We start from the raw sequence: 144,179 nt of genomic DNA on the forward strand, positions 1-144,179 counted from the left end.
CGCATAGGAGAGCGGAGAAAGAATTCCATCAAGCGGAGAGAAGTAAACAAGCAGCGGAAAAAGCCAGGGAAAAAGAACTGCGGGAGGAGGGGGAACGGGTCAAGGCAGAACAAGCGGATAGAGAAAGAAATGCCCTCGTTGCAGGTATTTATCCCGTCCTCTCAGAAGAACTAGCTAAAGGGACCCCCTCTGAAAAACCCCGTAGGTCGCATTGTTGCGTGTTTATCTAGGTTCCTGATCGATACTGTGACCTTATGCCCCTATTCGGCTATAAATCCATTTATTCCCTATATTGGCATAACCGTTCAAGTGCGATTTTCTGAAAAGTCATCTCTGGCCTCACACGAACAGAGCCACATTCCAGCATAGTTCCCTCTGCCACTTCCTTTGCGACCAATTAGTGCAATGACAGAGCAGTAGTCACTATCTGATATTCCTAGATAACACTCCGAGTTCTTCAACAAGATTAAAAACTCAGCAAACCTGGAAATCCCGCTTGCTATGTTTTGATTAGTAATAGAACTCTAATGAGCAACTGATAACTATCACTTCCTAGTGACATCTTTAATTGACGTCTTATGTCCAGCAAACTTGCGTCAAACCCGGCACCTGTCAGGTATAAATATTACCAACGTTGCCTTAAGCAATGCCTGTTGTACGAGCTACTGAAGCCAGCTGCCTGCACGACCCCGTGTTGGTAAATTTAGCACTCTGTCGCTGCAGCCTGCTATCCTGTGGTGGTGAAGCTGCTGATACCATTATCGCCGCTAAAGCGCGAACTATGGTGCAGTACGCTTAAGGAGCTGAACAGCCGTCCCTCTGCGAAGACATCCAGCAGATTCCAGCTGCCCGCGGACGCTGTCCCCCCTCCTTCCTCGACGCGCTGAAGAGACCCGCTGCCTTTCTCGTGCAGAGAAATCCAGCCACAGCGTTTCCGGTTTACCCTTGCGGGTGACTGGGATATCGAGAGAGACCCCTGAAGGAGATACCAATCCTCCATCATTCTATTCAGAGGTATGGTGTTGACTAAACCCTTAGACGAGAATTCTTGAAACAAACCTTGGCAAAACCAACTTAACTTAAAGCTACTTACTTACTCCCCTTTCACATGTTAGGCTTAGGTCAGGCACACTGGGGTAGGCTTAGTTAGAAGCACCAGTTGAGTATGTTAGCCTAATGTATATATGACTATATATATGTTTTATTACTTTTAAACCATTGTATGGCTAAGAAACCATATCAATGCTTTTACAGTTCTATTTCGCAATACTTATCTTACTGTACGTACTTTTTATAATAACAATTATTGCAATTGTGGCAATACATTTCTCTTGTACGAGAAGAAAGACTGTTCAATAAATGTTAACCCTTTATTGACACACGCCCGTCTCTCTATTCTCTACATCTCGTGAAAGTAAACTGCACTAGACTGACTGAGTGAAATACATGTCTATTGTTTCACACGACCCTAGAGATTGACTCTTGATCTGAGGAGCAAAGTTGTCATGTTGCACGGTTGTTGGAAAACTGAATCCCTTCTTGTCTGTGCCAAGGAAGCTGATCACTTCCTATGCAGAGAAGAAAGTTTCCAGTGACCTCTGAGCTAGTTGGTAACACAACCCAATTAAGTTTAGCATAGTCAGTGGAGGCCTGGAATATCCGCAGTTCCACGTCGATACTACTGTTTATGTTATTCCAATGCGCAGGGCCTAGTGGGAAACTAGGAACTACACTACATGGCGCCCAACGTTTGGTAAGGCGATAAACTAACGCAAGACTTGTAGAGTAACTCAGTCGTGCATATTTCACACCCCTTTCTCCCGTAAATACTCCAATAGACGTCTGGAGTGGGTGAAAGGTTAAAATCCGCCCGACCTTAGTAGGAAGAGATTCCTATGTAAAGCTCTGGTTTATTCAACGTTGAAGGATACAGTGTTCCAAAATATTGTGCACCTAATCTTTGTCTCCTTGGAGACCTACTCTGCAAAGCCTGCATTTCTAAAAAAATGACAGACAGTGAAGAAGAAAGGGAAGCAGTTAGACTGGCATCCCTGCTAATAGAGGAAGACACGAGTCTCCTAGAAACAGATCCGGATGCTATTATCATCCCGGTCCAATGAAGAAAATCTATAACTTCAAAACTTATAGATAACGGACTGACACCTCAGGGTGGTACAGTAATTTTCGTGATAGAGGCTCACGAGTATCGGCAGACAGAGGTATTCTATTCATGGATAAACTTTCCAGCGGTAAACGCTATAACAAAAGAGTTTCACTATTACAAAATAGAGAAACCTCCGGAAGAGTACGCTCCTTTCGAGGAGATTGAAATTCCACTTAAATTTCAAGAGCACCTGCTCTGGTTTAATGGCGCCCTAAAACATAATGATCACATTACCAGGCTCGGTCCACTAGGTAGACCAGGAGTAACGTGGCCGGTTCTAGCCAGCTACACACCACATCCTGACATTGTAAAAATGTCTAAGGAAGAGCTGTTAGTACAGCTAAACACATTAATAAAAATACATAGGCAATTAGTCCAATATGTAATGCGGACTGCAACAGTCCAGCCAGCTGTTAATACACCACAGCTGACCCCTCATCAGGGGAACACAAATAAAATTACACCACAGAACATACAGTCATGTCTTGGTAAAACACCCGTAAAACGGGAACAAATTCCTTTCTGGTTAGCCCAGAAAATCACTCAAATAGAGGCAGTATTTCCTGATACTACCCCTATTGAGAAACACAGAATCTTGACCATCTGCCTTCCTATGGGAATCGCACCACACGTGGAGGGCTGCGACACTTGGGGTACAGTCTTTGCTTCCATTTACACAAAAACACACGGTGTTCCGTCTATGGCGGTAATACCAGAAGTGCTAAAACAGATTCAAAATGAATTCGGTCCAGAGCCCGCTTTAAATCTAAGTATGAAATTACTGAAAGACTTCAAGCAGGTCTCGGCTATATTATTAGCCAATATTAGAGGAGAAGCAGCATCTGTGGCGATTCGCCAGAAGTTGAAGGAAACAGATATAAAAGATCCTGTTGAGCTAGCAAAAATCATAGAAAAATGCTATGAAGAATTAGGTAGAGACAGCTTGGGTGGAAAACCAGTTAAGCCCCAACTGCTCGAAAATCCTGAAAAATTATTTGTTAAAAATAATTTAAACACTCCTAAAAAGAGCTGGGATGGAAATAAACAATCCACTCCCAAGGAAAAAGTTTTCCAGTCCAGAGGAAGGTCTCCTCGACGGAGGGAAAGAACTCCGACTCGAGAACGCCAGTCTCCCCAGAGGGAGCCCTCTGAGAAAAGATAAAACCTTAGAAATAGGGATAATCTGAAAAAACCTGATAGATATCAAAGTATTGATACACGTCCCTCTCGATCTCTTCCACAGAATTCGGAAAGAAGAGGACGGTCAGACCCAGGAGAGCACACCAAGTCCAAAGACAAGGAACTTGCTCAAAATAAGAAATCTCAATTTCAGAAAAAGAAGGTAGCCAGTATTAGAGTAATCAACCATGCCGAGAATACTGAGGACACAGTTGAAAAACGGGGAGTGGGCATTGACAATGTTGGACAGTGCAGCAGAAATCAGTATAGCGCGCAAGATCTTGATGAGTCATCTGGAGACAGGGGACACGAATGAATACATTCAGGTTGAAACTGCCGACGCCAGACTTAGCGAGCCCCATAAAATATACGAAATAACATTGCGTATAGAGGGTGATAAGACTAGGAAAATTAAGGGTCTATTTTGGGATAAGCTCTCAAAAGGCTATGACATTCTGTTAGCTGAAAAAGATTGGCCCCCAGAGTTTGTCAGGGAGTGCCCTCGTGGCGAAGAAGTGATTATGCCTGCCTTCTCGAATCACATTCCGATTCACAAAAAATACACATATGCAAGGAAATGGGCAGTAGCCCAGGCACCTGCATTATATAAAAATCATGTAGGATGGGATGAGGATTCACTGCCTCACAAAATCCAATTAAAAAGTGAACCAACTGCCCAACGGCAGTATCCCATAAAGCAAGAAGCTAAAAAACAAGTCAGGGAGATCTTAGATCAACTTGAGTACCAGGGGGTGATTGAAACATGCACCTCTCAAATGAACAATCCTTTGTTTCCTGTCTCCAAGCCAGACAATTCATATCATCTAGTTTTGGACTACAGACATCTTAATACATGTTGCAAAACTTTTGCAGTACAAAACTCTCATAGTGCAGCCCTAATGAATAACATAGTTAGGAAAAAATATAAAACGACATTAGACATTTCTAATGGCTTCTTTTGTCAAAACATTGCACCAGAAAGCAGATATTTGACCGCTTTCTCCGCATTTGGGTCACAGAAAAAATTCTGTCGACTCCCACAGGGGTTCAAGAACAGCCCAGGACTATTCTCAGCTAGGGTAACAGAGTTACTACAAATCTATGATGATGAAGCATTGTCTTACGTAGATGATATTTATCTCACAGACGACGACTTGGATACTCACTTGAAAAGAGTGAACACCATTATACTTGGGTTCGCAGCAGAGGGTTACAAATTCAACTTTAAAAAGTCTCGAATTGCCCATCTGACAGTACTATTTTTAGGGTACGAATTATCAAGTGAAGGGAAAAGCCTAGCGGACAACTTCTTAGAGAAGTGCGCTGTACTCCAAGCTCCAAAAACGCTGAAGAATTTACAATCAATACTAGGTTTTCTGAATTTCGGAAGAACATACATTCTAAATTACGCAGAGAGGGTTAAACCTCTCTACGAACTAATTAAACCTGATTTTAAACAAATCATTTGGACTCAAAAACACACAGAAATTTTGAGATCACTGCAAACAGACATGTTAGCAAAAACAAAATTAGATACACGTGACAACACACGTGATCTTGTAATCCGAGTCATCCCAGGAAGATGCGGATTCACGTACCTAACCTCTAATGAGGGAGAAAAGGTACCAATTTCAATTAAATCTCACTTGTACACACAAGCAGAAAAAACATTCAGTCACACAGAAAGAACTGTGAAAGCAGTGCAAATCGCATTAGCAAATGAACGAGAACTAGCACACGGCAAACGGATTAATATCCTTACAGCGGAATCCGCCTTCGAGGCGCTATTCAGCCCAGTAAACCTGCCTACAGTGTCACTGGATCCGAAGTGGATACAGTGCGTAGATTCTCTAGGAGCGGAAGACGTGAAATACTATTTCGCCCCGCAATTTGAAGAACTGAATGATTTAGAATATGAAGAAGAATATCCTCTGCCAATCGAAATCCTGCCTCTCCCACAATACGCCTGTATAATCTATACAGATAGCTTTGTACAGCATTTCAACGTAGAGAGAAAATCCTACGATGCAGCATGTGCGATCATTAAAGGTCGTTGGCTGTGCGGTAAATTCAGACCGAAAGTAACAAAAACTGAATCTGTAAGAAACTGTTCGGTTCAAAGAACTGAAATCAGATCTTTAAAGATGGCGCTTGAAAAGGCAGAACGTGAATTCCCGACACTTATAGTGTGCGATTCTCATTTTTGCGTCAACTCTTACAACAATAAACTGCAGAGTTGGATCGAAAACGATTACAAAGATGACACAGGTGCCACAATAAAGCATAAATTGCTCTGGAACGAGGTAGCTCTTTTACACAAAGAACTACAACAGACTCACGTGATTCACGCACAGAGTCTTGAACGTGATGGCGTTCACGTTGCAGGGAATTCATTGGCTAATACAGCCAAAGCGGAAGCAACTAAACCGGCTTCCGTAGCCACAAAAAAGCGTACAGATAAGTACATAGACGGGGAAACCATGCTGGCAGTAAAAACGACCGTAAAAGGCGACTGTGCAGCATTACCCGTAAACTATCCACTCAATTATGCATACATAATCGATGCAAACTCCGTTCCTTTTGCTCGAATCCCTGGAGTGGGGGACAGAGTAATTCCAAACATGAACAGGAGAATATTTTTAATAGCAGACGCACATATGGGTTTGGGTCTAAGGCACAGAGAGATCAAGGAATCACTGACTGAATTACAATCAGTATTCTGGTGGCCGGGAATGAGTGTAGAACACCAAATATATGCAAACAACTGTGAAAACTGTAATAGGGATCGCAGTAGCGAACCTTGCTACCGGCTACCAATCAGAAAGAGCGTAACGCTGCCTACACCCCATCCTGCGTCCTATTAATAGTTAAGACGAAAAGCACTTAAAAAATGAGGCCACCAGCGCTCGGCTGACGCTAGAACAGTTATAAAAGATTTGTGAGTCCATATCGGCATATACGCAATTACCACGTTCCATTCTGACCAGGGTCCTGCTTTCAGCTCTTGAGCTTATAAGGAGGCCATGGCTAGCATGGGAATTGGGTTGCGGTATTCTTCTCCGTCATACCCCGGAAGGGAACAGTGTGGTAGAAAGAAAAAACCGGGGCATAAAGCAATCTATACCAGCGAAGGTATTAGGTTCAGGCGCTGGGTGGGTCAAACATTTAATAAGTGTCCAGACTAGTCTTAACAACATGCCAAGAAATTCTCTAAAAGGTTTCAGCCCATACGAACTATTGTTCGGAATTAGAATGCGAGTTCAGGACCTCGATAGTCAGATGTCAGTGGTACAAGAAAAAACAACGCACTTTGATGTAAAGGATCGTTTGGCTGTTTTACAGGAACTGAATGAAACAAGAAAATCATTAAGCAACATAAAGTTAAAGCAACAGCCAAGTACCACTGACGAGGCACCACCCGCAACAGCCCCAGCAAGGCCTGTCTGGATTCCAAAGATTGGGGATCTAGTCAGAGAAAAGATCGCGGTTAAGAAGGAATTTGGGCCTTCTTACAGAAATGCAGTACCTGTCTTAGCAGTCACCGGAACAAGATCAGTTGTGCTACCGCCCCTTGCTGGTAAAAAGGAGAACAGAGTTGTGTCTATCGATCTGGTAAAACCACAAGCATGTGGCCTATAATCAACAGTAGGCCCAATGGACTCCCAAGAAACAACAGAATACCCAAACTTGCAACAATCCAAGAGGTTCAAACTGAAAGACTAATCACATTCGATCAGCCTGCAGTGCACAATGAAGGACTATGCAATAATGCCATGGAACTCGTGCCTCTTGAAACACAGATTGAAACAGTTCGTCAAGAAACATCACCAGTCTGCACTAATGTGGCATCAGAATCTGCTACCGAAAGACAGATTGAAAGAACAATCCCATCAATTGACAGAACTGCCTCTGGTTATTTCATCAACTTCGACAACTTCTCTGAAGATCAAAACGACCCTGAAGTGATGCCAGAAACAAAAAAGACTTTTAAAGAAAAAGCAACGGAACTCTTTCATCAACTAAAGGAAATCTACCTTATTTCCCCTTGGCTAGAGTTCTGGTTCAGTCTAGGTGTATTTTTTCTCCTGCTTTGGCTCATCATGGTACTGTGTTTGGGAAAATTCATTGAGGGAAAATATATTACAATGGACACAGCAAGTCAGAACATCAACCTAGTCCTGAAACCATACAGATCATCCCACGTGAAGAAAAGAGAACTGTCAACAGTAAATGTCACAGCAATTCCAATACCTGGTGGGGTAGTATGGGAGAAAACAGACTATGAGATCTATGGTCCAGTCGAAATCCTGAAGTATCCTCATCAACTAAAGGTTTCCTTAAGTGACTTTGTGACACCGAGTACATTCTCTGATGATTGGGACTTTAACAGTATTAATGACATGATGTCTGATTTAGTAATGTCAGCTAGATTCACAGATCATGATTATTTACAAGGTTCATCTAGTTATGAGCAGTTATTCTGTTACACCCACTATGGGGATCATTACTTGCATAAATCTGCACAGCCTAGAAATGTTTTTATGTATAATCAATGGGAACATTGTTCTACACCACCTAAAAGCAGTTCTAAAGCATTTTTTGAGAAATTCAAATACTTCTCAGGGTTTAACACCAGTGATGCAGAAACGTTTTATTACAAACTGTTAGATAAAACAGGAATGAAAACAATGCTGACAAATTCTAAATTGATATATTCAGAAGCGTTTTATGACAAAATGATGACATTTGGTTTTGATTATTGGAAAAATAATATTGAAACGAAAACAATTTGGGGTACAAAAGATTGGCAGGTGCAAGGCATAGAAGCACTATTTAGAACCTGCATGATACCTGAACAAATGTTATTTTTAAATGACACAATACACCAAACATCTTGTCTTGGCCTAGCTAAGATCAAAGACCTTAAAACACCGTCTATACCAAAGCCAATACCTGAAAATGCAACCACAGATATTGAATTAGACGTGTCACAAATTTTAAATTTCAACAGAACACATCCTGATTGGAAAAAGTGGTTAATCTGGCCTACAGACACAAATAGCTGTCAAGATAGATTCCTGAATAAAACACAGGGGTTAAAAATGACCAGATTAGACTCTAGATACTGATGGTGCTGATTTGCGCGATTTCATTCTTGGACCACGCAAACAGCGTCAAAAGCGTTTCATAGCGACCAGTATCTATGCTGCTTACAACGAGGCTTGGAAAGTAAAGCAAATTGAAACTGCTGAAAAAATACGAGAAATTGATCGTATTAATTTGGAGAAATCACTTTCTGTGGTAGACAATGGGTTAACGACTCTGTCTTCCAGAATATATTCGTTGGACAATATTGTATCCTCTGCCTTTGATGTGATAGACAGAGATTTGCTAATGTTACAACATGGCCAATCTCAATTACGCTCTATTATAGAATTAGGCTGGACGCTGCAAAATCTTCGTTCAGGCTATGTGCCTTGGCGTTTAATCAACACAACGTCATTATTTTCCAGTTTTAACCTTACTGATAAACAGATCAGTTTGGCACAGAAAGGAGCAGACTATACAATCCTGAGCATCGAAAAACTCGAGAGATTACCATTGACAATGTCAGAGAGTCCTGTCATTGAATGGATAATACACGGAATTATCACAATTCCGATAACACTTTCCGATTTAAAAAGTGCCTTGAATACATACCTGCTGGCCAATATGAACAATTGGGTAAGGGATATGTAAAATCACAATGGAAATTACCATACACTCATTCTTGCTATAGTGACAGTGACAAAAATGTATTTCTTAGTGGTGAGAACTGTAAACATTCACTAAGCGGTATACTTTTGTGTCAGGGTATTAATTTACACGGAGTATGTGATGGAAATTCAAACAACCTTTCATGCCACCAGCTAGTCACACCTGCAACTCAGATAGAGCCCTTCTTTATGCAACTCGTGAACGGGAGTTACATTCTTAGAACGGATCACAGATGTTGTGGCCTGACGCCAGGGAAAAGTTATCTAGTACAAGTTACGTCCATGGTCAAATGTTGTATGCAAGCATTGTTCCCGAGCGGGCCTCCAGACATAGTGACTCCCCTCTGGCCTCGTCTGAATCTCTATTCTATACGAATTGATACATTAAGCAAAATGAAATCTGTACTTTTACAGACAACCGTGCCTATAACGTCATCTAAAGAGACGTATGATTTTCTAGTCGCAAGGACGGCTACTGAGGTTCATGACCTTTTATCAACAAATTGCCCCGTGCATTTCGTAGAAATGTTCAGCCAACTCCTTAACATGTCTAGTGCAACAAGCATCCCAGGCATATTTAAGACAGTCTTTGCGGGACTGCTAACACCCTTCCAGGCAATTTTGGGAATCTTTCCTAATTTTGTGCACTCCATTTTTGGCGGCATACCATTATTTTTGGGACTCGTCGCAGGGATTCTATTTTTGACCCTCCTGCTACGTTATGGCAAGCCTCGGCTCAGACATAGCTCCCATGGGAAGGGAAGAGACAATCCTAGCGATGCGCTACCGGGACAGGATAACTAACGTCCTCGGATTGGCCAGGCTGAGAGATCTAAACATGACCTGGTTCCTTTCATTCAGACCAATATGGCAAAATTGCATTTTACCTGTGCTACGGTGTATGCTTTGCGGCGATGAATGCGTGTTGGACATCTGTCTTTCACTTCCATCAGCAGTACCAATGGACGTCGATACTTTGCTCAGTCCAATAACGGCTCACGCATTGTTTTGTCCCCAGCGGCTACCAATCCTGATGACGGCATTTGTGGAGACTCCTGTACTACAGCCAAGTGGTAACAGTGGAGCGAGTGACAAAAGCAACATCATCCAGGTACAACGTTCTGTGAGCATTGCTGGTCCTGCCTTCGATGACAGCAATCATTCTCACACCTGCCAAGTTACAGCGCTATCTAATTTGGTTGAACTATCACCTGAATTTGTAGACCAATTCTTTGAGAGCCTATCTGATACGATGTTCTCACCCACAGAGAAACAATAACTTTTAGAAGTTTTCCGACACACAGCGTTCCCATGAACTCTGAATTCGGCCTTCAGTTTTGATCAACAAAAACTGCCAAGAGCTTTGGAAATCTATTTTTTTTCTTTGAATTGGACAATTTTTCTAACATTGACCCTTTTTTGGCACGAAAAATTCTTTGCTTAACGTAAAAACTATTCTTAGAGAACAGAAGCTTCACACTTCTATTTCTAAACACATCTAGAGACATAACAACATTACACCAGCCTCTAGCACACATGTTATTACAATGCATTTTTATGTGATGATTTATCTCGCTTTTCTTCTGTCAGAGATACTTCATGTGTAATTCTTTATGCATAATCGTTCATTGATTTCATATGCAATAATTTTTTGAATGATTACTATGCTTTAAAAAACGTACAGTACCTAAAATTCATGTATTACAAGTACGCCTATTTCGAATGCATTTATGTATTTTGGGGTGGGCAATGTTACACATGCATCTAATTGCTTTAGTTTTAGTAATTTTGATGGACATTAACCCGTGGAGTGGGTGTTGCGTGTTTATCTAGGTTCCTGATCGATACTGTGACCTTATGCCCCTATTCGGCTATAAATCCATTTATTCCCTATATTGGCGTAACCGTTCAAGTGCGATTTTCTGAAAAGTCATCTCTGGCCTCACACGAACAGAGCCACATTCCAGCATAGTTCCCTCTGCCACTTCCTTTGCGACCAATTAGTGCAATGACAGAGCAGTAGTCACTATCTGATATTCCTAGATAACACTCCGAGTTCTTCAACAAGATAAAAACTCAGCAAACCTGGAAATCCCCGCTTGCTATGTTTTGATTAGTAATAGAACTCTAATGAGCAACTGATAACTATCACTTCCTAGTGACATCTTTAATTGACGTCTTATGTCCAGCAAACTTGCGTCAAACCCGGCACCTGTCAGGTATAAATATTACCAACGTTGCCTTAAGCAATGCCTGTTGTACGAGCTACTGAAGCCAGCTGCCTGCACGACCCCGTGTTGGTAAATCTAGCACTCTGTCGCTGCAGCCTGCTATCCTGTGGTGGTGAAGCTGCTGATACCATTATCGCCGCTAAAGCGCGAACTATGGTGCAGTACGCTTAAGGAGCTGAACAGCCGTCCCTCTGCGAAGACATCCAGCAGATTCCAGCTGCCCGCGGACGCTGTCCCCCCTCCTTCCTCGACGCGCTGAAGAGACCCGCTGCCTTTCTCGTGCAGAGAAATCCAGCCACGGCGTTTCCGGTTTACCCTCGCGGGTGACTGGGATATCGAGAGAGACCCCTGAAGGAGATACCAATCCTCCATCATTCTATTCAGAGGTATGGTGTTGACTAAACCCTTAGACGAGAATTCTTGAAACAAACCTTGGCAAAACCAACTTAACTTAAAGCTACTTACTTACTCCCCTTTCACGTGTTAGGCTTAGGTCAGGCACACTGGGGTAGGCTTAGTTAGAAGCACCAGTTGAGTATGTTAGCCTAATGTATATATGACTATATATATGTTTTATTACTTTTAAACCATTGTATGGCTAAGAAACCATATCAATGCTTTTACAGTTCTATTTCGCAATACTTATCTTACTGTACGTACTTTTTATAATAACAATTATTGCAATTGTGGCAATACATTTCTCGTGTACGAGAAGAAAGACTGTTCAATAAATGTTAACCCTTTATTGACACACGCCCGTCTCTCTATTCTCTACATCTCGTGAAAGTAAACTGCACTAGACTGACTGAGTGAAATACATGTCTATTGTTTCACACGACCCTAGAGATTGACTCTTGATCTGAGGAGCAAAGTTGTCATGTTGCACGGTTGTTGGAAAACTGAATCCCTTCTTGTCTGTGCCAAGGAAGCTGATCACTTCCTATGCAGAGAAGAAAGTTTCCAGTGACCTCTGAGCTAGTTGGTAACACAACCCAATTAAGTTTAGCATAGTCAGTGGAGGCCTGGAATATCCGCAGTTCCACGTCGATACTACTGTTTATGTTATTCCAATGCGCAGGGCCTAGTGGGAAACTAGGAACTACACTACAGCATACGCCACCACCAGTACCCTTTAGAGTACGTAGAACCAAGCCGACAGCATCAGAAGCTTTCATTTCCTCCTATCTAGAAGAGCCCGCACCAGACTATGTAAACGCAGAATTCCCTCCGCCCCCATCACAGGATCAGCTTCTACAGCTTCAACTTCCGCAGGTCGTGAAAGACGACGTAGGGCCCGGGGCAGTGGGAGGGGGGCCACCGCCAACGCCACGAACACCGCCAACTACACGAACACCACTAGGGCTAGGGCCACCACGAACGCCACAAATGACATCAACACCATTTAAGTATGTAGGTGTAACGATCCCACGTTGTATATACGATCCAGTACCAGGAGAGGGTGCAATGCTCGTGTTTTCACTAAGATTAAGACATGCCATCGACTATTTGATCACATTACCAGGCATGAAGGAACACTTAGATAAAATATACCATTTCATTAGAACGGGGGAGGGACCCGAGAGTATAGAAGAGGCCATGGAACAAAGAAAGGTGGAGGTTAAGAACTTCATTTTACGTTTTATGATTAACTGTCTGATCAGGGAACAAGACCAACCAGACAAAGATGTAAAGAAAGGTCTGATGGATTGGAGTGACAACATAGCTGCCGGTCGGCATGATAGACAGGGACAAACAGAAAGTATGTACAAGAAAATACGAAAGGAGATCTTAGAAATACACAGGGAAGAGTCTGACGGAAAGTATGAGTCATCAACGGAAGATATTGAGCCAGAAACCGAGGAAAAGGACAAAATGAATTACGTAGGCAAAGCACGACAGTTTGACAGGCCCAAGTGTCTCGACTACCGCAAACAGGGACATTCTATAAAAGAAAGATTTTCCCTTGAAAATGTATTCCAAGCTACTGAAAAAGCACTGAAACGACGGGTAGAGAGCTAGAGACCCCACACCCCACACGAACAGGAATTGGTCCGGTCAGCCGTCCAATGGGTGTCCAATTCTAACATATATAGCAGTGATATAGTGGCCCAGACTTTCTTGAGCCTTCCGCCGAACGAACAGCGTTTGGCCGGTATTTACATGGTTCAACATTTGATAACGTTGTATGAGAGTCAATATTCTGACCCCGGTCCATTGTATAAATTACTGGACGATATACTTCTAGGAAGATGGACAGACTTAGGTACTGAATTAATTAATGTCATTCTGGACCAACGACATAAGTACTTAACTTCTCTGACCACATGCATGCTTCCCGCCCCACACCACGACAGAAAGAGCTTATACATAGACAGACAGAACCCCCTACGAGAGGTACATCCCGTCAAAAATGCAGCGGGTGAGCTTCAACGAGTGTATGTTTACACACCCTAAACGAAATTAGAAATACTGGAAATGAAAAAGATGTTGCCCTGCCATGATAAAGACCCGGGGGGTTTCACCGTGAATTAAAAGACATTCTCCGCATAGGGGATTACACGTACGCTGACATTATAAAACTATTGAAAGTACTGTTGCCTGCTGGTATTTATGAAAAGCTTAAGGAAAAGGACTGGGAGGTGGGAGAGAAAAAGTTAAGTTTGGCAGAATTGGAAGCAGAGGATAAAGACCGGCACCCTGGTGTTGGTCTTGGGGACAAAGCCAAAGCACTACCTGAACTCCTAATACAGGTTTTGCCGAGATTATTGATTACTAAAAAGGAAGATTGGGATGCTATTTCAGCCTGTAAACAGAAACAAGACGAGGACACAAGTGATTTCTATTCTAGATTAGAGAAATGTTTTTCTATTAATAGTGGCCTTAAGCCCAGTAGCGAGTCATATCCTCATCTTTTCGTGAGAAAATTAGTAGAGAATTCCTTACCCCAGATTAAGAATAGAGTACTGAAGGTTGAGAGTACTTGGCAAGCAAATAGCCCTTCCCAAATGTTGCAAATGTTACAATATCACCAGAACAGAATTAGAGAGGAACAGGATCATGAAAAGAGACGCATGAAAGATACGAAAATGAAAGTGCTGGTTGCCCAAACGGTGCCGGCAAATACGAACAAAAATGTCACGACACTTGTTAAAGGAAACTGTAATTATTGCAAACAGCCAGATTACTTTGTAAAAGATTGTGCTGTCCTGAAACACAATATAGCTACAGGCAAGACAAAGGAACGACCGCATCCTCCTAGACAGAATAGCACCCCACAGAACACACAACAGACAGTAGCGAATTTTCCACCCCCACCACCACCTGCCACACAACATGCCACACAACAAATGTACCAGTACACACAGTCGGATTATCCAGAATACCAACAGTTCTCATGAAACAGCCTAGAGAGGGAGGTTGGCTTGCCCCTTATTGAGGTTCCTGTAGATCAAGAGGGTCCTTATGTACATAGTCGTGTATTGGGAAAAGACAGAAAATTTCTGATTGACACAGGGGCGAGCAGAACTACCATCAGTCATGACGAGGTTCCAGGGGCACCCCTCTCAGGCTCACAGAATGTTTCCCTGGGATTTTCAGGAAAGCCTATTGTTAATGAAGTATCGAAACCAGTTTCCCTAGGGGTCGGTCCATTGTCACGTACCACAGACTTGCTACTTACTAAATCATGTCCAGAAAACTTGCTAGGTATAAAGACATTGAAAGAACTAGGAGCAGTTATATGTTGTTCTCCGGAAGGAGTACGACTGTTCTTAAGTGATTTTAAAGGACATTATGTGTTGAAGGATTTTGACCACAGACTCCGGAATGTACCACAGCACCTATGGGCACAAGGTCCGACTGATGTAGGTTACATGCACATTACACCACACCGTGTCACTCTGAAAACAGGAGTAGTACTACCACGTATCCGACAATACAAGTTACCACCTGATGCCGTAGTAGCCTTACTGAAAATTGTTGACGAGCTCATTGCACAAGGAGTGGTAGTGGAGACTGACTCGAATGTATGTAATTCACCTGTCATCCCTATTCTTAAACGAACAGACCCTAATGCACCACCAGTTTACAGACTAGTTGTTGACCTTCGAGAATTGAACAAATGTGTAGTTCCTCAATACCCATTGGTCCCAGACATTTCTTCATTACTGACTGCTATTGATTCTGAGGCAATGTTCTTTACTGTCATTGACTTGAAGAATGCCTTCTTTAGTGTTCCAATTCATCCAGATAGTCAGTATCTCTTCGGATTCAGTTTAAATGGACGCAGTTTTAAATTTACGAGAGCTCCCCAAGGTTTTACAGAGAGTCCTAGCATTTACAGCCAAGCATTAAAAAGACAGCTAGACAGTATTCATATGCCTACCAACACTGCAATGCTCGAGTATGTAGACGACATCCTAATCACAGCACGATCAGAACCAGACTGCGAAAATGCATCATTGACAGTTTTACACTTTCTGGCAGACAAGGGACACAAAGTGTCCCCTTCGAAGTTGCAATTCTGTGCACAGCAAGTGGTGTACCTTGGACACTTGCTGTCCAAGAGGGGTAGACAGCTGACACAAGAACGTATTCAGTTAATTGCTAATCTTTCACAGCCCAAGACACAAAAGGAAGTACGGGCCTTCATTGGCCTCACTTCATACTGCAGACAATGGATTCCCCAGTATGCCTATCTAGCCAAACCACTCATACAGTTGACATCACAGGAGGCAGCGTCTTCGACTGTCCTCCCTTGGACACAAGAACATACTTTGGCATTTGAAGAACTAAAAAGAGCTTTATGTCAAGCACCAGTTTTAGCGACTCCTTGTTCCAGCAAACCTTTTATGCTTTTTGTCACTGAACGAGATGGAACAGCATTAGCTGTCCTTACACAAGATCAAGCAGGAAAACACAAGCCTTTTGCTTATTTTTCTAGAACACTGGATCCAGTGGCCCAGGCTCTGCCTGCGTGCGTGCCTGAAATCAGTTGCAGCAACAGCCCTAGCCATAAGACAGAGTGACTCCATAGTGCTGGGACACCCCCTGACAGTACAGGTACCACACGCAGTGGAAGTTCTCTTGAACAGGACACAGACACAGCACTTGACTGTAGCGAGACTGACAGGATATGAACTGATGTTATTTCAGCCACACATAGAGATCAGACGATGCAATATTCTCAACCCTGCTATACTTTTGCCCTCAAGTACAGTAGATACTACACCACATGACTGTGTGGAAGTGATAAATACAGTGACGAAACCAAGACAAGACCTGACAGACATCGCACTGCCAGGCCCTGACCTGACACTTTATGTAGATGGTTCATGCATGAGAACAAGCACAGGAGAGTTAGTGGCCGCATATGCCGTGACCACTGATACTGAAGTCATAGAGACACAAAGAATAGACACGCTGTCAGCACAAGCAGCAGAGCTCATCGCTCTGACACAAGCCTGCACAAGAGCCAAGAACTTGAAAGTGAACATATATACAGATTCACAGTATGCCTTCGTGTTGTTCATGATTTCGGAGTGTTATGGAGGGAGAGAGGTTTCTTAACCTCTCATGGGGCCAAAATTCAGCACGGTCCGCTTATTCAGGCTCTGTTAGAAGCAATACATTTACCTACAGCCATAGCTGTTACATTCCCCTGTTTCAATGTTATTACTGTTCCTTTAATTATTCTCCTGTTTCAATGTTATTACTGTTCCTTTAATTCTGGTGGAATGTTGGTGACTCCACTGTGTGTACATCGGAATGTAAGGGTCAGTTGGAGCTGGGCTTTTCTGCCAGTGACATCTTAGGGTCTAATCTACAAATAAACTACAGAACCACACCTGTTTCCTGTTCTTCATACTTGCAAAAGTGGCGACGGGGGAGAAAACAACCCACCTGACCCTTTGATGTCTTCATTCTCGTTTTAAAAATGATCTACAAAGAATAAGAAAACCAAAGAAACGTTTCTACAACAAACAAACAAAGTAAGATCTTCAAAACGATTTCCAGAAAAAGCAGCATCTCATACAGTGAGTTGTGTCTATTGTTTTTCTATTATTACTTTGTTATTTCGACTTTCACTGGAAAACGCTTGTAAATACCGAAAAACAGCGTTTATTAAGACTACTATTTTGAGTTCCTTTGAAAGTGTTTATAAACATTGCCTCGTTTTAAAGATTGTGTTGGATTGAAACGACCTACAAAAGATTGTGTTGGATTGAGAAGATCTACAACATTTTGCCTTGCATCTTTTAAAAACATCTGTTTAACAATGCGCAAGCGTGTGTACACGCGTTGAACATTTCCAGCTGATTCTTACATCAGCGTTCAGCGTCATCGCTCACACGTCAGGCGGAACACTTGGGACAGCGTCAGGCGCTTACAATAACGCTATGTCGCGTAGCGGCCATTTTGATCTCCGGTTGCTTAGCAACGCGTTTTCCCCGATTTTCTGCATCGGATCTGCAATAACTAAACGCCGCTCATCTAAATAAAAACAAACAACGATCGACTTAACTCAAGTGAACCACTCGTCAAGTTTCTTCAATCAAACGAGCATTTTGTTAATCATTTTTACGTTAACTTTAACTAGAGCTGCAGAATCGACACGACACACTCACTCACCTGCTATTCCTTTCCATTTTTCATCGCAATGTACTCTGAGAAATCGGCAATGCATTCTGGGACATTTCAATAAAAAAAAAAAACATACTTTATTAATCTTCACAACAAACAGTTTTTCAGTATTATCTTCACAGAAAAAACAGTTTTCCTTCTTGAAATCGACGCAGACAACGGTGACTACTTTTTGTTTGTTAATTTATTTTTTTGTTTCCATTCTTTCAAAATATTCCCTTTTAATTGTACTATTATCAGTGTTATGTTATTGTGTATACCATATTATAATTAGTCATTACTTAACATGGAAACTAATAATATTTTAGCTCCACCCAAATTCTTACAAGATCCTGGTGTACCTCCTATGAATTGGGAGGATTGGCGCGAATCTTTTGAAACTTATTTGGAGGCAATTGGAGGAGAGGTATTCCTTGCCTCACGAAAATTAGCATTACTCAAGCACAGTCTTGGTGTCGAAGGTAGGAAAGTACTGAAAACATTGCCTATTGTATCATCTGTTAATTCAAAGGTATGTGCAGGCGGAGATGAAGATCTCAGTGAAGAAGAAGTTGTATTTGATTGCTCAAAACTTGAATCAGTTTTATCTGATGAATATCTAGATGCACTTAATGCGTTAGAAGAAAATTTTGGTAAGAAAACCAGTATTGTTGTAGAAAGACATAAATTCTTTTCAAGAGCACAAATGGTTGGTGAAACAGTAGAACAGTATGTTACTGCTTTAAGAAGGTTAGCAGTTACTTGCAAGTTTAAGGAATTACATGAGGAAATCATAAGAGATCAGTTCATCAATAGAACTAACAATGTTAAAATCCAGGAGAAATTACTTGACTTGAAAGATCCATCTCTTCATAAAACTATTTCTGTTGCCAGGAGAGTTGAAAATAATTCACGTTATGTCAAAGAAATGAAATGAAATGAAATGAAAAATTACACTTATATACAGCATAACCACCCGGAGGCCTCGCAGCGCTTTAGACTGAATACTGTGTCGAGCTACTGGGTAAGTTTAGTACGCTTTTGAATACAGGTGAGTTTTTAGGATTCTCCTAAATGACATTAGATTGTTATTTTGTCTGAGAGTTAAAGGCAGGGAATTCCATAGCTTTGCCGCTGCGTGAGTGAAAGAGCGGCCACCCCAGCGGGCTTTCTTGATTTTAGACATGGTTGCCAGATGCAGTGAAGCCGAGCGAAGGGCTCTGGATGGAAAATATGGTGACACCAGGGGGTACAGGATTGCCGGACCATTTCGATGGAAGGTTTTGTGCAAAATGCACATGGCCTTAAACTGTGTTCTGGCAGCCACTGGGAGCCAATGGAGTTCTCTTAAGGCATTCCTTGCTGATTGACAGCGCGGGATGTTGAACAACAGTCGGGCGGCACAGTTTTGGGTGACTTGGAGTCTTTTTGTCACTGTTGCCGGGGCTCCTAGATATAGAACATTTCCATAGTCCAGGCGGGAGAGTATCAGGGCCTGTACCATGACCCTTCTCGCCTGGAATGGAAGTAGAGGGAGCACTTTGCGGAGCATTTTCATTAGCCCCACACATATGGAGGCAGTTTTGGTAGCTTGGACTGAGAAATCCAGCGCACTATCAAGCCAGATTCCTAGGCTCTTTATCTGGTCTTTCGGAGGGGGGGGAACACCGAGACATGAAGGCCAGCCAGACGCCAGGGAGGTTGGGGAAGGGTTACCTAGTAGCATGATCTCCGTCTTCTCCCCGTTGAGTTTGAGGTGGGAGAGTTGCATCCACTCAGCGACAGCCTCCAGACAAGGGCCCAGGGTGTTAGACGAACCCTCCTTGTGGTCCAAAGAGACCACAAGTTAGGTATCGTCTGCGTAGGTGATGATCCACACACCAAAAGGGAGGACTATCTTCTCTAGAGGCTGCATATAGACATTAAAAAGTGTGGGGCTCAAGGAGGAGCCCTGCGGAACCCCACAGCTAAGCGGATGCTTAGATGATGCCACCTCGCCCTCAAACACCTGAAAAAAACGTTCCTCCAAGAAGGAGGTCAGCCAACTCAGGGCCGCGCCCGACACCCCCATGCCCTTTAAACGATGTAATAACGTGGCATGGTTAACAGTGTCGAACGCGGCACTAAGATCAAGAAGTATAATGGCTGTTTTTCCTCCCTGGTCCATTATAGCTCTGGCTGCCTCTGTCACTGCCAGAAGGGCAGTTTCGGTACCATGCTGGGGACGAAATCCCGTCTGGGAGACCTGTAGAAGGTTATTGGACTCTAAATAGTCCCCTAGGATTTTATTGATATGTCTCTCCAGCAATTTACTCATCCACGGGAGAAGCGAGATAGGGCGGAAGTTGGACAGATTGTTCTGATCCAGGTTCGGCTTTTTCAGCAGGGCCCTTACCATCGCGCACTTCCATGTGGATGGGACAGAGCTGGAGGAAATAGAGGTGTTAAGAGCCTCTAGAATAAACGGGCGAATAGTATCAATCACTTTCATCAATGTCTGTGGAGGAGCTGGATCGTTTGGAGATCCTGAGGTGACTTTATGGACCAATATATCTAAAGTGCTAGGATCTAAGAGTGGAAAAGTGACCAGTGAACAGGATACAGGTAGGTCAGTGTCCAAAGTAAAGGAGGAAGCCGTATCTTCATTATCTTTCGAGAATTGGGAATAGATGGCCTGAATCTTCTGAAAGAAGAAGGTGGCCAAATTCTCACAGCGGACCTGTGCACCCTCTGATGGCAGAATCTCAGAAGGAGGGGAAATTAAGGATTTTGCAATTTTGAAAATTTCTCTAGGGGAGTTAGCTGCCATATTAATTTTGGTTTCATAGAACTTGGCTTGAGCAAGTTTTATTTCGTTCTTGTAGTGCCTCATTGCCACTCTATAATCTGATTTTTTCAGTTGGGAGGGATCTTTCCTCCAAGCTCTCTCCGCTTTACGGCAGACTTGTTTCAACGTCCTAAGGTCCTGAGAGTACCAAGGTGCAACTTTGGATCTTTTTATTGTTTGCAGAGAGCCTTTTGGAAGCACTTGATCTAAAGTATTGGAAATCCAGCTATCAAATTTGAAAGCTGCCGTGTCGGGATTCATAGTTTTTTGGGGAGGCTGTTCAGAGAGCGCCTGTTCCCATTTAGAAAGCGGAAGTGAACTCCATTTCCTACCCCAGTGCCTGTCATAGGTCTGTGAAATAAAGGGGATATTGGTGGACCAAATAAAAGGAATTAAAAAATGGTCGGTCCAGGGCAGTGGTAACGGTACTTCCACCGATAAATTGTCTAACTTGCTGTAGACATGATCCAAAAGATGCCCCTTATTGTGTGTCGGCTGGAAGCCCTTTTGGGGCAAGTTGATGGCCTGAAGATTTGTGCGAAGACTGTTAGCGGCAGCATCAAGGGGATCGTCTAGATGCAGATTTAGGTCACCTAGCAGAGTGAAATTAGCTGAGGTGAGCACTGAGTTGGCCGCTAGGTCTGTAATATCAGCAATGAAATCTCCAAGGGAGCCCGGTGGTCGGTAGACCAAAATGCCAGAAAAACTATTTGTGGGGGAGAAATCAAGAGAAAAGTGTAGACTCTCACATACTGAGGTGGACAAGGAGGTGACACGACATCTAAAAATATCTTTATAAATAATGGCCAGTCCGCCACCTCTGCCTGACAGGCGGTCTAGGCGCTTGATGGTGTAGCCTTTGGGAATGGCCCATACTACTGACGGATCATTTTGAAGCTGAAGCTGAAGCCAAGTCTCGGTTAGAAAAAGAGCTTCCGGGTTAAGCTCCTCAATCAGTAATGCCAGTTCAGTATGGTGCTTTGGAAGGGACCGACAATTCACAATACACATAGTACAGATACACATAGTACAGATCGTAAATTAACTGAAAACAAAGATTCTGGTGAGGTATGTACTGTATCCAGTAAGCCAAAAACTTTTGATAGTAGGTATAATGTTAAACGTGATAATAGAATTAAACCTCGCAATTTTTCAGGTATCAACAAAAGCACTGTATCATATAACAAAGCGTCTTCTAGTAAGACTGTGATTCCTAACAATAAGCAATTTTGTTTCAGATGTGGAAATGCCAAGCATACCACTGAAAATTCTTGGTGTCCTGCGTCAAATGTCACTTGCTTCAAGTGTAACAAATCTGGTCATTTTTCAGAAATGTGCAGATCAGGAAATCCTAATGCTTGGAAAAGTTCTGTAAATTTTATTGATGAATCTGTTTACTCTAATAGCGATAGCGACATTGAAGTTATGACTATTTGGAATGATGATGAAGTTAATCAAATCTCTGAAGAGATTCAACCACCTAAATGTGAAGTCACTATCAATAACCACAAGTTATTTCTTTGGGCTGATTCTTGCTCATTATATACCATTATTGATAAGACCATGTGGGAAACTTGTGGTAAACCCATTTTAGTTCATTCACAAAGATCTCCTGTGGGTTATTTATGCATTAGATTACCTGTGATTGGGTGTTTCACATCTGAAATCATTTTTAAGGATAGGAGCACTCTTGGAACTGTCTATGTTGTGGAAAAAGGGAGAGCATTATTAGGGTGGAAGGAACTATGGAATTTAGGGTTGACCCTTGATCCAAATCATCCAGACCAAGTTTTACTATCTCCTAATTGGCATAAAAAAACTTCTGAAGAAGTTTTAGTAACTCAGGATGACAATGCTGTGTTAGAATGGCATAAAAAAATTCCCTGATTTGTTTAATCCTAAATTAGGTTGTCTCAAAAAATTTGAACATAGAATAATTCTTAAACCTGATTGTATTCCTATTGTCCATAAAGTACGTAATGTGCCGTTAGTGTTAAGATCTCAACTCAAATTGGAGTTAGATCGCCTTTGTCATCAAAACATTATTGAACCAATTGAGGCATCTGATTGGCTTAGTCCAGTGGTTTTGGCACGAAAACCCAACGGAAAATTGCGCATGTGTGTCGATTTAAGAGATTTGAACAAAAATATTTGGGTGGATCGCTATCCCTTACCCAAAATTAATGAAATGGTTGCTTCTGTTAAAGATGCAAAAATTTTCTCGTCCATTGATCTATCCAATGCATACCATCAGATAAAGTTACATCCAGAATCCCGTCATCTGACATCTTTCATCACTCCTGAGGGTGCATTTCAGTTTTTGAGAATGCCTTTTGGTTTATCTTCTAGTTCAGCCGTTTTTCAAAGAGTCATGTGCAAGGTCCTTGAAGGCACACCTAATATGTTAGTGTTTCAAGATGATGTACTTGTATGGGGTGCAAATAAAAGCGACCATGACCATAGTTCCCTCTAAACCGCGCGCCTGAGCGGGCGCCCACACTTTGATTTCTCTCCGCGCAGAGACCTACAAACGCCGCGCACAACAAAGGATTCCTCTGCATTTGTAAAGTGTTAAATCGGAGTCTTTGAAATGCGTACATAGTGACTAAGCTGCGCTGTTAAATGCATTTTTAAAGACGTGTTTTTGTCTTTAAAAATGCTAATCGAGGAAGATTAAACGCCTGTAGTGAAGGGCAGTCTACATCAGCAGGAGAGCAGCCAGAACCCTTCACTGCAGTCCGAGTCGAAGCTGAGGCATACCTTGGGAATTATGGCCGTTGTGCAGGGATAAATTGTGGGGCAGTGAGGGGGACAGTTATGAACTTTTTTGGACCAAAATAAAGTCCAAATTATTTAGTACAGATGTACTAGGCGGTGCAATAAAATTAAGGTGTTTTTTTTTGGTGTGGCTGTCTTCTTATGATCGGGCTGAACGTTTGTTGATCACTCCTGTGCAGCTCAACACTAGTTTGCTGATGAGGGTAATTTTTGAAGGTGACAAACATGACAACGAAGATTGTGAACCCTGGACTTTTACTCCTTGTACACACTGGAGCTCTGAGGTTCAAAGTTGCTATTTACTATGGATATAGCTTTTTCTTAATATATGTTTTTAGTAGCTGAATATATGCAATCACAGCCATGTTTCTGTATGTTTGGACAGATCTGTAAAGGATTTTTCTTTTGTCTTCAGACAAGATACAGGTATAAATCACACAATCCTTCGCTGTAGATTTGAACAAATAACGGGACTTCTGACTGCATCCATGTACAGATCCATCAATATGCAACTGCTGACACCTGCTGGGAAGTCTGCAAGGAATGGGCTCAGAGAATTGTTTTGCATTTCAGCGCTGCCCCTCTGCCTCTGACTCCTTGCATTTCATACAAACGATCTCACCGCAGGCTCTGCACTTCCTACAGATCCCCCAGGGCTGCCCCTTCCAGTCCTTGCCTGGGAGGTTGTGTGGAGTTAGGTCAGGAGGCACAGTGGTGACGTGTCTAGTGACGGTCTTAAGCTTCCCAGGTCCAAATCCATCATGGTCGGTTTCTGCTTTGCATTCTGGTACCTAGAGTGCTATTAATCCTGTTGTTAATTCAAGGCGGCAAGCTCCATAATTCAAAATAAAAACATAGATGGGCTGAGCTGCTCTTGCATCATCCTGGGGTGATTTGGAGCTCAGAAAGACGGTGGAAGAGAAAAGGCTGCAAGAGCACATTATTGAATAAGTATGCAGAGCATTAGGGGTGGCACACTTCTTCCAATTTAGTAATGTCTAACACCCCACTGGTGGCACCAGAATCACAAACCGACTCTCACTGGTTATAAGCTTTTACGCACTAGACCGGTTATGGTATGAAGCCAAGGAAAATGACTATATATACCTTTTTTGAGAATTTTATGTCCGTCTGCGTAAAAAATATATTCTTCCGCTTTTGAGCCCATGCCAATTTGTCTAAGTAAGGCCAGCATTATTATACCTGCAGATGCTTTTGTCGCCCATGGTGTATTTTGGAGTTGCTAGCTATTTTTCGAGTGCTATAGGAATTAGGAAAATGTTGGCTCCAGTCTAAATTTATTTGCACTCTCCTTGATTAAATGTATGTGACCCTTTTTTTATTGATGAATTGTATATGTTGAATTTTTATACTCTGTGAGTTATATACTTATTTTTATTCTCTATTTTTATATGTTTTTTGGGAAAATTGTATGTGTAGCCTGTATTTGCTGTGTATTTATAATGTTCCATTGTCTTGTCTCAGTAATTGCTGCTGGCGTATTTATTTATTTATTCTGTGCTTTTATGGCTTTTATTAGCCGAATAAAGAATTATAGACCTGTTTGATATTATGTCTGATCTGTTTATTATAAAAAGCTTTGACAAAGGCAGTAGGACTTGCTTGAATATTATGAAAGCATCTGTAAAGCCAAAAGGCCTATATTGCGGATTGTTACAATACTTACATGGAATTTCACAGATTACTGTAGTAGGCAAGGGTTTTGGTATGGGCGCCTCACTCGAATAAACTATGGAAATAGAAGATTTGCACTAGGTTAATCCTTGTTGGGTCTTCTTAGATAATTATTTGTATTTTTTAGACAACTGTAATTTTGTATATGTTTACAATTTTACTGATGGTTGACCTGTAGTAAAGTTTATGCTCAGTACAGTTGGCCTTCCTCTATTACAGTGATGATCCAATCACAAAAGCTATAGATTTGATTAGTTTATTGGGAAATGTAATTTCATATACCATAGGTCTGATCTATCCCTTATGAAAAATTCTAACCCTGGTAGTAGACTTGATTTATTTATTATGAAATACACCTGTTAAAGCGAATAGACCATTACGGATGCGTTGTTATTGCATCCTGTTAAAGCCTTCTTTGTTACATGAAATCTCACAAATTAGTTTTTGGCAAGACTGTTGATCAGATTAACCAATTTCTCATGCAAGGCAGTGCAGCAGCCGCAAATGCTGTGATGTGTGAGAAGGCGAGAGCAGGAGAGCACCAGATTTATGTAAATATGGTACTCTCTTCCCCTCTCCCTAGCTCTAGCGCTGAAATTAGCTCCTGTGCACCATGGAGACAACTTTGCGCCACAGTGTCTCATGAGTCAAGCATTGGATTTGTACTGGAAGGATATCCTTCCATTACAAAATAGTATGATTAGACTACATATAAACATTTTCCAACTTTGTATGTGGTTTCAGAAAATAAATAAGAAAAACAGCATTCTCCTTCATAGCGCCTTGTTGAAGGGTGCACTATTTTCTGACGGTAAACCCTGTCTACTTTATTTAGTAAATTGGGTTTAGTGCCAGAAACTTAAGGAGTTTCCATGGGAATGTCCATGCACCACCCATGGTACGACCCCTTTGCGCTAAAAAATGCAAAGCAGTGCTATGCACTGCTTTACATTACTTTCACATTATTTCCAGTTTAACACTGTAAAGAAAGTAGGACAAAAAGATTTTGCACCCATTTACATCAATTTTGTGACACAAACAGCGTAAAATCTTAGTAACTCTACCCCATTGTGTTTATTACTATTTGGACAAACCTGAGGGGTACACAATTTGGACTGTAATAATTTTTTCTAGAATCTTTTCAGAAGGCTGTCGGACATATATATATATATTATATATATATATATATATATATATATATATATATATATATATATATATATACTGGTATATTTATATATATGTATACACCAGTCATTGACTATCTTGCCTTGTAAATTACATTTATCTGACCATGTGCACCGCCACCTGAAAATGATTGCATTTCAGTTCCAGGGATGCTGGGTCAGTCCTTTTGTTTTTCATGTTATAGCTACAGGTCTCTTTTCATTTTGTTCCTTCTTCTCCTTTTATTTTCATGATTAAAGCCTGCCACACCTCCAAAGACAGTTCTAACTCACTGCTTCCTTGTCGCTCATTCCATCTGCAGTGTACCCCAACATGTACAGCCACTGCTTCTAAACCACCTGACCATATTGGAATAATATTGTTATACGGTTTCATTGTTTTTAACATTGAAAAATGGTCAACATGTTGGTTTTAAATGTGGCAGTTAGATGTAACTATAAAACAATACACTATGTACAGCTCCATTGCAAGACAGCCGCCTGCTGTTGTGTTTAATTTCATTATTGCAAGCATATGTCTGCTATTTTTAGGATATAGCTTGTTTTCTTTTTTTTTTGTTCTTTAATTTCTTGCCTATGTTGCTGAGTTTGTGTATGCATTTTATTGTGGTTGTGTGAATGAGTGAACACAAGAGTGACTCAGTGATGAACAGATGCATGAATGCAAGGATAAGTAACAAATGCATGTATGGTGACTTATTCTGTACCTAACCCCATTAATGTCTAAAGAGGCAATTTCATATATAAGCCACACCTATTGACATTGCCAATGCTTGTTATCAACCTTCAAGTGGTAGCTAGTCGATTTTCCTGGTTGCACATCTCAGCACTCGGTTGCGCACACAAGCTAGAAACACGTGCACACAAACATTATGTTGCCGCACACAAGGACGAATAATTAGAGGGAACATTGACCATGACATGATTCTGCATGATGTATTGGGTAAACTTCAGAAGGCTGGTTTGACTGTAGCTGCTGAGAAATGCAAATTTGCCACCAATGAAATAGAATATCTTGGGCACACTTTATCTGCCGATGGTGTTAAACCAAAAAAAAATGTATTAGATGCTATCAAGAACGCTCCGGCACCATCTGATAAAGACCAACTTCGTTCTTTTTTAGGTCTTGCCGAGTACTACTCAAAATTTGTGCCAAATTTTGCTTCTAAGGTCTTTTGCTTAAGGGTGTTAATGAAAAAAGGTGCGAAATTTTTATGGTCCACAGAGTGTCAAGCTGTGTTTGATGATGTAAAAAAAGAGATTGCAAATGCTGTTGCACTTAAACCTTATGATCCCAGCAAGAAATCGATCATCGTTGTGGATGCGAGTGCATATGGGCTTGGAGCTGTTTTAATGCAAGGGAGAGACAAATTCGAGTGGGTGGTAGCTTTTGCTTCACGTACATTGAAGGGTGCTGAGCCTTCTTACTCTGTTATCGAGAAAGAAGCTTTAGCTTGCTTTTGGGGTGTGAATTATTTCAGGAACTATGTCTGGGGCACTAACTTTGAGTTGAGAACAGATCATAAACCCCTTGTTGATATTTTTTCTACTAAGGGTGCAGGGAAAGCCACGCCTAGAATTGCCAAATGGATTTATAAGTTACAAGAATATGACTTTTCAATGGAATACGTACCTGGTATCAAAAATGTCAATGCTGATTGTCTACCTCGACTTCCTGTTGGAGGTGAAGATGTTGTGGTTGAACATGATGAAGACTGGTCAATTGCTACTGTGGATGAAGCTTGTAATGGTGCTATAAGTTTGGAAGTATGGAAACAAGCTGTTCAAGATGATGTGGTATTGAAGGAAGTAATTGCACGCTTAACATCACCATGCAATAATTTCTCTTGGAGTAATTCTGACTTGTCCGAATATAAAACAGTATGGGCTGAACTTTCTTATGACTTTGAGGTTGGTGTGGTTAGAAGAGCTGACAAACTTGTGGTACCGTCTTCATTACGCAATAAGTTACTAGATCTTATGCATGAAGGGCATTCAGGCATGTCAGGCATGAAAAGAAGATGTAGGTGTGATTTCTGGTGGCCAGGTATGGACAAGGATGTTGAAAGGTGTGTAAGGAATTGTGCCGCTTGCACATGCAGTGATAAATCTCATGTTTCTCAAGAAACTACAATCTCTGCTGTTTCATTTCCTGACGGACCATGGCAGAAACTAGCTATGGACATTTGTGGTCCGTTCAGTGTTGGTAGTATTACTGGGAAATTTGCCATTGTGTTAATGGATTATTATAGCAAATGGCCAGAGGTTGCATTCGTTAAGGAGGTTAAAGCTTCCAGCATTGTTAACTTTTGTGAGGAGGTTTTTCATAGGGAAGTTTTCCTGAGAGCATCACGACTGATAATGGCCCACAGTTCGTTGCTTCAGAGTTCCAAAGTTACTTACATTTATGTGGTATAAAACACATTACTACGGCTGTTTATTGCCCAAGGGAGAACGGCATGGTAGAAAGGTTCAACCGTGTTTTAAAGGATTGTATACAATTAGTTATGTCAGGTGGCAATGATTGCAAGGTTGCTGTCAAAAATTTGGTTTGGAGTTATAGGAATACTCCACATTCTGCTACCATGGTATCTCCATTTCATCTTTTAAAGGGGCGTTCTGCTGGTAATAAGGTGACTCCTGCATGGATGCTCAAGATTTCTGCTGGTCGTAATTATAAAGAAAATCTCAACAGTAGGATGAGCTCTTACCAGAAGAAGTATGTAGACAGGCATAATGACAAAATTATGAAACGTGTAAGTAGTTTTCATGTTGGTGATTTAGTGAGATCTTCTCGCTTTGGGTTATCCAAGGATGGTTCTTCCAGATGGTCTCGTCCAAAAAAGGTGTTAAAAATATTGGGTAATTGCGTACTGCTAGATGATGGACAAAAATGGAATTTATGCAATGTTGTTAAGTGCAATGATTTGAAACGTGATCTTTGGTTGGAAAAGGGGTCTGGTTCTAATTCTGCTTCAAGTTCTATTCATTCTCCTCATGTTCAATCCACGTCATCTGAACTTCCAAAGGAGGATGTTTCCAAGCCCAGAAGATTGTCAGGACGAATTATTGTGAAACCTGTCAAGCTTAAAGATTATTTGATGTAACTCTGTATATATATAAAATGATCTTATATTTCATTGTAATGTATATAGTTTTTTTTAATTTGTTTTTTTTATTTAAGAGGAAGTATGTGTTACATTCTCCTGTTTCAATTTTATTACTGTTCCTTTAATTATTCTCCTGTTTCAATGTTATTACTGTTCCTTTAATTCTGGTGGAATGTTGGTGACTCCACTGTGTGTACATAGGAATGTAAGGGTCAGTTGGAGCTGGGCTTTTCTGCCAGTGACATCTTAGGGTCTAATCTACAAATAAACTACAGAACCACACCTGTTTCCTGTTCTTCATACTTGCAAAAATAGCCATCCTGAAATGCAAAGCACACACCAAAGTTACAGACACCATTTCCCAGGGTAATGACCTGGCAGACCGAACCGCTAAACTTACAGCCCAGACACCAGCAGACCCGACAAAGACAGAGGTACCGTTACCGACTAAAAGCATGACAGTCAGGGATCCTTCACAAGATGTACTCGAAATACAGGCACATGCCACTCCAGATGAAATAAAGAGATGGACTGAACAAGGAGGGGTCCAGACTGACCAAGGTTGGATGACTAAGGGCAAAGCTACATGGTTTCTCCCAGATTCTATGGTACAAGTCATCATAAACACAGCACATAGTCCAGCACACTTGGGAGAAAAGGCAATGCTAGACAGCTTACAGAATATCTGGTTTAACAAGCACCTACGTGCAGCAGCGAAACAGAAAGTACGTACCTGTATGATCTGTTGCCAGTTCAATCCAGGCAAAGGCATTCCGGTGGAACAAGGCAGATTTCATCCTCCTGACCATCCTTTTGAAGTCCTCCAGATGGATTATATCCAGATGGACAGATGTAGAGGTTACAAGTATGTCCTGGTAGTTGCGTGTGCACTATCTAGATGGACAGAAGCGTACCCAGTCCCAGATTATACTGCTGTGACCACCGCCAGGCAATTGGTGCGTGAGTTTTTCCCCAGATACGGATTGCCCCGTGTCGTGTACTCAGATAATGGTCAACCATTTTCCTCTGAATTAATGAAACAAGTGTCCCTTCTGTTAGGATACCAGTGGAAGTTTCATTGTGTACGACACCCTGAAGCAGCTGGACTTGTCGAGCGCCATAATCAGACACTTAAGACGAAATTAGCAAAAGTCTGTGCAGAAAAAGGCGTGGATTGGATGGTAGCCTTGCCGGTTGCCCTCTTTTACATGCGTATGGTAGCTCATTCCAGAACAGGCCTATCTCCTTACGAAGTGGTTTTCGGTAGACCACCGAATATGTGGGGTACGCCTATGCCTAAGAAAATAACTGATGTTGACGGTAACATGCTGACAGATTACCTGGCTTCCTTGATGTCTGCACTACTCTCTTGTCGTTCACAGGTTGCCGCCGCCTTCCGTGACAACACCCAAGTCAAGGAACATGCCATCGTCCCTGGTGATCACGTGTATGTTCGGAACTTTGATCGATCAAGCCCCCTTGAGCCGCGCTGGAAGACACCGAAATTAGTACTGCTCACCACGAGGACTGCCGTCAAGGTCGAAGGACGCAAAGGATGGCTTCACGCCCAACACTGCAAGAAATACTTTGGAGATTCCGGATCTTTGATCAAGACTAAGGACAGTGCCGATGGCACAGACTTTAAGCCCCCTTTGCTAGAAAAGACTCCGCAACAGGAATATAGGTCCAAGTTACGATCTAGTAAGTCAGACAGCGTTTAATTGTTTAAGTCCACTAGGTGGTGAATCGGTTAGACAGGTTCCTGACATGTATAAGATCGTAGACCAGAATAGTAAAAAGAGCAAGATGAGAGAGAAATACTGCAAGATTTTACGCAGTAGATGTATAGTAACTCTGATTTTTATGTCTCTTCTGAGTATCACTATCATATGTATCAGCTTAACACTACATGTTTTCTTTCCTCCTCTTTCTTCACGTATACACTCTTCCTTCAATGACACTGTAGAGCATACATTCAGTGATCTGCCACCCCATGAACTGTCATATCGACTAGCCCTGCGCAACAATACTTTTATTCGAATGTTGCACCATTCTCATCAGACCAGCAATGTAACAAATTGCTGGGTATGTGGCCGACTCCCACCTTATCAGAAAACGAAGGGAGTTCTGCCCCTTTTTCCTTTTCCGTTCTCACACAATGGTTCGTGAGGAGCATGGTTTACTTTAATGTCATCACTCGACAGAAAGTCCACAGTTTCCCAGGGCGATTGGATATGGGGAGATTTGAATAAAGTAATGAATGAGGCATGTTTTCCAGACGAAGACGGTCTTCCCCAAAGGAAAGGGACCGATCTAGAAAATGAAGTGTACGAACAAGGAAATGCTTCCCTTAACTTTATGATTCTGAATGTCCAGCCCGAGCAAAATACAGGTCCACCGTTTATATCAGTCCTTCCAGTACAAGGTGAATTGTGCGTTAGAAAGAAAGGATCAGTGCATTTGGGAAACAGTGAATGTAATACTGTAGTCGAGTTTAATGACAAAGGAAAGTCTTCTTTCAAAGCTTCCCGCCATTCCTATTTTATTTGCGGTCAGACAGCCTATGTACGTCTGCCCTTAGACTGGGGTGGGACATGTTATATAGCGTTCCTGCTGCCACCCGTCTTTCTAGCCCCATCCCATTATCATCGAGATTCACGACTAGTGCATGTTAGACACAGGAGGGAGATTGATTCCCCAGTGGTTGATCAGACTGAGACAGCTTGGGAGCAATATACAGATTTCAATAGAGGATTCTTTTTCTTCATAGGTCCCGTCCAAAACAGTAAACTCATACGCAGGTTAACAAGAACTCTAGAAGCAGTAGTGAATGAGACTACAGCTGCCCTGGCGAACTTGACCGAGGAGCAGTCTGCCATGCGACTTGTTGTTCTTCAGAATCGTCTTGTTCTTGACGTCATCCTGGCAGATAGGGGCGGGGCTTGTAGAGTGATCGGCTCCAGTTGTTGCGTTTTTATTCCTAATAACGCGCCATCCGTGTATGCAGCAATAACAAGACTCCACAAGATTGTTCATGAGATACATCAAGACCCAGGCACATGGACTTGGTCCAGTTGGCTCTGGGGTGTAATATCAGCATGGGGATGGAAAGTGTTGTCGTTCCTAGGAATGATACTGCTTTTGATATTCGGTTGCTGTCTCTGTCTGCAATGTGGCCCGGCGATTTGCGGCCTGTGTGCCACTGCCTGTATTCCCCATCCACGTATACAAAAGAAAAAAGACGAACAAATGATGCTGTATGATCAGATATACGGTCTCATGAATATAGATGTGTCCTGAAGGGCACAGTAGGGGACAAGGAGGGAATGAGGAAATAGAAATTTTACGTGGCCAATGTGTCCCCTGCTTGTACCCCACGTTTAGTGTATGTTCATGTCACCTGTGTATTTTCCCTCTCATGCCTGTAATAATGATGCCTCTGCATTTCCGTCCCACATTAGAATGTCGGTTACCAAGTCCCCCATGAAAGAAACGTTAATTCTGCACTGAGGCCTATGTTGCCAATGTATTTGCATGGTGCACGTTTTAAAGTCGAGATGAACCCGTTTTGTGGCTCAGCCTGAGCCAGGACCCGAATTCAGGCTCCATGCCCCCAGACACTCTGAAAGCTGTAGCTCGGCTATGTATCCCTGACCTCTCGCATACTTCTTGCTCAGCCGAGAGGGGCCCAGCCTGGCCTGCCAAGACAGTATTTTGCACACAGTTATCTGCTTTGCTCCACAGAAACACATTCCTGCCCAGTGAAGAAGGTAAACATAACCCGCCTGCAGAAGATAGGGCCTAGCCTTTCTGTCTCGGTTTCAGTGATTTACAGAGCTTGCATCCATAGAAAGCCCATGGCCCCCACGCAATGCACGAAGAAATATATGCACACACTGGCTCTTGGTGATGAGCAACTTTTGCTCGAGCGACCTTTACTGCAGACACTACATCCTCCAAATTCAAGATATCAGATAATACCAGACGTGCAGGTCGTCCCGACACTGAAGGTTTCTCTACTAGATCGAAAGTCAGCTCCCCCTAGCTTCCCCCAGTTACACGCTAATTGTACGTCATGACCAAGTTGAACGCACAAGTAGGGTAAAGGTTCCAGCTGACCATGCAGACCCCCTCCATGTATCCACCCACCTATGATTCACCTATGACTCCTCAAGTGAACGCCCACATGTACGCCTTCTTACACGCCTCTTGCACGCCCACATGCTCTTATCTCTCTCTTTCTCTTGCTCTGCCTGGAGCTCTCCTCCTTCTCTATGCAATGCAATGTATATTCCATGTATAAATATTGTACTCTGTGAATAAAGTTCAGAAGACCCTTCCTGAACCTTAGTGGTGATGGAACCCGATTCTCCCTTAACTCGAGTTACTGAAATAAAGCCCTTTTGAATCGGACACCACGGACTCTGCCTCTCATTATATGCATGACCCATTGTTTAAGTATAGAAATTCCGACAGGGTAATATTTTATTTACCACAGAATGGTACATAATTTAATCAGCAAAGCTGCATATCAGTGAGAGTTTGGGGGAATTTCAATGGAAAATGTGCTGTCGGTAAATGAGAGAGCACTACCACAGCATGATTTAGTAATATGTTTACAAAAGTGGTCTTCAAAATCCTCCACTGCTTACATACCACCGCCTCTGCCGGAAGAGGCGAGGCTGATTTGCTATGCTTCTTCTTCGTCTGATGCCTAGATTTTTCACAATCCTGTGACTTCTGTGATTTAACTTTGACGGCAGCATCCAGTCTCTGAAAGTTGTTCCAGCGCCTTTGTTTGAATTTTTTTATGCTTTCTAGTCTGGGAGCCATGTGTGGCATTTCCATGCTTTCTGGCCGAGTGCTTATTTGTGATTTTACCATGCTTTCTGACTTCGGTGCTTATGTGTGGTATTTTCATGCTTTCTGACTTGAGAGCTTCTCTGCGACATTCCCTCGCTTACTGGCCTTCGTGCTCATGTGTCACCAGGGCTGGCTTTAGGGCAGTGTGACTGGTGCAGTTGCACTGAATGCTGACCTGTGGCGGTGGCGTGGACCTCGGTTAGTAATAACACGATTTAGAAAACGCCTTTAGCAGAGTTCCTTGTGAGTCCAGTTTTCAGGCAGCATTAAAAATGTAAAGATAACTCCTGTGATTAAGATCCCTGCTAGAGAGAGAGATCAGAGTTTTGTCTAGGGCCAGTTTTGGCTCACCTTAAAGTAGCGTAGAGGGTTAATATGCCTGCTGCAAAGAACATGTACCAGGCAGATCAAAAGTCAGTATTTTATGTGGATTGCTGAGTGAATTACTGCTTTTGTCAGAGAGATCCTTTTAGTTACCGCAGTTCTAAAGTTACAACCCTAATAGAGAACAGTGAATGTTACAAACTGTTACGAGCTGCATGAAAACTGCATAAAATAGGTTAGGACGTTCTGTTTTTTCTTCGAGTCTTTCATCTATTCCTAATGTTGATGATGCATTCGTTTGAGTAGATATACATTCTTATTAGTAAAGTCAGCCTTTCCCAGTGCTTTAAAACAAATTAAATGTATGTGAGAGAGGGACTATGGATAGATGAGGGGCATATTTGGCTTGTGGTCGTGAGGGAAATCGAGGAGGTGTTCATGAGGGGGGGAGGCACCAAAAATGATTGTCGTGCTGGGCAGCAATGGCTCTAAAGCCAGCTTTGTGTGTCCCATTTCCACGCTTATTGGCCTGGGTGCTTATGTGTGACACTTTCACACTTCTGGACTGGTTGCTTATATGTGGCATTTTCATGCATTTTGGCATGGGTGCCTATGTGTGGCAGTTACATGCTTTCCTGCTTGAGTGCTTATTTGTGACATTTTCATGCTTTCTGGCCTGGGTAGGTGGCAGCTGGCATCTACGGGGAGGGGGTGGGGTGCAGTCAGGCAGCAAAATATTATAAAAAAATAAGTAAAACGCACCTAACGTGACATCTTTGCTCTGGACCTCTTCTTCATCCAGGAACTGGGACCAGATGAACTCCCTGGCCCAAAACTGACGCTGCTCACATTCAGCATGTGAGCAGCGCCCTGATAGGAGGGAGCAAGTGATGATAGTGATGACATTCTTTATTGCGTGATTGATAAAAATCTTTGCAATTGAGCTAAGAATACAAAAGAAGGCACCTTTACAAAACACATAAAACAACTCATTTCATTACTATGAGGTTTGTTTAAAACCATTAATATTTAACAATATGTTTATACTTTTTAATTAGTACTATTTACTACAAGCGAAAATTGTAAAATCTCTTTTAAACTAGCCTAGATTAAAAATTGAAAGCCAGTGTTTTTTATTTAACAAACGTTAATTTATACTTTTTGTACTTGCTATACCCTAAAAGTTCACAACAAATCTAACAAGAAGACTGCTTAACAGATAAGGATTGAATTTTGGGTTTTGGTGTTTTTAGTCGATTCATGTACTAGCAGGAGGGTTTAGCATAGTTTTTTGCTATTTTCATAAAACGGACCTATCTACAAGTTAATTGAATGTCTCCTCCTGCAAAGCAGGCTTTTAATGCTTGTCGGTAAGTTCGCAGTCGTCTTTGGTTCCAGAGTTGTTTAAATAATAGCCTTCGCTCTTTCTCTAGACCTTTGCAGCTGCACAGTAAATGCAAGACATCCTCTTTTTGTTCACCGGAAAGTCTGCAGTTAGTTTTAATTTCCAAGCGTTTTCATGGGGGGGAGATGTTCTTTTGCTGGTATAACTCCCATCCTCAACTGCAAAAAAGATTCCTTCACAGCCCGTGAAAACCCTGTTCCCAGGTATGCTTGTGGTAGAGACCTGGTATAGTTCTGGATGACAAACCACCAATGGGCCCTCCTGGTAAGTGTGGTTTTATCTCCTTCCAGGGATAGTGTCTTCACTGTTTTGTTTACGAGCTGCTTAAAACATTTGTGAGTCCCATTCGCCTGGGTGCTTATGGGTGACACTTTCACACTTCTGGCCTGGGTGCTTATGAGTGACATTTCCGCGGTTTTTGCCCTGGGTGCTCATGTGTGGCATTTTCATGCATTCTGCCCAAGGTGCTCATGTGTGGCATTTTCATGCATTGTGGCCTAGGTGCTTATGTGTGTCATTTTCATGCATTCTGGCCTGGGTGCTCATATGTGACATCTTCATACATTTAGGCATGGGTGCTTATGTGTGGCATTTACATGCGTTCCTGCTTGGGTGCTTATTTGTGACATTTCCATGCTTACTAGCATGGGGGGCCTACGTGTAACATTTCTGTGGTTTATGCCATGTGTCCTCATGGGTGGCATTTTCATGCATTCTGCCCTAGGTGCTCATGTGTGGCATTTTCATGCATTGTGCCATGGGTGCTTATGTGTGGCATTTTCATGCATTCTGGCCTGGTTGCTCATATGTGGCATTTTCATGCATTCTGGCCTGGGTGCTCATATATGGCATCTTCATGCATTTTGGCATGGGTGCTTATGTGTGGCATTTACATGCTTTCCTGCTTGGGTGCTTATTTGTGTCATTTCCATGCTTACTTGCCTGGGTGCCTATGTGTAACATTTCTGTGGTTTATGCCCTAGGTCCTCATGTGTGGCATTTTCATGCATTCTGCCCTAGGTGCTCATGTGTGGCATTTTCATGCACTCTGCCCTATGTGTGGCATTTTCATGCATTCTGGCCTGGTTGCTCATATGTGGCATTTTCATGCATTTTGGCATGGGTGCCTATGTGTGGCAGTTACATGCTTTCCTGCTTACGTCCTTATTTGTGACATTTCCATGCTTTCTGGCCTGGGTCAGTGGCAGCTGGCATCTATGGGGAGGGGGGTGGGGTGCAGGCAGGCAGCAAAATAATATAAAAAAAATTATAAAAAGTACCTAACGTGACATCTTAGCTCCGGACCTCTTCTTCATCCAGGAACTGGAACCGGATGCTGGAACTCCTTTGCCCAATACTGGTGCAGCTCACATTCAGCATGTGAGCAGCGTCCTGATAGGAGGGAGCAGCCTGCCTCAGTGTTCCACAGCGCACCGGAGGCCTACACTTACTCTCAACCCAGCTATCTTAAGACAGTTGGGTTGAGAGGTTTAAATTTAGCATGCGTGGCTGGCCGACGCAAGATGGCTGGCCAAAAAGACCATGCGCACTTTAAACATTAGGCAGCCCACCCACCTCCCTGAAGTTATAAGTCAGCAGTGGCCCCGCCCCATCCTGACTCTCAGCTCGGGACAGGAATGAAAAATAAAATGATAAAGAACTACCATTTTTTTTCATCTCTGGAGCTTTGGGGGGTGGAGAATTTAAGTGGGGCAATGCTCCTCCGCTCCAATGGAGGAGTCCCCCCCGGCCTGTGTGCATATGTGTGGCATTTTTATGCTTTACGGCCTGGCCTGTGTGACAGTTCCACGCTTACTGGAGCTAGGTGCTTTTGTGTGACATTGCCATAGTTTCTGGCGCTGGGTGCTTTTGTGTGACATTTCCACACTTACTGGCGCTGGATGCTGTTGTGTGACATTTCCACGGTTTCTGGCGCTGGGTGCTTTTGTGTGACATTTCCACGGTTTCTGGCGCTGGATGCTTTTGTATGACATTTCCACGGTTTCTGGCGCTGGGTGCTTTTGTGTGACATTTCCACGCTTACTGGTGCTGGGTGCGTATGTGTAACATTTCCACGGTTTCTGGCCCTGGGTTTGCACTGTACAGGCTCTAGTCTGGCTTTTACTTTGTGCTCTCTTATTTACTACTCTCGTGTGTCTATCTGTGGTGTTCTCTGTAAGAATGTCTATGGATATGTATTACTTGGTATCCTGGTGCTCTTTAAGGTTATAATTTCCTATGCAATTAAAGTTAATACAATTAAATATACAATGCAAAATGTGTTGTAAAATGCACCGTTTGTCCTTTTTTCGGAGGGGGGGGGGTTATATTTTCTGGCGGGAGGGGGGGGCAACCCTCCTAGCAGTGGTCAGGCTCGCTACGCACTGGTCGGGGGCTGGTCTGACAACATTTGACAGGGCTGCTTCGGGTTCTCAGTTTGGCCCTGAATGGAACCACCAGTACTACAGACATGCAATGTGGGCTTTTCCATCTCGTGTTCCAAGCAGGGTAATCTCGTGTATTGATCAACAACAAATAGAGAGAGGTTGAAGTGAGCGAGGACTGAGTTACACTGTTTGTTATTTTAAACTCGAACAGTTGCACTACTTATGCTACTACTCTTAAGTCTCTTTCTTGGCGTAGGGTACAGCTCCTTGAAGCCGGCCTCAGGGCCCTCTTGCCTTCACTAGGGTTGCCAGCACCTGCTTAGGAGAGACCACGGTAATGGGAACTTTTTCATGAATATTTACCTTTCTGTTCCTGCAGTCATAGCCCTTTTGTGGATATTGGCAAGGTGGGGTATACATTGAATGATTATGACATCATGTCATGTGCAGCGCGAGGAACCTTACCTCTGTCACTATAGGGTACTTGAGTTTGGCATCCAGGCAACTTTTTTTCCTGCTTTCTCGTGCTGACTCTGATTGCTTGGCTATCTGTAAATCTCACGTGCTCGTTTAAGTATTTGGGGGATGACATATCACGGTTTCTAAGGTTTGTGAACTGCAATTACGGAGACACGTTAAGCGCCTCGAGGCAAGCGCCTGATTACTGGGATTTGTATCATGAGAAAAGGAAAACAAATCGCAAATGCAACGCATGCCAACATTTGGCAAACCGCAGTTGCATTGACTTCGCGATTTTCTCGGAAGAAGACGAAAAAAAGTTTGTAAAATGGATATTATTCACAAAACCCCTGGAAGGCCTGAGGCAAAGCTATTAAACAAGGAGAGGCATGTACATACACATAATGTTTGCAATGGAAGTTTAAAAAGTAAAAAAAAAAAAATAGCCCAACTTTCCTCATTATGGTGTCACTTTTTATGGATATATTAGAATTGTCAAAAATCCATTCGCTCAAGTATAACATCACCCAGGGAAAGACTGAAAACATGTCAGCTCTGGGTATATCCCAGGAACCCGACTGGAGTCTCCCCCACATGGCAGGACTTTCTGTTTCCTGTTGTGTACCCTTGTTACAGCGCTGCGAGGGCTCCTGTGTGAGGTAGCGTTGCGAGGGCTCCTGTGTGAGGTAGCGCTACATAAAAGTTCGAAAAGAATACCATTAATTCTCAATTTAAAAAGGTGAGTGAAGGGCCATGACACGGAGACGTGATAATAAATTAAGCGTGTGGCAGTTTGCCTCGCCTCGTGTTTGCTGCTGTGCCCTGCGGTCTGGTGTTTGCAGCGTGGCTGCTGGAAGCAAGCAGGGGAGGGGCGCAACTGGCACTGGGAGAGTGGCAGAGGGTGGGGGTAATGGGCGACACCAGCGGGCGGCCGCCACAGAGCCACTGGCGGGGAAAAGAACCGCGTTGGAGGCAAGATGCAGCGCGCACCTGAGAGCGGGAAGCGTTGATCACTGGAGGGAGGCGGCACACGTGAACCAACCCCCAGCGAAGGCAGCGCAGCGGTGTGCGCACAACTCCAGCAGAGACGAGGCGCCCACTGCGGGACCTTCAGTGAGCACAGAGACTAGGTGGGTCTGTCAGAGCGAGACCCCCAGTCCAACAGAATTGTAGCGCTTTGGAAAGGACGCGGAGATTCGAGGCGCCTCCGTCAGGCAGCGAGAAGAGAACGCCGTCTGCGGTGCAGCGCCGAGTAGACCTACAATGGGGCTGGAAGTTGAAAATCCCAACGGAGGGGGCTCTGGTGAACCCTCAAGCAGGGGCTGCAGTCGCAGGTACTCGAACTGTAGGGGGGTTGGGTCGGGTAGGGTACACTCGGGCTCTGGTGCGGGAAATACCGTTTCCTACTCCTAGGAAACTCCTAGGAGTAGGAAACGGTGTTAATAATGGCTTGGACTCACCTGGTAACCGGAGTGAAGGTGTCTGTGATGGTGTGCTGGCGCGTGTGCTTGGAACTCCGCTGCCTTTGCAGGGGTCGGTGGTGGACAAGAGGGGTCTGTGGTAGGATACATGATGTACATTGAGAGGGATGTGCGTTTTAGACTGACGCTTGCTCTGGGGGCTATCGTAGGCTGAAGTGGTCTATGATGGGATACACCGGTATGACGTAACATGTACTGGGGCTTTGGTGAGCTGAAGTTGTCTGTGATGTCATGCAGAGCTGTGATAGAACATGCACTTGGAACTTTCTTGCTTTTATGGGGGAAGTGGGCTGTGGGGTCTGTGTTGAGATACATGTGGGGTGAGGGGACATGTACACAGGACTCTGGGATATACTGGGGGTTGTGATGCATGAGGCCTGTGATGGGATTACTGACGTACGAGAGGCGTGTACTTCCCACTCTGACGCATGTACTGGGGACTGTGGTTCACTGGAGGGGTCTGTGAAGGGATGAGGCTGAACACGGGACTGTGGCACTTCTACTGGGGCTGTAGTAGCTGTGCTGGTGGCTGCCGGTCACATCACATAGGGTATATTTGTAGGAATCATGAGAGCTGTGGAAGGTGTGTGTTGTTTTATTATTGGAATAATATTATTATAGTGTTGTGATTTCAATTTACGGAGGGCTGTGATTTGAGTGTGTGTGTGCGTGCAATTGTGCCAGTGTATGTACTGGCGACTGTGAGGGATATGTCTGTACTGGGGTTGGTGAGTTATGTACTGTACCTGAAATGTGCTTTAGTTTTTTTGGAGTATAATTAAGACTCCGGGTTTATGGTATTTGTTTTTTTAACATTTCCGTCTGTATTTATCCATAATTATGTTTGGGCCATTTTTATAATTATTTATCCATATTTACTGTATATTTCGTGGATAAATGTGGTTGTAAAATTGTTTCCACATTTATTTAACTGATAAACATGCACACATACTTCGACGCCTGACGTGTTTTAGAAAATTAAGCAGGCTAACATTACAATACACCCTCATCTAAATATTAGCATTATACTACACATGTATGTTGACATGCCATTATGTAAGGAAATCTATTTCTGTTTTTTAACTCCCTATTCTGTCTATCTGCTTAGTTATTGACTTTCAACTAATGAGACAACATGCAAAGTCAAGCAAAAGGGCCTACATTTTTTTTTCTTTCAGTTTTTAAAAATAAATGTAGATAGCAGACGCATTGTTTTCTGTCCGTATTTATGTGTAAAAACTATCAACTAGGAGTCTTAAGTATAATTGGCATGCTTTTTATGTGTACGTTCTTTTAGAAGCTGTGGTAAGGTGTGTGTTATTCCTTAGGTTTTTACACACTGGTGTGAACTGAGGCCTGAAAGAGGTATGTATATGCGTGTGTCGGAATATGTGATGTGGCTGGTGTATTTCGGAGAACTGTGACTGTTGTGCATATATTAGGGTTGGTGATGGGGAAGAACGGTGAAGGGGTCAGTAAGGTATGTGTGTTCTGAAGCTCACATCTGTGAGGGGGTTGTCTGTGATCTGCGGTTGTGATTGCTGTAGGAACATTCCCATATTATTAGTAGTGGTGGGCAGTAAACTCTGCTCCTCCGGCGGAATTCACAGAGTTTTGTCCGCTTCGCTTGGAGCATGGAGTTCCAGAGAAATTCCACCAACCGCCACACGGCAGAGCTGTTTTTTTTTTTTCATTCCTCGGGCTTGACTCGCCAACGCTAAGTTAGTGAGCGAGAAAATTGAGAGCTAGACCGCCTCCCTGCGAGATTTCTCAACATAAGCAGTCGTGGCAGGTCGGTACCGCTAGAGTAGAAAATCTACTCTAGTGCCATTAAGAAGCAGGGACGTCTGGCACGCCACGTGGTGTCATTTGCACTGATTATACAGCACCGTACAAGCTCCCGGTGCTAAAAAACAGTGTGGGCGGGGCATCGTACCCAAACACTGCGGCGTGAAAAACTCAGTAGAATCTCCTGGAGTTTTTTCGTAACTCCGCAGAGGATGAGACACTGATCAGCCTTTGCGAAGGGTGTTGAACAGGGGAAGTAAACTTAACTAATGAATAGATGAGCGCTCAAGGATTAACCCTCTCTTGCCTCTGAGGGTCTATCCAGAGAAAGTAATATCTGCCCCTTAAAAACAACCCAAAAAGCTAGTTCTGATGTGCAGGGCACTTTATTTTCTTTTTTTTCTGATATTTTTACACTGCACGCTAGGTGCTGGGGGCACTGAAGTACATGGGAAGACAAGAGTACTGGTGAGGTCTACACAAGGTTACTTAGCAGGGATATGCTGTTGATTTAGATACATTGGAATGGTGGTAGATGTTGATCAAACATGGGGAGTATGGATCAATTGGATTAGCTTTCATGAAAATAGTACATCAGCCACTTTCATTTGTAGATGTCCTAGAATACTGTAGTAATGATTTGCTACTTTTTGTATTTATTCTTTCAAGACCAGGCCAAGCCAAGCCTTCAAACTGGGGCACAGATAGTCTGTGAAAGATGCTGTTGGAGGGGTGCTGCTACGATGGCAAGTTATCAGTATAGGAAGTTTAAAATTAATGTATGACTTCTTAAGATGTCTTCATCCAATCAGACCCTTTCTAGAGTTGTCCATCGTCAGAGGCATTTTCAGGTAGAGGATCGTACCATGTGTTCAGGTCTTTACCTCTGTACCCATCATCATAGGCCTTTCCATGCAAAGGATTATGATATGCCTTCAGCGCCAAACTCATCATATGATTTTCCAGGCAGAAAGTGATGCCATGCCTTCCCCTCCGTAGCGATCATCAGAGACCTCACAGGCAGATGACAATGCCGCACCTTCAGCCCTTCACCTCTATACCCCTCATCTGAGATCTTCCCTGCAGAGGATCAGTCCATGGCTTAAGGCCTTCACCTTTGCACCCATCATCAGATGATCTTTAACGCAGAGGATAATGTCCTGTTCAGGCCTTCGCCGCTGTGCCCATCATCAGAGGCATTTTCAGCCAGAAGAGGAGGATGTGTCTTGGATGTAACATAGATAGCAGTGATTTATGTGGACATGGTGGTTCAGTTTAGAAGACCTATGAATACGCGGTGCCAGGATTAGAAGAATAAAACCTACAGTCTCTGTCAATATGAGTGTACTTTTTGTGCAATAATGTCTCATATCATGGTAGGAGACCTATGCAAATCTTGTCAATTAAGCTTTCAAAAGGATATTTAACAGTGTTTTATAGTCTCCCGTTATCTGATTTGCCACAGCACCCGGATCTTTCAGTTCCTAAGGAGAGGTCTATCTAGAATCCTGGTCCAAGCCCAGATGCTGTGCCCCCACAGCCGGTCGCTCCTCCTCCACTGCTCTGCCGCCTGCCTGCTTGCCGCTGCCTGGCGCCTGCCTACCGCTGAGACTGCTGACTGACGCCACACCACGATGCTGCCTTCTGCCTGCTGCCTCGTAGGTACCGCCTGCCGCTCTCTGCCTGCCGCCCCTTCCTCGCCCGCTGACCGCCGCCGCTGACCCGGTCACTTCCCCCCCGTTCTCCCGCCGCCGCCCCAGTCTCCTCCTTCCTGCTCCCGCCTCTGCCTCCAGTCCCGCCTCCCCTCCCTGCCCATTGGCCACCCCGCCTCCCAGCTGACCCTCCCTCCCGGCTCCTTATTTATGACGCCCCCCTCAGCGACCGCGCAGCGGACGTGCGCAGCGGGAGCGCCGTTTGAGCGCCGAAGGTGCGCCAAAGGTAAGCCCGTCTGCGCCCGTCCGCGCCTGGACCACTCCCAGCGCCAGACCTCCTGGCCCCGCGCCCGCCAGCCCCCCCGCAGGACCTACAACTTCGCCACACTCATCGCACTCAACACCGCCCGAGCCCCCGGATGCTACCAAGCATCCCCGCGACACACCCATGGACCCTTCGTCTGCCGATCCTGCAACTTCTCCTGCCACCGAACCTGCACCGCACCTGCCAAGACTGGAAGCAACAACCACCTCAAGTGCATCATGCTCAACACCCGCTCCATCCACCGCCACGCCCTGGAACTCTGGAACCTCCTCGACACCGCATCCCCAGACGTTGCCTTCCTCACAGAAACCTGGATGAACGCCTCCTCAGCCCCCGACATCGCTATAGCCATCCCGGACGGCTACAAGATCATCAGGAGGGACCGCATCAACCAGACCGGAGGAGGCATCGCCATCGTACACAAGAGCACCATTCGCATCTCGACTGACTCCAGCATCACATTCAGCGCCGCCGAATACCTCCACTTCCAGATCCACACCGACCCCAAGACAACCCTCAGAGGCACCCTCATCTACAGACCCCCGGGACCGCGTTCACAGTTCTGCGATGACATCACGGACTTCATCAGCCCACACGCCCTCCCCTCCACCGACTACATCCTCCTCGGGGACCTCAACTTCCACCTGGAGAACAACAACGACCGCAACACCACCACCCTGCTGGACAACCTCGCCAACCTCGGACTCAAGCAGCTGGTCAGCACCCCCACCCACTACGCCGGCCACACGATCGATCCTATCTTCTCCTCCAGCAAGCACGTCTCCTTCAGGCACTCCACCGTACTCAACTGGACCGACCACAGCTGCGTCCATTTCAGCTTCGCGAAGAACACGGTCCACCACCACCCGAAGCAGGTTCCCCACAGGAACTGGAGAAAGATCACCGCCGACCAGCTCGCCACCTCCCTCAGCCAGAACCCACCCGTCAGGACAACGGACCCTAACACAGCAGCCTGCAACCTCACGCAGTGGCTGACCACAAGTGCTGACGACCTCGCCCCACTGAAGGACCCACTCACCAGACCCAGAAGCAAGAAGGCTCCCTGGTTCACCGACGAACTCAAGGACTCCAAGAAGGCCTGCCGCACCCTGGAAGACCTGGCTCCTCAACATGACCACCGACAACATGACCGCCCTCAAACTCGCCACCCGCAGACATCACCAGCTCATCCGCACCACAAAGAAGAAATCTCTGAAGGAACGACTGGACAAGAACGCCCATGACAGCAAGGAGCTCTTCAACATCGTCAAGGAATTCTTCAACCCCAGCACCAGCAACAACGACATCACCCCCTCACAGGACCTCTGCGACTCCCTCGTCTCGTACTTCCACCGCAAGATCTCCGACATCCACAACAGTTTCAGCGCTCAACCCCCGCACCCACCGGTCAAACCTACGCACCCAGCCGCCATCCTCCAGACATGGACCGAGGTGACCCCCGAAGACACGACAAGCATGATGAACACCATCCACTCCGAATCGCCGACCGACCCGTGCCCCCACCACATCTTCAACAAAGCGGCCCCCACCATCGCACCCCATCTCCGAGACATCATCAACACCTCCTTCAACACAGCCACCTTCCCTGAGAGCTGGAAGCACGCCGAGCTCAGCGCACTACTGAAGAAACCAACAGCGGACCCGACCGACCTCAAGAACTTCCGCCCCATCTCGCTCCTTCCCTTCCCGGCCAAAGTCATCGAAAAGGTCGTCAACAAGCAACTGGCCGCCTTCCTCGAGACGAACGGATCCCTCGACCCATCGCAGTTTCGCGAGTCTCGCGCTTACATTTACTTTCTTTTCTTTTCAAGACGCCCTCTTTTGGCAATACATTTACCAACTCATACTCCAGATTGACTCGGATGTGGGTGTCGACCGACCGGCCACACCCTCAGAACACCATGGAATTGGATCTATTGATAAGAGAATACTGGTAATATTGGCTAGCACAGTCCCGCTTGAGCCTCCCTCCTTTTTAATGTCTTTCTAAAACCTACACATGATCATGACCACTAACCAGGTTACCTTCATTACAGATATGAATGACCTGACGGCCACAAACTAAGATCGGGCATCCGCATCCGACCTTTTGTGTAGGTAATCTGGTCGATTTTAATTACGTTTTCAGTAGATCCCCCTCCCCCTAGACCAATACTGATTCACATTTATGGTTTCAGGTGCTCTACCTACCTGTCCTGATGAAGACCCCAGAATGAGTACCCACTCACCCTTATAACCAGGGGTTGAATCGTCGACAACCTTTCACACGCTGACATACACCATAGGATTGAAAATCGAATTAATGTTGTCCTATGTGTAATGTTGTGCTATGTGTAATGTTTTTGAAGGGATTTTCAGACCAAACCTAGGCTGTAAAGGTTCTATTGAACAGGATTGAATTGTGTTCATATCACTATACCTTTACCCCATCCCTCACAGACCTAACCACCCCTATTCCTTTCCAACTTTTCTTGCACCTAGAGCACTGTACTATATTGTATATACTGACACTGTTAAAAAAATGCTTGGATATATACATGAACTGTCTGATTTATAAGAAGCATGTATCAATGATCTGATGATCAAATTGAATGAATTAAATTCCTTTTTGCTGGAATACAAACTTAACTCTTTGTATGGTCCATTGTTTTAAGTATTGTTAAATGTTTTCACTAAATCGACCATTCCTCTAATGTACCTATGTTATGACTAAGGGTGGGCGGGCAACTTCGCTATGCCTACGAAGTGGGCGTAGTGTTGCCTACTTCGCCCTTTGCAAAGTAGGCGAAGCAGGCAACACTACGCCCACTTTGTGGGCGTAGCGAAGTTGCCCGCCACCCGCCTCCCTCCCACCCTCCCTAAATGCTTACATTAATATATAAAATAATTATAAAACCACTTACCTTGACCTGCTGCGTCCCCGGGGCTCCCGCTCGTCATTGCGTCGCCGGCGCGCGTGTCTTGGATGGTAATGGCATGCGCAGCCGCCCGCGCATGCGCATTTCTCACGACAAATGCGCGTGCGGCCGCGCATGCGCTCTAACCATTGAGCCACACTTCTCTACAAAGAAAGTGGTATAAGTACATAGAGACAAGGCCTGGGGCCTGTAGAACCGCTGGGTCAACCAGGAACCAGGATCCACCCAAGGTAGGGATGCAGGAGACCCAGAGGGGATGCGTGCAGTGTCTAAACACAGCCCTGAATCACCATTGACTTCTATGGAGAAAGTTGCGATTAGATTTTTAAGATTAAGGACACTTAGGAGTGGACTAGGAACAAACCCCTTCAGTACTGGACAATTTGAGAGTCAAGACCCACGAGTGCACCAAAGTACTCGTATTACCTCACCCAAGGAAGCAGGGTGCATAGGTGTTTTTACGTGTTGGGTTTCTTCTAAGGGTGGGCGTAAAATCCGTTTCGCGGGCGAATTTGCGGATTTTCCGCGATTTCGCGATCCGCGAAATCGCGGTAAAATCCGCGAATCAGCGGGGACGAATTTTCAGCCAAGCAAGGGTTACAGCAGCAGGTTCAAAAGTTGAACCTAATTTCTTTGTAACCTTTTACAAAAGGGTTACAAACAAATTAACTTCAACTTGGACACCTGCTGCTAATTGCTTCCTGGCGCCTCGTTGCCTACTTGCAACTATTCCCTGACCCTGCTCTGACCCTTGAAGCAGGGTCAGAGAATAGTTACAAGTAGGCAACGAGGCACCTGTCCAAGGAATTAAACCTTATCAGGAAGCACTTACAGATATAAAAATCAGGAAGAAGGGAGAGGATGGCAAATACACCCATTTTGAGTTGTCAGGAGGGGTTAAACTAAAAGAGACCTTTACAGCACAATTTTCATATGCATTTTGCTAAAAATAAAAAGCTGTACGTTCTGTAGGGCCAACTCAGGAATCTGGCCCTTCAGAGATCCGGCCTCTCTTTCTTTCTCTCGTTCTCTCTCTTTCCCTCTCTTTCTCTCTATTTATCTATCTCTCTCTCCCTCTCCCATAAACGACTGCATGGGTAACTTCGCTATGCAAGCGGCTCGCGAAGACGCAAAAAACCCCGCGAACACACAAAAAACCTGCGAACACGCAAAAACAAATCCGCAAATTCGCACAAATTCGCAAATTTTGCGGATCGCGAATTCGCAAATCCGCAAATTCACAGATCGCGAATCCACAAAATTCGCCCATGCTTAGTTTCTTCATCGTTACCTATGGAAAGCTGCAAAGAAGTGCTGCTGGTGACACAATGAAAAGTGTCCGTATGGATCAGAGGGTGGATTGAAAATCTGAAGAACCTGAAAGCCGAGAGGACAGAGTCTGGGTCACTTGCCAGTGACCAGGGATGCAGTAAGAAGATGCCCACGAAGGGTGGGCGTAAAATCCGCGAATCAGCGGGGATGAATTTTCAGCCAAGCAAGGGTTACAGCAGCAGGTGCAAAAGTTGAACCTAATTTCTTTATAACCTTTTACAAAAGGGTTACAAACAAATTAACTTCAACTTGGACACCTGCTGCTAAGTGCTTCCTGGCGCCTCGTTGCCTACTTGCAACTATTCTCTGACCCTGCTCTGACCCTTGAAGCAGGGTCAGAGAATAGTTACAAGTAGGCAACGAGGCACCTGTCCAAGGAATTAAACCTCATCAGGAAGCACTTACAGATATAAAAAACAGGAAGAAGGGAGAGGATGGCAAATACACCCATTTTGAGTTGTCAGGAGGGGTTAAACTAAAAGAGACCTTTACAGCGCAATTTTCATATGCATTTCGCTAAAAATAAAAAGCTGTATGTTCTGTAGGGGCAACTCAGGAATCTGACCCTTCAGAGATCCGGCCTCTCTTCCTTTCTCTCGTTCTCTCTCTCCCTCTCTCTTTCCCTCTCGTTCTATCTCTTTCTATCTATCTCTCTCTCCCTCTCCCATAAACGACTGCATTGGTAACTTCGCTATGCAAGCGGCTCGCGAAGACGCAAAAATCCCCGCGAACACGCAAAAAACCCCGCAAACATGCAAAAAACAAAAATGCACAAATTCGCGAATTTTGCGGATCGCGAATTCGCAAATTCGCGGATCGCGAATTTGCAAAATTCGCCCATGCTTAATGCCCACCGATGTCGGGTGATTTCAGGTGCAGGAGGTGAAGCTTGACTCTTCAGCCACGAGGACCAGGAGGCATCAACGACAACCAGGAGCTGGATTCAAGCTGTCCCACGTTGGATGTCGAGTGCTGCAGCGTTGGTATCCAGATTGGACCCAACAAGCCTTGGCAACAGCAGCCCACGCAGAATGCAAAGATTGGCTTCGGAGCAGACCAGCAAGGTATGAGGGACTCACCCTTTGGGGGGAGTCAGGGTACGTCTGGAGCAACCAGAGAAGCTCAAGAAACAAGTGTTACCTTTGTGGGGACCCATCAGTCGACGGACCAGGGATTGTAAAGGGGCCTCAAGCAGATTTGCTAGAAGCGGGCCCACAGAACACTCATGGAGTGTAGGCCCACAATCTTCGGTGCAGATGGTGCTCAGGGCTTGGACTACGAGTAGCCCAAAGCACAACTTTGGGAAAGCTCGGGAAGTAGATGCACCAGCAAATGTGCACGGTGTCAGGAGTTCCGGTCCCACGTCTCTCATGATTGGTACAGGTCTCAGCTTTGCTGAGAACTCGTGTCTACCTCGGTGATGTCTGGAAGTCCATGTCTTATGTCTCAGACACTTCGGGATCTGGCGGGAGCCTTGAAAATGCAGACCAGCAAGATGCTTCTTTGGTGCCTGTTTGAACAGGGGAGTCACTCTTTGACCCAAAGGGAGATCCTTCCGTCTTCTAGTCGAAATAGTGTGTCGAAGTTCCAGGATATATGATGCAGAGTTTCGTCCAGGGTAATCTAAAGTCCTAGGGACTGGGTTCCTATACTTACTGAGTTTAAGGAATGGACTAACTCTAAGGTCCCACCTATGGGAGGACCTGGGGAGGGGGTGGTTACACCCCTTCCCCTTTGTCCAGTTTCGCAACAGAGCTGGGGCAGAGTGCCCCAGCAACCGGTTTGAACTGGGGTATGCACAGGGACACCTTGTATGCCCCAGGCACTGTCTGAAAAGCATTCCCTGAATGCAACCACCCTGCCCCAATACACTAAAGCCTGTCTGGGGATGTGGTTACACCTCCCTGTGACAGGAAACGTATTGTCCAGGCCTCCCCTGCCGGAGTTTCGTCCAGCAGCAGGAGGTCAGACTCGTGTCTGTGGCAGCAGCATCCATTTTGTGATGCTGGGGCTCCTTTAAACTATTACCGGTTAAGTAAAGGTGTACATGTCTTCTCCCTCTAGAAGGGTGGAATTCTACCCCACCGCCAGGACTGGCCGGGGGGTAGGATTTCAAAGTGTTTGACACTAAACATGATATGTTTTGATGCACCCATTTCAAAGTTAGCATTTACAGCAAGGTTATAATGCACTTAAGAGTATATGGTATGGCTGTTTCACAGAACAGCTATAAGGAAGTGATTCCGAAAGCTGCAGAGGAGCTCAGCTCCAGCTTGGGCACCCTCTCACACAAAACCAAGCACTCTGCCTTCAGGATTGTCAAGGCCTGCCATAGGAGTGACTTATAGGTTTATATGTGTCTGTTTTTAAAGGTAGATATAGGTATATTTCCCCCCAGCTTTTCACAAAAACCTTGTGGCCCCCAGATTTCCCCCGCCCACTTTCTGAGAGTGGTTCAGCTAAGAACTTGGGAGTTTGGTTCAGGGAGGATTTCCGGTTCTCTGAACACATCAAGAGACTAACGGGTGTCTGTTTTGGTACACTCAAATCACTGAGTAGATTCTTCCCTATGCTCTCTCAGCCGGCGAAGGAAATGGTGGCACGGGCACTCATCTTGTCCCGCTTGGATTACGCCAATGCGCTTTTTATTGGCATCCCGGGATACTTGGTGAACAAACTTCAACTGATCCAGAACGCGGTGGCCAGACTCTTATTTAACATCTCTAAGAGATCCAGCATACGGTCACACTTGCGTGACCTTCACTGGCTGCCCGTGGTCCTGCGGGTGCAGTTTAAGGCCCTCACTTTAGCACATAGAGCGCTGCATGACTTGGGACCCTGCTATATTAGGAAACGGGTGGCCTTTTGCACCCCGCATCGTTCCCTCGATCTGCCTCCTGCCGTCTGATGGCCATTCCCCGTTTCCGCCGTTCTAGGATGGGGGGTCAGTCACTTACGGTCAAGGTAGCTACTCTTTGGAACAGCCTTCCAGTTTCTCTGCGCCACACCCAAGTCCTTTATCGATTTAAGAAACTTCTTAAAGCTCATCTTTTTAATCAGGTTATCTAATTTTTCTCCCCCCGCTAGTCTGCAGTTCAAATTGCGCCAGGACACTCATGAGTAATTGAGCGTGTTACAAGTCACTTATAACATATAACATACTATATCTTGGTAAGGGGTGCAAGCACCACTTTACCCAGGCTGCAGGAGCAGACCTGTGGTGCCATTTTGTAAGGCTTCCCATGTGTGGCATAATACATGCTTCAGCCCCTGGTAGGCCTCTTGGGTACCTATACCCTTGGTACGTAAGGTACCATATACTAGGGACTCACAAGGGTAACCCAGTAACCAATCTGGAGTGCGCCTAACGTACATGCAATCAGTTTAGAGAGGAAGCAGCTAGGCTGGGGTCTTGGTTAGCAGCGCCTCAGCCAGACTAAAGTTGATAAATCAGTCAAACACAGCAAAAAGTGGGGGTAACCATAGTAAGCAGATCCTACTCTCCTACACTGCACACCACTTTTGCCGCTTGGCAGCTACTACTTCATGTTATCAGTTGTCGAACAGGCTTATTGAAATCCTGTCCAGGTAAGTGGGATTAGACGATTGTCGTTTGCCCAGTTAGTCGGTTAAGTAAGTATTTAAGGACTAATTTCCCCTTCCCAGTCTAAGAAAGCTATTAAACGATAATTTTGGGGGTCAGGCTTTTGTGCTTTTTTAGAGATAGGGTGGATAATAGAGCCAATCCAAGACTTGGATATAGACCCCCCAGCAACCACATGGGAATTTGGGTTAATGATGTGCTTCACAAGATGGGTTCCATTTCAAATACATCTATTAGTAGCTATTTCGGGCCCACCACTCTGGAATGTTGAGATCTTTTTCTCAATTTCGTTTTTTAAGTAATTGTAAATGTGTTTATCATAATTGAAACATGGTATTGTAACTGTAGCCAGACAGGGATCTAATGTACCGATTTAGAATACCCAGATGTCATTCGAGATAAAATGATCATTCGCTGGTCTTTGCTCCATAGACCTAACCCCATTAGTGTGCAAATTTGTTTGGTATGGTTTGTTCTTGTAGCAGTCACCAATGTTGTCCATGCATCTTGTTTGTGAGTTCTGATTATCTTTTTTTTTGTGTGTATATTTTTATAACTGACTTGAAAGTTTTTTCATGTTAGGATCCAAAGAACAAGAATTTTTAGTTAAAGTGTCCATACTTGTTTCTGATATTGCATATTTGCTTTCACTATTGAACTACTGGTGTGATTTTGTGGCAAAGCCATCTACTTTAGCTTGGTGCAAGACATGGGTTCAGATGAAAGATACTTTAGCGTGGAATTTAACAAAGCTTCCCAGTCAAAAATCCAATCGGTAGGATGTTCACCATTTGAAGACTAGAAAGAACTGCTCAACGACAAAATCTACGAAATCTTTGAAATTTAGAAAAGAGCTCAGAATTACATTTTCATTCTTTGCTGTGTAGAACTATAAGAGAGCTGCTATTCAGACGTTAGAGAGCATGACAAGGTGATGGAAGGGATGAGTCTGATGGTACTTCATGGGGTGAAAGTTGTAGAAAGCTAGATGCAACAAGGCAGTGGATGTCTGCGTAAAAGCTGTTGAGGTGGCCTAGATGGAAGGGTTTGACCCCATCCCGTGCGACTTCTTTTTTAGTTGTGGCAGTCATACAGTGCCCTTGGCTATGTGGTATAGTATTTCTACGCCTATAGAAAATGTGTTACTACTACGGCTGGTTTGACATTGAAGATAACAAATAACTCCCATCACAAATCTCAAGCCCACAATTATTAAATCAATAATCACGAGGTGTACATACAGTTGGCATACATTGATATCAGATTAATATGTGATGTAAGACAATCCTCACAAAAAGCCTTTCCCACGTTCTTTAGAAAGTGACATTTTTCTTACTTCATCCTTGGCTGATTTGTGGACCAGTCCTTGACTGTGTGCTTGGCTAGTTCTTTTCATGTTGAAAATATGTACATGTTGACATTTCTGTTGCTATACGTGTTAAAATGTGAGTTGTAGTCATTTTGATTTTGAACTTATTACTGATACAGCAGCGGACTATTCGAGTGCAGGACTAGCTGTATTGCCGTGAGTTCTAGCACCATAACAAGGCCCCGTCACTACCTTCATTCTCTTAGTCTTGCCTACCCACTCTACTGAGCCCAGAAAACTTGCCCCACGTTTGGCAACTATAGAAAGTTCTGCTCTTTGGGCGGGGAGGGATTAGGGCTGGGGCGTGTTTCATTTATTTGCTGGTTTTTTATAACCTGCCAAAAACTCGTGGGGTTATTGGAGCACTTTACAAGGAATATATTTGAATAACTAGAAGGTTTTAGTTTTACTTACCATGTCACATAGATTCAAATTTAAAAATAAATCCTGCAAAAAGGGGAAGTAAGCCTTGACCAACAGAGGGTCAGGAGCCTACGATGGGTAAAATGACCCACAGAGGAATACAGGTCTTTCTCCAAATAATATATGGAAGAGCAGTAGGTTTGTAAGGATGCTAAGGTGTCTGGGTTAAGTTTGGGTTCTTGACAAGCGAAAGAGCCTATTTGAGAGCTGAGTCAGAGGAGGATTAATTGAGTCCTGTGCGTGCAAGCTCTAAAAATACCTTGTATTTCTTAACCTGGAAAGCCTGAAGAGAGATTTGGTAGCTCGTGAGATGAGTATTGTGCTGACACTGACGTAGCTTGTAGGGAAGACATCCAATTTTATTTACATTTTATTCTGGCTTTCAGGAGGAGACAGTTTAGTTCCTGTGTAACTGCTGACTTTAGTGGTGCTAAAGTGTTTGTTGAAAGGCAGTTTGGGACATTGTTGCTGCATTGATGTGGGCGTTAAATAGAGCATGAGCCTCCGAGTTCTAGTCCACTGTTAGAGGACGGTAGGAGTGATTCAGTCTGACTATTTGGAGTATTGCACATCCGGGTTTCTTTATTGTTGTGTGATGTAGATAGTCTCTATCTGTGTGTTGAGCATGAGAGAGTTGTCTGCTATTCTGGCTTGGTTCCTCAGTAGCTGGTCATTGATGCTGGGTGATAAACAATGTCTGGGTGTCGCAGACCAATTGCCGAGTCACTGAGCCAAATACTCCCATCATAGACCCAAAGAAGCAGCTAGCATTCTCCCCCACACCTCCAGTTCTCTCAGAACACCCAACAGCTCAATTTAAAGTCGGTGTGAAACTGAGTTGTAGGGTACACTCACTTTAGTTGTGCACTTTACAGACTTAATCATCAGCGAAGCCCATTCCACCTGGTTGTTGAGACTTATCGAAAAGTTAGAGCTCACCTGCTAGGATGCTGAACACGCAAAATACTACCATGTAGGGTCTCCGGAGATCACACTTGTTGTTCTGGGAACCCTCGTTCACAGAATAACATTTATTCCTGCCTCTTGTATTTATAGTATGTCCGAGTATTGTAATGTGGCTGTCAACCAGTCAGTAACTGTCAGTAACTGTAATGGTGTTACACGCTTTTGTAAATATAAATGTGTCTGGTTTGTTATATCCAGGAATTTCCAATTCTTCCAAATTTATGTTGGGAATAGAAATGTCGCAGCCCACATTCTGTGCAGGGTGCTGCTGGCTGGAAGACTTCAGCTTGCCTCAGACAGAACAAACCAAAGTGGGATCCAGAGAGCGGCTTCTGTAGAAGGCCTGCTGAGTGCTTGAAGGTGAACTATTGCAGGGGTATAGAGGCCTACTGAGTGCTTGAAGGTGAACTATTGCAGGGGTATAGAAGCCTACTGAGTGCTTGAAGGTGAACTATTGCAGGGGTAACCAGGCCAACTGAGTGCTTGAAGGTGAACTATTGCAGGGGTAACCAGGCCAACTGAGTGCTTGAAGGTGAACTATTGCAGGGGTAACAAGGCCAACTGAGTGCTTGAAGGTGAACTATTGCAGGGGTAACAAGGCCAACTGAGTGCTTGAAGGTGAACTATTGCAGGGGTAACAAGGCCAACTGAGTGCTTGAAGGTGATCTATTGCAGGGCTATCAAGGCCTACTGAGTGCTTGAAGGTGAACTATTGTAGGGGTAACAAGGCCTACTGAGTGCTTGAAGGTGAACTATTGTAGGGGTAACAAGGCCTATGGAGTGCTTGAAGGTGAACTATTGCAAGGGTAACAACAAGGCCTACTGAGTGCTTGAAGGTGAACTATTGTAGGGGTAACAACAAGGCCTACTGAGTGCTTGAAGGTGAACTATTGTAGGGGTAACAAGGCCTACTGAGGGCTTGAAGGTGAACTATTGCAGGGGTAACAACAAGGCCTACCAATTGCTTGAAGGTGAACTATTGAAGGGGTATCGAGGCCTACTGAGGTCTTGAAGGTGAACTATTGCAGGGGTAACAACAAGGCCTACTGAGTGCTTGAAGGTGAACTATTGCAGGGGTAACAACAAGGCCTACTGAGTGCTTGAAGGTGAACTATTGCAGGGGTAACAACAAGGCCTACTGAGTGCTTGAAGATGAACTATTGCAGGGGTAACAACAAGGCCTACTGAGTGCTTGAAGGTGAACTATTGTAGGGGTAACAACAAGACCTACCGAGTGCTTGAAGGTGAACTATTGCAGGAGTAACAACAAGACCTACAGAGTGCTTGAAGGTGAACTATTGCAGGGGTAACAACAAGGCCTACCGAGTGCTTGAAGGTGAACTATTGCAGGGGTAACAACAAGGCCTACCGAGTGCTTGAAGGTGAACTATTGCAGGGGTAACAACAAGGCCTACCGAGTGCTTGAAGGTGAACTATTGCAGGGGTAACAACAAGGCCTACCGAGTGCTTGAAAGTGAACTATTGTAGGGGTAACAACAAGGCCTACCGAGTGCTTGAAGGTGAACTATTGTAGGGGTAACAACAAGGCCTACTGAGTGCTTGAAGGTGAACTATTGCAGGGGTAACAACAAGGCCTACCGAGTGCTTGAAGGTGAACTATTGCAGGGGTAACAACAAGGCCTACCAAGTGTTTGAAAGTGAACTATTGTAGGGGTAACAACAAGGCCTACTGAGTGCTTGAAGATGAACTATTGTAAGGGTATCAAGGCATACTGATTGCTTGAAGGTGAACCATTGTAGGGGTAATAACAAGGCCTACTGTGGGCTTGAAGGTGAACCATTGGAGGGGTAAGATAAATGCGTTTGGTCTTGGTGTAAAGAAGTTTGCATTTAAATGAGACAGATGGCAACTTTACCAACTGGTAAACGCATTCCTAGCCATACATTTGACAACCAAAGGCAATGGAAGTTCAGTTAGGGTAAGCGGAGTCCAAAAACCCACATCTTGTTCATGGACCTTCTAAGATTGTCTGTGGATGAATTGAGTTTGTTGCAACCCTGGAGTTAGGGCAGTTCTATACTGTAAATCTGGCATTTATAAATCTGTCCTTACGAACCAGTTATGAGTAGGACTCGCCATATTAGAATAAAGAGAACAGGTTTCATACTTTTCTACACAGGCCCACACACAAAGTTGTACAGAGCAATTGCACTTGTCAATATAATAAAGAATGGAGCCACAGTCGGGTCCACGCGCCTTTCATCCTTGCAAAGAAATTGAAGCATGAAGGGCCACGCTACAAAGACAAAGGGTCAAGAAAATGAAGTGGGAATGATTACAAGCTTAGTGCTGGAACTCTCTGGAAGACCTAATCCTCGCATCTTGGTAGTCTTTCGTGCCTATGCCCAAAGGGGACAAGCCTCTCGTGCCTTGAGCCCTGGCATATGTGACCCACATTCCACATGGACATTGGAAGCGTGAGGTTTAAGGAGGGAACTTTCGACACACGCACTTGCTTCTCTTTCACTCCCTTTCACTCCCTTTCACTCTCTGCCTTCGCAAGGATGCGCATTGGCTAAGAAACCTATTCTGCTAGCTTCTTTCTAGTTTAATCAATCAAATTTTTTAATGCAGTGCCAATGCCCTAAATGTCGGGCGTCAGAGCGCTGGAAGTATCTGTAACACGTGTTCACTCACAACCATCTGAAGCTTGGTGTAAAATATTGAGAATCTACAACAAAAAAGTATTTTAATAAAGTTTCCTTTATCTGGTCACGAGTAAGAACCAGAGTCTCATGCATCGGCCTCCATTTCGTACTTTTCGTTTGCTTTGCAACACTTTTTACACGTTTAATAGTTTTATTAAGAGAAGTAAATAAACTCCATTTGACAAGCAGTTCAACAATCGTGCATTCTACTGCAAGGAAAGCAAATGATGTCCAATGTTTAGCTTCAAATAAAGGATTTTATGCTTGTCATATGGAACAGGTTTTTCAATAGAATACCAGAAAAGATAAGAAAGGAAGAAAAAGAGGAAGAATGAAAGAAAGGAAGAAAGACGAAGAAATGAGAATATGAAAAGTATACTGCTTAAACTTTCCAAACATTGCGGGTTCAAATCAACACCAAAGACTTAATGGGGCATATGCATGAACACATTTTCCCATAGACACAGAATGGGCAAAACCCTTTGATGCATCTGGCCAATAGTGAAAAAACATAATGGTAATTACAAAACCTTAATATATACAGGAATGTACCAAGATCTTAAAAATAACAAGAGTTGCTGTATGCATCTATGGACAAATATTTAGGAAGTGGCTCCTACAATTCTTCTCATTTAACAGATCGTAAAGTAGACGGTAAATTCTGTCGATCCAAACTGTGGTCATGACAGACCATGTTCCTCCATTGTAATAGTGTCCGTACTAGAGAGAGGTGATTACCTGAAGACCAATTGCGATAAAAAGGTCAACTAATTTGCCGCGCAGTTTGTCATGAGACCATAGATTTCCCAAACTACCTAGACATGAGACAGTTATGGAAAATGGAGACCTAATCTCCGTAATGATACTTACATGTGACCACACTTGATCCCAAAATTGAGACCTCACGCTTGGGACATTGAAAAACATATGTAAGTAGGTTCCAGAGCTGTTGTTACAACGCCAAAAAATATTTTGTTGAAGTAATTTGAGTTTAAAGAGATGTACAGGGGTATAATAGAGCCTGTTATAAAAACAATATAAGGTTTGTAGGGCATGCGGTGGTGTGGATTTTGCCCCATATTTTCTCTCAAAAAGTTGTGGACCAAATAATTTGTAATTCAAATTCTCTGATAAAGTCAAATTCGGATTTGTCTGGTCTGTCTGATGGAAGAGTTTTCAGTGTTTTATAAATAAGAACAGCCTTGGAGGGAGTGGTTATGGATCTTGGAGTGATCTGTGCACCATGATCCTGAATGGGAGAGGATAAAAGGAATTAAGTGTGACAGTGAGCAAACACGAATATTGTTTGAAACACTTGAGTGGTAAGTGGAAGGATTGGGAGAGATTCTCAAAAGTAAGAACGTCACTCGTATGAAGAAGCAGTTGAGAAGTTGTGAGCAAGCTTTTGCTGTACCGACATAGTGATTTACCTTTCTTTAAAAGCCATTTGTTACAACAAATAGGACTTTGAACAAAGAGTAAGATAATAGATGAACAATCAGAAATGGCATGAATTCAAAAAACAAGAGTAATATAAGAGAGGGTATCCAATACTTAGGAGAACAAGACATATAAAGAATGTGCTTATTGGAAAGGGGAGATAAATAAATACCACAATCTAGATTGCGAGTCAGAATGAGCATAGAAGCAGCCTTGACACTGCTTAATGCCAAATATGATTAAATGTGAAATCAGGGAAGTTAACCCCTCCCAGAGGTTTAAATATCCCCAGGTGTTGTAAAGATATACGAGAATGTTTCCTATTCCAGAGAAGAATGATAAAAGCTTGTCGATGGCTACAAAATATTTCCCAGAATTTTTTATATGTAACATCATATGATAAAAATGAATAATGGGAAGGAGCATCCTCTTAATTGTATCAAGGCAGCCCAACCATGACAAATATAATGGTGACCAACCCTTTGTTAATTTGGTGATTGTCCATGTTAAATTTTAATGTGTCTTAAAGATAATTACTAAACCAACCCCCCAGGCATTTAGTTTTACCTGGGTTCCAAGACCAGCCCATTTCACCAAAGGGGGCTTTGAAACAGAACTTGTTCAATGGGATCACTTCAGATTTATCCACATTAAGTTGATAACCAGATACCTCCGAATATGCTTGTAACTCTTTAAAAAAAGATGGAAGAGAAGATTTTGGCTTAGAAACCTGAATAAGAATGTCATCTGCATATGCTGTAAATTTAATATGCACATCATTTAAAAGGAATCTGGAGATATCATTAGAGTGTATTAATCAATACAAAAAAGGGTCCAGGGAAGGTAAGGGTCAACCTTGTTGTGTACCACAATATAAAGGAAAGTATGAAGACTAGACTCCATTTACTATGACAGATGAACAGGGCGAAGAGTAGAGTAAGGAGATTAGTTGTAAAAATGAAGGGCCAAGACCAAGCCAGCGAAGAGCATACATGCAAAATTGCCAGTTAACTTTAGATGCTGAGATAGCCTTTGATAAAGTTATCGCTCAATAGAATGCTTAAGCTTTAGGGCTTTACTAATGACATTAGGAAAGACGTGTGAATTGTCAACTATATTTCTATTTTTAACAAACCCTGATTGTTCAATATCACCAAGATCAGGAATACTATCATAGGGCTTAGGCTCTAGAGAATATCTTCCAATTGGTATTTATCAAGGATATGAAATGATAATTTTAAGATTGGGATAAATCATGATCCTTTTTTGGAATGAGGCAGATCATAGCTTCAGTGAAGAAGTCAGAGGAATTTTTCAATTAAAGGAAATGTTGAAATAGTTTAATAATTTAGGGAACAATAATTTGGAGGTGTTAAAAGAATTATTATTATTATTATTATTATTAATTAGCAATTGGTAGAGCACATGGCTACCGTTAGGCATCCCAGCACTAACAACAGCAAGCAAACAGATTAGACGGTGAAACCATCTGGCCCAGGCGATTTACCTTTGGGGAGGAATTTGAGAGCCATAAATCTTCAATGTGAAGTGGTTGTTCAATCACAAACAAATCAGTGCGAGTTGACCTATGTATTGAAGAGTGAGAGAGAAAGGGTTCAATGGACTCTTCAGAAGGTGAGTGTTCAGGAGCAGACTAGGCTTTTTATCAGTTTGCAAAGCGGTCATTGTCACAAAATAGATTAGCACCAGATTAATTAGTAATTGAGTTAATGTACAATTTATCCTTCCTACCTTTCGAATAATCAGCCCAATGGAGAACCCATTTAAGTTTAGCTCCCATAATAATTTATTTTAATTTCAAGAAGAGTATTGCACGCTTTGTCAGTAGTAGATTTGTTGACTTGAATCTTAGAAGCTACTAAAGCTTTATTATTTTTAGAGTTCTAAACTTTGCGTTCTAATTGTTTGGTGTATAAAATGGAAGCAAATTCTTTTTCTATTGCTATCCTTTTAATTAGCAACATATCCAGTAAGGAAACCCCTAGAGGCAGCCTTAAAGGCACCACAAGCAAAGTGAAGGAAAGTCTCCCCAGTATCGTTGGAGGCAAAAAGTCATGAGGTTTCATAAGAAGAAAGGAATACCTTATCGGCTAATAAGTTGTTATTGAATCACCAATGAGATTTAGAAGAAACATTCGGAGGAATATCCAGATCAGCACTTACAGGGGCGTGGTCTGAGATCAGAATGGAACTGATCTCTGAATAAACCAGGTGCCGTGTCAGACATTACTTGGGAAAATATAGTCCATTCTAGTTTGGAAAGTGTGAGGGGCCAAGTAATGGGGAAATTCTTGGAGAGTAGGGTTATTTAGTCTCCAGGAGTCAGATAAAGGGTTGTGTGAAATGGTGTTCTTAAAAGGTTTGTGAACTTTGTGAGGGAGAAACTTGGTAGTTAGTGGCAGTTTCTTGCTTTGGTCTAAGGGGCTGCACCCACCCAATTTCCTTCAGGATCAACATGTACATTTTACAATGACTATTGTAATGATTACAATAGTATTAAGAAGTTTAGTTCTGTCCTGCTGGCTGTCACTGTGACGCTCGTATCAGTGTGGGTACGAAAACCAGGCACTTTTCACAGACATATGCACTAGTGCTCGTGTCTACCTCTGTAGTTATGTTGGATTAAACCACGGCTTAACGTGTTTCAGCCCTGGCTTGCCAATCTTCAGGCCCTCCTGGCAACTCCTGTTATGAAGCACTGCAGGTGTCACTTGTAAAAGGTAGCCCTGGGCGTTGTGAGTTTGTCCTGTCCTGCCCGTGGCTACACATCAGTCGCTGAGTGCTCGGGTGAAAGAGGCAGGCCGTGTGGGAGGGAGGAGGGTGCATCATGCATTCACACCTAAAGCATGTACAGTGTATCTGTTTACTTTCACTTTCTTCTTTGTCAGAGACCTGAAGTTCAGGAAGCCTGGCCAACACCATGCCTCCTTTGAGGGTAAATCGCCTCTCCTGCCAGCATTGTACCAGGTTTCTAGTCTCTTGCATGGCCTATGTTACCTCCAGCAGATATCATAGCATAATAGAGAGTAGTACAGCGGGCTAGTTAAAATAAGTATATTTGCCTTTGTTAGCCCGAAAAACAGATTTATTTATTTAAAAAAAAACAAAGGAAACCGGAATCCCATTATTTCAAGAAACCGATCGAAGCACTTGGCGTGTTTATGATGTAATGAGCAGCGTAAGTAAACTTGAGGGACAGCTTCAAAACCTTTTAATAGAACAGTCAAATGGTCAAATACGACCAGTAGTAAAGTGCCTCAAAGAATGAAAGCAAGAAAACTGTTGCTCTCGGAGAGACTTTGGATGAATGCAGCACTGCGCAAACCAACACTATGTTAAAAGGGTGGAGGTCCGTCTGTTCCCTTATCACAGAAGATGCACTGTGTGAGCAGCAGGTCTGTGATGACCCATTTAGCAACACACTGCTGGGTGTTGTACACACCTACCTAGTTGTGCAAATGAAAATACTTGTTTCCAATTTGCTGTCTCAGAAGACCCTTTTTTCAAAGTGCCTGCATCTGTTTTGTGTGCCTGTAGAACCTGCCACCCTGCAATTCCATGGTCTAAATGTTATCTGCATCTAACCGGTTTCCGCTTGATGCATGCCATGCTGGTGACTCTGCAGGCCTTCTGCCCTCGGACCATCATCCTGGAAGCACCCTTGACTGCACCAAGATGCGTGGTCTTTCCACATCTGGTGTGCTGTGTGCATTCAGGCCCAGTGAGAACTCAATATTTTTATAAGCAAGACAAACCGCATAATGTTCTGAAACTGTCAGTATTGTGTGGGTGATGACTATATTACCCTTCCCATGATTACTCGTAAAGCAGTTGTAACTTGTAAGTTAATGCTGAGGTTTGAAAAGAGTCAACTGAAACTGTAGGATCACAGGGTCGGTAGATACTTCTCCGTCTGACATGGTGACTCTGTTCAGAGGGACATACTCAACAAGGGCAACTTTTCATGCCTCCCCCATCGAGTCTCTGATTACGTACCAGTCAGTCATCATTGCAGGTTTCCTAGACCTCGGATATGACTGGAGAACTAAGCTCTATCTCTTACATCATTAGAAGAGCATAAACCTGGACAACACCAGTACCGCTGCCATTGATTTGCAAATGCAGGCAAACATACAGACGGTAGTTTGAGATTCTCACAGAGCCTGCCAGTGGGCCATATATGCTCACCCTGTCCCAGGTATGGCCTCTCTGCTGAGCACACAGGTCAAGGGTCACAGATGTGCCAATAGTAATTACCATTTCATATGACAATTTAAAAGAGTTAAAATATTGAGAGCTGTAAAGGAAAAGAAAGTTCAGTTTTCACAGGTGAGGAGAGTGGTTGCATATGTGAAAGCAGGTGCATGAGAGAGTAATGGATGAGTGAGAATAACCATGAGTGAATGAGAATACGTGCTGTGACTGAGGGGGAGTAAGTGAGAATGACTATTAGAATAAGGGCCTAGAATACTCTGCTCACTGGAATTCAGTGCATACATTATGACCTATCCGTTACAAAGACCACAAGCCACAACTGTTGGTAGTGGAATGTCTATCAAAGAAAGGGTCCAGAATTTGATTGCAGCCTCCTCTCAAAATGAATTTTTCAGTGGAATGTTGTGTAAATATTTGAGAAAAGGTTGGGCAAGGGTGTGTATGGCCATAAACATTCATAATTGTGAAAATTACATTATCAATTTTAAGTTGAACCATACGCCAGCTACCCTCCTCACATTCTCTTGAGAAACAAGCAAGATATTCAAATATTTATGGCATAAATTTGCCTCACCTTTTTGTGTAGAACAGTGAGTGGACAATAAAGGTCACCTACCCATTGTTTCTTTAACTTGGTAATTTCTACATCTGTGAGATAGATCTCTTGAAGTAATGCAAAGTGGCATTTTAATCTAGAAAGGTGAGATAAAACCTGTTGTCACTTTCTGGGATTGTTTAAACCTTTGACATTACTTATTGTTAGTTTAAGCCGTATTTTACAAAAAGTCATGCAATAACCACAGAATTATGCATAAACTACATATTTGAAAACATAATTAATATCCACTTGAGAAACAGAAGAGGATCGAAAAGACAAATATGGAAAGAAGGAAAAAATAATAATGGGGCAAAAACCCCTAAATAAAGATAGAAACAGGAAGGCAACACTGGAAGTAAAAAATACCTCTGTTGCGAAAATGACAGTAATGAGGAGAAAAGTCATCCCGGGGGATGTGGGGAGTACGCAGCACCTAAAAAAGATGGAACACCGTTCAGCTCTGGCGACAGGGAAGAATAAAATGAACATTAAAAAATTATAGATTACGACTGAAGAAAATACGAAGGCATAAACAATAGAGAAACATTTGATGTGCATAGTCAGTAAAAAACAAAAAGATAAATGATACAGCATAAGACTTATCATGCACTACAAAGGGAGGGAGTATATATAACGACAAAGGGAAGGGAACACAAGGACAGATAAAATACTCTATTAATATACAAATGGGAGAGTAGAAGGTTATGCGAGTAATTACACAAAGTAAATATAGTACCTGAAAGAAAAAACTTGGTTAATCATAATCACGAACAATATATCAGAACAGCAATCGTGTTTTGGCTGTAGCACCAATCTCCAAGAAACATCTGAAGTTGAGATGGATCCTCAAAAGATTAAGGATTCTCCTTATAAGTGTTTTTAAAAGTGCATGGCTTGACCAAATCATATCGAATGTTCATGGACTTTAGATGTGGACAAAATTAAAGGAAGTGTTTCCGGATGACAGCTGTTACGCTCAAAACATCATGCAAGAAATATGCCTTGGAGCCAGACCATTGCAAGGGCCCAGCTTGGTTTGCAGCAGAAAGAATACTCCTTAAGTCAGTGTCCTGCAAAAGAATTAGAAGCAGGTGGGTTAGGACCCAAGTAATGAGCCTTTTGAATGTCTAGCAAGTTGTTATCTTGTAAATGGACAATAGGAGGGAGTGTCTTTTGTTAAAAATGAAATTGTTAGAGCCCTCTGGTATACCATAAAGATGCAGACTGTTCCTTTCCTTTCTGTTTTTCAAATCCTCTGTGGCTTTCTTGAGTTACTCAGCATCTTTTGTACCTGAAAAACATTTGGAATAGAATTCTCTACCTCAATGATACGCTGCTCTACATTTGAAAGTCATTGATCATGCAAGGCGCATTTTCCTCAGTACCTATAAGGGAGGCATTTGTTTCTACCACAAAGGGTTTTAGAGCTTAATTTTCTTCCATAGGATCCTCTAACGTGAGAGGAAGAAGTGATTTGGAGGAAAAATCTGTCTCCTTCTTGAGTCTTTTTTTTGTGTGGAAGCCATCACTGAACTGACATATGAGCGCCGAGACACCATTTTTGGTATTTGTGCGCTTTACAAATGTCATTATCATTATCATTATCATCATTATGAAAACTATTAGTGCCAGCCATAACAGCAGAGAAATGATGTTATGTTATGTTATGGTACATACATTTGTAGTGCGCACAGCTGCCCCAGCTAAGGGGCGTCCTGGCGCATGGCAGGTAATATGCAACACTTACAGGAAACACAACAGATGAAAAGATAGTGGCAGTTTAATTAAAACAGAAAAGTTTTTAAAACTTTGCGGAAAGCTAAAAGATTATCTAGCAACCGCATCTCACGAGATCCCATTGGAAACTCCTGTGGTGAATAATGAGTTTGGTAGAGTTATACCCTTGGCCTCTGCTGCAAAGATCTATCCATAAGTGGGTGTAAGGTAGCTGAATATTTATGAGAGCACACCTCCTTGGGAAAGGAGAAATTCTTCCAGTCACAACATGAGGAAAGGAACCAACAAGGAAGCAAATCCTAAGCACTGATGAAGCTGAGGAGATCGGCGTCAAACCTTCAATTGATTAGTTACTTGGGGTGAAGGACAACTCAGCCAACAGTTATAATTAATAAAACTCCTTACAGCAACAGTGCTAATAATGAGGAGATAAGAAACTGTAATCCACTGTCATAAATGACTGCAAAAAGAATAATGACCCGTTAGATCATTAAATAATGAACCTCTCTCCACTGGGAAATATTAGCTGGGCCACAGTCCTCAATTGTGCCCTGGATTTGGATTTATAAAGCGCGTAGCTACCCAAGGGCATCCCAGCGCTATAGTATCAGCTTAAAGTGCTCTTGAGGTGAAATTATTGGGGGAAAAGCCAGGTCTTCAGTAGCCTGCAGAATGACAGCAGGTTGGTTTCTCTACGGATGTTAAGAGGCAGGCTATTCCAGAGCTTAGGGGCGTTGTAAGCGAAGCGGCGACCGCCCGTGCGCGCTTTTCTTATTCTGGGGACACTGGCAAGAAAAAGGGAGTCCGACCTGAGCTATCTGGTGGATTTATGAGGTTTGATGAGTGGTTTTAGTATGGGTGGGCCTTTGCCTTGTAAAATTTTATGGGAAATGCATAAGGTCTTAAAAGCGATACGCTCCTGGATGGGGACCCAGTGAAGAGCTTTGAGAGAGGGTTTAGCCGAGCATCTTAATTTCGTTCCCGTGAGAAGTCCTGCTGCGGCATTCTGAGCGTGCTGAAGTTTTTTGATGACAGCTAGGTATAGAGCGTTTCCATAATCCAGTCTAGAGATGATAAGGCCCTGGATGAGAATTTTTCTAGACTTGGGGTGGGATAAGGGCGAGGATCTTCCGGGCGGCACGCATGAGGCCAAAGCAAGTGCCGGCTGTCTTTCTCGCTTGGGATCTAAAGCTGAGGTCCTGGTCGAGCCAGACTCCCATGCTCTTGATTTCATTTTTTGGAGTGGAGGAGGTGCCCATGCTGGGTGGTCAGGAGAGGGATTTAGGGAGTCTGTGTGGGTTAACTAGGAGCATGATCTCCGATTTCTCACCGTTGAGTTTTAAACGGGAGTCGCCCATCCATTTGGATATGTTATGCAGGCAGGTAGCTAGATTCTCCATGGATTGATCTGCCTGGTTCATGGAGACGACTAGTTTGGTGTCGTTGGCATACATCACCACCTTTACGCCAAATGGTGAAACTATGTTGTCTAAGGGGGCCATGTAAATGTTAAAAAGTGTGGGGCTCAGGGACGATCCCTGAGGAACCCCACATTGAAGGGGAAGAGCTTTGGAGTGACCGTAATTGTCGGCCACTTGGAAGGTCCTATGCTCCAGGAACGATTTTAGCCAGGCCAGGGCGGTCCCAGTGACTCTAGTGTTGTGGAGACGGTGGAGGAGAATGGTGTGGTCCACCGTGCCGAAGGCGGCGCTCAGGTCCAGGAGGATCACTGCCTGGAAACGTCCTATAGGATTAAAAGTGCACAATTGAGTGGGGTTTGACTGAGACCTATTTAGGCGCGGCCTCGTGCTTAAAACAATGATTATATAAAGGCATATCTATTTATATAGCTTGAGGGCCAAAGATGCTGACTTAGTAATTGGGGAACTTGGTTCGAGTCTCAGCCACGGCTCAACATCCTGTGATTCTGAGCAAATCACTCAATCTCCCTGTACCTAAAAAAAAAAAGAAAAGTGTCCTTGTGTAATATAGCTGGAGCTAGTGAGAAGCGCTCCATAACTTCGGGCCGAGTTCATGCTATATAAAAATTACAATAAATAAATATCTGTGGACTGGTCTGTTCTCTGCATGCATTGGTCTGTTCTAATGTTGTCACGTTTTACTACCACCCACCATAGCTTATAACACGGGCCAAGCGGTCAGCCCACTTAGCTATTAGCTCGCTTCACTGAGTGCATATCTTATCATACCTTACTTCATGTGCACATGCTCACTTATGTTTTTATCTTCTTGTGCACAATCATGTGACCAGCTTCAGTGACACGGCTGGTAGGCCAATCTATTATTTTTTTCGCTTTCAATTCACGTTTTTGTTTCATTTTGCGAAAAGTCATTTTTAGGTGGAGCCTAGTGCAGCGCGCATGCGCTGCTTTAGGAAAACGACTCTGTCACGGGGACTTCACAGAGAGGGGCAGAGCGAGGGGATGACTTGGCCTGAAGTGAGTGAGTGAATGGGAGAGGGAAGGAGTTTTGTCTAGGAGTAAACCTATGATTAGGGAGGGGAAGGTCCAGCCCATATTCTGAAGGCTGCTTTGCATATGCACACTTTTCATAAAACTCGCCTCTCGTATCATATCATTATTTTTCACTGCCCTCACACACAGACTCATGCTCTCACCCTACCCCTCCCTGCATCCCTCCTTTCCCTGCTAACCCCTCGCTCCTTCCCTCCTAATCATTTACTGAGCACTTTGTTTCTAGTTCATACTCATTGGCGCTTGTCTGTCTGCTAGCTCTGTGCATGTGCTCACTAATTCCGCTTCAGCAGCCGAGAAACAATTATTCACATTACATCTCTGTACAGGGAACACTTCCACACTTGGAGTCGCATGCTGCTATCAGGTTATTTTTATTCCAAGTCAAATTGTAATGAAACCTCTCCACTTTCACTTATACACGTTGTCTATTTTTTCTTTCTCTTTTGCGTCACTCTACATGCCTTTCTCCCCATTCCCTCTTTGGTTTTTCATTCCTCCACCTTCTCACCCTTTTTACACCCGTCCCTTTTTTTGCTGACATATTCTTCCTTACTACTTCTCCATCACTGTTTCACTCCATCTCACTGACTCTTTCTTTGCCCCCTCTTCTCTCTACCCCATCCTATCCACTCCAATTAGTTTCTTTGCCCTTCCCTCTTAGTCTTCCACTCTCCTTTAGTCTCTCCCTGTTTAACCTTTTCTCTTCCTCTTCTTGTAGGACTCTATTTTCTCTAGACCTTTCACTTACTCCGTTGCTCAAAATTCCCTCTCGCTAGTTCCATTGGCCTCTCCACAATGCTCTCTCCTTCTCCCTTTCCCTCTGCCAACTGTCTGCACATCTCAGTAAGCGTTCCTCTCTCACACTCAGCCCACACCTCCCTCTGTATTTTACACTCTCTTTTCCCTTCTTTTGATCTTTCTTTCGAACCTAACTCCACCTGAGAAAAATCCCTTTTTCATTCTTTCACCTCCTCTATCTCTCTCCTGTCTCTATATTATTGGTTATCTTGCACTCTCTCATCTCTCAGCCCTTCTCCATGTATTTCTTCCTTAATGTATTTCTTCCTCCCCAAGTCCCCACTCCCTCTTCTACTCCTTCCTCCTCCATTCTTTACCTGTTTCTCCTTCCCATCTCTTCCTTTCACTCTCTTTTTCTTCCACCCACCTCCCTCCCTACTGATCTCTCCTTCTACTGCTTCCATATCTCATTATTCCTCTCTAGCGACACCTCTCTCCAAGCTCTACATTCCTATCACGTACTTTTCTCTCTTACTTCCGTCGTTTGATCTCTCCCCTTCCACCTCTCCCACCGCACTATCCCACTCCCCATTTTTATCTCTGTCTTCTCCACTATCCGTTTGGTTCACTATCTTGCATTCTCTTGGTCTCTTTCTCTCTCACAACATTATCTCTTCAATATTTTCCACTCTCTTACATTGTTTTATCCCGCTGCTCCTCCCCTCCATCTTTCTCTCTTTAACCCACTGTTTTACTTTCTCTCTCGCCTCCCCATCTATTCTCTCCTAATTCCCAAATTCCATCTTTATATTTTTTTTCGGTTTCTTTGTCATTCATTCTATATTGCTCCCTCTGTCTTTCTCTCCCGCTCACAAATTCTCTTACTCACAATTTATTTCGGTCTCTCATTTCAATATTTATTGGGATACTTTCCACACAACTCTCTTGGACCGGAATCTATCGTGCAATTTGGTGCATACACTCTATGATGTCTAACCTGAACTGTCCCGGTTGCCCCCATACGATCCAGACTCTCCTTGGGTTACAGAAGTTAATGTTCCATTTTGGCATAGAATGAATAGCCATACGTGTGAGGAGTATACAGTGAGGGTTGGCATAGCCAATAGGTCTCGCCAGTGGGACCTTATAAATGTTTAGTTATCCAACACAATATCCTTGGTGCAACAACATCAACTGTTGCATTGCTAAACACTTATAGGGCCCCAAAGGCGAGACCTATTGGCTATGCCAATGCTTGTTTAAGTTTGTATGTATTTGTATGTATTTGAGCTTATATAGCGCACAGCTACCCACAAAGGGTTTCCCGGCGCTTGCTTAGGGAACCCGTCCTGGTATTCCCCTGTGGGATAACCCCGGCAGGGTATCCACAAGGTGAAAGCCAGGCATCCCGCCACGAGGGGCCGTTGTGGAGATTAAGCAAGCTATTGCCCAGAGTCGCAGAGTGTGAACCCGTGAGTCGAGAAGGCACCGAAGCGAGAATTATCGAGTCCGTGGAATTTTTGAGCCCAAGACCCGCCGAGGCGGGGAATTGAACCCTGGTCCAGGGCCGATCTCAGCTTCCGGGTCTTGTAGTCTACGCTTGAGGTAGATCTAGGGACTTCAGGAAGGCTTCATGTTGAAGAGGATACAGAATTGTTTATTTATGTGACCTGGTGCTTAATTTGTGCAGTTGGTGTGCAATGGCGCTACTTTCGGAGGACTAGGAGTTCTTTATTGTGATCAAATTTTCGGAACAAGAGAGTGAATGTCTGAAAAGTGAGTAGGAAGGAAGAAACTTAAGAAGGGTAAACTGTGAAAAACGAATAACATCCTCCTACAAAGAAGCAGCAATAGAGAAATAAAGACTACATATTGCAAGGGTGTTGAAGAAAGAGGCAGGAGGTGAAATGAAGACTAAGCTGTTGTGTTTTGTTTAGCAGCACCTGCTCTTAAGATAAACCTTGGATCTCTGTTCTGATGTTTCCCAAATTAGGAGCTATCTTAATGCGCTAATAACCCAACCCTCAATGGGAATTGATGTACAATGTAATATACTATTTAAGAAGCTCTATAACTTTGCAATGCAAAATTGTGTGTAAATAATGAAAGTTAACAAAATTACACAAAATGCAAGGGAGAATGCACATTTCCCATCTACACCACTTTATTCTGCCAAAGCTCAACGCCACCCATTCTATGCCCAAACACATGCGTCCCAACTATGAGAATAGTAAGCATTATTTACCTGGGTAGGAAGACTAAAGACCTAAGGGAGGCAGCACGTAGCTTAATGGGCAACCAATATCCCAAAGGCTCTTAGACCATCTACAAGGAGAAATACCTTTCTAAAAATTGCAAGTTCCCAGCCTTTGTCCAAACAAATGAAAGATTGAGCTAGCGAATATTGGGCATATAACAAAGTTTGGCCAAACAAAAATGGCCAAGCTTCAAGTTCTCCCCTTTTTTAAAAAAATTCTGCAGTAAATTCTGACTCCTGCACAGCGTATGAAGGAAGTCTGTTTATTTGTTTTATGGGTAAGTACAAGAGTGCAGGTGAACCACACCTTAATCTCCATCCTGGAAGGAATAGGAAGCCAGTGCAATTCTCTGGCCATGAGAATGGGGGAGTGGGTTAGGTACCCTCTAACAACCAAGTTTTTGAAACACTTATTTCAGATCGTAAGAAAGATGGTGGCAGAGGAGCAGAGACACAGCAAAGAAGTATTGTTTTGTGGAAACAAGTTGATTTTAAGAGGCTGTCTGAAACCTTTTACACACCTGCTCTTGGAAATTGAAAAGTTAGTCTAATTTCTTAATTTTGTGTGCTTGAGAAAATAGAGGCACAGTTCAAATTCTTGCATGGCAGAATTACAATCATAAGTGGGTTGCTTTCTTCTGATCCCATGGGAGGTTTATGCAGATAAATATTAGCAGGTGAAACCTGCTAATGTATACCAGTGGAAAAAGGCCCATTCTCACAGGGGGTGGTGAAGTAGTTTTGTTGATGGAGCAGTGAGTGAGAAGGAGCACCTTGTAGATACGTTCAGCTCCTTTCTGAACTGGAGACGTGAAGGAGGGATTGATTGCATGAATGTTTCTTCATTTCAAATCTGATGGTGGCATGTGTTGCATTAGCCTTTCGAGATTTTTACCTTTTTATTCTGCTGAATTAGTAGGGAAAAGGAAAAGAAGAGTTTTAACAACATAGAATAACATTGAAATGAAAAGGGGCTCTATCAGTATACTCCAAACAGTTAACCAACACAAGACATTTCTCTCTCTGTTGGCATCACTCAGTTTTGATGTTACACAAATGGGGCGTGATGGGCCAAGAATTTTGAAAATATCCCAAAATAGTGAATTTTATGAAATAGCAATCATTGCATTTTCGACCCACGTAGTCTTGGAAATAAGTTGCACAATAGAAAACAGCTAAAATGTTCTAATAAGCTTAGCAAATTCGCTATTAGAGCGGACTAAGCTGTTGGCTGTCTTAACACTTTTTTTTAATGCAAATTAGAAACCTTTAAAGAGCTTCTCTGGTTAAGGAGAGGTGTAAATCCCCTAATGTGTTAGGGCATGAAAGTTGGGTATGACTTTTAGGTAGCGAGTGACACAAGCAAGCTTAATGGGCAAACACGGAGTCCATGGTTGGTCATCCTCCTGAGGAAAAAGTGTCAAAAAGATTGGTAAATGGTGTATTTTAAAGCAAATTAATTTAGTGATAAAGTAAGGCTTATTAAGCAGTCTGAACGTATAGTCTTGAAATATTATCCACATGAAAAACTGCCAGCTATCTTACTGCATTAATATGTTCAACAGTTTCTGTAAAGTGCAAATCGTTCAGCGCGACAACTTCAGCCTTTTATAGTGTGTGCTTATCCAGTGTCTTACATCACATGAAACATCATCTTTGGATGCAAATGCTCTACTCAGGCTTCGGGAAACACCCACAGGTGCTGGCTGCAATCAGTTAAAATGAAATATGTGCAAATATGGCTTTAAATGGAATGAAAAAAGTGGGAGCTCTCTAAAAGGCAAAGTGAAATACATTTCTGATTCTGATAGTGTGCTGCCCAACCCGTATTTTGTTTTCTTTCTGAGATGTAATTGCATCCAGCTATATAACACAACAGCTGACATACACCTAAAACCTGTCAGTACGATTAGCTTTGTCAATGGTTGTTAGCTGTATAAGATAAATGAGTAACAACCATGATTTTGTTATAAATAATTAACATTGCAAATGTTTTAATTCTGTAATTGTGTGAAGTAAATAGTATTGTAACCTGTGGAAGAAATTTTGGCCTTCAAATGTGTGGTCTTTGTTATATTTGTATGCTCCTTTTCTCTGCACATCTTAACTGCCGCTCTTTCCTATTCAGCAGCCTTTTTTCACTTTACCCAGAATGCACTTCCTCGCATCACCACTTCAAAGATATACTGCACTCACTCGCATTTGAGCAGTTTATTTCCTTCTGCTTTTGCCTTGAAAATATGTTTATCTGTGTACCTCTTCAAGCATAATTACAGACTTTCAGTTGCAACTGGAATATATGAGCGTTGGTCTGGGTGCTCTGCAGAGAGGCCAACTTCAGTCTCAACCCCAGAGCTCTCAATCAAAGTCCCTCATAAACACCTGGCATGGCTTAAAGTTTGCACTATGCAAAATTAATAAGATGCACAGAAAAAAAGACATGATGGAATAGCTAACTCCCTATTAAGTAAATCATGTGAAATAAGAAAGGAACTAAATCGCTGCCATGCATTGCCTTAACGTTTTTAACATTCATTGTTCGTAAATCAATCCATATAATTGGAATTCATGTTGAGGGCATTAAGGTAGCACCATTTTTAACCCATACTACAGCTAACTGTCTTTACTATAAGCACCTATTTTTCCCTTTGCTCTTGACTTGAATATTTGGATCAACTTCACGAGGGAACAAAAACCCTGTTTGTCTTTTAGATCAATTTTTGTAGGGGAACAAATACAGCAGTTCTACTTTGAACAGGGAGAGCAACATATGGCCAGTGCCCGGGGGTGTTACAGTGGAGGAGGTCAGCCCAATATGCATAACACAAGATTAGCATTATAACACCTACAATTTCGAGGACAAGGCAACAAACCACAAGTGCATGCATCCACATGTACGAGTGACGAATGGGTAATGACCGGTTACTCACCGGTAATATTCATTACTCCGAGTCGTAGCCCTCCCCGTCCCAGTCCTAACTACATGAGCATAGCTCCTCCCACCAGAAACTCCCAAGCAACTTGAAACCCATCCCTTCCCTCCAGGCCACACCCATACCCTGAGGCATATAACCCTGTGACCTGCCAATCAACAACCTGTACCCAACAAGCACAAGAAGCCGAAACAGGGAGGGAGGGATGGGAACCTGGACTGGGACGGGGAGGGCTACGACTCGGAGTAATGAATATTACCGGTGAGTAACCGGTCATTACCTCCTCGTCAGCCCTCCCCGTCCCAGTCCTAACTACATGAGCAGATACCAAAGCAATAATCGGCTTCACTCAGTAGCAAAAAACAGACTTTATTAAAGCACAGAAAGTCACACCACCGGAGTAGAACGCAACACAGCGTCCCCAAACCCAGCAGAATCAGTCCCCCCAACCACCAAACGATAATGGGACATAAAGGTGTGCGGAGAACTCCAGGTTGCAGCCCTGCAGATTTCAGCCATGGAAGCCCCCTGAAAACAAGCCCAGGAAGCCGCCACCCCCCGAGTCGACCTACCCTGAACAGACCCTGGAGCCAACACACCACAGGCCTCATACGCAGCACCCACAGCCCATCGTAGCCAACGACTGAGGGTAGCCCCAGAAGGCTTAAGACCCTGACCAGCCAGGCCAAAGGTCACAAAAAGGGATACCACCTTACGAAACGGCCCAGTACGCAACAAATAGATCTCAAGAGCCCTCCGAACATCCAAACAGTGCAGCCACACCTCAACCTCTGAAAGAGGATCAGGACATAAAACAGGCAAAACCAGATCCGCAGAGCAGTGAAAAGAGGAAGGGACCTTGGGAACAAAGGAAGGATCAGGCCGCAGTACCACCCGATCAGGAAAGAAACGTAAAAAAGGGGCCGAACGAAGCAAGGAGCCCAACTCCCAAATCCGCCTAGCCGACGTAATAGCCACCAGGAACAGCACCTTGATTGTCAGAAACCTCAAAGACACCTCCAGTAGAGGCTCAAAGGGAGCCCCCTGCAAAGCCCCCAAAACCAGAGGCAGATCCCAACTAGGAGCAAAGGACCGAATGACAGGCTTCTGAAGGAAGCAACTCCGCAACAAACGGGACACCAGGGGAACCACCGGGTCACAGACCGAACCCCGAAAGGCCCGAACAGCAGCCCACTGAGCCCTCAGGGATGACACAGCCAGACCCAAGTCAAAGCCGTCCTTCAAAAAGTCCAAGACCAGTACCGGATCCACCTCCAATGCAGACCACCCACGCGCCGTACACCAAGACTGAAAAGAAACCCAATGCCGGGCATAGGATTTGAGAGTCGAAGGGCGCCTGGACCTCTGAATAAATTCCGCCACAGAAGGAGAACACCCCAACGCCACAAGGTTCATCCTCTCAACAGCCAACCCGCCAGTCTCAGGCGGACCAGACACTCCAGAGACAGAGGGGGAAATGACAAGGGACAAGGGACCACCGGCAACCTCCAGCAAGGCCCCACTGCCAACTTCAACAACAGAGGGAACCAAGGCCGCCTGGACCAATCCGGAGCCACCAGGATCACCGAAGCCCGATCCAATTTGACCTTCAGCAGAACACGCGGCAGCAGGGCAATAGGGGGAAAGGCATACATCAGGCCCCCCTCCCACGGAAGGACAGGGCATCCACCCTCCAAACCTATGCAGAGCGAACCAGAGAACAAAACGTCTCCCTCAAGGCGTTCCCCGGGGCCGCAAACAGGTCCACCACCGGGACCCCGAACCGGGCCATCAGGCAACGAAAGACTTCCTGAGACAGGCACATGTCCGACAGGGAGGGAAACAACCTGCTCAGGCGATCCGCCTCCGAGTTCAAAATCCCAGGCAGATGTAAAGCCCTCAGAGACAACAGGTGAGACTCCGCCCACAGGCCTATCCTCTGAGCCAACAAATTGAGGGAAGCCACCCTCGCGCTCCCCTGGCGGTTGATATAACACACCACCACCGTGTTGTCCGACCGCACCATCACATCCCTCTGGAGGACCCAAGGCAGAAAATGAGACAACGCCAATTGAACCGCCTTTAATTCCCGCCAATTTGAGGACATCTCCGCCTCCGGCACAGACCAAAGACCCTGCACAGACTCCTGACCCAAGACCGCACCCCAACCCAGTTCGCTGGCGTCGGTCGTCAGGACCAATCTCACTTGGGACACAAAGGGCGAGCCCTGTAAGAGGTTCTGATCCACCAGCCACCAGGACAACTCCCGGGCGATGGACACACTCCCCGGAACCAACAGCTCGTAATTCAGAGAGGCCGGATCCCAATGCTCCAGAAGATGATTCACAAGGGGGTATAAGTGTAAGCGGGCCCAAGGAACAATCATCACAGTTGCTGACATCAGCCCCTGAACACGCAACCACTGGCGAGCCGTGGAAGACCGAGCCCCCAACACCTTCTTCAGTTCGTGCACAAGAGTCAGTCTGCGGGGTTCCGACAGGAAGACCTTCCCCAACCTGGTGTTGAACACCCCCCCAATGAACAACAGTTCCTGAGTGGGGTGAAGATGGGATTTTTCCAAGTTCAGAATCCACCCGAACCGTTGAAGGAGACTGCAAACCTCCCGGGAATGTGACTGAGCCTGAAGGAAAGAAGAGGAAGAAATCAGCCAATCGTCCAAGTAAGGGAAAACCTGTATACCCTTAGCATGCAACAAACCCACCAAGGGCGCCAACACTTTAGTAAACACCCTCGGAGAGGCAGACAGGCCAAAGGGCAATACCTGGAACTGGTAGTGATCCACCCCTACACAGAAACGCAGGAACCTCTGGGAATCTGCGTGCACTGGCACATGAAAATAGGCGTCCCGTAGATCGAGAGAAGCCAGGAAATCTCCCACCGACAGGAAGGGAAGAATCAACTGCAGAGTCACCATTTTGAAGGACCGATGAGGGATACACAAGTTCACCGCCTTCAGATCCAGGACCGGACGGAAGTCCCCATTTGGCTTTTGGATCAAAAACAGGATTGAGTAAACCCCCCGACCCTGTTGTCTCACAGGCACCCTCACCACAGCACCCTTTGACACCAAGTCCCGAACTCCGTCCAATAGAGCACGACATCTTGCCAGAGACCTGGGAACAGGGGTAGCTTTGAACACATCCACCGGAGGAGTCCCAAATTCTATTCTGTAGCCCAGCCGTACCACCTGTAGAACCCACAGATCCCGAACGAACTCCTCCCAGACAGGTAAAAAAGAGGTGAGGCGACCCCCAACCGGCACCTCCAAGGAATCCAGCACATAGTCACGACTTGGAGGGACCTGCAGAAGAGGAAGCACCTTGGTGACCCCGGGACTTGTGGAAGGAAGGGACACCCCGGCCACGTCCCCTACCACGAAAGGGCTGAGCAGCCATCTTAGATTGAAACGCCTGCCCAAAAGCCCGCTTATAACCCGCAAACTTCCCTTTCTGAGAAGAGCGGACCGGAGCCAACAATTTCTTGTCCTCAGCTGTCTTTTTAATCAAAGCTTCCAACGGCTCCCCAAACAGCTTAGAGCCCGTGAAGGGAATCTTCATCACGGCCGCCTTCTGAGCAGCTTCCGCCTTCCAAGACTTAAGCCACAACTGCCTCCTAGCAGCAACCGAGGCCCCAGCAGCCGCCGCCGCAGCACTAAGGGAGTCGAAGGACAAGTCAGCCATGAAACGCAACTGCTGTTCCAACATGGACAAAGACTCATAGGGATCCTCTTCCTGCATGAGCTGCGCAGAAATACCCTGACAGTCCTTAAGAAGCGACTGAACAAGATAGCTGGTGTAAGCAGCAGACCGAACAGCCAGATTGGAGGCTGCAAAGGACCGCTTCAAGGCCCCCTCGACACGCTTGTCCCCAGGATCAGAAGGCACCGCATCTTCAGACACCACCAGGCTCTGAGACGCCATACCAGCCAGCAGAGAATCCACTTTCACCACAGCCGGAAACTCCTCTGCGAAGCCCTGCAAGGGATACCTCTTAGCCAGAAACCGGGGAAAGGCATGCCTGTCAACATCCTTCCACTCCCCCTCCAGCACCTTCCTCACAGACGTATGAATGGGGAGGCTTTCCGGATCTTTCTTCAGGTAATTGGCGAAGAAGTCTTCAGACTCTCCACCCTCCACAGGATCAGGGAATCCCAGATTGTCTCGAACATGCTGCATAACACAGCGAAGGTCAGCCCCTTGGACAAAACGACCCTTCACTTCCTCATCAGAGTCAACGTCCGGATCTACCTCAGCCGAGGCATCCAATTTCTGTCTCTTAGGCCCCTTGGGATCATGAGCCACAAAGGCCGCCGCCACAGCAGCCTCAATCATTTTTTGAATATTCGCCATGGAAGGAGCAGTGGAAGAACCAGCGACCACCTCCCCATCCTCACAGCCGAGTTCACGCACGTCTGCACCTCTACCCTCCATGTTGTAAACAGGAGAACAGAAATCCAGACCCCAAGATATACCCAGACCAATCAAAGCAAAAATCCCCAAGGGCCAACCAGGGAAAGCCACCTAGACCTGGAGCCAATCCCTACACAGGACCGAAGGCCGGCCTTCAAACCGCCCTATCAGAGAAGACTACCAAACTACAAAAGGAAAAGACTGAACAGGGCCCAACTGTAAGGATACAAAGAAACCCAGAAGACCCCGTCCCAGGAACCAGTGAACCCAGAGGTAAGAACTCCCCAACTCCCCAGCAGAACTCCACAGCAGGGCAGCAAGAGGCCAAGACACAAAATCAAGCCCCATGCAAATCCCTCCAGTAAAAAACGGCAATAAAGCAAAATTGGACCGCCAGTAGAGGGAGCTCCAACAACAGAAACGCTGGGAAGAGAACACTAACCCAGGAAACAAACATCAAAGTCGGACTGAACCTAAATATCGGGCCCCCACGGACCAAACAAAGGCAGTCCCCCCCCCCCCCCCCTCCCCGCAACCCCAGACTCCACCAAGGATTGCAGGAAGCATAAAGAAAAAGGGGAAAAACACGGGCTCGAAGAAACGAGCCCCGAGAGTTACAGACAGAGAAGCCAATCCGGCACGCCCTCGGCGCGCTGAAAAAGCCAGCCACACACCCCCCCTCCCTCCCCGGGTGTACCGGCTAGAGCAGGGAACGAACCCGGAAGAGGGGAGGCTGCAGCAGGGAGTCACCACCCCACAGCAGGCAGTCCGGACCCCCAACCCCACGGTCCCGCTACAGCAGGGACTCAAAGCAAATGCCTACAAGTAAAAGAAAAACAGGCACAATAGGGGTAAAAAACGGGCGCTTAGCATCCCGTTCCACACTTACCAGATAGGAGGCCAATTCCAGTGCCCCCCTCGACGAAGACTGCTCGGAAGTGATTCCGCAGAAAAAACAAACAGGTTGTTGATTGGCAGGTCACAGGGTTATATGCCTCAGGGTATGGGTGTGGCCTGGAGGGAAGGGATGGGTTTCAAGTTGCTTGGGAGTTTCTGGTGGGAGGAGCTATGCTCATGTAGTTAGGACTGGGACGGGGAGGGCTGACGAGGAGGTAAGGGTGAGATCTATGCCTGTGAATGACTGATGTCTGCAGTTACGCAGGGATAGAGACTCGGATGCCTGAAGCCATAAAGCTGAGTCACTGACCTACAGTGGATACTACCATAGACTACAATGGCAATGAAGGGCTTTAGAAAGGTAAGCCCTTCGCCATGCGTCACTGTTCAGACTGCTTGGTTTCTGTCTACCGCTGCAGGACGAGGCAGGGCAGGCAGGCAGGCAGCCTGGGACAGACAGCTCAGACTTGTGTACATTCATTTGTTTAGAGATGTGATTGTATCTCTAAATAAATCGATCTATTTAATATTTGTGCAGGAATGTGTAGGAATTTCAGTGGAGCGCAGCCCCAGAGCCCTAATGGAAAAACTCCCCCTGGATTTTAGTGCTTCACACCTCAGCCTGGTCAACAAATCAATTCATTAAATATTATGTGAAGCCCACCAGGCTCCACAAAAAGGATGAAAATATTTTAGTATTGAACCATGAAGGTAATTGATTGTGTTCATAGTGGAGGAGGAGGGAGGACCAAGGATACTGAAGGAGAATAACTGGTACATGGGTGATGGGACGGAGAGTGGACAGTGATGTTTATTATCGTGACACTGCTCCCTATGTGTTTCTCTGTTTTCTAATATTGTGTCAGACTTGCTTTATACTTTTGTTCCAGCCTAATGAATATCTGGAACTACTGGGCTGTTTTATTTGACCTGTTATATTGTAAACCAATAAAGAAAGATTCCCAAAAACAAAGTTTAGGGTTTATCGAAGGTAAAAATCAGGTTAATGTCCGTTTATAATCAGAATGTGTATGCTCCAATTAATAGGCAACCAACTAGATCAAATATTATGAAGTAGATGATGAATCAGCATGGGTCGCCTCACAGGGAAGGACAAAGAAAAGTCCGACATCTTTCCCTGAGAGAGCACTCAAAAAGACTGTCCAATCAGATCAGTTACATATTCGTTAATTTTTCAGTGTTTATCACAATAAATGAATATTTGACAATGTTCAAAATTCCGGCCATCATCTTTTTGCGTTGCATTTTTGTCCAAGTGGGAAGGGTATGCCAGACGTTGGTCCCATGCTCGCTACGCCACTGGTTTCAAGGTAGCCTGGCTGATGAGGGATGATACCGCGAAACCGGTCCCAGGATCATTGTTTTCCGGTTCAGGGAGGACCTGGCTTAGCTTGGCAGTTCGGGCTGGACTGTTTCCATGGGGAGCAGGCGCAAGGCTGATTTGCATATGGCTGGCTCTAAAGTTGTGAGGCATGGGGAGCAAGAAAACGGTAGGTTAAACTCAGATCTGTGAATGGGGGTGGATGTTTGACAATGTTCAGCATTGCATCCATCATCTTTTTGTGTTGCATTTTCACACCATAAACACAGCCTATACCAGATCATATTGCAGTGACATTGATTCGAAACACCACTAGTGCTCCTTGGAAAAGGAAGTTCCAAAGAACTGCAGAAGTCCGTTTTGAGGCCTTCTGTGAAAAGAAGTGCTACACACTAACCACCATCCTTTACCCAGGACGTATAATCATGATAGGCCAAGGGGAGATAGAGGAATAATCCTTGGCTTTAATAAATCATTCAACAGTGTTCAAAAGTCAATGTAATAGAATTATATTATTGTAAGTTGTCAGAGCTGGTTATTGAGGTATGACTGAGTTGGGTAAGCGGTAGAGGTGCAACATCTACAGACTGGGAAAATGAGACTTGTGAAGTTCCTCTGCTGTCATTCTTTGTGCACATATTATTCTACATGTGTATGACAGACCAACAGAATAGACTCCAAAGCAGTGATGAAAAGCTGCATAGAATTAAAATACCCTACATCTAGAAAGTTCATATGCAGTTAGATGATGGACATCACATAAAGAGCTGAAGCAATTGCTGTGAATTTAATCTCTGATCAATGCAACGTGTCACTTGGCCAGCAGGTTTCCAGCCTTGCCCTTCCTTTTCACAAAAATATATTCTGTGAGTTGCACCTTCCCCTCAGTCTAATTGAACTAGTTGAATTAAAGTCCCAGATGCCAATGATGGAAATTACAAATTCGAGGACAGAAACATGAAGCCCGATTCACAATTGAAGGCATGCAGTTCCTGGTATCTGGGTTGGACCTACTCTTTGCAGAGGTTTCTGATGACTCTTCTCATACACAAAATGCACGGTTCTTAAATGTCTCTCCAGAAATCCATGTTACTGACATTCATTTCTGACACCCACTAACTAAAAGTAATTTTGATAGATTTGTGGACACCAACAACGTTATAACCTTTGCAATGTGTTTTTCTAACGACTTCTTTGGCACTTGAGGTTCACATTTTCTTTCACTACTCAATAGAAACACATTTAGTTGGGGATTAGACGTATAAAAGGGACAATTTTCAAATCTAAAATCTCATAGGAAGGAAAGTGGACCTCAAGACCCTAAATCCGTGCTTAATATGTAATACAAAAAGTGAATGGGTTCAATTCTTTTAGGAGCCTCCTGCTGAGTTGTGGTGTTGCTAAATACAAAGGATACCTGTTCTTGACTTTCCCTCTCATGACTTTGTCTTGCACCACCTTACACTTCGTGTTTCTTGATCTGATTCCTGCAGGTTCACGATCATCCAAACTTGTCTCCATTTTCTCTTTTTTCCTTATATTTCTCTTCTTAGTCTGTACGCTTTTCTGCCTTTCTCCCTTGAGCTGGATGGAATTATGATGAAATAAGTCCTGTGTCCCAAGAATGTGTCCAAAGGCCACCACTGGCACACATTAACCACTGCTGGAATCGATTTCTTTGAAAAAAACAAAGTTATGGATGGAATGCTTTGATTAATCTCCACTCCTGGTAATTAGTAGGGCCATCTAAGCAGACCACCATATGCCCTATTTAAAGAGTCCCCCACCTGCCTGTTCTGAAGGGAGATACCACTGTGGGGGGCTCCATTACAAGCAATTGAGTCTTATTTAGTAGGTACCTTGTGTAAAGGGTCAGAAACCCCCCAAGAATGACCCGACTTGCAGGACGTTTTCTCATTGTACGTAGGAGCCAATCCGCATCTTCCCTGCCTGCAATGCATCTCAGGAAAAATGAGTAATGGTGAATGCAAAGACTTTTTTAACATGAAGCCCACAGGTTCTATTGATTCATCTTTTCTGATATTTAGCCTTACAAGTCTTTCCCCGAGTCTGATCATACACGTTTGTCTCCATCTTTAGAGAAGCACTAAGGATCCGTAAACCAAGCGAGCAGCTGAACACTTCTGTTTATCCTGAGGAGAACACCAGGACCCAGGCCTATCGGGTGCGTAGGAACTTGTTCGGTCCAGTGGATCATGATCTTTTGCAGCAGGACCTTCAGCGGTTCCTTCGGAATAGCATCGAGCTGGCTGGCAGGAAATGGAACTTTGACTTTGTAAGGGACACTCCATCGGTGGGCATGTTGGAATGGGAGGAGCTGGGCTACCACGAGGTACCCGCATTCTATAGAAGCCAGTGGCTAGATGGCAATGAGAATTTTCACTGTACAGCAGCAAGACAGCAGCCATGCTGTGCTGGGATGGTGTTAAAGGAAAGAAATGGAGGTGTCGATCAGGAGAAGCAAGAAGGCAAGAAAAGACAGAAGGACATAAAAGGTAAGGACCTGTGTCATCCCTTTTCAAATGAGTTGGTAAATGAATGTATATTTTGCACAGGATTATAGCAAATAATTTGAAACCGAAGTAGGGTATGCAGTCTTTGAAAGTGAGGATTTTGCGGAACGATGAAAAGTCTATTTAACAAAATGTATTTTGTAAAATGTATTTGCAGCTGTTAGTTCATCATAAATATAAACAAAATGCTTTTGCCCATTAATCGGTCTTTAGAGGGTCTCTTGACCTCACCCTTGTGTTGTTTCTAATACAGCATGATCTTACCAGCAGTGAAGGCGGTCGCACTGGGGGAAAGCTCTTCATATCAGAACCTGCTCCAGCTTTTAAAAGAAGCTCAGGAGTAGCTTGATTAAAGAACTATATTGAATCTGTACTTCACTGAGCCAGTTAGGGTGACTCACACTGGAGACAATCGTACATATTTGTTGTTTTGTGCCAGTTCCATATTTATGAAAGTTTGGTAGGCTCACAGGAATCTGAAGAGGGTTTTAGCCCAGGCCTTGCTTCCTCCAGCTAGCATTTGCAGTTCAACTAAGGTGTGACCTACCATGAATCTTTATGAGGGAGGAATTGCTCCCTACCTGCTTTGATCTATAGACAAAGGTTGATGGCAGTTAGAGAGATGGTAATTGTGTCTTACTGAATTGGACACATGTACACCAAAAGCTGTAGCATGTCCATCAAATCATTTTACAGATCTTAAGAAACTGTTGTCTTTTTCTGAATGCCAACTTCTTTCAGACTTGACCTAGCAACCTAGAGGTGAAATGCAACAGTCTTGTAACTCACTGTACTTTCTTGACTCTTGCAGAGTACTTCTCAGTGAAGAAACAAGTCATTTCCAGCAATCCATCGACCACGAAGAGCTAGGATTTTGGAAGGAGTCTACCAAGCCAATGGCCTGCAGAGTGATCGTGGACCATCCGGACTGCCATTAGTATCACTTTATGTCGAGTGATCGGCCAAGGAGCCTTGACCAGCAATTGGCTCCTAAGGAGCTTGAGAAAAGAAATGTTTGTGGGCGGTATAATGGGGTACACAATCTACACTACACAATTTATAATCTTTCTGGCAGTTGTGGACTGAATTATGCAATTGGAAAATTAATCGTTTTGCTATTTGGTCCTTCGACATTGATTAGTTCAGCAAATGCAGACCTAAAAAAAAAAAAAATGTAATCTTGATTTGACATTTCTTATTTACTTGTGATAGGATCGTAGTCACAGAATGTGAAACAGACTCTCTATTTTTTCATAGTAGTTAAGTCCCTGGCAGCAGCTTTGCTAATCTCCCCTTAAACTGCCCTGCCAGAATGGCACACCTCTGCTCGAGAGGGAGGACAGCCAGGCTGCTGACAGGGCAAGGACCCATTCGATCTTCTGGTCCCCTGGCGAGATTAGTGAATGCCAGTTATGCTGGTTGCTTTGGTGATCTGAAAATCTCCTAACCAGATGTAGACTTGCACCTGCAATGTGTTTCGTTGTCACTGATTCATGGTCTACCCATGATGGGGGGGAGGCCTTGTTAATCAATCTTGAAGTAAGGTACATACAAAGGTTTGATTTATCTCATAAGTCATGATTAGATTTAATAAATCTATAATTTTGTATCCGAATCCCCATTAAAAGTTATGCAAAATGAAATTGGCCAAAATGGGTCCTTTATCACAACATGCCCTTTTTTCTGCTTACTTTTCTTTTATGGGTGCAGCTATCTGGTGCATCTCCAAGTGAACTTACAGACTAGAATTGCCATTTCTATGGCCAGGTGTCATCACTGTTTCTGGTCAGTTTTGCCAGGACCACTTGATATGGCCAACAGGAAGATCTTACTGTATGTCTTTTTAGTAGATATTTGCTCCTGTCCTTTGTGCCGTCCAGGGGGTTAACCCACCCACTCTCACTGTGCAATTTGGGAGTACTGAGTTCAGGATGGTTCCATTGCCCTTCACTTTACAGTGACTAATTCGAGGCCTGGGGTGCTATAAAGAAGGCCAGTGTCTCAAGGTGGCATGCTCTATCGGCATGACTGCAGGTTGTTCATGTGTATTTCTCGTAGCCACCGCACCCCGAAACTGAATGTTCAAAGAGTCTCATGGCGGTGGAAGGAGAATGGGATTTTTAGGGGGAAAAAAACCTTTGCTTTCCTTTGTAGGGACATAAGTGATAAATGCTTCATTATGCCTACTTGAATGTGAAGAGCAGGAGATGTCCCGCTGTCTGTTGTGTGAAGTAGACATTGTAAGGAGTATGGGATAACCAATTATGCTATGTGTGATGTATTGTTGTTTTCTTGTTTATCCTAAAGTGTTTTGTTGGTGTTCGACCGATTAACCCCCAAAAAATGCAACGATTATGCCTCCGCATGAACGTATTTTTGCATTAATTCACAAAACCTCCAGGAATGCTGCTGGAAAGCTGTGCCAATTGCAGTGATTTAGGCAAAAAGACACACCACGTTTTTGGGTGTTATTGTTACTAGAGCGAGGAATTGTACCCACCGTATATTTCTGCATAGTGCTGTAACGAAATCTGAGGGGGCCTCCCTGCAATATATGGAGGGGGCCCGACCCACGACCTACCACTTTACCCTACTGTCAAATAAATCTGGTATATTTTTAATTGAAACTTCCAACATTTAATGAACTGCCCCTATATTGCCTAGCTCAAAGTGGGAATAAGAAAGTGAGAAACACTCTTAACATATAAGCTACTATAAGCTACGCCATTTGTAATATTGCTATCAAGAGCAGATTATTTTTCTGAGACAGCTATCGGAACAATGCAAAGGAGCTGGCCTGTTGTATCAGGAACTGCCTATCACTGAAGAACAAAGAACAACTAAATAGGGTCGGAATTAGAATTGACATTGAAGGAAAGTAACTTGAAACTTTGTAAGACAATCCCAAATTGACAATTTGACAGATTCAAATGACAAAATACACGTGTAACTCAACATCCTGCCAGCTCTAAGAGAAATAAACTGGTGTGAATTATCTGCATGCCACACACTTTCATCTACCACAGGGTTTGTATGATAATAACCACTCTAGTATTTCAAATGAACTGAGGAAGCAATTTCAGTTTCTACCATCATGACTTTATTAGTAAGCAGGACAAACACAGGCAGGCATATGAGGCTGAGGATGGAAACTGAATGCTTCAGAACATTGAGGCAGATATTTGTCTGTATTTATAATTTCTGTAGTGCAAGCAAGATTTAAGGTGCACGTAGTATAGACCGGTGCAAACAAACCATAAATAACACCTCCTGTAGGATAAAACAAACCATGTCAGCAAGGACCTAATGACATAATCTATACTATCTGTAGCTGGTGAAGCAAAGGAAAAAGTGCTAATACTTTCAAAGTGCATAGTAAAAACAATCAGCAAACCAACAACATGCCCAGCTTAAGTGTTTCTGTAAAACAATCCTTTCTTCTTGAATCAAGGTGAAAATACTTTTAAAGTGCATGATAAAAACAAGTCCAGCTGTATGCAGAAGGAAGCCAGGTTGGTCAAACAATTCCCCCTCTGGTTTGTGCATGGAGATGCAAATATTTCAAAGTGAATGACCACCCAATAATAAGCACAGCAGCATACAAAAATCAAACAAGTTTAATCAAACTATGGCCGTTTGGTTTGTGCATGAAGGTGCAACTATGTCACAGGGACTTTTTAAACAATAAGTCAGAAAGCAGCTGCATACAAAAAATCCCTGTACTGCACCCCTCCCAGACACACAGATAGCTAGTGAAGTGTCACTACTCCTGTGCAGCACTGCACATCTACCTGAAGTAGGGCATGGGTGCGTCTAGCACAAAGCATCTGAGCTTTTAAAAAAGTGAGTGAACCTGTGTAGGCCTCACTCCAGTGACACAGGGTGACAAGAATTTGCTATACAATAGGTCTCGCATCTACCCAAGTTTAAGCTATTGGCATTGTAAATGACAATGCCAATAGCTTAAACTTGTGTAAATGTGAGATCTATTGATCTGCAAATGTTTGTTCAACTTTAAAACTCAGTGCGGCGCTGCTTCAAGGACACCCTGCTTGGTTTCTTTTTCTTTTTTTTTTTTTTTTACTTTAACACTGAGCGCGGTATCCTTGAAGCGGCGCCGAGCTCAGTTTTAAAGTTAAAAAATAGAATTTAAAAAACAGAGCATGGTGTCCCTGAAGCAGGCACCGCACTCACTATGAAAGTAAAAAAAAATACAAATTCAACAGAGCGCAGTGTCCCAGAAGTGGACGCCACGCTCAACATGAAAAATGAATAAAATTGAAAATGATTTCCTAAAGTTCTTAAAGTGGGCGCTCCAATCACTATGCAAATTCCCAAAAAGCAAGCCGCCATTGTCCCCATCAGTGGCAATAACAAAAATAGTGCTCCCCCCATAGACACCGCAGGCCTTGTAAACAGCCAAGTAAAAGGTCCAGTCGTTATGGGCTGTAACAAATGGAGACAAGGCGGTACCAAGGAGGGACTAACCAGTCCATTTACAAATCAGAAGCCACCATTTAAGAAGGACAATGACACAAAGCCAATGACAAATATTGTCGGAGAGTGGGAGACGCTTCAACAACATACCCTAATACAGCATACCTCGCAGAGCGAGCAGCACATGGGTGCTGTCGCCAGGCTCAACCTAAAAAGGACCTGTTCACTCACAGTATGCTGCCACCACCTCCCTTGCTTAACTCCTAGTTAAGGCGGTAGCCTACCACCACTATGACGGTAGCACTTTGGGTGCCCCTCCTGGTCCAACAAGACTGGCCTATTGCATTGGCACACCCAAATGATCTGGGCTCACCTATGACAAAAGAATCAGCATTAAGGATCCAGACAACAGTACAGTAGATCCCTCTGGGCAGAGGTAGACCTCTTTAGACTATTCTATGTAAATACCAAATTTTAAAAAAAGTCATTTGAATGCAATTATTAAGGCATTTCTTGCAATGATCAAGATTATGATTGTAAGTTTTGAAAACCTCTCTCTGAAAACCATACTAGTGTAGGCAAATATCTTGTTAGTCTTCTCTTCAACCCTGAAGGTGAGCAATTGAGGCTTTCTATATCCTCTCCTCTTACTTTATTGTCTATTTTGAGTTTCTTCCTGCTAAGAAAAATCCACTGTAGGTGAGCACTGACATTAAAATGTTTTGCAAATCTCTTTTGAATGCTAAATTGGTATTTCTCAGTATGGTTATAAAAGTAGAACACGCTGCAGTCATGGGTCATCGGGTAGGCACTCAGGGGAAGTCAGTTCATGGTGTCACTACAAATGGCGCAGAGAAAAGAAATGGGTTTAAATCAAAGGAAAAAGGAGACCCCAATATACATCTGGTTCCCAGGTTACATTGGTATCATGTGTGAAATGATGGGCCTTCCATGGGTCATGCTAGAATAACCAGAGTCAGCCATGACAGGAGCATTTGTGGTGTTCACTCTGGTTTCCCTGTCCTTAACAGAGACATTTTATGGCATGGGCAAAGTGGGATCTGGCCGAGGGCCTCAAGCTTTCAGGGCAGCTGGCTCTGTTCTGTAGAGAGTCTAGCCCTGGCGACCTTGAATAATTATTTTTTAAAAATGCGGTTTTTCTTTCATATATTTTTTACATGGGGAATGTATGAAAGTCTATTACATTTTGCATGGAATGTTTAATAAAAAATCTTTTGCTCGAGGTGGAATAAATCCCAGCCTATATCATGCTTCTGTGCTCTTTGTCATGACAAGCCAGAGACGGTGCCACATTTTCTTTTTGAATGCCCGGACTACGGTCGCCCCAGATCACGTTGGCTCGGTCCCATCTGCAGAGAACTGGGTACTCGTCAGCACTCCGTTGCACTCCGGATTCTTTTAACTAACACAGCCCCTCCCATTGTTTGTGCTGTTGCTAAGTTTTTAAAATGGGCTTGGTTGATTAGAACTAGAAGACTGTCCATATCAATTTAATTCTCTTTTTATCTAATTTATGCTGATCTAATGTGTTTTATTCTTATACTAAATGTACAGTCTTACTTTTTTCGACATGCTGTTTTTATCTTTTGTACTGCTTTTATGATATGCGCATATCGAAATAAAGCATCAATCAATCAATAAAAAATCCATAAAAATAGTTTTTAGATCACACTAGGACCTAACGGATGAGAAATGGGCGGCGTAACAAGATTATTTGCAGTAATATTAGTGAGCTGCTGCTGTGTAACAATATTGAAAACATACCATCACTATCCCTGAATATTAGATGTAAATCCATTTAGAATTTGAAACAAAGAGGGCATGAAAGAGCTGAAACTGAATCATAAATTCAAAGCTGCTCCAACAGGGGCCCCAAAAATCCTTAAGATGTATCTGGTCCTTAATCATTGGCGCGGTGCTTGGCATATATTTCTTCAAGCAAATGAGGGCTATGGATTAGCTGACCTTCTAAAGTCGATACATTTTACGTGCACTACACTCTTGCATCAAGGGCGAGTGTTTTATGCTGGATCCTCCCTATTATACTCACATGCGCAGTTTAGTCTAGCATTGCACCACTGTAACTTTATTTCTTTGATGCAGACTTACTTTAAAAGATGGGAGCACAGAGTTTATAAAAATAAATACTCCTGCATTGAGAAGTGGTTGAAAGGAAGAGGGAGAATGCATAGCTTTAGAAATAAAGCAGTGTGAGCATGAGTAAACGGCATTTCCTAATGCCCTGCAGACACTGTCAAGGTTAGAATTCCAGCTGAACAGTTTTTGACTACTGTTTTTGTTTCTATTTATTTACTGAATCTAGTTCGTAAAGTGATAAACGGCTCAATCTGCATATTTAATACCTTACCTATTGCTTGCAGGCTGCTTCTGCAGAGCCCATGGAGACCGGCACATGGGGCTGGTGCCATTGCACGTATAGTTTAGAGTCCGCACATGACCCACCCTGCCCCACTCTGCAGGCAACTGCGTGATGATGTTCCTTCCCGTACTATGTGGGACTTTCATTTGCGTGACTGTATTCAGTCGTGGTGTACAATTGTACAGATGTACATTAATTTAGCCCTTAGACATCCAGGAGGCATAAACTCTGCCATTTTCAGTCACGAACATACAGAGTCGGCAAAAATATCTTTGTGAATCGGACCCAAGGTGTCTAAAATTGCATCAATAACGTTTTGTGCATTTACCTTTTGCAGTGGTGTCAAACTGTATTCTGTGTTTGCCGTGGATTTTTTTTAACACTTTGTGGCGTGAAAATTATTAAATAAACCCGTAGTTGCGACTACAACTCACACCCCTGAGTACTTTGTAATTTTGTGGCAGTGTGCTTGCGGCTGATACATGTTGACTGGTTGCTTGGGGGGGTTGTGGGGAGTGGAGTGTCTCTTGTTTTGTGTACTAACCTATCAGAGGTCATTTTTTTATTAAACTTAGCCCCATAAAAAGTGTTTTGAAAACCACTGCTCTATAGAAGAATTGGGTTTACTAACTCTAAGGTGAAGACCTTTTGTATTTTAATGTTTAGTGACATTCCTTGCCCTTTTCCAGGAGTCGATTAGTGAACGATGTTCCAACACAGATATTTAAGAAAAAAAACAACCCTTTCTGGGTTTCTTTCAAAAGGTTTATACAGGGCGTGGCCAAGATGGCGACGGAGTAAGACGTGCCTGCGAGCTCCTCCGGCACCCCGAGCCCTTCATCACCTTGTGTAGCTGTACTGGGGCGATCCTTGCTCCGGAATCGACTTTCTTGGGGTTACTGAGGTGCCCTGAATGCTTTTGAGCCTTTTCCCGACGAGCTACGGCCAAGAACGACGGACTTAGCCGAGTTGTCGAGGCGGTGACGCACGTGCGCTGGTGCGGCCTACATTGCATCGCCTGGAGTGCATCGGCTCATAGCCTGGGGGACCCTGGGTCACAGCGAGTTGCAGTGAGGAACGATCTCACTGCAGGACCCCCCGCTTGGGGCCGTCACGGACTTAATCTGCACCCCTGTGGTTCATCTTGGCTAACGTCGCCCGGGTAGAGGTGACGAGGAGGCGCCGACCTGTCTGGCGGCTGCTGGACAGCGCAGAGGAACAAGAGGAGAAGAGGTGCTGATCCGTCCCTACCCCTTATAACCCGGGGGCGACCCAGCGGACATTGAGTGTGCACGGCGATTGCTATCTTCTGATTGCCCCGGCCGCCCAGTGACGGCGGAGCGGAGATCTCGGGGGGGTGCGAGGGTGCGCGGCCTGATATCCCGGGACGCTCCTAGTGATCGCGGAGTGCGCGGGGGCTAGCCGAGGCTCCTCATCATGACGACGAGAAACCGCATGAACAGGACTGGGAAGGACGGCCCTGGGAAGGGTCCATCCGGATCGCCCCCCGGCTCCAGCAAGTCCCCTGCAAAGAACGACGGGGATGGCCCAGTCACGAAGGCCTTCCTGATTGAACTTTTTGCGTCCATCAAGGACGACATCACGGAGCTGAAGTCACAGCTGGTCTCCGATCTGCGCGAGGTCCGCCGAGATGTGAATGGCATCGGAGAACGGGTGGTGACCCTGGAGGAGTATGATCTAGGCATCACTGGTGACGTCCACCAGTTACAGCAGGACATGCTCAGGCTTCGAGAGCAAAATTTAGACCTTCAGACCCACTGCGAAGATTTGGAAAACCAGTCCCGCCGCAATAACATTCGAATCCGAGCTGTACCCTGGGAAGGGGAAGGTGAAAACTTGCGGGAATATGTGGAGGCCCTGTTCCTGCAGGTTCTGGCAGAGGCAGACCTCTCGGAGATCCGCATGGACAGAGTGCATCGAGTTGGGCTGCCACGTGGCGCGCGCTCGCCACCGCTGGACATTTTAGTCTGTGTCCATGACTTTCAATTGAAAGAGAGGATCCTACGAAAAGCCAGGGATACCAACAACCTACCATTTCGGGGACACAGCCCCCAGCTCTTTCAAGACTTGGCGGCCTCCATATTGCAGAAGCGGCGGGACTTCCGCCCGGTCACAGCTTTCCTGCGGGACCACGGGGTGTCCTACTCCTGGGGCCACCCCTTTCGGCTCATCTTTAGGTGGCGGAACAGGCTGATGCAAGCAAGATCTCTGGCGGCTGCCAGGGAACTTCTGGGCATGGAGGAGGAGGCCGCGTTGGCTGGCCCCGGCGTCTCCCCAAGAAGACGACGCCGTTCCCGCTCCCCGGCTTGGCAGAGAGTGGGCCGGCATGGTATGGCGGAGGGCCCGACTCCCTCGGCGAGCCAAAGTGAGAGGGGAGAGGTTCTGGATTCGGTGGCCTTGGTGACTGATTCGGGCTGGATGGACAGCTCTTCGGCAGCCTAGGCTCCCCATCAGCGGCCCGTAGGGCCGGGGGGGGGCTCTACCCCCTCAGGTACATTGAGGGACTGTGCTCCATTGGAGGGTTACCCTGACCCTGAACTCGAGGGGGGCATTACCCGGGTCTTCTACCCCCGACCCTTATGGTCATGTCCAGCTTTATTTGTTCTCTTTCTGGTTCTGGAACTGTTCTCTCTGTATGTTGTTTTGGGGCTCCTTTGGACTGGGGGAGGGTTGCTTTGGAACCGGCTCAGTGGTGGTAGCAGTGATCCTGGTATGATTGCGGGTGTGGTCGGTTTGTTTATGGCACTACGGGGGGCACTATGTGGAGCGGGTTGGGGGAGGGTAACGTCTAAATGATGCCTGTTACGATAGGTTTGTGGAATGTTAAAGGCCTTAATTCCCCTCAAAAGCGTCAGAAGGTGTGGAAATACATTATAGATCATCATCTGGATGTGGTGGGATTGCAGGAAACTCATTTGGCCCGTAGGGACGAAACCAGGCTTAAGAATAGGCAATACCCACTGATTTACAAATCCTCTGCCACTACTAAGCACCGGGGGGTGGCACTCCTGTTCCGCTCTACACTTCCATTTCAACCCATGGGGGTGTGAAGCGACAAGGAGGGTAGATGGCTGATGGTGAAGGGGATGCTCCTTGGCAAGCTCTGCACGTGGGTGGTTCTCTATGCGCCGAACACGGGCCAAAATAGGTTCCTTGAGGCTTTCATGAGGGAGGTGGGGGATTTTGGGGAGGGTGCATTGATAGTAATGGGGGATTTCAATTTGGTTTGGGACAAAGGCCTTGATTGCTCGCACCAACAGAGGACAGAGGCAGGCCTCTTCTCCCCTGAATTGTGTGATGCTATAGACAGTCTGGGTCTCATTGATAGCTGGCGCGCCCTCCACCCCCACGCTAGGGACTACACGTTCTTTTCCCATGTTCACCACACGTATTTGCGTCTCGATCACATCTTTCTGAATCAGTCGTTACAGGGGGACTTGCGGGAAAGTAGGATATTTCCGCTCTCTGTATCAGATCACAGTCTTTTGGCAGTATGCTTGACTTGGGCCCCGGGGACGTCCCCCCACCGCAAATGGTATTTCCCTATCTCCCTTACACGTGATCAGGAGTCGTGCAAGAAACTCAGGGCGGCCATTGGTGAATTCTTTGAGTTTAACAAAGAAAGGGACACCTCGGTTTTCACCCAATGGGACGCCTTTAAGGCAATGACACGGGGCACGTGCATCGCGGGCACGTGCATCGCGTTGAACTCCGCCCTGAACAAACTTGGGAGCGACGAAAGGGAGGCGTTGGAGGCGGAGCTGGCGACACTTGAAACTGCGCACAAGCAGAATCCTTCTCGAAGGACGCTACGTCCACTTGCAGCAGTGCGGGGTAAACTCAGGGCCCACTATAATAATCGGGCGGAGTATACCCTCCTGCGCTTACGGCGTCTTTCTTACGCACAAGGCAACAAAGTGGGGAAACATCTGGCTCGACAGCTTCGCGATAAGCGTGAGAGGGAATATGTAGGCGGCATCCGGGCGCCCTCGGGCGCCTTGGAGCATAATGACGCGGCCAAGGCGGAGCTTTTCGGCAAATTCTATGCCGCCCTGTACTCGGCGGATAACCTGGAGCCGGAAGATCAGCGGGAATATCTGGGGGCTCATCCACTTCCGCAGGTTTCCAAGGAATGGAACGACCTTCTGGAAGCCCCCTTTACTAGGGAGGAGGTGTTGACCACAATCCAGTCCCTTAAACCGCTTAAGGCGCCTGGCCCAGACGGCTTCACGGCACCCTTCTATCAGACCTTTGCCTCTGAACTGGGGGACTTTCTGGTGTCACTTTTCAATGGCATGAGGGAGGCGGGCCAGACTACGGGCACTATGGCAGAAGCGATGATTTTGATTATCTCCAAAGCCGGGAAGGACCCCTCGAAGTGTGAGTCATACCGGCCCATAGCTCTACTTAATGTAGATGCTAAATTATACTCCTCTATCTTGGCTGCACGGCTCCAGGACCTTATGCCTGCCCTTATCCATCCCGACCAATCGGGATTCATAAAAGGTCGCCAGACCCACGACAACACCAGAATGCTGATTCATCTGATCGAGAAGGCTAATCGCTTTATGATCCCGGCAGTCTTGGTGGGCCTTGACGCTGAAAAGGCGTTCGATCGGGTGGACTGGAACTTTCTCTTTGGTACGCTGGAGGCCTTTGGTTTCTCCCCCAAATTCATAGATATGCTTCGGGCCAACTACCATAGTCCTCGATCGAGGGTCATGGTTAATGGCCATGTTTCACCCTTCTTTGCACACTCCCAGGGTACGCGGCAGGGCTGTCCCCTATCTCCCCTACTCTTTGGGCTCAGCATTGAACCTCTAGCCCTTAGGGTGAGGGAGGACCCGGACATTGTTGGTCTCCCCTTTTCGGGAGAGCAACATAAAATTTCCCTTTTTGCTGATGACGTTCTATTGTCACTAGCGGACCCGGGAAGCTCCCTTCCACGGGTGCAGGAGGTAATTTCTCAGTTTGAAGCAGTGGCGGGTTTCCGGGTTAATCCCGGCAAGTCATACATCCTTAACCTCACGCTACCATCTGCTGAGGTGGATCGCATCCGGCCGCTCACGCCCCTATCATGGGCCAGCTCCTCTATACAGTACCTTGGGGTCCGGCTGACCTCATCTGTTACCACCTTATATGCGGCCAACTTCCCACCTCTGCTGGCCCAGATACAGACCGAGCTTAATCGGTGGAAGCCCATGTTCATTTCTTGGCTAGGCCGCATCCATGCTGTCAAAATGACGATGCTCCCCAAGCTCCTGTACCTCTTTCAAGCACTCCCTATTGCTTTGGAGGGGGGCTTTTTCAGGCGTGTTAAGACCATGATCCTACGCTTTATTTGGCAAGGGGGCCACGCTAGACTCTCCTTTCTTACGCTGCGACGGCCTTTGAAGAAGGGTGGGGTCGGCCTCCCAGATATGCACCTCTATTATAAGGCGGCGCAACTCCGAGTGCTGGTCGAGTGGACCCAGATGAAATCGGAGAAGCACTGGTTGCATATGGACAGGAGTGTGGCGGGGAGATCGATATGGGACCTGGTCTGGAAGGCGAAGGGGGATCGCCCTCGTAACGCCTATATTAGCACCCCTACGAGTACCACCCTGAGGGTCTGGGACTCGGTTTCTGGTGATGAGAGGTGGACCTCCTTCCCGTCCCCCTTCACCCCTATCCATTTTAACCCGGCCTTTACACCGGCTCTTGTGGAGGGCCCCTTTGATGGGTGGAGAATGGGGGGTTGCCACACGCTCACACACTTGTTTAATGGTTATGAGCCGCTCACCTTCCATAATTGCATGCGTGACTATGCGGTGTTACCGTCCGAGCGTTACCGGCACGCCCAAATGCTACACTGGGCGTTGTCACCGGAGGTGCGAGATGCAGCGACACGGCCTCCCACAGACTTCGAATCCTTTATCACCCGCGCAACGTCCATGAGGGGGGTGATCTCATTCCTCTATGGCCTTCTACTTACCACGGCTATCTCGCCTCGCCCTAGATACATGAGTTTGTGGGAAGAGCACCTGGGACGAGATATCTCTGACGAGGAGTGGACTCACCTCTGGCGTGACTTACACAGATTTAACCATTCCATTGACCTCAGGGAGGCCCATATGAAAACGATGCTGGACTGGTATCTTTACCCAGCCCGGTTGAAGAAGATTTTTCCCTCTGCGTCGGATAGATGTTGGCGAGGATGTGGTCTCTTGGGGGATTTTCGCCATATTTGGTGGGACTGCCCTGTCATTCGCCCCTACTGGGAGGAGATACTGTCCCAGATCAAGGAAGTGCTGGGCTACCCGATTCCTGACTCGATAGGCTTCGTTCTCTTGGGTTTCCGTGATCCGCTCCTGGAACATCAGACTAAAGCGGATAAACAAATCCTTTGGCTCTGCATGGGTGCGGCCAAGTTGACCTTGGCTGCGGCATGGAAAAAGAAGGAGGCCCCTGCACTCTCCCTCTGGTATGCTAGGTTGTGGAAGCTGCTGAGTATGGAGCGCATGGCGGATGTTTTCAGAGGAGATTTCAAAAACTTCATCTATAGGTGGGGCCCACTAGTTCGCTTCCTTTCTCGAGGCTTACCGTCGGCGGTCTGCCCGCCCACTTTACGTGCACTCCATTTGTTTAAAGTGTGAGAGAATGTTTGGATGTGTACCTGTTACTTGGCTGCCACCACTGGGGGGAGGGGGGTTGGAGGGTTGAAGGAGTTTGGGGGGAGGGAGTTTTGTTCTGTCTATCTCTAGGGTGGGTGGGTCTTTATGTTTCACCTCGCTGCATTGCTCTCCCTATGGCCGAGAAACGAGGAGGCGCAAATTAGACTGGTCGAATGAGCCCCTGGCTTGGATGGCTTTTGACTGGTGCCACTGTGAACCGAAGCCTTTCTAAGGACTTCCCGTTGGGGACAACGTTGTTGGCTGGCGAACTTTGGAAATCATCCAGGCTAGGGTGGCCGCGTTGTACAATCTTCAGCAATGTTACCACGTCTTGGCCAAGCAGTGTGAGCTCCTGCGAGGGCTCTTGTCGCACTTATTGTGTTTCTATCTTTCTCTTACTTCCTTTCCTCTTCCTTCTTGTACTTTCAATAAAAATATCTTTAACAAAAGGTTTATACATCTTAGAGATGGGGCCCGATGTGCCTGTTGAAATGTGTTGGGAGCACAGTTTCAACATTTTAAGGGGGGAGGACGGGACATTTTATTCACTGTGATGGGCACAAGGTAACTCTCCCTTGTTTTATTGGTATTCTATTTTTAAATATAAACCAAGGAGAGAGCGCGGAAGTTATGGGGAACGTCCCCTCCCCCGTTCAGATATAAGCAACAGCAATGTGGACGAACCCACTGAGAAGAGAGTTGTCAGGACTCACTGTTGTGATAAACAGTGCCAAGACACAATTAGGTTTTGTTTAAAGACCCCTCACACAAAAACCTCGTGGGTGTAGACCCCTCACACAAAAACCTCGTGGGTGTCATGCTTCATCATGGGGGCCCGACCAGGCTGCCGAATGCCCCCCCCCCCGGTTGTGCTACAACACCTGATTACAGCGCAGCTGGTGTGGTGTGCTTGTGTGAAGTGGTGTAGTGCTAATTAAAAATATCTCTGGGAATCCTTGCCAAATGTGTTTATTAGTAGCAGCCCAGGATACAGTTAAAATTAAAAGTGCAACTAATGGACTAATTAACTCTTAGTTGTCAGAAGGAGGTGTACATGTTTCAGCCGAAGGATGAAGATGAATGGGCTTTCGTCAGGACTGGGTGAAAAGTGTAGGAGTGGCAAAAATTGTGCCACATGAAAAGGGAATATCCAACACACAAAGGTGTGTTGTTGTGCTTAGTGGTATCGGTATACTTATGGACCCACTTTGAAAAAACCTGTGAGGAGATGACAAGACAAGACACATATTGAAAAAATGCAACATAAAATGCAATATTTTGCGCGTTCATACGTGCCTATATACCAGTCTCACAAGAAGTCAAGTCAAGTCAAAGAATTTATATAGCGCACTACATACCCAGAGGGTCTCAAGGCGCTTAGGAAGGGGAGGACGATTACTTGTAGCCGGGTGGGAAATCATGCTATTCCAATATTGATGCCCATTTGTCTCATGGCAGGTATGCGGCTGTGACATGCTCAGCATGCTTTTGTTCCAAAAAGGTGGATCTATAGTGCATGATCCTAATAAACTGTTGTGCGGCATGCTTACGAAGTGCTACTAGATAAGGGCATAGAATGAAATGAAATGAAATGAAACGAAATTTGATTTGTAGAGCGCATGGCTGCCCGAAAGCGTCCCAGCGCTTGCTTAGGGAACCCGTCCTGGTATTCCCCTGTGAGATAACCCATTACTGGGCATCCCCAAGGTGAAAGCCAGGCATCCCGCTGCGAGGGGCCGTTGTGGAGATTAAGCAAGCTATTGCCCAGAGTTACAGAGTGGGACTCCATGATTGGAATAGGCACCGAGGCAAGAATTGTCAGGTCCGGGGAAATTTGAGCCCAAGACCCGCCGACGTGGGGAATTGAACACTGGTCCGGGCCAGACCTCTGCATCGGGGTCTTCCGCTTCAACCACTTGAGCCAAACTTCTCCACTCAGAATGGCCCTGTGCGTACCCTAGATGCATGAAGTATTCCTGTACTGGAGTGCCAGGTGTTTGGTAAATAATGTGGCCATAAATACCAGCATGTGGCTTGAACAGGAGCGGCCACAGAATATAGTTAAAATATATTGCATACATGGTGAATTTATAGGAAAGGGCATACTCACACTAAAAAAATGTGTGTGGCAGAAATTCAGAGCCTGGGAGGGGTTCCATTTGTAGTCACACTTTAAGCGTGGAAAAAGTGCAATAAAACGCCATTAGTAACTTGCGAAACATAGATGTTAGCTGCGTGAGAAGAGCAGAGAAAATCGGCAGCAAAAGGGGGGGAAAGAGAGGAACTCTATGTCCCTCAGGGAGTCTACTTCATCAAGACAGAAAACCTGCAGAGACCTACTGTGGTCTCCCATGGTCCTGGCTGCTGGCATGTCCCTGTTTGCCGAAGGAGTAAATAGTCGCAATCTATGACGTGGGAGCGTCAGCGTGTAAATACGTGCCACCTGCGGTCAAAAAAGACTGGATCCGAGTTTCTGCAAGCAGCATAACGCATGTGTGGCGCCATTCTGAAGGCTAGAAGAAATAGTAAATAGTCTGTCTATGACCTGGGAGCGTCAGCGTGATACTCTGTGCCGCCCGCGGTCCTAAAAGACTAGACCTGTGTTTTTGCAAGTAGCATAGCGCAGGCGCCATTCTGAAGGTTATACAAGGGAGAAAACCTATGCAGTGTGCTGGGGGATAGGGCCATGCTAAAGTAGTGTTAATGTAGGCGCTATATTGGCAGTGGTAAAGTGCCCAGAGGGTGTTGAGCGGAAATCTACTTGCTCTTTTAAGTGTTTAGGAAAAGTGGGGAGCTGGCAGGAAGAAAGCCTACATGGTAGTTATGGCTCATGTGCAGTGTCTGTCACATCACGGAAACCTCAAAAATCCTACAATTGGAACCAAGCAAGACATGGCACATCAGACAGCACACTAACTGTAATACTGCTTAAGCCGTTTATCGCATTGTCTGCCCTTGCGGCCTCACATACATCAGTATGACTAGCCGCAAAGTAAAAACCCGTATATGAGCGCATCATAGTACGATCCGAAGCAAGAAAAACACTACAAGGACGACGAACCACTTTCAAGAGACAGGCCACACCACCACGACATGCAGTCGGTCGTGATAGAAACCCTTGACCCGAAGATTTCTTATGTACAGAGATGCCTCCTGGAGAAGGAACAACGTTGGATCTACCGTCAGTCAGGCCATCTGACGAGCCTAAATGACAATATCCCGTGGAATTCCCTGAAAAAAACATCTTCATTCCATATGCAGGATATCTTTTAACATACCTCATACTGTTTTCAGCATAGTGGCTTCTATAGCTCTACATAGCCCCATTGTTTACTACTTTCCACTATGATGCCACAGTTCTGTGAACAATGCCAAAAGAACAATTGATGGACAGAATGCAGAACAATTTCATACATTCACCCCAGTACTGAGATCTGGGCCTAAATCTATCGTTTTCTTGCACTCCACACCACACCAGTTCAGACATGGCCATATGCAAATCAGCCTTGACCCTGTGCCTCATGGGAACAGTCCAGCCCGAACTGCAAAGCCATGTCTTTCCTGGACCGGAATCAAGCACCCTAGGACCGGTTTCTGGCTATCAGCCGTCTTCAGCCAGGATAGCTTGACTCCAGTGGTTTGGAGAGCATGGGACTCACGTTTGAGTATACCCATCCCACTCGGGGTAACAAAATGCAAAACAACAGTTGATGGACAGAATGCAGAACAATGTCATACATTCATCACAGTACAGAGATCTGTGCCTAAATCCATCGTTTTTTTGCACTCCACACCACCCCAGTTCAGACATGGCCATGTGCAAATCAGCCTTGACCCTGTGCCTCATGGCAACAGTCCAGCCCGAACTGCCAAGCCATGTCTTTCCTGGACCGGAATCAAGTATCCTAGGACCGGTTTCTGGCTATCAGCCGTCTTCAGCCAGGATAGCTTGACTCCAGTGGTGTGGAGAGCATGGGACTCATGTCTGAGCATACCCATCCCACTCGGGTGACAAATGCAAAAACAACAATTGATGGACAGAATGCAGAACAATTTCATACATTCACCCCAGTACAGAGATCTGGGCCTAAATCTGTCGTTTTTTTGCACTCCACACCAGTTCAGACATGGCCATATGCAAATCAGCCTTGACCCTGTGCCTCATGGGAACAGTCCAGCCCGAACTGCCGAGCCATGTCTTTCCTGGACCGGAATCAAGCATCCTAGGACCGGTTTCTGGCTATCAGCCGTCTTCAGCCAGGATAGCTTGACTCCAGTGGTTTGGAGAGCATGGGACTCGCGTCTGAGCATACCCATCCCACTCGGGGTGACAAAATGCAAAACAACAGTTGAAGGACAGAATGCAGAACAATGTCATACATTCATCACAGTACAGAGATCTGGGCCTATCCTGGCTGAAGACGGCTGATAGCCAGAAACCGGTCCTAGGATGCTTGATTCCGGTCCAGGAAAGACATGGCTTGGCAGTTCGGGCTGAACTGTTCCCATGAGGCACAGGGTCAAGGCTGATTTGCACATGGCCATGTCTGAACTGGGGTGGTGTGGAGTGCAAAAAAACGATGGATTTAGGCCCAAGACTGGTTTGAATATGGCCATGTCTGAACTGGGGTGGTGTGGAGTGCAGAAAAACTATGGATTTAGGCCAAGATCTCTGTACTGGGGTGAATGTATGACATTGTTCTGCATTCTGTCCATCAACTGTTGTTTTTAAGTTCTGTGAACAGTCACAAGTATTTTCCTCACTATTCCATTGTATTTGTGAGTTTCTGTGGCAATATTTCGTTATACTTGTCTGACACGGCACACAAGCCATTACTAGTATGTGGGCTTTCTTCCTGCCAACTCCTCACTTTTCCTACGCACTTCAAACAATGAGTACTTTTCCGCTCAGCACCCTCTGGTAGGCGTGGGCGGAAAATCCGTTCCGCTCGCGGATTTTGCGGATTTTCGGGAAATCCGCAATCCGCGAGATTTGCGAATTTCCCGCAAAATCCGCAAATCCGCGAGCAGCGGATTTTGCTCGCACTGCTCGCACTGTTCGCGTGAGTTCGCGCCCCGCGAATAAGTGCCAAATTGCAGAAATACGATCTTAGCAAAACTGAAAGTAACTACTTACCAGGTTCAAAAGTTCAGGCTCATCATTAGTAGCCATTTCCTGGAGTGCTTCCTGAGGGGCCCCTCCAGAGTTCAGTTGCCAGTTGAAACTATTATGTGACCCTGCTCTGAACCTCAGAATAGTTACACATATGCCACAAAGGTCCTGAATTACAGCTAAGGGAGACAAGCAGGAGCCAGGCTGGAAGTTAAAATCCATTAATCAGCCCCTAATTCATTATTGTCAGTTGGGGCAGGGCAGGTGTTGTAACTAATTTTGCAACAATGAAAGCACTTAGCAAGTGCAAAAGATCACTAATCAGGGCGCACTAAGGAAGCAGGTGCCAGCTAAAAAAATATTCTGTGACACATGAATCAGCCCCAAATTAATTCAGGTCACTTGAGGCAGGGAAGGTGTGCTTTGCTTTGCCGAAAATAATGTACACTGGACAACCAGAGGGTGTGGTGATGAAACAGAGGGTGGCATGGGTGGGCCAGAGGGTGGCATGAGTAGTCAGAGAGTGGCAGTGGTGACAGAGAGTGGCAGTGATGAAGAAGAGTGTCCCAAACAGGCTGGACACGTAGAAACAACAAGTTCGCGAAACTTGCGACCCGACAGGTAAGTTCGCAATTTGCGAAAGTGTACAAAACCCTCGCGAACTGGCAGAAACACGGGCGAACACAAAAAAAAAAAAATCCGCAAATTCGCGGGAATTCGCGGATTTTGCGGATTGCGAATCCGCAAATCCGCAAAATTCGCGAACGCGAGATCCGCAAAATTCGCTCATGCTTACCCTCTGGGCACTTTACCATCGGCAATATGGCGCCTACATTAATGCTACTTTAGCCTTCCCCTAGCCCCCGGCACACTTCATAGGTTTAATCTCTAGTTTAAACTTCAGCATGGCGCCTACACATGCACTATGCTACTTGCAGAAACACGGGTCTAGTCTTTTCGGACTGCGGGCAGCACGGATTTCCACGCTGACCCTCCCACGTCATAGACTGCGACTATTTACTATCTGGTAGATGCATCAAAGTTATGTTTTGCGAGTCCTTAATAGCGAATTTTAAGGAATCGCTATTAAAGACTCACAAAACGGGATGCATGTAGGAATCGCAATGTTATTAGCGATTCCTTAAGATTCCTTATTAGCGATTCGGTAATAGCTAATCGCTAATAAGCAATGGCCTTCCCATTCATTGCTATGGGCCTAAAGGACCATAGGAATGAATGGGAAGGCCATTCCTTATTAGCGATTAGCTATTACCGAATCGCTAATGTTCCGCTAATTCAAGGGTGCCAGGGTGTCCAAAGGACACCCTGTTGCACCCCTGAAATGGACCTGTGCACAAATGTTACACACACACATGCCCTAAGGGCATGTTTGTGAGCAACATGTAACTTTGAATAATGCACAAAAGTGCATTATTCAAAGTTTTAGCAAATTACCACGAAGTTCAACTTCATGGTAATTTGCTCCCCCTATTAGCGAATTCGCTATTTTTGGGGGTTTCATGCATTGCATTTAAGGAATCTCATTTTGGGATTCCTTAAATGCAAGAGCAATTTAAGTAATCGCTATTTAGAGATTCCTTAAATTGTGATTTCTGCATTTGGGATGATGCATCCCAAATACAAAAATACCGGGAGCAAACGGCCAGATTCTGAGAATCTGGCCGTTTGCTCCCGGTATTTTCTTTGATGCATCTGCCTGTATTTCGTCTAGCCTTTCAGAATGGTGCCCATGCATGCGCAATTCTGCTTGCAGAAACTCTGGTCTAGTCTTTTTCGACCGCTAGTGGCATGTATTTTTACGCTGACGCTCCCACGCCATAGACTGCGACTATTTACTTCTGCAAACAGGGACATGCCAGCAGCCATGACCACAAGAGACCGCATTAGGTCTCAGCGGGTTTCCCGTCTTGATGAAGTAAGGTTTAGACTCGCTATGGGACATAGAGTTCCTCTCTTTCCCTTTTTTGTCTGCTGCTTTACTCTGCCTTTCTCGCACAGCCAACGGCTAAGTTTTGCAAGTTACTAATGGTGTTTTCTTGCCCTTTATCCACCCTTAGAGTGTGACTACAGATGGAACCCCTCCCGCCATTATTGCATAGGACAGCTATTTATCAAAACTAGTCCTGGCACTCACGTCTTTTTAACCCTTGATCGTGACTGACACCACACGTTTTGTTAGTCTGTTCACGCACCAATTTTATTCTTTTGCACTTTATTATTCTGCACTGCATTTAAAATATCACTTCCAAAAAAACTTGGTCCCACATAATATATCTTGCTCATCTTGGTTTACATACCTTCCCGACATTCATTGGCTCTCATATCTATAGAGCCGGTCTGTCATTGTGTACATCCAGGGATACCCAAATGATGAAGCTAATCACCAGGCTTGGTGTATGATGGGAATCCATATTCATAAACTTGTATGTTTATTGCAATTTCACATGCTTTGATTCACAGTAGGAACTTCCTTTTTCTGCTCTCTTTTTTGACTAGACGCTGGAGTATATTTTGTATGTATAAGTCAGTTTAGGGGCTACATATTCCAGTCTGTCTTTAAATTTTGGCCTCTGACCCTAGTTAACTCTCTTGTTGTGTGTGGTACAGATGGAACCCCTCCCGGGCTCTGAATTTCTGCCACACACCTTTAGTGTAAATATGCCCTTTCTTATAATTTCACCATGTATGCAATCTATTTTAACTATATTCTATAGTGGCCGCTCCTGTTCAAGCCACAAGCCGGAATTTATGGGCACATTATTTGCCGAACACCTGGCACTCTAGTACCGCAATTCTTCATGCATCTAGGGTACTCACAGCGCCATTCCATGCCCTTATCTAGTAGCACTTCGTCAGCATGCCGCACAGCAGTCTATTAGGATCATGCGCTATAGATACACCTCTTTGGATTAAAAGATTGCTGAGCATAAGTCACAGCTGCATACCTGCATGAGACAAATGGGCAACAAATGCTGGAATAGCATGATTTTTCACCCATCTGAGACAGCTTATTGGCTCACTGTTGTGCCTATTCTTATGAGACTCGAATATAGGCACATATGAACAAGCAAAAGATTGCATTTTATGTTGCATTTTTTCAATATGTGTCTTGTCTTTTAACCCCTCACAGGTTATTTCAAAATGGGTCCGTACGTATGCCGATACCACTAAGCACCACAACACAACCTAGCTTGTGTGTTGGATATTCACTTTTCACGTGGCACGATTTATGCCACTCATGCACTATTCACCCGGTCCTGACAAAGGCCCATTCATCTTTCTCCTTCAGCTGAAACATGTACAACTCCTTCTGACAACTAAGAGTTAATTAGTCCATTAGTTGAGCTTTGATTTTAACTGTGTCCTGGGCTGCCACTAATAAACACATTTGGCAAGGATTCCCAGAGATATTTTTAATAGGCACTACGTCACTTCACACAAGCACACCACATAAGCTCTGCTGTAATCGGGCGTTGTAACACAACTTGGGGGAATTCGGCTGCCCGGTTGGGACCCCCATGATGAAGCATGACACCCACTAGGTTGGTATATGAGGGGTCTTTTAACTAAACCTAATGGTGTCTTGGCACTGTTTATCATAACAGTGAGTCCTGACAACTAACTCTCTTCTAAGTGGGTTCGTCCACATTCTTTTTTAAATCCTGTCCATTTTTTTCCAATTTACATTGTGATATTGTGACTCCACAAATCAGCTTAAGCTTTTAATATTGAAACTTGCAGAATTGTTTTATTGTCAATTACTTTGTTAGTTGCTTTATGTTATCATGATATTGTAAGGTACGTTATGCTTCTTGACAGTATTATGTTGTCATTTTGTGCTTTACCATGATATCTGAGATCCCCGTTTCATTTATCGGCATTTCACACAGTTTGATATTTTTTGGTGTTGGTATTCTAAATAGTTTTTTAATTAACTCCTTCAGCAAGATCAGTCCGACAAATGGCTGCCAGTTACAGTTGTACTGAAAATAAATGATACTTATCGGGGTGTCTGTAGTGGCCTAAATTTGGTCAAGTAGTGTGAGAAAGAGGACAAGAGGGTTTCCTCTTTTAGTAAAGGACAGGTTTTGTTCAGCACTTCATCCAAAGACTGTTGCCCTGTCCTGGGTCTAAGCATCACCTCTGCACTGAAAGGTACCAATGATGGATGGGGAGAAGGCTTGCAAAGCCCTTGCCTAGTGAGAAATGTCCTCTATGAGGGGACTGCTTAGAGAAGGCTTTTATTATTTGGTAGCTTGATTAGGAGCGATTGGAGGGCAATATACTGCTTGTTTGCCACACGCTTCTCTCAGACAACCTGGTGCATCGGAAGTAGTGGCTCTTGGAGGGAGTGCTGCGGGGAGATGGGGCGGGGTAGGGTGGGGGGCAGTAAACTACGGCATATGGCCGACCAGAGGTAAATAAATAAAACGGCCGTATTCCATAGTTTGCTACCCCCCAACCTGCTCCTCCACCGCCCTGCAGCACTCCCTCCAAGAGCCGCTAATGAGCATCGGGCTAGCCTGTCAAGCCCAGCTCTAATGATTCTTCGTGTTCTTGAGAGCATGTGTCTGAGTGATCCTAGGTATCATGAGAAGCAGCGCTCAAAATATGCCTATCATTAGGACACACCTCCAAGTGAGCCTGGGAATCGCCAAACCCAGCCATCTGATTAACTCTGTGCATTATCAAGCAAGAGCATCCCTCTGAATGAGCGTGGGTTTTTACAAGAAGCAGAGCTCTGAGTAAGCCTTGGTATTCTCAAGAGCATGCCTCTGGATGAGCTTGGCATACAAGAAGCAGAGCTTTGAGTAAGCCTTGGTATTCTCAAGAGCATGCCTCTGGATGAGCTTGGCATACAAGAAGCAGAGCTTTGAGTAAGTCTTGGTATTCTCAAGAGCATGCCTCTGAATGAGCGTGGGTATTACAAGAAGCAGAGCTCTGAGTAAGCCTTGGCATTCTCAAGAGCATGCCTCTGAATGAGCGTGGGTATTACAAGAAGCAGAGCTCTGAGTAAGCCTTGGCATTCTCGAGAGTATGCCTCTGAATCAGCATGGGTATTACAAGAAGCAGAGCTTAGAGTATGTTCTCAAGAGCATGCCTCTGAATGAGCGTGGGTATTACAAGAAGCAGAGCTCTAAGTAAGTCTTGGCATTCTCAAGAGCATGCCTCTGAATTAGCAGGGGTATTACAAGAAGCAGAGCTCCGAGTAAGCTTTGGTATTCTAAAGAGCATCTCTCTGAAAGATCGTGGGTATTACATGAATCAGAGCTCCGAGTTAGCCTTGGTGTTCACAAGAGCATGCCTCTAAATGAGCGTGGGTATTACATGAAGCAGAGCTTCGAGTAAGCCTTGGTGTTTTCAAGAGCATGCCTCTGAATGAGCGTGGGTATTACAAGAAGCAGCACTCCGAGTAAGTCTTGGTATTCTCAAGAGCATGCCTCTGGATGAGAATGGGGTATTACAAGCTGCAGAGCTCTGTCTTGGCATTCTCAAGAGCATGCCTCTGAATGAGCATGGGTATTACAAGAAGCAGAGCTCCGAGTGCGTCTTGGTGTTCTCAAGAGCATGCCTCTGAATTAGCGTGGGTATTACAAGAAGCAGAGCTCTGAGTAGGTCTTGGTATTCACAAGAGCATGCCTCTGAATGAGCATGGGTATTACAAGAAGCAGAGCTTCGAGTAAGTCTTGGTGTTCTCAACAGCATGCCTCTGAAGGAGTGTGGGTATTACAAGAACCAGAGCTCCGAGTAAGTCTTGGTGTTCTCAAGAGCATGCCTTTGAATGAGTGTGTGTATTACATGAAGCAGAGCTCCGAGTAAGTCTTGGCATTCTCAAGAGCATGCCTCTGAATGAGCGTGGGTATTACAAGAAGCAGAGCTCCGAGTAAGTCTTGGCATTCTCAAGAGCATGCCTCTGAACGAGCGTGTGTTTTACAAGAAGCAGAGCTCTGAGTAAGCCTTGGCATTCTTAAGAGCATGCCTCTGAATGAGCGTGGGTATTACAAGAAGCAGAGCTCCGAGTAAGTATTGGTGTTCTCAAGAGCATGCCTCTGGATGAGAACGGGGTATTACAAGAAGCAGAGCTCTGTCTTGGCATTCTCAAGAGCATGCCTCTGAATGAGCATGGGTATTACATAAAGCAGAGCTCTGAGTAAGTCTTGGCATTCTCAAGAGCATGCCTCTGAATGAGCGTGTGTTTTACAAGAAGCAGAGCTCCAGTAAGTCTTGGCATTCTCAAGAGCATGCCTCTGGATGAGAACGGGTATTACAAGAAGCAGAGCTCGGAGTAAGTCTTGGTATTCTCAAGAGCATGCCTCTGAATGAGCGTGGGTTTACCAAGAAGCAGAGCTCTGAGTAAGCCTTGGTATTCTCAAGAGCATTCCTCTGGATGAGCTTGGCATTCAAGAAGCGGAGCTCTGAGTAAGCCTTGGCATTCTCAAGAGCATGCCTCTGAATGAGCGTGGGTTTACTAAGAAGCAGAGCTCTGAGTAAGCCTTGGTATTCTCAAGAGCATTCCTCTGGATGAGCTTGGCATTCAAGAAGCGGAGCTCTGAGTAAGCCTTGGCATTCTCAAGAGCATGCCACTGAATGAGCGTGGGTATTACATGAAGCAGAGCTTCGAGTAAGCTTTGCTATTCTCAAGAACATGCCTCTGAATGAGCGTGGGTATTACATGAAGCAGAGCTCCGAGCAAGCCTTGGTGTTCTCAAGAGCATGACTTTGAATCAGCGTGTGTATTACATGAAGCAGCGCTCCGAGTAAGTCTTGGTGTTCTCAAGAGCATGCCTCTGAATGAGCGTGGGTATTACAAGAGGCAGAGCTCTGAGTAAGCCTTGGCATTCTCAAGAGCATGCCTCTGAATGAGCATGGGTATTACAGGAAGCAGAGCTTTGAGTAAGTCTTGGCATTCTCAAGAGCATGCCTCTGAATGAGCGTATGTTTTACAAGAAGCAGAGCTCCCAGTAAGTCTTGGCATTCTCAAGAGCATTCCTCTGGATGAGAACGGGGTATTACAAGAAGCAGAGCTTCGAGTAAGGCTTGGCATTCTCAAGAGCATGCCTCTGAATGAGCGTGGGTGTTACATGAATCAGAGCTCGGAGTAAGCCTTGGTGTTCTCAAGAGCATGCCTCTGAATGAGCATGGGTATTACATGAAGCAGAGCTCTGAGTAAGTTTTGGTATTCTCAAGAACAGGGATCTGAAAGAATCTTAGTACTATGGGTAACTAGGCTCTGATTTAGGTTTTGTTAAGAATGGAGTTTTTGTGCATTTGGATTATTATGAACTGAATTGTGAGTGCATTTCTTTATTTAGTCTGAGTACCATAAAAGGAAAGTTCTCATGACACTGAGTATTATAGTTGGTAAGTAAGAACTTATAGAGTGCAAAAATGCCCGTAGGCATCTTGGTGCTAGCATCTAACATCCGTCCCAGTGGGAAAACCTAGTCAACCTATCAACAACAGAGTTGTGTCTATGCAAATCAGGGCTTTCTCTAGGGGTTCTCTTGGTGGCATTCAGAATAGAGGATGGAGTACATTGGTATTATCAAAAGGAGAACTCTTTGAGATTATTCTCTTATTTCCAATTAATTACACAGATTTCAAGGTGTCTACGGGATAATCAAAGATGGGACATGCTGGTCTCATTATTTTGGATACTATCAACTGCTGCGCTCAGAGGGAGACTCTTCATAGTGTTGAGGATCTTAACATATTGTGTATTACAAAGTATATATCGCTGAGTAATTCTCTATCATAAAGAGGAATCTATCTAGATTAAGTCTACTCTGCTAAATGAATGCTAGGTTGTTTGGGGCAGGGTTTTTGGAATGCAAATAAGATTATTCACTTCAGAATTCCGGTGTGGATCTCTGTTCTGTATCAGGAGGGATGACCGTAGACATGCTGAGCACTATGGACATGAGGTCCTGAAAAGTGGAAGCACAGAGGTGTCCGGAGAACTGGTGAATATATTCCTAAGGAACTGATTAAACTCTCTCTCTGCCAACCCAATCCACAACCCGCTGTAAAAGGTCAAGGTTTGTACCCCCTTCTCCTTGTTACTCCAAATTCCAGGATGGTGCCTGGCACTGTGTGGTGCCATTGAGATTTCTGGCAGAGCTGAGAGTGAGCTGTGAAGCACCTTGGATGGAAGCAATGACGGTGGTCAAGCCATGGGAGTTGCAGTATCTGAGATCTTGCATTATGCTGAACCGTGAGATGCTGTTTACTTGTACCCATCTGATGTGGACACAGTATGAGCTAGGAAATATATCTAATGAATAGAAAGGCGAGCTAGCAAAAAGGTAGAAAGCCAGGTTCTGGCCTCTGCTCCATGATCTCAGCCATAGAAGAGACCGCATACAACAACTCAGATTGGGTGTGGCTGTCCATCACTGTAAAAACAAAAGACTCTGTCTCACATTGGTGTCGGCACATCGCCAAAGAAGAATAAATGGATGACCAAAGGTAAAATATGTTTCTTTATTTGTTTCATTTTCATTGCAGAACAAGCAGAAGGTTTAGAAGAGGACAGATGATCCTTGGGCAGCGAAAGTCAAACCTGATAAAGAATGCATTGAAAAACCTGCATGCACACAGGGAAATCAATGCAGAGTAGGGAATCCATCACCTTGTGGCCATTCTGTCCTGGAGACTGCTACAGAAGCATACAGATGTTCTTAAGCTACGTGGTCTGAGATGTGTCAAAAGGAGTATGAGCTTGTGAAACATGGTTTGAGTTCAGCTCCTTCTTTACAGAGTTTTGATGTGAAGAATGACTCAGTCTTGATCACAGATGCTAGCTCTCGAGGTTTAGGGGCTGTGCTCAAACAAATAAGAGATGGGAAAGAGATTACCATTTTGTTTCTGTCTAGGTCTTTGGTTGGCCCAGAATTGTCATATTCGGTGATTGAAAAGGAGGCACTTTGTATTTATTGGGCTATTAGGAAACTTTCTTTACCATGGGATGATTCGTGGAAAGTTGATGAGTTCTAGGTCTGCGAGGTGGTTGAAGGAGTTGTACATGAAAGTGATTGGAGAGATGCTTTGGGTACAGACTCTGAGTTACAAGAAGTTTGCGATTTGGTGAGTAAAGGTTGGCCATGTCTTAAGAATTTGAGTGTTCCCGCTAAAAGGTATTGGAATGTCAAGGATGAGCTTTCGTTAAAAGATGGTTTGTTGTGGAGAGGCACTAGACTTATTCCACCTTCTCTTGTTAGGGAGAAGATTCTTCTCTTAGCTCACCAAGGACACCAAGGCATATCCAAAACTAAGGAGAGAATAAGGTTACATTTCTGGTGGCCTGGCATTGATCTTCAGGTTGAGCGAATGATTCGTGATTGTGTTGAATGTAACTCTTCCGACAAAGTGTGTAAAACAAGAACACAACCGAATGGTTACCAGAGATATGCCGGTACGTTGTTGGCAGGATGTAGCTTTGGACATTCTAGGTCCCATTTCCTCTGGGAATGGTCAGAAATATGTTCTAGTCATGATGGAATGTTCTCACGTTGGCCAGAGATAAAAGTAACTCAAAATATTGAGACCAAAGATGTAGTTAAATTCTTGCGAGAAGTTTTTGGTAGGGAAGGTTTCCCTGAGACTATCCTTACGGATAATGGTGTTCAACTGGTGTCAAAGGAAATGGAAGATTTCTTGGCAAGTAAAGGTATCAAACACAAGTGTTGTTCACTTTACCATCCCAAATGTAATGGTATGGTAGAGAGATTCAATCGCGTACTTAAGGAGTCCATTCAGATCTCTAAAGACCAGGGCTTGGATTGGAAAAATAATCTGATGAACAGAGTAATGATTTATAGGGTTACACCCCATTCCACCACAGGTGATATTCCTTTTGTGCTTTTCCGAGGCCGCATTCCAAACACATCTATATTTCAGAGTTGGATGAGAAATTTAGGGGTGGAAGCAGGGATTCACTGCAAGGACTTGAGTTCATTGAAACAGGAGATGAAGTCCAGTTTGAGGAAAGAAAACTTTGATAGAAGACATGCTGTTGCTCAAACCAAGGTGTGTGTTGGGGATCGGGTAAGAGTTCGTCTTCCACTTAGATCTTCTGGGGCCAAATTCTCTTCCCCCTATTATGTTACAAAACTCTTCCATAATGCTGTTAAACTAAATGAGGGAAGGATTTGGAATTTGAATCTTATTGCTTCATGTTCAGGTTCTTCTGGCAAGACCTTACCTAATAGTACTGTGACTGACAGGGAAGATCATGTCAAGTCCGATGTTCCTGTCAGAAGAAGTTCACGTTTGACCCGTGTTCCTGCAATTCTCAATGATTATATTTTGAAATAGTTTTTTTTGTGTGTTTCAGGGGAAGGTGTGTGGTATCCTTCCATGTACATTCTATGTGCTATGTATGTGTAGTAGTTTCTGATTATAGAATGTTACTTATAGAATGTTATGATGTAGTCTTGTGATGATTCTAAGGGTGGCCAGGACTCTGTCAGCTGCTGCTGCTGCCTGCCTGTGCCTCCTGTGGATGAGATCCTTTCCTTCTTTGAAATGAATAAAGAAACCTTTTATCCAACTTATATCTGGAATGTACTTCTTCACAGCATGCTTCATCTCTACCCTGATAATTAGAACATAATTGCATTAATGCTGCAATTGAGGACAAGATAGATTTCTTGGCACTCCATTCATGCCTGCTGGAGGGAGGTATTAAAGCTGCTATATGCGATTTCCTGACCTCTAGGCGCCTAACTCCTTAACACCTATTGTGGTTAAGAACTTGTTTAGAAAAGCCCAGATGAATCGTATTTACATTAGTTTTCATTACTGGTTACCCAGGGAATGCTTAAAAAAAAGAAAATGCCAGAAGCATGAAAACACATCTCTGTGGGAGCTAATGGTCAACAATGAGCCATCCAGTGCGGAAGGAAGGAGCTAGAAGGCAACCTGCTGCCATGAAGGTGGAATCTTGGTCAGACTGCACGTATCCCATGAGGTTTTCCCAACCCCACTCGGGAAGTAATTTGTGACTTCCTGGAATAAATGTGAATCTTTGAGGACTCCACTAGTAAAACAGTCAACATGCACCTAGACTGCCACATGGTGCCTTGTAGTCTACTTTTTTTCTTCCATGATCTTGCATATACTGACTCTAGTTATTGTTCCACTGATCACTCCACCCATTGACTTGGTCTCTTCCTCTCTACTTGAGACCTTTATTGCCAGGAGGGAAAAGTCCGAAGTATCAGTTTAAAATTGTTGCAGCACTTTTGAGCTTGAAAAAAAATTGTTTGCATTAGAGAATGTGGTTATTTTTTCTTTTCAAAGCAAATATTCGGGGAGAGGATATAGCTTAACGTTTAGGGCACTAGACTTCAAATCTGGGGAACCGGGTTCAAGTTTCTGCAACAACGCTCAACTTCCTGTGATTCTGGGCAAATCACTTGATCTCCCCGTGCCTAACAAAAATTAATGTGTCCTCGTGTAATGCAACTGGTGCTCATGTAAAGCGCTCTCATACCTGATTTCGGGTCAAGTTTGCGCTATATAAAAAAAAAATGAGGAAAAACGTTCATATTTATTGTTGGTGAAATTGCCTGCATTAAAAAAAAAAAAAAAGTTGACCATAAGCTCACAGCAAAGAATCTTGTAAACCTTGAGGAATGGCTGTGGAGGAGGAGCGTCGGCCCCACTGCTTTCTCGCAGTGCGAGACGCAAAAACATAAATTGGTAATAATATTTAGTTATTACTATTTTAGGTTTCCTTTGCGGGCGGGGCTGCTCTGCTTTCGGGACAGGGCTGTGGAGGAGTGGTTTGCCCACTCCTGAGAGCACAATGTCTGTTTGATCAGCCCTCTCTGGCTGCCCAAACCAGTCATAGGTACCTACCCCTTTTGAACATGCCCACCTCTCCTGCCCATGGCTGATCGTTGTGCTACAGTGCTCAGACCAATCACAACGTGTTGTGATTGGCTTAGAGCAGGGAGCCTGGCTGCCTGCTTCCTGTGCCTGTCGGAGGCAGGAGAGCAAGAGCAGAGAAGACGTGGGGTCCAGCCTCAAGGAACGTGTTTTATTTTTTTTAATTTTATTATGATAGTACATACATGCTAAATGTTGTAAGTGAAATGACCCGGAACTGCTTTGAACACAAGTCAGTGGAACTCAAAAATAACCCTCTTTTTCGCTGGGAGCCTGTGCAAATTTTTTTAAGCCTTTAGGGGTCGAAGACCAGCTAGGGAGCCCAAGGCCAATCTGGCTGCCCCATTTTGAACTCTTTGGGGCTTCTAAATGAGGCCTTCATCCATCTCCAGGAATACAGTGATAACAGTCGAGGCACCTTAATATAGTCTCCTGGATCACCACCTGGTTACCAGATGTGGGAGGAAGGGTAGAATCTTCAAAAGTAGTTTTAGAAGTAAAAACATACTTTGATACCACTTGTTTTACTTCATTCTCCAGGTTGATTTGGTACAGTTTAAACCCCAGATGTTTAAGCATTTTTACTGTGGTTAGCATGGATGATCAACTACTAGGTAAAATACCCAGTAGCAGTAGGTCCAGGATACTGGAATTTGTAATCCACAGTACCTCAGTCTTGTCGGAGTTAAACTTGAGTGAGTTGGTCTTCAGCCACTTAGACACTGCTGCCATACAGAGATTGAATGGTACCATATGATTAGCCCCTATCATCCAGCATGATAATTGTGGCTTAGTAATATGTGGGCATGGCTTGAACTAGTGGGGTACCGAAAACCATTGCAGCCCCTTTGGTGCAGGGCAGCCGGAGCTCCAGGGGCCCCCTTCGGCACTGTGCACAAGCACAGGCCATTCAGAGCTCCTGAATGGGTTAAGAACATGGGGGCCCCTCTATGTACTTTGCAGGGGACCCCCTCAAGTTCAGTTACGTCACTGGCTTGTACTACATTTTCTGTGGAGCAATGTTTTATGATTCAGAAAGGGGGTGGTGATGAACAGAGTGTCTGAATTAAGCAGACCACTCTTACCCAGTCAAGAGATCAGGGCTTGATCCATCACTGTTATTTAGCTCACTGCATCACCCCAGTTCAGAACCTGGCTATATGCAAATTAGTCTGACCCAGTGCCTCATGGGAACAGGGCAGACCAAACTCCCAAGCCAATTCTTCACCGGAAAGGAGACAAGCTTCCGGGGACCAGTTTCTGGCCTTTCAGCCGTCGTCGGCCCGGCTTGCTTGAATCCTGGTGGTGCAGTGAGCATGGGACTCATGTCTGAGTATACCCTGCCACACCTGTAGTGGCCAAAAATGATTCAGAAAGGGGGTGGTGATGAACAGAGTGTCTGAATTAAGCAGACCACTCTTACCCAGTCAAGAGATCAGGGCTTGATCCATCACCGTTATTTAGCTCACTGCATCACCCCAGTTCAGAACCTGGCTATATGCAAATTAGTCTGACCCAGTGCCTCATGGGAACAGGGCAGACCAAACTACCAAGCCAATTCTTCACCGGAAAGGAGACAAGCTTCCGGGGACCGGTTTCTGGCATTTCAGCCGTCGTCGGCCCGGCTTGCTTGAATCCTGGTGGTGCAGTGAGCAAGGGACTCATGTCTGAGTATACCCTGCCACACCTGTATGGGCCATAAACGATTCAGAAAGGGGGTGGTGATGAACAGAGTGTCTGAATTAAGCAGACCACTCTTACCCAGTCAAGAGATCAGGGCTTGATCCATCACCGTTATTTAGCTCACTGCATCACCCCAGTTCAGAACCTGGCTATATGCAAATTAGTCTGACCCAGTGCCTCATGGGAACAGGGCAGACCAAACTACCAAGCCAATTCTTCACCGGAAAGGAGACAAGCTTCCGGGGACCGGTTTCTGGCATTTCAGCCGTCGTCGGCCCGGCTTGCTTGAATCCTGGTGGTGCAGTGAGCAAGGGACTCATGTCTGAGTATACCCTGCCACACCTGTATGGGCCATAAACGATTCAGAAAGGGGGTGGTGATGAACAGAGTGTCTGAATTAAGCAGACCACTCTTACCCAGTCAAGAGATCAGGGCTTGATCCATCACCGTTATTTAGCTCACTGCATCACCCCAGTTCAGAACCTGGCTATATGCAAATTAGTCTGACCTAGTGCCTCATGGGAACAGGGCAGACCAAACTACCAAGCCAAATCTTCACCGGAAAGGAGACAAGCTTCCGGGGACCGGTTTCTGGCATTTCAGCCGTCGTCGGCCCAGCTTGCTAGAATCCTGGTGGTGCAGTGAGCAAGGAACTCATGTCTGAGTATACCCTGCCACACCTGTAGTGGCCAAAAACGATTCAGAAAGGGGGTGGTGATGAACAGAGTGTCTGAATTAATAAGACCACTCTTACCCAGTCAAGAGATCAGGGCTTGATCCATCACCGTTGTTTAGCTCACTGCATCACCCCAGTTCAGAACCTGGCTATATGCAAATTAGTCTGACCCAGTGCCTCATGGGAACAGGGCAGACCAAACTACCAAGCCAATTCTTCACCGGAAAGGCAATGTTCTATGGCACAATATTCTGTGTGGTGGCAATCCATTGCATGATCAATCAATCAGGTTTTGTGTAGAGCGCTGGGAGGAGGTTGGGTAATCTGCTATTCAGTTGAAGAGCCAGGTCTTTCATGAATTGAAGCAGTGACTGTGATTGCCTGAGATGTAGAGGCAAGGAATTCCAGGTCTTCGCAGTGAGGTAGTTGAATGATCTTCCTCCAGCCGAGGTCTTGCGGATCCATGATGTTATAGGTATTCTTTCTAATGGTCACACTGTAAATTGATGGTTTTTATTTCTCCCTGCATCATATTTGTAATCTGTATTCATTCTGCTATTGCTAAATGTTTGTGAAACAAACAGATTTGGCTATCACACAAACTTCCTGTAGTTATGAAGGGTTCCAGTTAGAAATGCAACGTGTTTCATGGGACTATAAAAGGTTTTTAAGTGACAAAGAAATAAAGCATTAGAGAAACTTGTTGCATCCAAAGGATGACAGGAGAAGGAAGTAAACTTAAGGATTTAAGTTTATCCAGGAACATCAAGTACAGCACTAGATCAATCAGAGTGCTCATCCAAGAAGCATCAGTCTTCAACTGAAGATCAGAGGCATAACATTCCAGAATAACCTAGCAACCAAGGCACTAGGATACAACCATATAATGGAGTACATACAATGAAGGGGATAACAGAGAAAACATAGGAAATAAGAAAGCATAGGATATAACACACCTCCTTTCCCATAAACAAAACAAAGGAAAAAACTAAACATATTAAATACAGGCTAAAAACAAAAGAAGTAAATGTTATACAAAACAAAATTTCTAACAGAGAAAGAATATATCAAGTAGAATAGTCATCTAAATATTTAGGTTTAAACTTAATTCTAGTGGACCTTGAGCAAGGGACATATACATCAGGTAAAAACGTCTCACAATTGTCAGTAGTCACATTGTCAGCAGACAAAAGCATCTCGCAATCATCCACATTTAGATTATCAGCAGGAGGATCATGAGTGCTAAGGCTGCAAGCATCACTCAAGAAAGGAGATAAGGCATCTGTCTCAACTTCAATAAGATCAAGATTCGAATTCTTTACCTTGGAAACATTTCTTTTACTCCACCACTTGCCACCAAGTACCTTAACAGCATGTTTACTGATTTGAACAATAGTTGTTTCCGGAAATTTTTTTGACCCCTTAACCTTACATGGTCTTCTGATTCTAACCTTGTCACCAATGTTCAAACAAATTTCTTTTACATGTTTATCTTGATCATACCTGATTTTAGATTTCATCTGAGCAGACTCCACCTTACCCTTAATTTGATCCAAATCAGGTACACCCCTTTCATGAAAGGTTTTGTTAACAACCCAACCAGGAGACAACTCATTAAAAGATTGTCTCCCTCTTAACAAAAGGAAAGGTGTTACTCCAGTAGTCGAATGCGGGGTGTTGTTATATGACCAAATTCGGTCACTGACAACATCCTGAACACAAAGACCAGAAGAAATAGCTAACTGGACTGCATCCTTCAAGACCCGATTCACTCTTTCCACCAAGCCATTACCTTCCGGGGAATATAAAGCAGTGGTAAGATGCTTAATGGCAAAATTGTTCAAAAAACTTTTCATCTCATGTGACACGAATTGTACACCGTTGTCTGAAACCAGAACGGTTGGAATTCCCTCAGATTGAAAAAGCTTTTTAAGACATTTTATGACATTACTAGTGTTAGGTTCCTTCAAAAACTCGAAGACAACCCATTTGGAGTGATAGTCAACGATGGTAAGAATAAATCTAAAACCTTGATTTAAACCACCAATGGGTCCTAAGAAACCCATGCCTAATTTCTCCCATGGACTGTCAGGAAAGTCAACAGGACATAAAGGTTTATTAACAGTGCGTAAGGATTTCTCAGCATGAGAACATTCAATACAATCATTCAAAAAGGTGTCCACGCAAATGTCCATACCTGGCCACCAATAATGAAGTCTCAACCTCTTCTTGGTACTCGTAATCCCTCCGTGACCTTTGTGAGCAATGTTGATAATCTTATCTCGGATGGACACAGGAGGAATAAGAGAAAACCCCCTCAAAATGAAATCACCCTCCAAGCTTAAATCATCTGGCTTTGGGGAAAGGAAGAAGATCTTTATCTATTTGATTTTCTGTTGGCCAACCCTCAGCAATGTTCTTTTTCAAAGTACAAAAAGAAAAATCCTGCAAAGACGCCTTAATCCAATCAGACTCAGAAACAACATCCTTAGCTAGAACCAAACCATCAAGTAGATTAACTACCACTTCCTTGTCATCAAGAATTGGTGAAAACTGTAGAGAACTTGAAGGACATCTAGACAAGTAATCAGCAGTGAAGTTTTTTCCACCCGGAATATGTCTCATTACAAAATTAAAATCATAAAGCTTAGAAAAAAGTCGACTTAATCTTGGACTTGCATTCCTTAAACCTTTGTCATTCCAGATGAAGATCAATGGTTTGTGGTCTGACACCACTACAAATTCACGACCCCAAATATAAGTAGAGAAATGCTTAACTCCCCAAACGCAAGCTAAGGCCTCCTTTTCAATTGTACTGTAATTTCTTTCCGATGAGGTGAGTTGACGTGAAGCAAAAGCAACTACACTCTCATTAACACCATCGACTTGACTCAGCACAGCGCCTAAACCAGCATTACTGGCATCTACTGTAATGAAAGAAAGAGAGTTCTCATCAAAAGATTTAAGAGCTGGAGCTCCTATAATTAGATCCTTTAAAGACTCAAAAGCCAATTTATGTTCCTCACCCCACACAAATTTAACATTGTTCCTGGTAAGCATCCTCAAAGGCTCACTTACATGGGCAAAATTCTGTACAAATCTTGAATAAAATTCACTTAAACCCAAAAATGATCTCAACTGGTCTTTGTTACTGGGTTGAGCACAATCACGAATACCTTGCAACAGATCACGTTTAGGAGTAATGCCTTTATGAGAGATGGTATGACCAAGATACTCAACCTCACTAAGAAGAAATTTACACTTCTGTTTTTTAACAGTCATGCCATGATCATTCAAAATGCCAATCACTTGATCTAATTTAATAAGATGTTCTTCAACAGTATTAGTAGATATCAAGATGTCATCCTGGTAGGCTAAAACATCATGAACTTCCCAAAACAACTGAAACATTAATTTCTGAAAAACTGATGCTGCTGAGGCAAGACCGAAAGGTAACCTCAAATATCTGTAGAGCCCAAAGGGAGTATTGAAAGCAGTTAAATCCCTAGACTCTTTACATAACTCAATCTGATGATATGCTGCTCGTAAATCTATGGTAGAGAAAACTTTTGTACCTCTCAATTGAGCTAGCATATCTTGAATACGTGGGAGGGGAAAACAATCCACTTGTATATTCTTATTCAAAGCTCTAAGGTCTACACACAGCCTAAGCTCATCACAGTTCTTTTTAAGTGCGACCACAATTGGCGAAACTCACAAAGAAGAATTGACATGTTCAATGACTCCATCCTTACTCAACTGAAGAAGATGAGTTTTCAATTTCTCCATGATACTTAAAGGAACATGCCTTACCTTATGAATCACTGGAACAGCATCAGGTTTCAAAATGATTTTGTGTTCGAAACCCTTAACTGAACCAAGATTATCAGAAAACACAGCACTGTATTTTCCCATAATACTCTCTAAGGACAATTCTTCAGTAACTAGAGCATTAAATATGGTAGATCGATCTAAAGCAATGGGATTATTAGTACCAGGTCTTAAAACTAAAGGGAATTTTCCTTGATCCTTCCATCCCAGGACATTATATCCTTTCTTAGCTACATACATTTTTGCTTGAATAGAACGACCTTCAAAAGTTAGACTATCAGTGAAATAACCGATTAAGTCAATAACCTTTCCATTAAATGCAACAGTACGAATGTCAGGAGGCAAAAGTAAAATTTCTTTCCAGTGTTCTAAGAAAAGAAAGTCAGCAATGATGGTGATAGGAGATCCTGAATCTACAGTAACTTTAACGAGTACCTCACCAATTTTTAAGTCACACACAGGATCATAGGTAGAGGAATCCTCATGGCTATCTATCATATCAACAGACAATAACATTTTTTTTACAATTTGTTCTTCACTAATACTAGATACTTCTTCAGAATTAGTAACCTCAAGATACATTGTTTTCGATTTGAATTTACACACTGCAGCAAAGTGTCCAATTTTTTTACAATTAGAGCATTGTTTCTTTAAGGCAGGACAAGATGTCGAATTAGCGAGATGTGACTTAGACCCACATCTAAAACAAGCAGGAGGTTTATCAGTTTTCTTCCACTCAAGTTTAGGAGGTTGATTACGTTGATTACTATTTTGAGAAGAAATTTATTTTACTAAATTAACATGTGTAGGTTTATTATTGCTCAATTCTTTAGAAGCAAAAACAGATCTTTCAATTCCTCTTGCTAATTCTAAAGTTTCTAGCAGTGAAGGATTTCGACAACATAAGATCCTCTCTTGAACTTTGTTACTAAAACAATTTGCAACAATTTGGTCTCTAAGGTATTGATCAATAGGGCCTTCAAATTCACAAGTTGCAGCTAAGACCCTCAACTCAGCTAAAAATATATCAATTTTTTCATATTCTCTTTGTTTACGAGTATAAAATGTGTCTTTCAACAATTACACTTGGTTCCTCTTTAAAATACTTTTCTAAACGTGCAATGGCTTCAGTATACTCATTCCAATCATCTGAAGGAGGTCTAGTGATATGAGGTTGATGATCAAAAATTCTTTGACCCTCAGCACCTAAAGCACTATATAACATTGCATTTTTTCTAACAGGAGAAAATTTCACAGCATCAATAGCGATAATTTAACCATTAAAAGCTTTGAACCATTGAGTCCATTTAATTTTTGGAGTACCTGGTTCAGGGAGAAATGATGACGGAAGGACTGCAGTTTATTGAGCCATTATAAAACACTAGAAAATAAATATCAGGATAAATGAGGCACAAAATTGTAAATTTTTTATTTATAATAGTAAATACGTAGTTGATAGCTGTATGAATCAGCGTTAATGATACACTTAGTTCCAAAGTTGTTTTAAATAGTGTGTATCAGCGTAGATGAAGAAGGTATTAAAATTCAATATCAGCTGTGTGTATCAGCGTAAATGATACACATCGTACAAAAATCAATTTCAGCTGTGTGTATCAGCATAGATGAAGAACGTATCTTAAAAGTTAATATCAGCTGTGTGTATCAGCGTAAATGATACACGTCGTTTAAAAATCAATTTCAGCTGTGTGTATCAGCGAAGATGAAGACATATTTTAAAAGTTAATGTCAGCTGTGTGTATCAGCGTAAATGATACACGTCGTATGAATAAAGTCATGGAGCTGTGTATATCAACGAGTTAAAGGATTGAATAAATAGTAGTAAAATACCTCATAACTGTGTGCATCGACGAAGCCTTTCAACGAGAGCGATATACAAAGAAGATGCTAAGCAACTCAAAATGGCCGCTGCGTTGTACGAGATGACGTGTTGACGTGAGCGTGAACGTCAAATCGTGATGACGGATTCTGCTGCTTGAGCCGCTGCCGGGAGATCGAGGAAAGTCAAGGAGACGTCAAAGAATGGCGATCTTTGGAAAATGAAGATTCTGAGTGAGTAAAGAACTGTCAGTTGATTAATTTGAATGTCGCAATCATGGAAATGACTTAAAATTGAGAAAAATTGAAATCGGAAGTCTGCAAAAGTCCGTGAAAAAAATATCGAGGTCAAGATGAAAGAGTCACCACAGAATGGTAGATGAAAAATGAAGGCAGGGACAGTTATTTACAAAGGTAGAGAAAAGTAGTTAAAAACAAGCAAATTCCAAGGCCAATTCAAAACAAATCTATGAGCCTGCATCGAATTAAGTAAAAATTATAAGAAATGCAGCGGAGTTCCCAATAGACTTTGTTATATTTATTCTTTTTTTAAAATGTTTTGAAAATAAAGGACGATAAATATTAAAACTTATCTTGGTAGAAGATGAAGTCCTTTATGAGTAGTAAGCAGGATTCTAAGTCTTTAAGGCAGTTCAATGAAATGAGTTGAAGTATTCCAAGTCCATAAAATTCTGAGAAAACAGTGAATGAACACTGAAGTCTGATAGGATCTTTTCAAAGTTGAATCTGGGCGTAGGTTCGGGAAAGTGCTGACTTGACCACCTCGTCGCCAAATTATGTTGTATCCAAAGGATGACAGGAGAAGGAAGTAAACTTAAGGATTTAAGTTTATTCAGGAACATCAAGTACAGCACTAGATCAATCAGAGTTCTCATCCAAGAAGCATCAGTCTTCAACTGAAGATCAGAGGCATAACATTCCAGAATAACCTAGCAACCAAGGCACTAGGATACAACCATATAATGGAGTACATACAATGAAGGGGATAACAGAGAAAACATAGGAAATAAGAAAGCATAGGATATAACAAAACTATATAATATTGGGAGCGGTAAATGGATTTATTGTTGTTCGAAGCAATTGACAGGACAGTGATGCAATTAACGTTTTCCTATAATCTGTAGGTTCAAGGGCAACCACATTAGGGTGTCTATGACTCTTGCATTTTAAAATGTAGCTTTTAGGGTTTGGTATTTAAAAAAAAAAGAAAGGAACAGGGTTATAGTCTATAAAAACAATTGTGTGCATATTGAATATAGATGTGAATAAAATGGACATATGCAATGACTTGATTAAAACGGTTTAAAATTCTGTTCCATTAGAGCAGTCTTTGCACACAGTAACGGGGAAGGGTACCTAGTGCTGTGCCCAATGTTTTTTAAGTTTAAGTTTATTGAAGAAAAAGAATTTAATACACAACAGAAACATTTCTTCTATATAACGAGATATGACATACTAAGATATATAATTTTCATCAGTAATTTATATAAGGGGAAAAGGAAGAGGATGACAAGGGAGGCGGAGGGAGGGAGAGGAATAGAAACAGGTAGTACTGGAGAAACTGGAGAAAGGTAGTAGCACGCACGCGCGCTATTCTGCTGAATTGTCATTCTCAGCGCTGCTGTAATTTTTTAAAATACCGCTTTTGCATTTTGTTATTGTAAATTGCATTTACCTTGTTTTTAGAACGATCTCTGTGTGCCCTCTCACTTGCACCTTAAATTGGGCCCCCCACCGCGCTTTTCGCGGATCTATTTCATTTTCTTCTCAGCCTTCGTGTTTGGCGCCGGGCGCCATCTTGGGGGTGGTGTGGAGCGAGTGTGCCACTTGTGTGAGCGCTCTAGCGCTCATTTGCAACACAGGTGAGCCCTACTTAAGGCGAGCTAGGCAGTAGCTCGGCCTGGAGAAAGGTAGTAGCACTCACGCGCGCTATTCTGCTGAATTGTCATTCTCAGCGCTGCTGTAATTTTTTAAAATACCGCTTTTGCATTTTGTTATTGTAAATTGCATTTACCTTGTTTTTAGAACGATCTCTGTGTGCCCTCTCACTTGCACCTTAAATTGGGCCCCCCACCGCGCTTTTCGCGGATCTATTTCATTTTCTTCTCACCCTTCGTGTTTGGCGCCGGGCGCCATCTTGGGGGTGGTGTGGAGCGAGTGTGCCACTTGTGTGAGCGCTCTAGCGCTCATTTGCAACACAGGTGAGCCCTACTTAAGGCGAGCTAGGCAGTAGCTCGGCCTGGAGAAAGGTAGTAGCACGCACGCGCGCTATTCTGCTGAATTGTCATTCTCAGCGCTGCTGTAATTTTTTAAAATACCGCTTTTGCATTTTGTTATTGTAAATTGCATTTACCTTGTTTTTAGAACGATCTCTGTGTGCCCTCTCACTTGCACCTTAAATTGGGCCCCCCACCGCGCTTTTCGCGGATCTATTTCATTTTCTTCTCAGCCTTCGTGTTTGGCGCCGGGCGCCATCTTGGGGGTGGTGTGGAGCGAGTGTGCCACTTGTGTGAGCGCTCTAGCGCTCATTTGCAACACAGGTGAGCCCTACTTAATGCTCGCCTCCTGCGCGCAGCGGTGACGCGCAGCGGGAGCGCCGGACTCTCGCCGGAGTCAAGCCAGAGTCCTGCCCGTCTGCGCCCGTCAGCGTCCCGGAGGCGGGCGGAGCGGCGGGTGGGATTCTTCCATCAGGGATGTGTCCCCCTGGGACCCCCGCCTTGCGCTATTCCCCTAGCGAACTTCGCTCTTTCTATCCTCATGGCTCTGGCTGTCGCACTGTTTTCCCTGGTCGTTACCATGGGAAATCCCGTTGCCCGGGTTGTGGCTGGCGCCCGACCCGCTCGCTCTCTTTACGGCCGAGCAACAACATCTCAAGTATGGGCTTCGGGTGCATGCTATTGAACACCAGGTCAGCTTGCAAACATGCGCAGGACATCTATGAGCTTCTCGATATAGAAAAACCACTATGCCTCATGCTTACTGAGACATGGTGGGGTGACTCTTCTGACCCTGACGTCGCTTTGGCAATCCCGCCTGATTATAACATCTTCAGAAAGGATAGAGCCAAGGGAAGGGGAGGTGGAGTGGCGCTAGTGGTCCGGAAAGGAACCCCCTGTGCGATCCTGCCAGCTATTGACATCCGAGGCTCGGAGACCCTAGCCTTTTCTATCACTCTTTCGCCCCACCAATCCTTCAAGGGACTGCTCGTATATAGGCCACCTGGTACACCCGGCAGCTTCTTTGAAGATCTGGATTTGGTGCTGGTGGAGTTGGCCCTGAAAGCTGAACACTTCATCGTGGCTGGCGATTTCAACTTTCGGATGGATGACTCATCCGACCCGGCTGCCGCCAAACTCTCTGAGGCGCTGACCCCGCTGGGGCTTATCCCCTACTTTCAGGAGCCTACGCACGAGAAGGGGCATACCCTTGACCAGGTCTTCTCGTCTGTCCCTCTCGAGGGTATAGAGATCACTCCTGTCCTTTGGTCAGACCACTTTCTTGCCAAATTTGTGATCAAGGGCATAGTCAAATCAGTGCCTATCCAGCACATCAACAGGGTCGTGTCCATAGGGCTTTCCATCGAGTAACCCCGGAGATGCTGGCTCAGGCAGCTGAGGCCCACCCCTGCCTTCTTTCAGGTGATCTAGACAGGGATCTGCAGACCATGCAGGACTGGTTATTGGACAGGCTAAACGATCTTGCCCCGGAAGTAACATCTCGCCCGACACCGAAACGGGTCTCTGCGCCTTGGTTTACCGCTGCACTGTCGGCTACGCGGCAGCAGTGCAAGGTAGCCGAAAGAGCCTGGCGGGCACAATATGACACTGTTGCCAAGTTGACATACAAAACGGTGGTTAAGGCTTATCACAGGGACATCCGCCTGGAAAAAAAAGCTTATCTAGCCAGGAGAATTGATGCTGCTTCCAACTCCTGCAAGGAGATTTTCTCCATTGTGAGAGAATTCACCTCACCTTGGTCTAACACCTCGGACCAAAAACCATCTGGTACCTGGGCCACGGACCTTGCTGACTTCTTCACGAGCAAGATCCAACGCATTCAGGAGTCATTCCTGGTACCAGCGTCTGCGGGCCAGACTGAACCTGACATCACCACACTGCCACAGGCCGGGCCAGGGGCGACGTTGAGTGTGTTTCCTCCAATCTCTGCTCCGGACTCCCTGGCACTAATGGGCAATTTAAAATCGGGTTCTCCCCTTGACCCATGCCCTGCTAAATTTCTAGCGAAAGTCGCGGAGGTGATCAACCCGCTGGCTAATCCGCTTTTAAATCTTTCGCTGAGGCTTGGTGTGGTCCCGCAAACCTGGAAGCAGGCGATGGTGATTCCCTTGCTCAAAAAACCTGGTCTAGATCCGAAGGCCCCGGTTAATTATAGGCCCATCTCTCTGCTACCGGCCCTCACGAAGATTCTGGAAAAGCACGTCCAAGGCGTGCTCTCTAATTTTCTTGAATCTAATGAGATCCTGCACGCCACCCAATCGGGCTTTCGTCCCCATCTCAGCACTGAGACAGCGCTCCTGGAGGTTTCGGAAACCATTAAAGGGGTTCTGGACTCTGGGGGCAAAGTCATGCTGGTGATGTTAGACCTGTCGGCGGCGTTCGACACCGTTCCCCATGATAGTCTTCTCGCTAGACTTTTCGAGATAGGCTTACGGGGGACGGTGTTCGACTGGTTTTCCTCCTTCCTAGCCGGCCGCCGGCAATCGATCTGGGCCCCGCCTGATTCTGCCGTGATGCCGCCTCTGGGAGTCGGGGTCCCTCAGGGCTCTATTCTGAGCCCGACCCTCTTTAACATCATTATGACCCCATTGGCAGCGTTGGTGGAGTCGCATGGTGCCCAGATCGTATCCTACGCGGATGACACCCAGCTCCTCTTCTCTTGTAAGAGAGGAGGTGACTTTGATGGGGAGAGTATTCGGGATTGCCTTGGGGCTGTTTTTCATTGGTTCCATCTAAACAGCCTTAAGTGCAATTCCGACAAGTCCGAAGTACTCTTCTTTGGGTGCGACACAGAGCCAGATTGGCAGACTTGGTGGCCACTGGATATGTTCCCTCCGTCCTGCTCCTCTCAGGTTGCTAAGAATCTGGGGGTGAAGATGGATAACAGGCTTACCTTGAAATCCCAGATCCTGGGGGTGTCGGGCATTTGCTTTGGCATCCTTAGGATGCTGCGGAGGTTCCTTCCTCTGTTATCCGTGGAACATAGGACGCTGACAGTCCAGGCTCTGATTGGGTCCAGGTTGGATTATTCCAACGTCCTTTACCTGGGCCTTCCAGAGTACTCGCTGCAGCGGCTTCAAGTGGTGCAGAACGCCGCTGCCAGGGCAATCTTTGGCCTTAGTAGGCGCTCCAGGGCCTCGGGCCTGTTGGCAACTTTACATTGGCTTCCTATCCGCAAGAGGATCGCCTTTAAGGCGCTGACCTTGGCCTATAAAGCTCTTCACAAGGAGGGAGCTAAGTACCTCCAAAAGAGACTGGTCTTTTATCATCCGACCAGGTCTCTGAGGTCGGAATCCCTGCACCTTGCTGTTGTCCCCCGGGTAAAGAAAGCGCGCCTCGGAGGCCGCTCTTTTGGACTGCTGGCATCTCAGCTGTGGAACTCTTTACCACTGGCCCTGCGGGGAGCCACCAGCCTGCTGGCTTTTAGGAAAGGCCTTAAAACTTGGCTGTTCACTCAGTAGCCGGTCTTCCGTGAATCTCTGGCCCACACTTCTTTTAGTCTTTTATCTGGTGTTATGTTAGTATGTTGCAGTTTTGTCTCTTTCTCCAATAAAGCGCCGGGACACTCTTTTTGAGTAGCCGTGCGCTATAGAAATAAATAATTAACATAACATAACATAACAAACAAGGGAATTAAAAGAAAAAAAACGATAATTATTACATCATCAGAATTGGACATAATACCTGAGCTCTAAATTTATAAACATAGCAGAAAAAGTGTTAAGAAAAATGTATAAACTAACTGTAATTGAAACAATACAACATAAGGAGTAACCATAAGTATAAATATGAGAAAAAATAAAAAGCCATATTTACATCAAGGAGGTTTCCGAACTTCATCGGAAGTGTTAACTGGCGTAATGTTGGTGGAAGCAACACAGGTTAGATAGGAGGATACCGGGAGCCATAAAAGATCTCTTTTGATGGAAAGAGAAACTGGAGTGATATAATTAGAGTCCAGCCTATGATGGAAGCAAACAGCATTCCACCATGCATTGAAATTGACTTTTTTTTGCCTGTTTCCAGTTAGAAGTAATCAGATGTGAAGCTATTGCTAATAATAAATCCACTAATTTGGAGCTGGAAGGTGAGGTAGGCCAGGCTGGTGATAAACAACCAAAGAAATAGGGAATAGCCTTTACAACGCGGGTATTACCACGCGCTACCATTACAACGCTGCTATTACAACGCAAGTCATTACTACGACTTGCGCTAGAAGGCGCTGTTGGATAGGGAATAGTTTAATTTCCTATTCCAACACCTTCCCTACCGTAACGTGGGCTGGAGTTGAAATAGAAAATTAAACTATTCCACTATCCAGCGCTTACAGCACAAGTAGTTGTAACAACATGCGTAGTAAAACAGCGTAGTAATGTCACGCGTGGTAAAAGCCCGTGTTGTAATGCCATACAACCCTAAGAAATTGTTAGTATGTGATAAAGACATTTGGGTTTTAAAGATTTTATTAATTTGAGACCAGACCAAGCCCCAGAAGCAAGAAATGGGAGGGCATTCAAAATGCATGGGCTTTAGGTCAGCCTCTACACAAGGACAAGACCAGCATACAGGAGATGTATCAGGAGATATAGACGACAACTTAACAGGAGTAAATAAAATACGTTTATAAATAAAATATAGGGTTTGAGATGTCTTGTGAATTTTGAGCCATAGCTTATCCCAAAGGGAGATAGGCCAACATTCTGCTAAGTCTTTTTCCCAAGCTAAATCCGCTTTCCCCTTGTCCCTAGTCTGATTAAGAAATACACTTTTATATAAAGACGAAGCCGATGGGGAGGATGATAGTAAAGGAAAAATATTGTAGCATTTGGATGAAGGAGTAGAAACAGCCGGTAGGGAGTGTAAATGTTGGGACAGAGAAGAGCAAAGTAAGGCATATTTGCCCTTACAAGAGGATGGTAATCCAAATTTTGATTGTACATCTAAAAAGGATATGGGCACTTTGTCAAGTAAAAGTTAGGAAATCCAAAGCAACCCATTGAGTCTCCATGTTTTCCAATAAATTGTACGATTATTAATATATACAAACAACTTATTATGCCAAATGGGTTGTTGATCTAACGAAGAAGAGGAAGGATAAGAAGGAAGGAAGGAGAGGTGCAAGGATTTTACACGCATGAGCGATAACTGGTGTGTTGAAAAAGAGAGTTGTTGTTAGTAAATGCAAGTGATTCTTTAAATTCAAAAGGAGATAAAAAATATTTTTCTATATTCAGCCAAATGGGAGGATGAAAATATAGTTCTTCAGAGAGCCAACGAAAAGATTGTTTAACCCCTTCGCTGCTGGCCCGTTTCCGCCGCTGTGCGGTAAACAAAAGAACAGGGGCGGGCCATGACGAACCCCAGCCGTCATCAGCACACGAGCACCGTAGTGCATGGCGGCTGGGGTTCGTCATCAGCATACAAGGGGTTAAGAGAAAAGTCATAATGATATGATTTAAAATCGGGAAATTTAAGACCTCCAGATGATTTATCTGCTTTTAGGGCAGACAAAGCAATTCAAGACGGTTTATTTTTCCACAGGAATTTGGTTAAAAGAGAATCAATTTTCTTAAAGTAGGAAGCCGGAATGTGAACTGGAATCATAGAAAGCAGATAAAGAATCAAAGGAGAAAGCATTATCTTGATTTAATCTAAACGTCCCCACCAAGAGAGGAAAAGTGGGTGCCAATGATCAATAGAATCTTCTAGAGTCTTCATAATGTTATCAAAATGTATCCTTAACATGTCTGAGATGGTGGAGGAAAACCATAAGCCCAAATATTTAACCTTAGAGGTTTGCCAGGAAAAGCCTGTTTGTATAAAATCTTGTTTGAGGCAGAGAACATTGAGAGGTAAGACCTCACACTTATCTGAGTTGAGACAATATCCAGATAATCAAGGGAAAATATCAACTTGAAGATAAAAAGGAAGGAATGGAGGTAGCTGGGTTGGAACAATACAACAGGGCATCGTCTGCATATATGGACAATTGAACATGAGAGGAATCAAGTTGGAAGCCAGTGATACTTTTATCCAATCTAATTTTAGTTAAACAGGGCTCTAAGGCTATTATAAATAAAAGAGGAGAGAGGGGGCATCCTTGACGCACTCCTCTAGCGAGTGAAAAATACTCTGAGGTTTTGCTGTTCACAAAAATAGAAGCTTTAGGACTAGAATATAATATAGAAATAAGCTAAATTAGTTTAGGAGGAAATCCTATCCATTTTAATGCCTGAAACATAAAACATAAAATCACAACCAATCCTATCGAACACCTTTTCTGCATCCAATGCTATAGCAGCAATGGGATAGTCAAGAGAAGAAGCTTTGTTTAGGATATTAGAAAAAACTCTGGAGTTGTCAGAGGACAAACGACCTTTTACAAATCCTGATTGTTCAGGGCCGAGAAGATTAGGTAAAATAGGGTCAAAACGAAGTGCTAGAATTTTAGCAAAGTTCTTATAGTCCAAGTTGACTAGAGAATTTGGTCCATAATTTTTACATAGAGATGGATATTTATTCTATTTAGGGATTAAACAAATCATGGCCTCTTGAAAGGTCCCAGATGAAGAACCCTTTAGAGATAAAGTAGTTGTAAAGTGTTAAAAGATGAGTAATTATTATCGCTCGCCTGCTGAACTATCATGACCGGGATGTTATCCTGCGGGAGGCGAGGAACAAGGGCTCCCTCACCTTCGAGAATCATACCATCATGGTTTTCCCGGACTACACGAAGATGGTGCAGCAGCAGCGGCAATCCTTCATGGACGCTAAGGCTAAGCTTCGGGGCCTCAAGCTCCAATACTCGCTCCTGTATCCGGCTCGCCTGCGAGTAATATATCAGTCTCGGACTCATTTCTTCGATTCGCCTGAGGAGGTGTTCCGCTGGACCGATGAGGCGGTGCGACTCCGGCCCCATGCCCAGCCGGGGCTGGACCCGGGCAGGTCTCAGGGATCGTCGCCGGAGCGGACGGATCGCCAGCCCAAGAAGGGCCGCCATCGGAGGTCTCGCTCCAAGAAAAGATCGGCTTCCGCCTGTGCATCGCAATCGGGTGGTGCCAGGGACTCGGAACACTCCGATGCGGGCAGCTGAACACTGTGGGGCCTACTCGCACTTTGTATGCTGAATACTGTCTTGCCCTGCCTTGGCTGGTGAGACTGTTTCATTTTGTCCTTGAGGTGCCAGCCGATTCCCATGTGAAGACTTCAGTTATTGTCATGGGACGTAGTGTGGCTCGGAGGGTACCATATGTGGGCCTCAGACCCTCACGGATGTGAGTGTTGTTGGGGGGGTGGTGAGTGTGTGTCATAGTGGGGTTGTGGGGATCCATTGGTATGGCGGGCCCTGGGTCCTCTGTTTTGGGCCCGGGTCTCTCCATGCCGCGACAGGTACTTCAATGTTTTCTGAGGTATTGGGGTGGTGGGTGTGGGGTGTGGGGGGGTGTTTTGGTGTTGCAATTGTTGGGGGGGTTCTGGGTCGGGAAGGGGGTGCTGAGTTTGCGGCTGGGGGGGTGGGTCCACACATGTCGGGGGCTGTGATTCTTGTCGATTTGCGGGTTGCACCTGGGTGGGAGGGTGGGCCAGATTTTGGACTGTATATTGCATATGGCTGATGCTGCGATTGTGTCTCCTTCAAAGACCCTGCGGGTGGTGACATGGAATGTGCGGGGTATCCTGGATAAGATCAAGCGTGGGGCTGTGCTGCGGTGGGGGAAGAGGGAGATGGTGGATGTCCTCCTGCTTCAGGAAACGCACATGCTGGGCTCCAAGGCCCTTAGCCTCCAGAGGTTCGGTTATCACCAGGTCTATCATGCTGGCTTTACGAGGGGATCACGGGGGGTGGCCATATTGATACATCGTAGGGTGGCCTATGTTCATGAGAAGCAATGGATCGACCCTCAGGGCAGGTTTGTCTTTGTTAAGGGCCTACTGGGTTCCGAGCCGGTGGTCTTTGGAAGTGTCTACGCCCCTCCCCCCCTGCAATGGGCACTGTCTGAGCGGCTGTTTGCGTTGTGGGATGAAATCCCCGAGGTCCTGACTGTGGTGGGGGGTGATTGGAATGAAGTCATGGATGTGGGCCTGGACCGCCAGCGGCGAGCGCGTGTGGTGTCTGACCCCCCCCCCGCGGCTACCCCCACCCGGTTGTGTGCGACTGTGCGCAGTCTGGGCTGGATCGATGTGTGGCGGCATTTTCATCCCGCTGTGCAGGCCTTCACGTATGTATCGGCGGTGCATGGGTCGTTCTCGAGACTCGATTATTTGTTTGTACCGGGTGCCTGTCTGAGCCGTGTCAGGGACGCCGCGATACTCCCCAGGGGCCTCTTGGATCATTCCCCTGTCTTAGCCACCTTGACCCTCCCCTCTAAACGACAACCCTTTCGCTGGCGTATGTCCGCCTGGCAGTTGCAGCGGCCAGAGTATGTGGCGCACCTACGCGAAGAAATCGATCACTTCTGGCGCGAGAACTTGGTGGGGGGCGTCGATGCCATTGTTGTGTGGGAGGCGCTGAAGCCCACGATCCGGGGCATTGATATAGCTTGGTGTGCGGCCGCTCGGCGGGAGCGTCGGGAGGCCATTGTGACTGCCGCGGCCCGCGTGGAGGAGCTGGAGCAGCGTAGTCGACTCGGGGGTGACGAGGGCGTCGTGCGACAGCTCCTGCAGGCCCAGCAGACTTATTCCTCGGTCCTGTACGAGGAGGCCCGGCAGGCGTGGCTCGCCACGCGCAGCAGGGTGTATCAGTGGGGCGATAAGTCCTGCACCATGCTACATAGGCTTTGCCAGGCGACTTTCCAGCCCCTTGAGCTACCCGGCCTTACGGCGGGGGATGGCTCAGTTATGACCGACCCGGATCGGTTGGCGGCTAGCTTTGCCCGCTACTACGAGGCACAATACGCTCCTCGTGACCCACTGGTGGAGGGCGAGATTGCCTCATACTTGGATGACCTACTCCCGCAGGCAGTCCCGGAGGAGACTAGAACGGCCTTAGAGGCCCCGCTTACGTCCGAGGAACTTGGGGAGGCCCTTGGCCAATTGAATACTGGGAAGGCGCCCGGCCCTAGCGGTTATCCTGCCGAATTTTATAAGAAGTTTCATGTCCAGCTGGGACCCCACTTTCGCAATGCCCTAGAGGCAGCTCGGTCTAGAGGCGAGCTGCCACCTGACTGGCGTCATGCTGAGATTGTGGTCTTTTTGAAGCCTGGCAGGGCGCCGGACCGCCACGACTCTTACAGGCCAATCTCCCTCCTCAATATCGAGGCCAAGATCTTGGCGAAAGCCCTGGCGAACCGCCTTCTGCCCCACATCGCCGACCTGGTCCACCCTGACCAGGCCGGGTTCATGCCGCACAGGGCCACCCGACATAATATCCGGCGGGCGCAGGCAGCGATCGATGCCATGGGTGCTAGGGATGAACAGGCCGCACTCCTCCTCGCGGACATGGACCGGGCCTTTGACTCGGTGAGTTGGGCGTATTTGTTCACCTTGTTGGCCCGCCTCAATCTAGGGCCTGTTTTCTTCTCCTATATCCGTCTCCTGTATACCAATGTTACGGCATCGGTCCGTGTGGCCGGTGCGGTCTCAGGGCGCTTCCAGATCGGCCGTGGTACTCGGCAGGGCTGCCCGCTGTCCCCCTATCTGTTTGCCCTGGCCATGGAGCCCCTGGCGTCGCGGATACGAATGGATGCCCATCTGCGTGGCTTTGTCTGGAACGATACCCTTACGGATAGAATTGCACTTTACGCGGACGACGTCCTCCTGTTCCTTACCGACCTGCGGCGTTCGGGCCCTCGAGTGTTGGAGATCATGCGGGGGTTTGGCGAAGTCTCAGGGCTCCGCCTTAACCTGTCTAAGTCGACCCTATGGGTATTACGTGGCGGAGTGGTTGCCGACCCTTGGGCCGCCGACCTGCGAGTGGCGACGGACGGCCTGAAATATTTGGGTGTTTTCCTCTCGACTTCGCGAGCCGTGGCCTGGACACGCAGTGTCTTGCCGGTGTGGGAACGGGTCCAGGCTGATGTTAAAACATGGTCCAGAATGCCACTTACAATCTTTGGGAGGTCGGCCATCTTTAAGATGGTGGCGCTGCCGAGACTGTTGTACCAACTTCAACATTTCCCGCATCCTATTGGCATGGAGTGGTTCCGTCAGGTGAACTCTGTGCTGAGCCGCTTCCTGTGGGATGGCGGAGCGGCCAGGGTGGCCCTGAGGACGTGCTTTCTGTCCACCTACTGTGGTGGTTTGGCCACATCCGACCTCCACTCCTACTACCAGGCGTCACATCTTCTTGTCCTTAATGAATGGTGGTACGGGGACAGGAGTGACCCGGCCTATGCCCTGGAGAGACATCTCATGGGTGACCGTACGCTCCATACCGTTCTTTACTCGGCCCGTATACGCCGTGGGTTGCCGTCGGTGACAAAAGTGGTCTTTGCAGTGTGGCGGCAGTCTTTGCGCCGCATGGGTTGGTGGGGCAAATTAACGGCTGAAACGCCGCTGTGGCACAACGGTTTGCTCCCAGAACTGGCGGCCCTGGCCGGGTTCGAGGGCTGGGAGGCTATTGGAATTACGCAACTGGGCCAAGTCATGTCAGGCGCAACCCTCAAGTCCTTTGAGGAACTCCGAGTGGAGTTCCAGATGCCTCAGTCCCAGTTCTTCCGTTATTTACAGCTGAGACATGCCCTCGCCCCAAGCATTGCCGGCCTCGACTCCCTACCGGAGTTCAGCCCGATTGAGGCGAAAGTGTTTATGGGAGACTTGGGTGACAAGAAGGTCTCTAGGATTTATCAGTCCCTTGTTATTCACTGCTCATCCACTCTCAGCTCCCTTCGGGAGGCATGGGAGGTAGACGTGGGCGCCTTGGATGAGGACGACTGGAGGGAGGCACTGGAGTCCCCGCGCGGCACCGCTATCGCGGTTCGGCTCCGCCTGATACAATTCAAGTACCTGCATCGTGCCTATTACACACGTGAACGACTGTGGAAGGCTGGTTTGATTGCGTCGTCGGAGTGCCTGCGCTGTGGGGAAGTGCCTGGCTCCCTGTTGCATACGGTGTGGTCGTGTGGTCGCCTGGCTGGATTCTGGAGGGGCGTGTGGAATTGCCTGGCTGAGGTCCTGGGCTGGGATCTTCCTCGAACCCACAGGCTAGGCCTGCTGCACATCATGGAAGGGGTTGGGGGCAACGTATATAAACGTCACCTGTTGCTCCTGGGCCTGGTGGTTGCTAAGCGTGACTTGGCTCGGGCCTGGAAATCTGTGAGGGCCCCCCCCCTGTCTGCGTGGAAGGCTGGGCTGGACTACTTTATGGGTCTTGAGAAACCGGTCTTTGAGGCGCGGGGCTGCCCACGCAAACACTTCAAGATCTGGAAGCGGTGGGCCGACTACCGTGGCCTGTCCTTGGAACCCCCGGTGGAGCAGGAGGAGGACATTTGATCGCAGTGACTTTTCTGGCCCCAATGGCAAGACCCAGGTTGCACTATACCTGCTTCCTCTATGTGAATCGTCTTTGTGTTGCTTCTGTACATGTGTGGCGGGGGGGGGGGATGGTGGGTACGGGTGGGGGTGTAGTTGGGGTTGGGATGGGTTGTTAGGGCGTTTTTAAAGCTGAGCTTCATTGATACTTGCTTCGTAAATACTATGTATGTCATCATTGCATTGATACTGATGTGGTGATCTTGGTGTGTGAAGATGCCACATTCTTGATACTCTTTTGCTCAATAAAATTGGTTGTGAAAAAAAAAGATGAGTAATTAAGAGATCTGCAAAATGAGCATAAAACTCAATTGTAAATCCGTCTGGATCTGGACCTAATAGTGATATGGTGTGTGTAATTTCAGATGTAGTGATATCAGTCTCTAAGGAGGAAAAGGAGGAAAAATCTGTGTCATTGGGTGAGGGAAGTTCAATAGACTGAAAGTAAGTAGAAAGGTGTGTCAAGTTTGGTTTCTGTTCAGGGGTATATAGATTTTTATAAAACGAAACAAATTCATGTAATTTGTCATTATCTTTAAAACACAATATACCATTGTCAGTCTGTATAGATTCTATTTTGGTCCGTTCATGTCTAATTTTTAAGTAGTTTGCTAATAATTTCACCATCTTATTTTGGTCTCCATAGTATCGAGCACTACATTTTGAAAGATAAGATGAAGTGGCCTCGGTAGATATTTTGTTAAAAGTGAATTTTGCGTCAACAAGATTCTTTAATGCGGATTCAGGGTTTGAATGATAAGTATATTCATGTCGTTTGATTTTAGCAAGTAATTGGGAGTTTTTTTCTAAAAGTTTTTTTCTATTGGGAGACAAAACTTATAATAAAGCCTCTGGCGGTAGCTTTAAAAGAATCCCAAATCATTGCAAGGCAAGAGTCTGGGGTAGAGTTAAAGGAAAAGAATTCAGAAGCAAAAGAGGTGAATTGACTTGTGAAATTTGGATCTGATAATAACACATTGTTAAAACGCCATCTGCCTGCATGAAGTGTAAAAGGGAGTAACTCAAAATCAACTAAGACTGGAGCGTGGTCGGATCTCAAAATAGAGCCAATTTCAGAATGGGAAACTTGTTGAGATAAGGGCTTACTAAAGAAGAGATAATCTATATGGGATTGAGAGTTATGAGGAGTAGAATGCAAACTATACTCATTAAGGGTAGTATTGCAGAGCCTCCAGATATCAACTAAGGATTTACGGTGAATGAGGATGTAAATTGTGAATGCATCCTTGTGTTCGAAAATTTAACAGAAGATCGTCTATCTAAAATCGGGTCAAAAACCTGGTTACAATCCCCACCAAAAATATATTTATCATCGAATAAAAGGAGTTTATCTGATACCTGTGTCCAAAATGTATTGTCAACATTAACGGGTGCATACACATTAAACTGAAGAAGAAGTATTTGATTTATAAGAATTTTAACAATTACTCAACGACCCTCTGAATCAGATTCTCGATGAGTAACTGTAATCTGGTATTTCTTATGACATAAGATAGAAACTCCGTCTTTTTTACCGAGAGCAGGGGAAGAAAAGACATTGCCTACCCAACTTTGTTTCAATATCGAAGCTTCTTTGTCTGATAAATGTGTTTCTTGAATTAATGCAATATCAGTGTTTAATCTTGCTAAATGTGTAAGTACTTGTTGTCTTTTAATGGGATGATTTACTCCTTTTTAACATTCCAAGTTACAACTCTAAAGAAAAACCATCAAATATAACATGAACAATTTTAATGCAAGCAGTACAAGAATTAAAATGTGCACTATATAAGAGCAAGACGTTAGAGATCAGATGAGTGTGAAGGAAGTGAGGAAGAAGATAGAGGGAGAGTATTGTAAACAATTGAGACATAATTGGAGAAAAAGATAGAAAAAATTAGAAAAGGGTAAAAATAGGAAAGGAAAAGACTGAGGGAGAAGGAAACACAAATCAAAAATACAATACAAATCTAACAATTGACAATACAAAAAGATGTCAAAAAGAGATACCACGAAAAAACAGAAAGACTGGGGATGGTGGTGCCACATGAGGAAGGTAGCACACCGTACTGAAGACTCCATGAGAACACGGCAGGGGGATAATGACCTCCAGGTGAACATGAAGATTACATAGATCAAGGGATCACAAAACCGCAACAAAAGTCACAACGGAACAATATACAAACTACAATGGGAAGGAGCAAAATACAAACATCATGACAGAACATCACTTGGGCATGGAGAACATTAATAATTATGCTCGAGGGATGTCCATAGAATCATTTCTGCAGGAATCTAGAAATTGTTGAAGTATCGCTGGATCTTCATAGTTTGTTATCTTGTTGTTATAAGTCACTTTGAACAGGCAAGGATGGAATAGGCCATAACGAGCATTCAAAAATCGAAGAGCAGGCTCATCTCTAGAAATTTCTTCCGACGATCTGCAGTGATTTGGCGTAATCCTGTGCAAAGAAAAAATTAGAAACATTCCAAGTAATCTTTTCTTTCAGCTTGGCCGCTTGAAGAACAATAAGTAGATCGGTATATTCTAAAAAGTACAGGATAACACCTCTAGGTTTTGTTGCAGATGAGGTGAAAGCAGAGGAACGAGAATATGGACTAACCGGTGAGCTCATTGATGTTTAAAGCTGGAGAATCTGGGAGACCAAGAAGCGTAGGTAAAAATGATTGAAAAAAGGATATGGCATTTGATCCCTCAAGGCCTTCCGCGAGACCGTAAATGCATAGGTTGTTACGCCTATTTCGATTTTCTAAATTTTCAACTTGCTGTTTAAGATCCTGAATTTCTCTGCGCATGCATGGAACCTGGTCAGTTATTACTTGAACTGAAGCAAATTTCTTCTCAAGATTCTATACTTTTTTCAGTGTGTGACCAGTTATCTTCAAGGTTTTGAAGACGGGAATTCGTTTCTGCCATGTAGGGTTTAAGTGAACAAATTTCTTCAAGTAGGAGTTCCATAGTTAATAGAAGAGAAGGTATTAGTAGGTAATGGAGGATTCGTTTTTACTCTTTTCCCTGTTGTAGAAGCAAAAGAAGAGATTAATTTAGAAGAAGTAATTTTTGAATTTTGGCGAGAGGTAAGTGGAGAGGCATTTTTTGTGGAAGGAATGTCATTAGTTGCATCTTCCATATTGTCTTGCAAAACACTGAATGGAATCTTATCTTCCAAAGACACGTTGGCCACGTTCATTTGCGACTAATTTCTGTTGTAGCGTGTCATTGCCATTAAGAAATAGAAGTCGTTGTTTATTAACCCTTTCGATGCTGATGACGAGCTCAGCTCGTCATCACCCATGGGTGTCGTGTGCTGATGACGAGCTGAGCTCGTCATAGTGCCACTAAAATGGCATTTTCCAGCACACAGCGGGAAAACGCCTAGCAGCCAAGAGGTTAAAGTGTATGCAGAAAGCTGTGATATAGTTCGTATATATGGTAGCCAAAAACCAGCTTACTACTGAAGTGAGTTTGATATTAACAGCATGAAGACAATATTTCATCTTGTTGAGGAGAAAAATAATAACCTGAACTGTATTTTATTGCTAACAAGATCAAGCAATCTAGACAAAATGACGGCTGTTCCTCAATTATGATAAACTCCTCTTTCTCCAATTACCACAGAATGCACAAGTCAAAGTTCAGCGTGTTGTGGCATAAATTTAACAGATAGATGACGAAGAAATGGTACATTACATGCATCTAAATGACGCTTTAGCCTCAGCTATGAGCTTCAAAACAGCAAAAAAGAGACAAAAACCCCATTTATTTGTAATGGCAACATTCCAAACTTAAGGTGTTTTCCTGAAGTAAAGTCCATTTTACAGGGTATTGTGAGGTAAAATGAGGTAAAATAAGGTAAAATATACACCAGGAACACAGGAGATTCCTGAAATATCCCAAAAAAGATGGGCGCTCTACATGCGCAATTCGCTGATGGTTAGAATAAGAAATATAAGCATCAAAAAGTGATGCTGTATCTACATCAAAGAGGTGTTTATTCCTCTGATATGTGCTGCCAAACAACAAAACGTCTCAGAAAAAATGAAGAACCTCTTACCTCATTTGCTAGTAATGAGGACATTTCAATCTTGAGGCTTTTCCAGTAATGAAGTGTTTCCCTGGCAAAGCTCGTTGTTTACACGGGAACGTGAGGTGAACTGAGAGCTGCTGAAAGCTCAAAATGGCGGCCGCTCTTTAGGCACGACTCGCCGATGAGGAAATGATCAATTCTGGCATGTTCTTCTCGTTCAGTATTTCAGAAAAATGCTCCTGGGAGGCTACCAGTGTTCCGTTGCGGAGTGGTGCGGTTTCATAGCTGGGTGGCCGTTTGAAACACCTGCGAGGCTCCCGTCGCTACTACGTTCCGACGAGCTCCCCAGAACCGCGGCCATTTCCTCTGGTGCCTTAGTCATGCCCCTGCTGTGCCCATTGTTAAATTGTGTTGATGCATGCTTTTATTCTAATGATTTTCATGAACCTACAAAAATTGTACTTACTTGCCTGCGTTTCTAGGAATCTTTTTACAAAAACCCACCACAACTTTTAAATTAAATCTGGGGTTTTCTCTGAGTAAGACTTGTTGGCCGTCCAGAGTTTTTTTTTGCTGATATTTTTTTGTCAGCTCTTTTAGCTACCTTGCACCCAATTTCTGGACCTCTCTCCCTCTGCCGTTAAGGCAGAATTACGACACAGCTATTGTTTCGAAAAGATTTAAAACCCTGGCTTTTTTCTTATTAGGCATCTGTTGTTCTTGCGCATCTGAGATCTCAGTTAGGAGAGTGACCTAGCGCTGAGACACTCCTAGCTATGCACTTTAAAAGCATCTTTATTATTATTTTAATGAGGATATCCTATCTATAAATAGACATACTTTATCACACATTAGCATGTCGCACTTATGGGTATTTGCGTATAAATATATTAATGGCCCCAATTTTAACTAAAACCTGAGTGACCCATACCTTTGTAATCCCTTTTACTCCCACATCCTATCACTTAAAGATTTTGCTCATCATTTGCTATACTTTTTGTTTTTTTAATAACACCAGCATTCTTCAAAAACCCTATAACTTTACTGATGCTCCTGATTAGCAATATAAAACTATGTCAGTACAGTTAACTATGGCTGGAGGAAGAACCGCTAACTACTCCTCAATGGTTAGGCTATTTGTAGGGAGAGTGCTTTTACCTACATTCTTTCAATGCACCAATCAACAACTCAAATATATTCTTTCATTCAATACAGGTCTGTTCCATTATGAAGTTCATGGATCAATTTCTAAACAAAGCAACAATTGCAATCTCTTGAATAATATTCAGAAGATTCCCCCTAATGAATTTTTTTTAATGAAGGTAGACTTCAGTATTTAGTTGAGTGAAGACAGCACTCTTGTAGATGGTCAGCAAACACGTGTTTAGCCACCTATGTCTGGCAGGCCTGGGGCTTTTTCAAGACTGAAAGAAGGAGTGCAGATATCAACTATAACTACATGTAGACATTGTTTGGTGAGGTGAGTCACACTAAATGTACCCATTGCACAAATGATAACCAACCTTAGGCTATATCTCTCATTGGTTAGGCCACTGTTTCTGTGTTCTTACACGTAAAAGTAAAAAATCATATACTTGGCATTATAATCTTATTACAGGTTCATACGTAAATCATTAATGTTTTATCCAGGTTAAAAACGGCGTATGAGCACAGACATGTTACTCTTTAATCGAAGAACATGGCGGTCAATGATCACCAAGTAAACACACACTGCCCTTCTAACAATTGAGAAGAGCTGGTGGTTCTGTAAGACGGAATGAGTCGGAAGCTCCTCCCCTGATAAAATATGTGCAGAAAGGTTTGTGATGAACTTGTGGCTCCTTTTTAAGTGCATCTCCCTTTTATCTCCTTTACTTGACTGAGTGTGTCCAAAAATTAACTATAATGTTGAATGTGGTGTGCTGTAAGATGTGAGTTAGATCATTCATGAAGAAGGTTTATGAGGGACAAGATTAAAAAGTAATGAGAGCCAAGTACCTCAATCTCATTAAAGGCAGGTTATGCGGGTGTCCTCTTGGTCTGATGCTAGTGAAGAAAGAGTATTTCTGAGAGAGATTATATCTAAACTATAGTTTTCATGTGTAGTGATTGTCCCTGTAGTAATGAACCTAGAGGAACGTACAAGAACGAAGGGAAGCGATAGGATGACTAGCATCTTTTAATATTCAAACATTGTCCCCCGCTAACCATGAGCCCTGCCCAATGGTTGGGATGAGGAAGAGAAGGCCACTGTAGACCATGTGATATTCAATATTAACTAATCTTTTTCATACTATATATGGACCCATTGTTCTATACTGTTAATTACCAGGCACTTTGCAGTGTAGTATCCATATTAAAAAAGAGGAGTTAATAAAAAGGTGGATACATTAGCACTTAATTGATGGTGAAGTTTGATAATGAGAGATAAGGATGGTGTTTGCACCTTGCAGACTCAATCTCCTCAAAGTCCACTGAGATGGACCTATAGTGCTAAGTGAGGCTAAAATCATAAATTTAGCAATATTTCAATGACAGTGAAGCACATTTTGCCACACAGGAACAACCGATCACTGTAAGTTTGCAAACCCTGAAGTGTGATCAATACAGCATGGCATGTACGTGTAGCCCTGGTAATTCAAATTGGCCAATGCAAATACATATTCATAAACACAGCATATGCAAAGTGAGATAAAATTACGTCGCCATGAAGGGAAACTCCCTAAGGCTAAGCTAAGGTTGTGGGTAAGTCAAAAAAAATGTTGAAGCAACTGGTGTCGGCAAATATGGAATCGCAACCTGAACTAAATTAAGGTTCCAATCAAGAAAAGGAGATATTAATTTGCGCTATAAAGTACGTTTGAGCCGAACTATAAGGATCACTGAGTCTCGAGAGAAAGGGAGAAGAACGTCTTCCTGCAAAGGTGAACACAGCAAGTCTATTATCTAACTAACACACAGGTAAAACATGAAAGGATGTCTAAGTTATACATTGCATATGTTTCCACCAAGAAAGAACCAATCCAATATCACTGTACCCACTGTGCTTGGTGTTGGTGTCCTCCTCACGGATAATACAATACAAGATTGTTCCTTAATAGCAGCTTTCACAATATCTGACAAAGGAGTATTCATCTTCTCTGCCTTGAAATCTGGGCAAGTGCAGAGCATCATCTTCCAACCAATTAAGTGCAACAAGCATGACCATAACACAATAAGCTAACAAAAGAATAATACACCTAATTGAAAAGCAGTTATTCTGGTCCCTAAAACAAAAAGAATCATACACTGCAAGCAGAAATGCATTTTTTTTTCTCCAAGATAGAGTCTGACATTTAGGCCTATGTCGACTCATGTTAATGTTAAGATGCACACCACCGGTTCATAACGAGCTATAGAAGGACTAGGACACCGTGCTATGCTACGGTGTTTGTAGTTGATAGTCAATATAAGTAATGAAATAACTGGCCAAAAAAAAGTCTTAATAGACCATCAGTCAATGAGAAATACATGGACAAAATAAATTATATTAGGGCATTTACCAGTCTGAGAAGCTATTGTTGGACACTGTGGGGTTTACTCACCAGATGCAAGTGTAAAATTTCTATTGCTATCCAGGCAAGCAAACATAACCTAAATTAGATGAAAATGTGTGGAATGGAGGTTGGTTGCTATAGAAGGGAGATCCAATCCTCAAGAACGTGGCATGTAAATGCTTACCCTGTCAGGGGCCTATCCTGGAAAAAGTGGTCTTTGCAGTCTATCTCTGTGAATACTGTTCCAAGCCACCATTCTTAAGTTAAACAGAGATTCGCTACATAAGAGTTTAGGAATTGATGGGGCGTAAATCCTTGTTGCCTTCTTGGAGTGGGTCCAAACATGTTCTCAGTGAGGGTTGTGAGGGTCTTGAAAACCTTTCATATCAGGGGCTGGTGGAGGATTTAAGTAAGAAATGGTGGGATAACTCCTGCATGTGTTAGAAACGGATTCCTCGAATCCTATGGTGAAATGGTGTCACATTGCCATCATTTTTAAGTAAACATGAACATGTGATTTGGGCGTACATATTTGTCACCATCTTTGAATTGATCTGATCCTGCTCTCCAAGGGATGTTTGGAGCTAAAATAATTTCTCATGACAGACTTGTAGCGCTTTTAAATAAGAAAAAGGTGGTGGTGGTTCTGCATTTATTTGGAAAGGACAGTTTCTTATAGCAGTTGTTTGTGGTGTTGAGTTTAAGATATGTGGTTCATGGTGTTACAGGACAGTAATACATGGTCATGTTAGGCGTGAGCCTGCCTTGTTAGTGACTAGTTTTCTGTGTTTGCAATAATTTAATGGTTTTATATTATAATTTTAATGCATATATAGTATTAAAAAAGTTACACAAAGTTGTTGGGAAATCTAGTCGGCGGTGTTCTGTTTCAAAGTATTTTAATATAATATTCATATCCTACACCTTTCTAAAGAGAGTAATGTATTGAGTGAGGTTAGAGGGTCGTTTGATCACAAAGTTAAACTTTTAATCAAGCATTCACTCATTCTACAGTGCACAACTACATTGTAGTCCTCAAATTCAATACCTGCAAATATCAAGATAATGTTTTTTAATAAGCATAGATCCTTTAAAGGGAAACGAGTTTTCACATGATTGTGTAAAGAG

General features: G+C 44.6%; 2 protein-coding genes across 3 annotated transcripts; one reads left to right on the forward strand and one right to left on the reverse strand.

Annotated features, from left to right (window-relative positions):
- The first annotated feature begins 39,713 nt into the window (after positions 1–39,713).
- On the forward strand, positions 39,714–90,448 carry LOC147669029 (uncharacterized). 2 transcript variants are annotated; one of them, XM_086948272.1, is made up of 3 exons: positions 39,714–40,320; positions 82,742–83,157; positions 83,987–90,448. In XM_086948272.1, the coding sequence occupies exons 1-3, from the start codon at positions 40,250–40,252 to the stop codon at positions 84,043–84,045; spliced, it is 546 nt and encodes a 181-aa protein (XP_086804398.1). In that variant the 5' UTR covers positions 39,714–40,249; the 3' UTR covers positions 84,046–90,448. The 2 variants fall into 2 exon arrangements, with proteins under 2 accessions (XP_086804398.1, XP_086804397.1); XM_086948271.1 differs by lacking the exon at positions 39,714–40,320 and adding an exon at positions 40,936–41,050.
- Positions 77,278–78,423, reverse strand: LOC147669030 (lamina-associated polypeptide 2, isoforms alpha/zeta-like). Its single transcript, XM_086948270.1, has one exon. The coding sequence runs from the start codon at positions 78,421–78,423 to the stop codon at positions 77,278–77,280; it is 1,146 nt and encodes a 381-aa protein (XP_086804396.1).
- Positions 90,449–144,179: the final 53,731 nt, after the last annotated feature.

This window comes from Lissotriton vulgaris, unplaced genomic scaffold, assembly GCF_964263255.1.
Source record: "Lissotriton vulgaris unplaced genomic scaffold, aLisVul1.2 SCAFFOLD_2848, whole genome shotgun sequence".
NCBI lineage: Eukaryota > Metazoa > Chordata > Amphibia > Caudata > Salamandridae > Lissotriton > Lissotriton vulgaris.

Excerpts from the sequence above, each read along its gene's own strand:
- LOC147669029 (XM_086948271.1), top strand. The coding sequence starts at position 40,938 with ATGAGGCTGAACACGGGACTGTGGCACTTCTACTGGGGCTGTAGTAGC. Across the intron at positions 41,051-82,741 it reads AATCATGAGAGCTGTGGAAG|AGAAGCACTAAGGATCCGTA; the intron begins GTGTGTGTTGTT and ends CTCCATCTTTAG. Across the intron at positions 83,158-83,986 it reads AAGACAGAAGGACATAAAAG|AGTACTTCTCAGTGAAGAAA; the intron begins GTAAGGACCTGT and ends TGACTCTTGCAG.
- LOC147669030 (XM_086948270.1), bottom strand. The coding sequence starts at position 78,423 with ATGGAGGGTAGAGGTGCAGACGTGCGTGAACTCGGCTGTGAGGATGGG.